Source organism: Camellia sinensis, chromosome 7 (assembly GCF_055761805.1).
Source record: "Camellia sinensis isolate YWXY chromosome 7, ASM5576180v1, whole genome shotgun sequence".
In the NCBI taxonomy this organism is placed as follows: domain Eukaryota; kingdom Viridiplantae; phylum Streptophyta; class Magnoliopsida; order Ericales; family Theaceae; genus Camellia; species Camellia sinensis.
In genome coordinates, this window is record NC_138967.1 from 127,211,383 (window position 1) to 127,355,561 (window position 144,179).

Genomic DNA, 144,179 nt, shown 5'->3' on the forward strand with positions numbered 1-144,179 from the left:
GGATCAAGCTTGGAAGTCTACCCCCCTCTCAAGAACTCCTCTCCCTCTTCTAGAGCTTCTCTCTCCTCTTCAAAACAAAGATACAAAAAATGGTAGGTTTCTCTCTCTATCAGCTGACTTAACTCTCAGCTCGGACACGTGGCGACGGCTGGTTGGTTCTCCTCAAAAAGGTGATAGATTGACAAGACAAGACTATGACAAAGTGTATCTAACAAGCTACTCGGTATGGCACTCCGGCAAGTGATGACATCGGCTAACAACAAGACTTCGGCAACTAAGGTGACAATGACCTCGGCTAGGAAGGACAACACTTGACTAAGCTATGCCACACCTTGGCCTAGATGTGCCACACCTCGGTCTAGGTTATACCACTCCAGGACAAGGTCACTCAGGTGCAAAGGTAACATCTCGGCCTTGGTGATGAACACCTCGGCCTAGATAGTGACATCTCGGCCAATATGTCAAGGCGAAGGTGGAGGTCAAACAAAGTGGTTCCAAGACAATTCTAGACTGAAGATGGCCTCGGCTTGGAATGATCTAGGCTTAACGTAACCTAGGCTTGGCATGACCTAGGCCTAACATGACTTAGGCTCGAGACACCAAGGAAGGAACACATCATGCACACAACACTTAGACAAATCACATAAACACAAAACAAGGCATGGACCTTACTTAGGCAAAACAAGTCACAAACATACAAATGCAAGCTTAACGAGTCGTAATCATACAAATGCTCATGAACATGACTATGACATAAATGTGGGTTGCTACAATGTCTGTGCCCCTTCAATCCCTTTCTATGACTATACTCAAAAGAAGAATAATCAAATTTGATTTGTGTGTTTTCCAGCTAGAAATCATTAAATGGATATTGCCTAGAAAATCATGCATGCCCTAATGTACCTATTCTCTCTCCCTTTTTTTCTCTGTCCAATCATTCTACTTTTAATTCTGTTTGTTCTTCTATCATGTGAAAATTAATTACAGCAAATTTCTCAGTTAATTGATCCATGATTCTCACCAGCTTGGTCTACATTTTGACACAAAATACTCGTAAATAGATAAGATTTTGGAGATTGTTAATTTAGTCATATATATTTTGTGTCTGAATCAGTTATATGCATATTGTTGCATGATTAGAAGAGATCAAATATATTACCTGACTTGCAATTGTCCACTGAACATCTATCGGTAATTGTACAAAATCGTCGAATTTAGTCCCTATGAGTACTGGAATCGCTGTCTACAACAATTACAAAAACTTTAGTTAATATGAATTAGAGACAAGGTCAAGGGTCCTCAATATTTAAATTTATGTGTCCTTCTGATCTGATGCATTTGTTTTAATTATACAATTATGTCTCAAAATTTATGTCTTCAAATTCTTACTACATCATGTAATACTATCTCAATTAATGCACATTCAATTCAACCCAACGATTGTCTTGAAATTCCCACTACATCACCCATCAAGGAATATAATTGAGACAAAAGAACAAAGAAGTTATGGATGAAAAATGATTTTTGAACATAAATTTTATACAAAAAAATATATCAAAAATGATTGTCAATGACATTTTTTTAAAATATGAGGGCAATGACGAGTGTTTTGATAAAAAATTAAAAAATCATAAGAAGCAACATCATTCTTCATAAACATGGGTTTGTAGATCATTACTTTTTGGGAATATATTAATACTAAAAGACAGAGAGATTTGGGTAAAAAGATAGGGAAATTACCACTCAGTAGTACTTTTAGACAGTTATTATAGATTTGTAAAATAATAAATTATAACTTTAATTATTAACATTTGTAAAACTTATCACTTATCGATAATTATTTTATTATAATGTATACTACATTGAAATTTTCCCTAAAAAGATCCCATGAGGTGGTGAAGCGGAGCATGGGTACTTGATTCCATTTCCTTGATTCTTGATCCCATCCGACGATACTGCAAACCCAGAGAGAGTTAAACAGTAATCTCATGAGTTTAATTTATTATTCAAACCTAAATAACAACTACAATTTTATAATCATGATTCATAATGTATGAAAACCTTAGGCATTTTGAAACGTTACCTGTTTAAAGTACACCGACTTGTTAGATCAAACATGAATAACATTGCTACCGAGTCTTTACAAGCACTTGGAATGTGATTCTAGGATGTTTCATCTCCTTGTACACCATTCAAAATTATAGTTGATTAGTACATATATATACATACATTGCCATTTCAATCATAAAAAGTTTAGCGATGAGATAGAATCAATCAACATCAGATGTAAGGCTCGTCAATAGAGATATGATTTTATTCAGATCGTTCCCTTCGTTTTTTTTACGATTAGTTCTGTATCTGTAGACGTATTATTCAGTAAATTATTATGCAAAGGAACCATGCATACCTGCAACCTCCCAGATTCTATAAGCAATACATGCCCCTCTAACACAGAGTGTTTTATCCATCTGATTTAGTCCTGAATTTGATATCTCAAATCCTTCTTCTTGCCTCTCTCCCCTAACATACTTTGTCTACAATGAATAACAAAACAAGAAAAAAAAAATTAGAACAAGAACAGCATTTTAATATGCTATGTTCGGTTTCCACAAAAGCATAAAACAACATTTCCAAGAAACAAAAAAAAAAAAAAAAACAAAAAACAATATGCACTTGCTAGAAAACTAGTTTTCCCAATTTGGGAATCACGCAAGAGACTGATCTTCAAAGCAACCAAGTCCGAAGAGTCCCTGTTGTGTTCACAGCACCCACAAGGTGTGTCGGGGGTCTCAAACCCTCTCTCTGAAGCCACCAGAGACAAAGACAACATGGTGGCGGTGTGTGGTAGCTACCTATAAGTACATGACTTCCCTAGTGTGCAAGCTAGGATTTGGTTCCAGAGATAGCGAAAGCAGCGCCAGAGGCTCGAGGCCTGGTGGAGGATTCATCGACGAGCGGTGACACGTAACATTTTATTTATTTATTTATTTCTGTTTTTCCGGCGAAGGTTAAGCAGTGAAAAAAAAGTCATGTGGGATGGCCTCAAAACAGCATGTGCAATGCGACCATTGAAAGGGAAAGCTGGGTTCTTTGTGGTATCATATTTTGTGGGTGTGTTTGGAGGTATTTTTAGAACTCACTATTTATATATTTTTAACCACTATTTGTCTAAGATGGTGGCCGATTTATATGGACAGTTGACCTGTTTTTTTGGATAGGTTAAATCTAAAACAAATTCAACATTGTCGGCTTCTCGGAACCACTTATTAATTCAAATGTGATACAAAGTGAGGTCAAAATTTGATATGGCCAAACATTCAATATTTCGGGTCAGGTACAAAACGACTTATTAAATCTTATTTTTATCATATGTTAATTAATAAATGAAAGAATACGCTACTTTATCTTATTTACATGATATACTCATTACATAAAATGCCTTCTTCTCAGACTATTGTTGCTCCAACGACTTATCTAATGATGGGACAAACGATTTTTCAAGCTGAAACTTGAATAAATTCGATTGGGTTGTCTAGTTATTCAATTTCGCTCTAAAACATACCGAGATTTGCCTAAATTCGATCCAAACTAATCTCTCTGCCTTAACTAACTTATCAAAGCCCAAGTCATTGCAATATAATTTAATTCAACCACGGAAAAATAATTAGCTAGTATTATATATAATTATATATTAGGATAAATTATAAATATATTCCTTGAGATTTGCTTAAAATATAGATTGCCCTCTATGGTTTGAAAAATTATAAATACTCCATTGTCAGAATTTTTTATGGGTAAACTACACTTACACCCCCTAAGGCTTGGGTTTAATATATATCACCCCCTGACGTTTGGGAAATTACACTAACCTCCTGTCATTGTAATTATTTAGACGGCAATGAAGATATTGAACTCATGTACTATCTTTTTTCTTACTTTATTTTACTTCTTTTGTTTTTTGTTTTTTGTTTTTTGTTTTTTGTTTTTTGTTTTTGTTTTTCCTTTGCTTTACTCTTTTTTTTTTTACAATGTAATTTCCTCTATTTTTCTATTAGGAGTTGTTGCTTTTTATATAAGTAGGGAGATTTGTGAAATGAGACTATTGACCACAGTGATGGAAATGTAATTTTCAGAACGTCAAGGGGTGGCATGTAATTGGACCAAATCTCAGGGGATGTCAATATAATTTACCCATTTTTTATTTAATAGAATTAACTGGAAAAAAAAAATTTCTAACTGCTCTCTTTTATAATATTAAATTATTTAAATTATTAATTGAAATATATTTTTAAATCATTAAAAATTGTTAATTAATTTGATGATATATTAATAAAATGGGCTATTTATTATGAAATTAGAAACCTTAGGGGGCGGGGGTGTAATTTTAAAAATTATAGGAGACAATTCATATTTTAAGCAAATTTCAGAGGGTATGTTTGTAATTTATCCTTATATATTAATAGTATTCAGATTGTTTGGATTGTGAGAGTAATGCCTAGATACCGATCAAAATTTTGGTTTGAAAAATTTTATCTTAGAAATTGATTAAATTTAAAAGAGTCATATTAATGACAGCCTCAAGAGTTGTTAATAAGAAATAAAAAATGATAAAATATTTATAATTTCAATATAGTTTCTTACATGTTTTAAAATACTTTATATATCTTTTACACAATTCAAAATAATTTTATGAATTAATTACATAAAAGTCCTATTTACAAATGTTATTATAGTTTAGGTCCTATTTAAGATTTTTGACCAGTAAGTCTTATTTAGTAAAACTGAGAATATTATCAATTTTTCCTTATTTTTAAAACTAAAAGCATTATCAATTTTGCATAGTAATGTTTCAGATAATTGTTTTACTAATTGATGAAAAAAACAGAGCATGAGATTAAATATTTTTGCCCTTCTACTTATTGGTTTGATTCAACTATCTAATAAAATCGAGAACATTAATAGTTTTTTCCAGTTTTAAAACTGAGAACATTATCAGCTTTTTCATGTTTAAAGTTTTTTTTTTTTTTTTTTTTTTTTTTTTGCATGTTAATGTTCCATCATCATGCTCCTTTATAGACACAAAATTTTTAGTTTTGCATAAAAAAATAATTCAGTTTTTTCAATGTTTTTTTTTTTAAAAAAAAGATTAGTTTTATTTTTATTTTTATTTTTATTTTCTTGCACATCATTTTTCTTTTAGTTTTCTTAATTTGAAAGTTGATGACTTAAATTTTTGAAAATCAAAATATATGTCAAATCATCATGTTCCTTTATAGATAATCATAAATGATGAACAAAATTATTGTTTGAAGGGCAATTCCAACTATTAAAAATTTAATGGGACTTGAAGGTTCAAAAAATCTTAGTTAGGACTTAATGAAGTGTAAGTTTATAAATTAGGACTTGAATGTAAATGCCCCTAATTTTATATATTTTTCAACACCATCAACTATTTTTAACATTTTTCAATTTAAAATTCTATTATCAAAGTTCTATTTATATATATATATATATATATATTTGAATTGGATTGCTCAGATTGAACCCCTAACAATTTTATATGTACAAACACTATTTTTACATTAGACAAGGTCATATTTGGGGAATGTAAAATCTTATCTATAATACGAAATTGAATCATTTATTTTTTGAGTGAAGTGCAAATAGTGAAATTTCATTAATCCCCAACTGCTTGATTAAATTAACTAAATAATGAGAGAATCTTGATAGGTGTAGACAAAACAAAGTGAAAGAGGTTTGTGCTCCACCAAATGGTTGGGAAAAATGTACTTAACCTCTTCAAGACATGTGGTCATCATTTATTATAGCGTATTCTATTTTTAATTAGTATAACATTATGATAGCTTCCAACTTTCATGATTGGAATTTGGTTTTTCTTTCCAAAAAATTAACCAATCGTATAAATACATCTCACATGTTTTATGGAAGTATGCTATTCCAATGATTGTTTAATGGAATCATATGGTTCAAGAGCTTCATATCATATTCATAAGGTATAAAAATAAGAATTAGAATTGTATGGTACCTAAGTAGATACGAGCATTGGGTCAATGGTGGAATTAAAATACTTTATTATTGTAATTTGGCAAATCTCATATATAGTGGGATTACTTATTGATAAAAACTTATGGACTTAATGGACAGACGGTTTGCAACTTAACTCTGGATATTTGGGATTTACTATGTAATGAAGGGCCTAAAATAATTTGTAAAATTATATTTTACTGATATCTATTCAAATGTGACATCTTATTTATGCATTTTATTAAGTTTAGGCTAAAATTTATAAAAGAAGTAATAGTTGTTGTGTTGAGTTTTTCATATATATATATATATATATATACATATATTAGGAGTGCAAATAGTTCAGTTCGGTTGGAATTGAGAAAAAATAATTAACATCAAATAAAACTTTTCAATTTTGTTGGTTGAGGAAAAGAAATGGATCGTGGTTTGATTTTTTTAGTTTTGTCGGTTTGATGTAGAAGAAGGATTCACATGAGATTTTAATAGAATATATATATATATATATATATATTAATAAAAATGTGTACAATCTCACATTAGGAATGGGAAAAAGAATGATAAAAGTTCTTGTATAAATGTTTTCCTCCCTAAATTATTACAAAACTTGTATGATTAGTCACTTATCTTTTGTAACGCCCCGAAATAATTACTATAAACCACCCACAATATTAATTACATAGTAATATGCAACGAAATAGTTATCTTCCATTAGTCCTAATTACTTATACGAAAAGGTAACATATGCAAGTATACATTCACAAGGCTAATCCTGAATCTATAGCATATGTTACGACAAGAGATAAGAAAAGAAAATAAAATAAAACAGATAATAAATGCCCTAAAGGCTTACAACTTTCCAAGACAGTGCTTGGTTACATCAAAAGTGGAATTTAAGTCCAATACAGTTAAAGGCCCTTGGTTTGTACAAAACATATACAAAAATTAACAAAAATGAAGCTCTTGCTCTAAATCCTCCCAAGCAATTTCCTTAGTGGAGCCATATCATCAGCACCTAAAATATTTTTCCTACGTAGGGTGAGCCAAAGGCCAATAGAAATATTCCAATACAGTATATGAATCTTAATAAAGCAATAAGGTGAATGCACATGCAATGCTTGTGCCTAAACATTTTTATATCTCTTTCCAAAACTATGCGATGCCAAATTAATATCATGATTCATAAATCATTTCCTTCTTAGTAGAAAATAGGGTAGTGAATCACACTCTAGAAATCTCAAAACCAATACAACCTTTCACAGAAATTTCGTCCGCAGGAAATTGTGAAACCGGCACCCATGTAAATGTAGGCTATACAAGCACTACTGTTATCATTTTACGGATATTTCGTTTGCGAGATCAGTACCCATGTATACGCGCGGTTTTAGGACTTTCACCATAGACACTCAAGCCAACTTATTTCAACAAGGCAAAACATGTTTCCCAGATTCACCCTTTTTTCTTAAAAGACAAATGTTTCCAATGTACAAGTGTGAGTTAACGCCCAATGCAAATGAATGAGAAAATGGTTTCAATTCTCCTAATTCACATTCAATTTCCATAACAATCATAGCTATCCTCCACCAATAGTTCAAAACCGGTATTTCTAAATAGATAAACAATTATCAGTAAAGATAAATTCTCCAAATTTTCAAGAGGTAAGTGATAATACATATCCAACTCCATTATCCTCATCAACATGATTCCAATTTCATAATTTCAATGTCAATCTCATTAGTTATATAAAACCAACATTTGAGGCATTTAGGGCAAAACCCTTTTTCTTTTCAAAATCAATCCCAAATATCAAAATCAACCATTTATTTCCAACTCAACAATATTTTCCACATCAAAATCATTTTCAAGGATCCATTTGAAAAACTCCTCTTTTGATTTTTATCCAAAACCTTAGATTTGTTCCAAATCTTTTAAAATCTCAATATTGCTTAGAAATAACAAATAACTAAGTTAAAACTCATAAAAAGTGTGGAGATATCCCTACGTCAAGCTTAGAGAACGAGAGAGTGATGAGGAAACTCAAAGACACCAAAAATCAACTTTGCCCCGATTAGAATGAAGCCCTCGCCAAGCTTTACCTTTTTAACAAAGGGACACAGGTGAAAAATTGACGGATCTAGGTGGATTTGAGTGAAATAGATGAATTTTAGAGAGAGAATAAGAGAAATTAGGGTTTTGAAATGTTTAGAGAGGGAGAGAGGTGAAAAAGCGACTCATAAAAGTGACTTTACGAGCTGATATACGCGCAGCTCACTCGAGCGCAAGATGTATCACTTGAGCGACCAGACACAATAAGTTTCACTGCTCGAGCGCAGAATACAAACTCCTGGTAATTTATTAGACAGAAGACCGTCACTCGAGTGCAAGAAGCTTCATTCGGGCAAAGAATACAAACTCCCAGTACTTTTGCAGACCTGCAAAAGTATTGGAGGTTCACAAAGACCACTGGAGCACAAGAAGTGCCACTCGAGCAAAGAAACAAAATTATGGGCAACAACAGTTTGAAAAACAAGGTACCAACCTGTTCCAAACATAACCAACATGTCCTAAAAGCCAAACTCAAAGAGATATAAGGGGAAGCAAGACATGGATAACTATATGAGACAGTGAAACCCGGATCCAAAACATCAAACGGGTCGGATCAAAACCGAAATCGCTATAATCTCCCCCCTTTGGGAATTTCATCCCCAAAATTTAAAATTAAACATCAAAACCATGTTCAAACCAATTATAACCATGATAGTAATTCAAATTCACCATAATGACCCATTCACAAGTCATTCCTCTTATAACCATGATAAACAAGTCTCCAATACTGAATATACAATTCACATTTCCAAACATATGCAATGTTTATGTTACATTAACAAGAAAAGATTCTCAATACAAGCTCAAATATCAATAAATAGGTCTGGATACTTCTCACAGACTTCCAACTCATGTTCCCAAGTGGCCTCTTCAACCCTATGGTGTCACCACAACACTTTTACCAAAGGAATCGTCTTGCCACACAAGACTTGGTCTCGAGTATCTAAGACTCTAATTGGTCTCTCCTCATACGAGGCATCCTTATCAACCTTTAACTCAGTCCAATTCAACACGTGTGAGGGATTCGGCTCATACTTTCAAAGCATACAACTATGGAACATGTCATGAACCCCAAAAAGCTAGGGCGGCAAGGCCAAACGATAAGCTACCTCTTCAATCCGCTCTAGGATCTCAAAAGGTCCAATAAACGTAGGAGACAACTTCCCGCTCTTCCCAAACCTCATCAAATCCCGTTTAGGTGATATCTTCAAGAAAACGTGGTCTCCCACCTTAAAGGATAACAGTCTCCTCCTACGGCCGGCATAGCTCTTCTGACAACTATGGACCTAACATAGGTGCATCACCCACCTCGGCCTAACATACAGGAGATCTACACTGTCGGCCATACAAGGCCTCAAACGGTGCCATACCAATACTCGACTGGAAACAGTTGTTATAGGCAAACTCCGCTAAAAGCAAGTGTCTCTCCTACGACCCCTTAAAGTCAAGAACACAACTCCGAAGCATATCTTCTAGGATTTGAATAGTACGCTCTGACTGTTTGTCAATTTGAGAATGATAGGCGATACTAAAAGTCATCCTAGTGCCCAAGGCATTCTGCAGGCTCTGCCATAACTGAGCCGTAAAACATAGATCTCTATATGAGACAATAGTCATAGGGGCCCCATGAAGTTGAACAATGTCCTTAATGTAAAGGTCGGCTAAATAATCTACCGAGTAATTCGTGCGCATAAGTACAAAGTGCGCTAACTTGGGTCAATCGGTCAACCACCACCCAAATGGCATCATTACCTCATTGAGTCCTCTGAAGGCCCACAACAACAAAATCCATTGTGGCATGTTCCCACTTCCACTCGGCTATAGGCAAAGGTTGCAACAAACCCGTTGCCTCTGATGCTTGGGCTTCACTTGTTGGCAAGTAAGACACTTCGATACAAACACAACTATGTCCTTCTTTATCCCGTTCCACCAAAACTGACGACTGAGATCATGATGCATCTTTGTGCCTCCCGGATGCACTAATGGTGAAACTCTCGGAGTACCTCCTCTCAACAAGACTCCGGCACAAAAAGGCGGTCAAGGTATCTAACACTCAAGTTAGAATATATGTCCAAGCCCTTCTCTAATTTTAGTTACAATTTTTTTAAGTATTGTGAAAAAGTAGTTAGAATTACATAATAGTTGAATTTGGATCAACTATTTTTTTTTTCTTTTTTTGTAAGTACCTAAAGTTAAATTTATTGATTTTTTTAATTATCGCTAGAAAAGTTACTTTTGGCTATTTAAGCTAAAAAAATTACCATTTTATTTCGTCTTATTTAGATGACAAATAAAAAAAAAAAAAGGAAATCCCTATTTCACAACTGCTAAAAATGTCATATCCTACTTTATTTTGTCTTTAGTGAAAAATTTTAATTTTCAATTCAAACGCATTAATTTTTTTAGCAGCAACTTTATTCTAAAAAGGTAAAGGAGTTACTAAAAAAATAATTGTCAAACTAGTCCTAAATGACTAAACAACAATTCCATATGTACAAAACAATTAAATCTCATAATAGGTCACATAATACTCATAAGGGTGTTTATCTCACAATGAAACTTATCACTTGCAAGTATTATGTGATTCATTATGTTACAATATCTAAGAGAGAGAAAAAATAAATATTATATTATGCGTATATTCAATATTATGTACCTTACAATACGATGAACATGCCTATATATAGGCAATGTACGAGTAAGCAACAAGAAAGTTATAGAAATATCCTAATATGGTAAACTTAATTACTACATCTAATATATATAGTGAATATATAATATATATATATATATATATATTATATTCATTAACAGTCTTCCTCAAACTCAAGGTGGTTGCAAAGATTCCAACTAGAGTTTGGAAAGAGAAACTAGAGAAAATAAAATAAAATGAAAATAATAATGCTAGAAAACAATTTATGGTCATGCCAAACCGTTGTAGGAGCAGCCGAGGCTAATGCCAGAACATAGTTTATGGGTCATGTTAGACCATTGTAGTAGCAAGGCTGGAGCTAATGCGAGGAGATAGTTATGGTCGTGTCGGACCATTGTAGAAATTGGCTAAAGCTAATGCTGGAAGACAGTTTTTGGTGAGGTCGTACCAGACTGTTGAAGAAACTAGCCGAAGCTAATACTGGGAGACTGTTTTTTGTGAGGTTGTGTCAGACCGTTAAAGAAGAAGCCGGGAGTAGAAGTCTGAACCGAAAAGGAACCATGTGCATCAAAAGATGGCTTGGATGATGCGTCAAGGGGGCCGCTTAGGGAGTGCACCAAGGGGGCGACTTAAGGAGTGCGTCAAGGGGGTGGCTTAGGTGGTTCACATGGTATAACCATGCTCACCATGATATAGTTATAATATCCTCCCTCAAACTCAAATGGGTTTGAAGATAAAACCCTATTTGAGGTTAAAGAAGAGGGAAAGAAAGAGTAGAGAGTTGCAGAGGAACTTTGAGGAACTTTGGCCAGTGATGAAGGAACATTGAGAAACCAGTGAACAGAGAAGGAAATATAGCGATCCCGATTTTCCCTTTCTGTATCTGTTGTATTCCAGACTTGGTTCCATGGAGTTGGTAGTTGTATCTCTCTTATTGTCGTCCTCGATTCCATTTGTTTGAGTTTTAGGATATGTTGGGCATGTTTCGAGCAGGTGGGTTGAGCCTTGGTCTAAAATCTTGTCGCCAGGTTTTTGGTCGTTCCGCTCGAGCGGGTCGTCTAGCGCTCGAGCGGAGATTATACACTCCCAATATTTTTGTGCTCTGCAAAACTTCTGTAGGTGTGATTTCTACGCTCGAGCAGATTTCCTGCGCTTGAGCGGGCTTGTTGGCGCTCGAGCGGGTAGTATTTTTTTGTTGTAAGTTCTTGGAGCTGAAAATCTGCGCTCGAGCGGACTGGTTTTCATGCTCGAGCGGGTGTGTTTTGTCTTTGTGTCTTGGCGCTCGAGCAGGCATTCTTGTGCTCGAGCGGACCATGTTTTTTGTTCTTGACGCTCGAGCACTATATTCTATGCTCGAGCGGGAATGTCGTATATCAATCCATAGTTGGAAATTTTAAAATCACTTTTTACATTCTCTCTCTCTCTCTTACTTTCTAAATTTTTTTTTGAGAGCCTCTCTCTCTCTCTAGAAACTCCCTTCTCTCTAGGGTTTGATCTAGTTAGAGTGCTTCCCTTTCCTTCGTCCTTTGTAAAAGCTGTGTTGATCGTCGGGAGCTACATTTTGATCCGAGAAATTGTTGATTTGGAGCGTTTTGGTTTTCTTCAACTTCCCCGTTTGAGCTCTAACTTCGAGGTAGGGATATCCTACTTCATCTTATGAGCTTTGTCTTTGAATTTTAGTATTTTGATATGTTGGGGGTTGTTGGGTAATTTTGAGAAAGTTTGGGTTCTTTGTGTAATTTTCAAAAGAGGGGTGTTCAAATTTATAAACCCAAATGTGTGTAATACATCGAGAAAAGGAATTAATGTTAGATCACTGATGAAAATGGAACCTTAGGGTTGTTGTGAGAATTATGGGAAAATGCCCTAATTTGTTGGTAAATTAATTTGTATAATTAATTTTGGGCTATGAGAAATTGAATTGAGAATATTGGAATTGGGGAGGTATGGGATGAAAGGGTGTAGTTGGATTAATTTATCGCTCACCTAGGCATAATGTTGATATTTTATCAATTTGGTGCATTTATTTCCTGTTTAGAAATAGCTGTTTTGGGCTATCGGTGGAGGATAGTCGTGATTGTTGTAGACAATGCATGATGATTAGGCAAACTAAAACTAATCAATTGGATGGGTCATCGAATATGACGGTTGAAATAATACATTAACTTTATGTGTAACGCCCTCAAAAAAAGATAACAATAAACCCATCAATGGAGACATGAATTAGGAATAAAGATAAACATTCTTCTATTCATCAGAGTAATTTCTTACAAAAGTATTACATGTTAACAACAAAAGCAAATGCCCTAAAGGCTTACAGCTTTCCAAGTTAACACTTGGTTACAACAAAAGAGTACTAACTCATTTACACATTAAGCTCTTGGCTTGAATTTACATGTAATACATCAAAAATAAGACGACAAAGTGTGTCCGCCTCTAGCCTCCCATGCTATGTCCTTGGAGGTGGCATGCTACCTGTACCTGAAAATGATATTCCCATATAGGGTGAGCCACAGCCCAATAGAAACATACTAAACCAAATATGAACAATGACTAAAAGATTAGCAGTTGATAGATGGTCAACACTGATACTTTCCCTTATCACACTTTACGTTTTCATGACATCCAAGTCCATATTACGACTCATTTTCTCATTTCCTTTCAATTCCCAAATTACAACCATGGCTCAGAACCTGGCCAAACAACTCATATGAGACAATAACTCATATCAAACACTTCCCATTTCATATTAGATAAGCATACTAGCTATACCACACAACAACAGATAAGCATACAAGCTATATCATCACTTCCACAAATATGCATATGAGCACTATCACACTTCCAATGACAAGCATATGAGCTCTGTCAACACATTAATAGATAAGCATATGAGCTCTATCTATGGAGTCCATCCCCTATCTCCTCCCAACACATCCGGTTTAGAGGTCCATCCCCTATCTTCCCCTAAACCGTGGAGTACATCCCTTATCTCCTCCAACACAACACAATGCATATAAACAACAATTATACACATCATCACACAATACATAAATTTAATGTATTCTCTCAATCGTCAATCTCAATGACACATTCCAGTGATTAGTTACAGTTTGCCTAATCATCATGCATTGTCTACAACAATCACGACTATCCTCCACCGATAGCCCAAAGCAGTTATTTCTATACAGAAAATAAATGCAACAATGGATATATAATCAACATTTCAATTAGGTGAGCGATAAACAATCCAACTACACCCTTTAACCCCATACATTCCCAATCTCAACAATTCCACTTCATTTCCTCATTTCTCACAATTAATTATCCCAATTAATCAAACAATGTAATTAGGTCATTTTCCATAATTAACATTTCAACCCTTAGGTCCCATTTTCATCAATGATTCAACATTTATTTCCATTTCTCTATGCCAAACATACATCTAGGTTTACTATAAATAAAACCCCAACTTTTGTAAAAATAACACAAAAGCCCCAAACTCTCACAAAATTACCAAACCAACCCCAACTTCTCGAAATACTAAAATTTAAAGACAAAGCTCATAGAAAGGAGTAGGATATCCCTACCTCAAATCCGGAGCCCCAAGGGAGAAGATGACAAAACCCAACGTGCTCCAAATCCTGAAATTTTCAGATTAAAATGTAGCCCTCGACGATCAACAACTTTTTTGTAAAGGCCAAAGATGAGCAAATCACTCCTACTAGATCAAAACCTAGAGAGAAGGTAGAGTTCTAGAGTGAGAGGCTCAACAATGGTGTTTTTGGAAAAGTAGGAGAGAGAAGAGAAAGTGAAAAAGTGATTTGAAAAGTCAAAACTCGAAACTTAAACCTAGTCGCCCCGCTCGAGCGTCAAACACCCTGCTCGAGCGTCACTCACAGACTCCCGCTCGAGCGTCAACAATCCCGCTCGAGCGGCGGATACACACTCCCAGAACTTTTACAGAACCAGGTCTCCGCTCGAGCTTCCAACTCCCCGCTCGAGCGGCACTCACACAATCCCGCTCGAGCGGCCAATCCCACGCTCGAGCGTCCAACTCTGCACAGGAAATACTGGATGGGTGCAATTTCCGCTCGAGCGCCAAAACCCCCGCTCGAGCGGACAGGTCAAAATCTGGGCAACTAGTTTTGGTTTCTAAACTCAACCAACCTGTAACAAACCTGCCCAACACATCCTATAGCTCAAATACGAAATAAAAAGGATGTAAACAAGATATTAATCAACTACCAACATCCACGGACACATGTCCGGATCACTGTACAACAAGGGTAAACCCGGGATCGCTATATTATGTATTGATTGAATGTGTATATGATCTATGTTTATATACATTGTGTTGTGTGGGAGGAGATGGGGGACGTACTCCACAGTTTAGGGGAAGATGGGGGATGGACCTCTAAACCGAATATTGTTTGGGAGGAGATAGGGGATGGACTCCATAGATACAGCTCATATGCTTATCTATTGAAGTGTTGATACAGCTCATATGCTTATCTGTTAAAGTGTTGATATAGCTAGTATGCTTATCTATTATGAGATGGAAAATGTTTAATATGAGTTACTATCTCATATAAGTTGTTTGGCCAGGTCCTGAGCCATAGTTATGAATTGAGAATTAGATAAGAAATGGAAAGTGAAATGTAATATGGGCATGATTGTCATGAGACTGTAACACAGTATAAGTTGGAATAGAAGTGTGGACCATCTATTGAATGCTATTATTTTAGTCATTGTTTATGGTTGGTTTAGTGTATTTCTACTGGGCTGTGGCTCACCCTATATGGGACATCATTTTCAGGTACAGGTAGCATGCCACCTCCAAGGACATAGTTTGGGAGGCTTGGAACTGTTGGACTGTTTTTGTGTTTTTGGTGGTATTACATGTATATCAAGCCAAGGGCTTTCTTTGTATAGAGCTAGCACTCTTTTTTTGTAACCAAGTGTTAACTTGGAAAGTTGTAAGCCTATAGGGCATTTACTTTTGATGTCAACATGTAATACACTTATGTAAAAATTACTTTGATGGAATATATTTATGCTTTATTCTCTTATGTCTAAGCATGCTATTGTTGGATGAATTATGGGTTTATTTTGTGGGCGTTACAGGAAATCACCATGAAGTGATATTGGAAGGAAAATATGGCAGCGGAATGGATTGAGGTCTGGCGGGTGGCCAAGGCACGGTTGCCACCTGCCCATAAAGCGAAGAACACGAAGAGCATAACCTATAGCTCTGATACCATGTTACAATATCTAAGAGAAAGAGAAAGAGAATATTATATATATTATGTGTATATTCAATATTATGTATCGTACAATTCAATGAAGATGTCTATATATAGGTAAGGTAAGAGTGGAAAGTTATGAAAATATCTTGATATGGTAAAACCTAATTACAACATCTAATATATATACCGAATATATATATATATATATATATATATATTTTTGATCAACTAAAGAAACTTCATTGATGATGAAAACTATACAGAAGTATAGAATACACTAATAAAGGAAAAAACAAAAACAGTTGCACAAGCATCACAACAAGCCACTACAGATCACAACAATGTTGACACTGCAAGGCACACCAACTCATATGCACTGTAGCTTCCCACTGCTAGTGAGATACCAACCTATCCTCAGTCAGACAAAATTAACACCAACCATTACAAGCAAAACCTGACCTCCCTAATGTTTGAGACAAAGCCATGAACAAAAAAATGGACACCTTTCAAACTTGATTTCGCCCACATTGCCCCCCTTACCTTCACAAGCTCCTCAACTTCAACAAAGTTTGGTATATGGTCATTAAATACATACACATTCCTTAAGTTCCAAATAGACCACAACATGATACTTGTGGGCAGTGAATCAACACATGAGACCCTGTTTCCACCTCAGATTTGCAAAAGGGTACATAGTATCTTCACTACATCTAATGACCCCAATGTTGTGTAACAAACTTGTTGTTTTGACCCTACCTTTCCAAGCTAACCAACCAAAGAATTGTGCTTTTGGTGGAGTTGCATTTTGCCACATCTGCTTAGCTACTTTTAGCCTAGGTCCACATTTGGCTTCACACCAATTCCTGACTGATGCAACAGAAAAAAGACATGAAGAAGCAACCTCCCAAGACAAGTTATAAGGGCTATTTAAACTAAGATCTGGTACATTTGACAGCCAGCCTTGTAATCTAGCAACCTCCTCCTCTTTGCAATCTAGAAGAGTCCTTCTAAAATTAAACACTCAACCCCCAGATCTCTGTCTTCTTTGAACAAAATCCTTCAAGGTTCCTTCCGTATCCATAGATAAGCTATACAACCTAGGAAATTCTTCCTTAATTTGAATGTTCATATGCCACCTGTCCGACTAGAAAAGAATTCTACAACCATCCCCAATCCTTATCTTTATATTACTTACATAAAAATCATGAAGGGAAGAGTTAGACCTCACTACTTGCAACATGTCACACCATATCTTGGATACCTTCCTATCTTGTTCAGAATTCCAATCAGGTAACCATCTTCCCCCTTGTGATCCATACTTGCTAATTAACACTTGTTTCCACAAAGCTTTGTCATCCACCCCATACCTCCACCACCATTTCAATAACAAAGCCTCATTTACTTCCTTAATTCTCCTAATGTCCAACCCTTCTTGCTCTTTTGATATTGACACATCCCCCCATATGCATCTTTCTCTTTAGATCCGAACCCCCTCCAAAGAGAAGAAGCCTGTAACCTATCAATCACCTTGGCCACTCCTTTTGGAATTAAAAATAAAGACAAATAATAACATGGTCAATTTGATAATACCGACCTTATCAAAGTCAGGCTACCAGCAAAAGACAAAAGTTTTCTCTTCCATGATGCCAACTTGACCTAATCTTATCAACCACTAGTTTCCAAGTCCTCCTGCTTCTCAGGCTAGCACCAAGAGGAAAACCTAAATACTTTAGAGGTAGTTTTTGACTTGAACAATTCAGAACAGAGGCAAACTCCTGGATCTTCTCATCAGACACTTCCATACCACACACTACACTCTTGTGAAAAGTAAGCTTAAGCCCTAATATCATTTCAAAACATTTAAGAATCCTTTTAATAGCTATAGTTTCCTCCTTCACAACTTCATAAAAGATTATAGTATTGTCTGCAAAGTGAAGATGAGAAAGCTTCAACTCAGATGGCTTAATAGAAGCACCGTTTAACAACCCTATCTCCTTTGCCCTTTCTAATAGAATGTTGAGCCCTTCAAGTGCTACGTTGAAAAGAAAAAGTGAAAGGGGATCACCTTACCTAATCCATTTCTGAGGAGAAAACTCATCTGTTAGAGTCCCATTCACTAATACTGAAACTCTTGACTTGGTTACACTAGAAACCATCAATTTCTTCCATTTATCACCTAACCCAATGCTGGACATCATAGAAAATAGATAGTTCCAGTTCACAGAGTTATAAGCCTTCTCAAAGTCAACTTTCAAAACAACTCCCTTCTTTTTTGTCTTCTTCCACTAGTTAACCACCTCATTTGCAATCATCATCCAATAAAAAATATTTCTACCTCCCAGAAATGTTGATTGTACTTCACTAATTTCATCTAGTAACACCTTTCTAATTCTTCTTGAGAGCAATTTAGTCAATATTTTATAAGCAGAACTAACCAAACTAATCGACATATAATAACTCAAACGATTGGGACTATCTTTTTTAGGAATCAAAGTTATAAATGAACAATTCAAGCCTCCCACAATCATTGATTAGAATGAAATTCCTTCACAAGTTGAATCACCTCACCCTTCATGAACTTCCAGCACTTCTACATGCATGACAAATTAAACCCATCTTGACCAGGTGCTTTGTTTCCATCACAATTCTTAACTACTTCTCAAACTTCCATATTAGAGAACTCAACATCAAGTATCTCCACAACATTTGATTTGCTCACTGTTGGCATAGAACCTACTAACTTTGGCCCTGATACATAGTCTTCTTTGAACAACATAGAAAAGTTCCTTAACACTTCCTGTTTCACTTGATCAGGTGCCTTAACTCTAACCCCATCAACCTCTAGTGAATCCACCAGCTTTTTGGTGAATCTTTTGTTAGCCATTAGATGGAAAAACCTTGTGTTTTTGTCTCCATTTAATGTTTATTCCAATCTTGACTTCTGCAACTATACCCTCTCTTTTTTTTTTTCCCTCAAATTCCAAACCAAACTTCTAACCTCCCTTCTCCTTGGCACCTCCTGTGGTAGTGATTCTCTTGATTCAGCCCTCAAATCAAAATCGTGTAATTCATCCTCTGCCATCTTAAGCTGGTGACCCTTTCATTTTTTTAGAACACTCTTCAAAAAGTTCAGTTTCCTCATAAATCTATACGCAGCCCAGCCATCACTCTTTGAGTTTGCCCAAGATTTTCTATAATGTTTTAAGGAAATTAGGATGTAGGGTCCAAGCATTCAAGAATCTAAATGGTCTAAGACCCCAATTGCTATCATCCTCCCCAAGTAATATAGGGCAATGATCTGATACATCCCTAGGCAAACCCCACAATGGAAACTTAAACTTCTCCAGCCACCTAGGATCAATTAAGAATCTATCAATCCTACTCCACCTCTCCCCATCAAGTGAATTGCACCATGTAAAGCTTCTCCCTACCATTGATAAATCATCAAATTCCATTTTTTTCAATTAAGTTACCAAACTTTCTCATCCCCTTATCTCTTTTCTATATAGTCCTCTTCTCTGAGATAAATGCCTGATTTCATTAAAATCCCCTCCAACATACCAAGGATTTTGAAAATCATTTTTAATCCTTACAAGTGTATCCCACAACTTACCTCTACTATCAATATCATTGGATGCATAAATGTTTGAAATCACACACTCAAAAAGTCAGAAGTCATACCTAAGAGCACTATGAAATGCTTGCCGTAGCAACACTCTTAACACCATGAAAACTTCAGGGTTCCAAATACACAATAAACCCCCAACACTCCCCATATATAGTGAATATACATATATATCATATTCACTAATGCATTCTAAGATCTGTTTTTATGCAAGTATCTTTTTTTATGGATAAATTTGTTACCAATCTCCATGTTGAGTCTCAGCTAACATGGATTGATGATATTTCTCCCTGGCCTAGCTAGTTTACCCAGCCTAATTATAAAACATGTTCATCCATGTTTCTTTCAATAGAATTATGATTATGAAATCCCAACAAAATAGCTTGTGTTTTTTTGTTGATAAAAAAATAATAATAAAATCCCAACAAAAAGAAAGAAATAAATAAAATACCCTGCAAGTGTATATCCCACATAATCAGCACACCTAGCCTCCAAAATCATACAAATTCTATCTCGTCAGCAAGATAGAGTATTATGACATTACATCGCACATATTCACTCACACACACACACACACACAAACACACACACACACACACTCACACTCACACTCACACTCACACTCACACACACACACACATATCATTTCTTATACAGCTATAGGTAGCTAAATAGTTTTGCAATTTATTTTTATTTTTTTGCTTTTTAACTTATTGGAAGAAACAATAAGTTTGCCATTGACTGTAGGAGGGTAATCCAGCATACTCCAATCTCAGCAACTTGAACTCGATCATATATAACTGCACACCAAAATATTGATGGAGTAAAAGTAAGACAAAATATACAAAAAAAAAATTATTGGAAGATGCATGGAGATTTTATAATTACAAAAAGCATTTTGAATTTAATCATTTAAGAAAACAAAATTCAAAATTTTTTAATTTTAATATGGACTTTTAGATTTTGCATTTGAGATGCGATTTGTGAAGAGTAAAATAAAAATTCAAATGATTTCTCTTATTGAATTAATATGTACAGGTACCTTTTGATTAGTTTTCTTTTTCAAGAAATTTTTAATAAAGGGACTCAAATCTTAACATCATGTTTGGATTTTGAATTTTGTTGTGAGGTATCTATTGTTTTTTTACTATATGTTCAGATTTATTGTCAAGAGTTTTTTTTTTTATGAAGGGAGAGGACTAGAACGTATCATGTATATCTTGTGTTATGTGTGTTTTTTTTTTTTTTTTAGTTTATTTTATGATTGAAATGATTAATTTCTACATTGCATATTTATCAAGAGAAAAAACAAAAAACAAAAGATTAAATAAATTTTGTTTATTTTACTTCATTTTCTTCTCTTTTTTTTTCCATTTTTTTAATTATTTGAATCCACAATCCCTTCACAAATTCATGATTTTTTAACATAGCCTACAGTAATAGAGTTAACCTGAACTCAAGTTGCACCAAGGTAACAGAGAGTGTCCTAATAGGGAAAAGGTTTGCTGGCTGCCAATGATTCTATCAATTACTATAACGCCCTCAAAATAACAGCATTAAATCCATTAAATAAGACATGCATTGATACCCAAAGGTTCCATATTCTTTCATATATCAGAGTTTCATTACAAAAGGTATTACATGTTAACAACAAAAGCAAATGCCTTACAGGCTTACAGCTTTCCAAGTTAACACTTGGTTACATCAAAAGAGTACTAACTCGAACACTTTAAGCCCTTGGCTTGTATTTACATGTAATACATCAAAAAGTAAAAACGACACCAGTGTGTCCGCCTCTAGCCTCCCAAGCTAAGTCCTTGGAGGTGGCATGCTTCCTGTACCTGAAAATGATATTCCCATATAGGGTGAGCCACAGCCCAGTAGAAATACACTAAACCAACCATGAACAATGACTAAAATATTAGCAATTGATAGATGGTCAACACTGATACATTCACATAATTCACACATTTATGCCATACGACTTATGAGTCCAAGTTACCTTTCATTTTTCCCTTTTTCAACAGATAAGCATATAAGCTATATCTACATTCAACAACAGATATGTATAACAACAATATCCACAGATAAGCATATAAGCTATATCCACACTTCACAAAGATAAGCATATGAGCTCTATCTTCACTTTTCTAGATAAGCATATGAGCTCTATCTACGGAGTTCATCCCCTATCTTCTCCCAACACTAACCGGTTTAGAGGTACATCCCCTATCTTCCCCTAAACCGCGGAGTACATCCCCCATCTCCTCCTCTACACATAATGTATACAAACACATTGGTTCTATATACAAACACTCAATACATACAGTTAGTGTATTCTATCAACCGTCAAATTCCATGACACTTTCCATTGATTAGTTTCAGTTTACCTAATCATCATGCATTGTCTACAACAATCACAACTATCCTCCACCGATAGCCCAAAGCAGTTATTTCTAAACATAAAATAAATGCACAATGGATATTCAATCAACATTACATTTCCTCATTTCCCAATTAATTATCCCAATTAATCAAACAATGTAATTAGGCCAATTCCATAATTACCATTTCAACCCTTGGGTCCCATTTTATCAATGATTTAACATTTATTCTCTATGCCAAACATGCATCTAGGTTTATTAGGAATAAAACCGCAACCTTTGTAAAATTACACAAAAGCCCTTAACTTTCCCAAATTTACCAAACCAACACCAACATCTCAAAATACCAAAATTTAAAGACAGAATTCATAGAGAAGAGTAGGATATCCCTACCTCAAAGTTTGAGCCCAAAAGAAGATGAAGACTCAAGACCAACGTGCTCCAAATCCAAACTTTCGCAGATTAAAACAAAGCCCTCAATGCCCTCTATCTTTTTAACAAAGGCTCTAGGCTAGATTCACACCCTAGGGAGATCAAATCTTAGAGAGAATATAAGTGTAGAGAGAGAGAGTCACAGATCTGGGTTTTTAGAAAAGGAAGAGGTGAAAAAGTGATGTTTCAAATCGCTACTGTCCGCTGATATAACACACTCTCGCTCGAGCGAAGAATTGGTCGCTCGAGCGACCAGACACAGACATTCTCGCTCGAGCCAAGGAACTCTCGCTCGAGCCAAAAACTCAAAAGTGCGCTCGAGCCACAGATTGCTCGCTCGAGCCCACAATTCGACCCTTCAGGTCTACAACCAGAAGCACGCTCGAGCGACAAATCGCTCGCTCGAGCGAAGAACAAACCAGACCGCTCGAGCCAAGAAAAGCTCGCTCGAGCCAGAAAACACAACTCTTAGGTCCAGAACCAGATGCAAGCTCTCGCTCGAGCGAAGCCTCTCTGGCTCGACCCACCAGACACAACTCAACTCTCGCTCGAGCGACCAACCCCTGGCTCGAGCGAAGGTCCAAAAATCTGGGCAGCAACACTAGGCTCCCAAACACAACCAACCTGAAACAAACCTGCCCAACACATCCTATAACTCAAATACAAAGTAAAAAGGATGTCAACAAGACAAACAACAACTACCAACATCCACGGACACATGTCCGGATCACTGTTCAACAAGGGTAAACCCGGGATCGCTATAACCTCCCCCCCTTAAAGAATTTCGTCCCCGAAATTAAGCACAAGTTTTCAAAAACAGGTTTCCTTCCATTTTAAACAATGTTACATGTTAACATTCAACAATTCGACCCACTACCGGTCATCCCCTCCATTTAACAAGAGACATTTCACAATATGTAAACAACATATGTACATTCAACATGCATTAACATTACGCATTATCTTTCCAATTTCAACGATACATTCAACATATATAGTGTCACTCTCAACTTCCATATAAGGCAAGTTACCAAAACATACTCCCAATAAACAAAACATTTTCAATGTTTCACAACTTAAGACATATATAAAAGCTCTTAAGTCAATAACAGTTCAAAATTTAAACACAACATTACATATCAACAAACATGTCCGGATATTTTTCACGGACTTCCAACTCACGTTCCCAAGTGGCCTCTTCCACCCCGTGATGTTTCCACAAGACTTTCACCAAAGGAATGGTCTTGCCACGCAGGACCTGATCCCGCCTATCCAAGACCCGAACCGGTCTCTCCTCATACGAGGCATCCTCATCTACCTCTAAATCCGTCCAATCCAACACATGTGATGGATCCGGCTCATACTTCCGAAGCATACTCACATGAAACACGTCATGAACTCCGGACAACTGCGGCGGTAAGGCTAACCGATAAGCAACCTCGCCAATCCTCTCAAGGATCTCAAAAGGTCCAATAAACCGAGGGGATAACTTCCCACTCTTCCCAAACCTCATCAGGCCTCGCCTAGGTGATATCTTCAGAAAGACATGATCACCAACCTCAAACGCCAAAGGCCTCCTCCTACGGTCAGCATAAGATTTCTGCCGACTCTGGGCTGTAACAAGCCTCCTACGGATAAGCTCAACTTTCTCCGTCGTCTCTCTAACCAACTCCGGACCCAACAAAGGTGCGTCACCCACCTCGGCCCAACAAACTGGAGACCTACACGGTCGGCCATACAAGGCCTCAAACGGTGCCATACCAATGCTAGACTGGTAACTGTTGTTGTAGGCAAACTCTACCAAGGGCAAGTGCCTCTCCCACGTCCCACTGAAATCAAGGACACAACCCCGAAGCATATCCTCGAGGATCTGAATAGTACGCTCGGACTGCCCGTCAGTCTGAGGATGATAAGCCATACTAAAGGTCAACTTAGTGCCCAAGGCACTCTGCAAACTCTGCCACAACCTAGCAGTAAAACGAGGATCTCTATCTGAGATGATCGTCACTGGGACCCCGTGCAATCTCACTACGTCCCGAACATACAACTCGGCAAGATGTTCCACCGAATCTTTCACGCGCATAGGAATAAAGTGCGCCGACTTAGTCAACCGGTCTACAACCACCCAAATAGCATCACTACCCCGCTGAGTCCTCGGAAGACCTACAATGAAGTCCATAGTGACATGCTCCCACTTCCACTCGGTAATAGGCAAGGGTTGCAACAAACCTGCTGGCCTCTAATGCTCGGCCTTCACTTGCTGGCAAGTAAGGCACTTCGATACGAAAACTGCCACATCTCTCTTCATACCCTGCCACCAAAACTGGCGACCCAAATCCTGGTACATCTTAGTACCTCCCGGATGCACCGCAAGGCGCGAATGGTTAAACTCTCGGAGTACTTCCTCTCGGCAAGACTCCGGTACAAACAAACGGTCTCGGTATCTCACACTCTGGTCGGGATACACCGTCAAACCCTTCTCAACTCTCCCACTGGAGATCTTCTCTCGGAGAGACTCTACCTCAAGGTCACCTCGCTGTGCCTCTAATACTCTAGTCACAAGTGTAGGCTGCGCAACAACAGAAAACAAGGCCGCAGCCTCGACAAATTCGCCCAATAGCAAATCAAACTCACCAAGTGCTCCCAACATCTCCCATTCCCGGATGGCTATACAAGCAACATCACTAATGGTCTTCCTACTAAGGGCATCGGCCACAACATTGGCCTTTCCCGGATGATAATGCAACTCAAAATCATAATCTTCGATGAACTCCATCCATCTCCTCTGCCTCAAATTCAAGTCTCTCTGTGTAAACAGATACTTCAAACTCTTGTGGTCCGAGAACACCTCGAACCTCTCACCATAAAGGTAGTGCCTCCAGATTTTCAAGGCAAAGATCACAGCCGCTAACTCTAGGTCGTGTGTGGGGTAATTCTTCTCGTGTATTTTCAGCTGACGTGAGCCATAAGCTACTACTTTCCCCTCCTGCATCAACACACAACCCAAACCCTCTCGTGAGGCATCACAATATACCGCATAACCCAACCCTCTCTCCGGAATAATCAACACCGGAGCGGTGGTTAATCTAACTTTCAGTTCTTGGAATGACTTTTCACAAGTCTCACTCCACACAAACTTGACTCCCTTCTGAGTCAGTCTAGTCAACGGTGACGCTAACCTGGAGAAATCTTTCACAAATCGACGGTAATACCCAGCTAATCCCAGAAAACTGCAGATCTCAAACACACTCTTAGGCTGTGCCCAATCTTGCACTGCCTCAACCTTGGATATATCAACAGACACCCCTTCCCCGGATACCACGTGGCCTAAGAATTTAACTTCCCCTAGCCAGAACTCACACTTCCCAAACTTGGCATACAGCCTATGGGCTCTAAGCAACTCTAGCACCACTCTCAAGTGTTCCTCGTGCTCCTCCTCAGAAGGCGAATAAATAAGAATGTCGTCCACGAAGACGACAACAAATCGGTCTAAGAACTCCCGGAAAATCCGGTTCATCAAGTCCATAAAGACTGCCGGTGCATTGGTAAGCCCAAATGGCATCACCAGAAACTCATAATGGCCATACCGCGTACGGAATGCCGTTTTCGGAATATCCTCTTCCCTGACCCTCAACTGGTGGTAACCCGATCTCAAGTCTATCTTAGAGAAACAACGGGAACCCTTCAACTGGTCAAACAAATCATCTATACGGGGCATAGGGTACTTATTTTTAACAGTAGCCCGATTCAACTTCCGGTAATCAATACACAATCTCAAGGCACCATCTTTCTTTTTAACAAAGAGGGCCGGCGCTCCCCATGGCGAAACACTAGGGCGAACAAAGCCCTTATCGAGCAATTCCTGGAGCTGAACTTTCAACTCAACCAACTCTGCTGGAGCAAAATGGTAAGGTGCCATAGAAATCGGCGCCGTGCCGGGCACTAAATCAATAGAGAACTCTATCTCTCGATGAGGTGGCAAACTAACAAGATCTTCGGGAAAAACATCCGAATACTCACAAACCACCCTCGGCAACACAAGCTGAGTCTCACCACAATCACTACTCTCAAAGCTAGCAAGTAGACCACTAAGTTCACTTCGCCCTCGCGAATCATACCCCGGTGGCAATACACAACCAACCCGGTCTCCCAAGAAATGGAACCACTCCCCGCTCAAGGTACATAACGTGACCCTCTGGCGGTAGCAATCGATAACAGCCCGGTATGACGATAGCCAGTCCATACCCAAAATAACATCAAAACCCTTCATGGGCATGACAACAAACGGAAAAGCAAGCCTATAGTCGGCGACTTCTATATCACATCCTCTAACACCCTGTTTCAGGATCAACTCACCACCCAAAGGCGATACCACACAAATAGGAGATGCTAACTGTGTTAACTCCAATTCCAAAACAGATGCAAATGCAGCAGATACAAAAGAATGAGATGCACCCGTGTCTATCAACACACTAGCAACCGAGTTGCAAAACAGAAAAGTACCTCTCACTACTGATGGAGCCGGTACTAAATCCGGTGCGGTAACAGCATACACGCGCCCCGTAGGCCCCTGGTCTACCTGCTCACCTCTCGGAGCAAAGGACTGCTGCACAGACTGGGATGATGAAGCTCCCGGATTGGCCCTCGAGGCCTGCACAGACTGAGCTGGCTGAAAACCCTGCGTCGGCCTAGAACCAGACGCTCCCGAAGTGGCACTCAACTGTGGGCAAAACCTCTTCAGGTGCCCAGGCTGTCCACACTGATAGCAAGACAAGGGCTGCCCCCTGCCCAAACTCTGACTCTGCGGTCTAGCTGAAGAAGAAACAGCTCTCTGACCTCCACCCTTCAGCGGGCAAACAGAAACCTTGTGACCCAGCTGGCCACACTTGTAACAAGTAAACTCCCCCTGACCGCCTCTCCCGGAGCCTACACTCGGCACTGGGAAGGTCGATCTAGCAACACCACCCTGTGACTGCTGAGGGTTAGAACCCCTCCGCCTCCTGCCATCACCCTGGCCATCTTGGCTCCTCTTGGAGCCTCTCTGCCCCTCATCCTCCTCCTGCATCATAATCTCCATATGAGCAGCTGCATCTACCAGGTGTCTATACTCTCGAATGTAAGACCCACCAACTCTCAGCTTGAGGCCCCGCCTCAACTTCCGCTCAAACTCATAGCAATGGCGTTCCTCAGACGCCACCAGTTCAGGTGCAAACCTGGACAGACTGGTAAAGGTAGCCTCAAACTCGGCCACTGACAAGCCCTGCTGATTAAGCCGGCTAAACGGATCCCTCAGCTTCTCCCTAGCTGCTGCAGACAAAAACCTCTCCTGAAAAGCGTTCACAAACGCCTCCCAAGTACCACCAACACGAGCCTTCTCGTACTTCCACCATTGACCCGCATCTCCCTTCAGTTGGAAGGATGCCAAGGTCACTTTCAGTGGTCCGTCCTCAATGCCAAGCATCTCGAACGTCTTACTCATTTGCTCTAGCCACTCATCAGCCTTCAGTGGCTCATTCGGATCCCCGACAAACTCATCCGGATTAGACCGGAAAAACTCCCTCTTCAAGAAGGAAGGCCCTGCCTCAACTGCCTGATTTCCCGCTCTGAGAATACCCAAAGCTCCTGCTATCTCTCTGGCCAAAGCACCCATGGCCTGCTGATCCACTGGCTCGGCCACATTGGCCTGGCCAACTCCCTCCTGCACTGCCGGAATCTCACCCTGTAACGGTACTTCCTGCCTCGCAGGTCTACCACGCCTAGCACCTCGTCCTCGTCCTGACATCCTAATAAAGGTAACACAGAACATTAGCACATTCATAAATGTGCCGAAACTAAACACTCACGTCCTAATGCATGGACAACTGTAATTCACTCCACGTAAGCACATAAACACATAAGCACTTACGAATTTCATTTCCGGATAATGATAGTCCCGAGGCATCACTAGAGTTCCAGTTAGAAACAGCATTGATCAAGTGCCTTTCCAACAAGACTCCCAGAAATCCAAGGATCCAATCAACATCCTAGAAATTAAATCCCATACCCACATAATCACATAAACATGTTATCAAGTAAGCACATAGCATATGATACTACATCTAAGTCTCTATCAAGCGAGACAAACCCATTGTGATCCTAATCACTTCCCACGTACCCAAAGTATTCGAACCCGGTACGCTCTGATACCAAGTTGTAACGCCCTCAAAATAACAGCATTAAATCCATTAAATAAGACATGCATTGATACCCAAAGGTTCCATATTCTTTCATATATCAGAGTTTCATTACAAAAGGTATTACATGTTAACAACAAAAGCAAATGCCTTACAGGCTTACAGCTTTCCAAGTTAACACTTGGTTACATCAAAAGAGTACTAACTCGAACACTTTAAGCCCTTGGCTTGTATTTACATGTAATACATCAAAAAGTAAAAACGACACCAGTGTGTCCGCCTCTAGCCTCCCAAGCTAAGTCCTTGGAGGTGGCATGCTTCCTGTACCTGAAAATGATATTCCCATATAGGGTGAGCCACAGCCCAGTAGAAATACACTAAACCAACCATGAACAATGACTAAAATATTAGCAATTGATAGATGGTCAACACTGATACATTCACATAATTCACACATTTATGCCATACGACTTATGAGTCCAAGTTACCTTTCATTTTTCCCTTTTTCAACAGATAAGCATATAAGCTATATCTACATTCAACAACAGATATGTATAACAACAATATCCACAGATAAGCATATAAGCTATATCCACACTTCACAAAGATAAGCATATGAGCTCTATCTTCACTTTTCTAGATAAGCATATGAGCTCTATCTACGGAGTTCATCCCCTATCTTCTCCCAACACTAACCGGTTTAGAGGTACATCCCCTATCTTCCCCTAAACCGCGGAGTACATCCCCCATCTCCTCCTCTACACATAATGTATACAAACACATTGGTTCTATATACAAACACTCAATACATACAGTTAGTGTATTCTATCAACCGTCAAATTCCATGACACTTTCCATTGATTAGTTTCAGTTTACCTAATCATCATGCATTGTCTACAACAATCACAACTATCCTCCACCGATAGCCCAAAGCAGTTATTTCTAAACATAAAATAAATGCACAATGGATATTCAATCAACATTACATTTCCTCATTTCCCAATTAATTATCCCAATTAATCAAACAATGTAATTAGGCCAATTCCATAATTACCATTTCAACCCTTGGGTCCCATTTTATCAATGATTTAACATTTATTCTCTATGCCAAACATGCATCTAGGTTTATTAGGAATAAAACCGCAACCTTTGTAAAATTACACAAAAGCCCTTAACTTTCCCAAATTTACCAAACCAACACCAACATCTCAAAATACCAAAATTTAAAGACAGAATTCATAGAGAGGAGTAGGATATCCCTACCTCAAAGTTTGAGCCCAAAAGAAGATGAAGACTCAAGACCAACGTGCTCCAAATCCAAACTTTCGCAGATTAAAACAAAGCCCTCAATGCCCTCTATCTTTTTAACAAAGGCTCTAGGCTAGATTCACACCCTAGGGAGATCAAATCTTAGAGAGAATATAAGTGTAGAGAGAGAGAGTCACGGATCTGGGTTTTTAGAAAAGGAAGAGGTGAAAAAGTGATGTTTCAAATCGCTACTGTCCGCTGATATAACACACTCTCGCTCGAGCGAAGAATTGGTCGCTCGAGCGACCAGACACAGACATTCTCGCTCGAGCCAAGGAACTCTCGCTCGAGCCAAAAACTCAAAAGTGCGCTCGAGCCACAGATTGCTCGCTCGAGCCCACAACTCGACCCTTCAGGTCTACAACCAGAAGCACGCTCGAGCGACAAACCGCTCGCTCAAGCGAAGAACAAACCAGACCGCTCGAGCCAAGAAAAGCTCGCTCGAGCCAGAAAACACAACTCTCAGGTCCAGAACCAGATGCAAGCTCTCGCTCGAGCGAAGCCTCTCTGGCTCGACCCACCAGACACAACTCAACTCTCGCTCGAGCGACCAACCCCTGGCTCGAGCGAAGGTCCAAAAATCTGGGCAGCAACACTAGGCTCCCAAACACAACCAACCTGAAACAAACCTGCCCAACACATCCTATAACTCAAATACAAAGTAAAAAGGATGTCAACAAGACAAACAACAACTACCAACATCCACGGACACATGTCCGGATCACTGTTCAACAAGGGTAAACCCGGGATCGCTATAATTACCTGTCTAGATATATAAAAATATACATTAAAAAGTTGTTAGTGTCAGGAATTTAGCAATTTTATAATAGGGTATTTGGTATAGATTATTTGAGTTATTTACAATATATATATATATATATATATTTTTAAAATGTATTTGATTATTTAGTGAACCTTTATTTATGTATTACATAACTGAAATAATTTAAATAAACTAAAAACAAAAGAAGACTATTAAGGAGATGGAGGGGGTGTGGACGCGCTCCCGGGAACTCTCCGATATCTGCGCTCTCGAATGGGGCGCGAATCTCGTTTTGTTCTGAGCTACCACAGTTCGGACTCAATGTCACGGTTCTGAATCTAATCTTGCAAAGTGCAATGCAAGACTGATAAATCACCAAAGAGTCCAAATCCGGCAAATCGTTTTTGGAAAACTGATTTTTATAAAGAAGTGCCAAACATTGACTGCTTTGCCAGATACAGAGTCGCCACCTAAATATTTTATTTTGGGGAAATTTAGGAAACCTTGACTCGTGCCTAAGACCACGTGTCTGTCATCACCAAAGTTGCCTCGGCTCGGGAACTTGGGTACGAGAGGGGAAGGCCATGCAATGAGCACCCCCGCTCGCCTGATCAAAGATCGGCTTGTACTAAGTATGATATTTTGTTTTTGAAAATACATGTGCTCCTATTCCGGTTAATTAGCTAATCTTACTACGTGATGTGCACAGCAAACGAGTATAGACTAGATCGCCTAATTTAGAACAAAACATTGCATATTTGTTTGAAAATGGTTTGGAGTTTGCTACTCGTAAGTAGGCTAAATCAGGGATTTTAATGAATTGTTCCAATTCAAGTAATCCAACCTTCACCCACAAGCATTCAGGCAGTTATATCAAATAAGCAATTAGTCTCATGGCAAGCATGCTTTCATGGCAGTCGATAACACACATGCAGTATGCTAAAGCGTAAACACTCATAGTGTACTCCGAGCCAAAACAAAGAACTAGTTAGAAATCATGCATGGTCCTAGTTCATGTTAAAATGGCTAATCCAACACATACGAAAATGTAACTAAGATAGGCTCGGCTATCCTAAGATGGCATATGAAATGCAACTTGATACATGTATTCAAATAGGTATTGAAATACAATGCAGTTAGTATGATGCGCCGAGCCTGGTGCATACAATACAGATAAATGGATGCACACATACAAGCATAAGGTATGCTAAATGAAATATGCCTTAAAACTAACCATCGTAAGCAGTTAAGTAAAAGGGAGAAAGAAATGGGGGTTGGAAGATATGCATCACACACACGCACGCTTATTACAACAGTTGGCCCTCTTGAGGGAGAGTCTGAATAAGAAGCTAACTAGCTAATCTAAGCTAATTAAACTAATTATTACACGACGAATAAGCTAATTAACTAACCCTAGTTAACTAACTATTACAAAACAAATGAATAGTTAACGCATTAACTAATTAGGTACAAACCAAAGCGTAAACTAGCTATCTAAGCATGGCAGCTAAGGAAAGCAATAAAAACAGGAGCCTCGAGGCGAGAAGAATTCATGCATGCCTGGCTGCCTCGTTCGGAAATCCGTCGCGATGCCTCGATTTGCCTCTGTTTGCAACTGTACTCAGGATCTTGCACCAAGCTCCAGATAGCTTCTAACACATCTTGGGGACCTGTGGGAGGGTGGCCGACCAGTTGTTGGTGTTTGCAGCCACCTACCGACCACTTTTTGCTACTGCAAACCAGAAAAAGTGGTCGGCCAGCTAGTTTTTCTGGCTGGCCGACCAGTTGTTGCTACATTTATCCACTTTGCTGCAACAGAGAGCAAGAAAGGGCATGGCAATGTATTTGCAAGGTATGTGTGCACAACCACCCTCCCTATCATTTCATAAGCTCAAGTAAGTGTGGTTCTCGACCCTCGGGCCACTAATCGCGCATCTCGACGCATGATGGCCTAGAGGCAAAGTTGCACAATTCAATATGAAAATGAATGCACAAGTAAACACATAAGGCCTAAAACTCTATCATGTATGATCAAGAGCGTCGGCGACCGAGAATTGAGGCACGTTTCATCACTTTAAGTATGAAACGTCCCTCGTTTCCCGTGTTTGGACTAACACTTATTCCAAACACAATGCAACATATAACATGGCATGCACAATGCTATGTAACATGGAATATGCAAAAATGCAATGCAACGCAAGCATGCAAATATGCAATATGACTTAAGCATGCAAACATGCAAGGGACAAGCATGCAAACATGAACAACCTAACAAGGCTAATGACATGCAAACAATGTTAATGCATGCATGCACAATGCAATGCAGCAAGGGCAACTTATCAATGTTAGGGACATGCATATTCAATGCAAAGTAACCTAAGCATGCTAAACAATATGCAAATGAACATGCTAAATGGACTTAAACCAAAAAGGGTAGACCTCAGTCATGCCCAAATCAGTGGCCATAATGCATCAAAACTAAGGCATGAAAGCATATACAAGCATGTATGCCAATTGGCTCACCAATTAGACCTAAGAGCACAACTCTCAAGAGTGCTCAAAGAGTGACAAAAGTGGAAGTGTAGCAACACTAAGTGCACTGAAATTAAGTAAGAAATGATGCCAAATCATTTAAACAAAGCAAGTAAAGCATGCAAAGGTTCTAAAGCATGAAAGCTAATAAAGAGGACTACAAAAGAGGCATGCAATACATGGCACAAATGCGTGAACCAACCATAAACAGAGCTCAAGTAGGTCAAAACATGGACCAAAACATGCTAAGTTAGGGGCTCAAAGGCCTAGGCAAGATGGCATACATGCTATGCCACAAACTAGGCAACAATGCACAACACTCAAAGACACTTAAAGAATGAATGAAGTGGGAACATGGCAATGATACATTCTCTGAAATGAAGTATTAAATGATGTCAAATCATCTAAATAGCTCAAAGACAGCATGCATGAGTCACCAAAACACAAAGCTAGCAAGGCCAATTGCACTATAGCTATACAAAGCATGAAGGATATGGCAAAGGAAACCCAAAACAGTCCTAGAACATGTCAAAATGATACTAAAACATGCATGGAAGGAAGCCAAAACAAGTTGACATGAAGGGCATAAGGCACAATGCATACAAGGCAAATAAGCTGGATTACACTACACCTATTAAGACCAAGCATGGGATGACTTAACCAAGAAAAATCAAAGTTATATGATGGAAAAATAACCCCAAAAACACATTGAAATGATGGTTTGCAAGCTAAGGCATGAAGGCATACGCAATGGCTCATGTTAAGGCATAAAGGGGGCAAACCCTCCAACACATTGAATGAGTGATAAATGCAAGTGCATGAGCATGAAACATGGATTGAAATCACATAATAAATGATGCCAAATCATTCAAATAGGCCAAGTAATGCATGCTAGTGGACTCGGTACACAAAGCTAACAAGCTAGATTGAACCATGGCTATACAAAGCAAGTCATGCATGACCAAAACAACCAAAATTAGAGCTAGAGCATGCTAAAACATGGACAAAAACTTCTTGAAGTTAAGCCAAAAGCATGCTAGAATGACATGTTAGAGCATGATGCATGTTAGGCTATTTCATGGAATTGCACTACAAGTGCATGAGGCATGCAAGAGGTGACCAAACCAAACCCTAACAGAGGTATGACATGGCAAAACATCACCAAAAACATGCTAAAATGGAAACAAAACAAGCTAGAATGACATGTTACTTCATGAAGCATACAAGGCTAGTTTGTGTGATTTACACTACAAGTGTATTATGCATGCATGGAGTGACCAAACCAAGTAAAAACAGTGGTATGCCACAGCAAAATAAACCCAAATATATGCTAAGATATGGCCAACATAGACTTAACAAACATGCGCACACATGAGGCATTCAAAGCAAGTATTGAAGACACAAGGAGAGGGGATGACCCTCTCCTTTTTGGGACCTCAAAACACCACCCCCACCACTAAAATTCCTCTGGATTTCAGTGGTGAGAGGGCCAAAACATGGTGATCCCAAAAGCTCACAAAGAAGGCCCAAAAGCAAGGCCAAACAAGGCCTAAGAGGGGGTAAACAACCCCAAACACAAAAGTGACCTTAAACAAAGATCTTAAGCACCAAAATTCAGAATTTTTTGTAGTTAAGAGTTAAGCTTAAAATAGCATGCAAGTAAGGCTAAAAGCTTAAGCAAAAATGGGGGTTTAAGGAGTTAGAGGCTCACCCTTGAAGACCACCTTCAAAGCTTCAACTCCAGCAACTTTTTCAAGCTTAAACCAAACCAAAAACTCCAAAACCAGCTCCTAAGAACCTCAACAACAAAGGGATGGTGTTTGAGTGTGTGTTTATGTGTTAAAGTATGACAAAAGGGCACTTTAAGGCACAAAAATGGAGCAAATAGAGAGATATAGAGACAAAGCTATATGTATCACTCCCTAACACCAAAAGCTGAACCTGGAGGAGGGAGGGGGAGCCTCCCTCTTATAGAGAGAAAAAGCACAAGCTTCTTCAAGAAGCTAAGGCTCAAGGCCATCCCTCCATACACGTGCATGGAGGATGGTTCTTGTGCTCTCTAGCTGTGTCAGCTGGCCAAAAATATCTCCAAAAGGGTGACAAAAAGCAACCGACCACTGAAAGTGGTCGGTCGACCACTTTAAGTGGTCTCCCAAGAAGACAACTGGTCGGCCATGGTGGGAGATGGTTAGTAGCATGAAAACAAGCAAATGGTGTGGTGGCCGACCACTTTTGATGGTCCAAAGATCAAGGAGACCAGTTGTCAGACCAGAAAATTGGATGGCAGGAAAAAAAATGGTTTGCAGGGAGAGAAACTGGTCTCCCACCCTTGTACCACCTTCCAAACAAGGAAAACAAGGTTTGTACCAAAAACAAACCAAAACAGATGCAAGACGAAAGTTCGAGAGGCAAAACGCGCAGTCGGGAGCCTCGAAAACTAGCTGACAAGCACCAAAAGTGGTTTACGACCACAAAAGTGATCTCCCAAACCACAGTGGCCCTCTAGGCCAAGGAAACAAGGTGTGGTTCAAAAACCAAACCAAACGGAGAACGTTAAGCAGTCCCGAGATGAGGCGCGCGGCCGAAGGCTCTGAAAACCGGAAACTAGTCTCTAAACGGGAAAAGTGGCCTACGACCACGAAAAGTGGTCTACGACCACAAAAGAGTGGTCTACAAGACCTCTTCCTCCCTCCAAGGAACAAAAACAAGGCTTGGTCCACAAACCGAGCCAAAGCACAAAGAGTTCAGAGGCCCGGAGGCAAGGCTCTCAACCAAAACTCCGAAAACTCAAAACGAGCACAATATGCACTATCACCGAGCGCTCAATCGATAACGGCTGAGTCTTAAGGTCGGTCGAAAATGGGGTGTCTACAGGGGGTGTTTTTTTTTTTTTTTTCAACTTTTAGCTTATTACCCATCCAAAAAAAACTTTAACTTTCCAGTTGTACCAAACATGCCAAATGAAAAGAACTTCTACAATACATATTCCTATTTTGGAGTGTACCACATGCAATCTATTTTAAGTGATATTATGCATTGTAGTAGAGGTTTTGACTCTGTTGCTCTAGAAAGGTAGACAGAGAGGTCATTCAATCTGCTCACTACCTCACAACTGATGTAAGAAAACATTTTTGCAGATTAATTGATAGCATATGTTGTTTCGTCCTCAAAAAAAAAGTTAAGATATTGTTTGTGATTTTAATATAAACTTTCAGTCATAAGCAGAAGGACCGTAATAAATCATAGTTAAATCTCACTTTAGATATAACCAATAAATTCTCCGGTTAAACCCAAATAATAATTACAATAAGTTATAACTAAATTATAGCCAGCATTACAAGTTATAACCAACACCAAAATGCATCATAATCAAATATCACTTGAGGTATTATCAAAGATTTCTTCGATTATAACCAAAATAACATCTATAAGTAATTATAACTAAATGAGTTATAACTAAAGACTACAAAAAGTCAAGCATATAATACATCATTTTTTAAAGTGTTATATAGAATTCCCTTATAAATATTATGAGATATGTATATATACAATATAGGGAAATTCTATGCTTTGGTTTACACTTTTGCGTCTTTGGTTATGCCTGCTTGTGTTGTTAATTACGACACATTGTGATATTGGTTATGATATCATTTTTGTTATGATTCAAGAGTTGTTTGGTTATACCTCATGTGATGTTTAGTTATAACTCAAATTATTATTATTATTATTTGTTATGATTCTCATACTATTGAGTTATGTCAATCAAACTCACAAATGACATAACTTGTATATGGTAGCATTACTCTCTCTCTCTCTATATTTTGGACAAATTATGACAGTAGTCCCTGTACTTTACCCCTTGTGTCATTTTAGTCTTTGTACTTTCAATTCGCTTGATTTTGACCCTGAATTTATGATTTTGTTTTAATTTGATCCAATTGATTACAACTCTTAGCATTTTTTTTTTGTAAAAAATAAGCATGTACGTGTCACGTGCCATATTTTTAAGGGTAAAATTATAAACTTATTCAACTCAGTTAGTTAACCTCAATCAATTTAGTGATAATTTTCCTTAAAAAAACTAACAATATTATTAATTGGGCAAATTAAAATAAAATCTAAAATTAGGAATTAAAATTGAGCTAATTGAAAGTGTAGAGACCAAAATGACACAAGAAGTAAAACATAGGGATCACCGTCGTAATTTGCCTTTTGTTTTATTTTTTATTTTTTGATAAAGGAGGATCAACTTATTATATTCAGCTGATAAATCATAACTGGATGTTTAACGTGTTTATTATAAAATTTTCCTATAAATATTATGAAATTTATACATATATATTAATAATAAAGGATGATCAACTTACTTTACTCCTATAGCCGTTCAAGGTAAGAGAACTGTACTTCGTCACAGTCGTGATCATTTTCATCCACGGTTACACATTCCTAAAAGAAAAGAAAGTAAAATACATATAAACAAAAAATACATATGAAGCACTCCAGTTGAGTAGTCTTTGGTAAATATTCAAAGATAAAAGATTTCATCAACTGACAAAAATAATTAACCGTAGATCAAGTTGAAAAAGAAAGTCTACCTCTCCTTTCAAAAGAAGTCGTTCCTTTAAATACTTATTGAGATCTTCTATTTGAAGGCCATCATTGCCATTTGTACTTACAAATATCTGTGACATGCGTACTTGTCCAAAAGTAAAGTTGTGCATATTCGAACACCTCTTCAAAACAACTCTTTGCAATGATGGCAAATTAAAATTATATTTCGCATTACAGAAACTGTTGAGGTTTGGTAGATCTTTCAATATTAGCCACTCCAACTTTGGGAATTCAATCACATCATCAATCACTTCCTTGAGCCGATCCTCTGTTGCTGCAATAACTTCTTCCATCACCGGACAAGACTCCAAATAAAGTACTTTAAGTTGTTGAAGAGCCATGGCTGTGGAACATGTGAATAGATTTCTCAAGAGGGAACATTTCTTAATTGTTAGGTATTGTAGGATTTGAAGGCCCAGAATTCCATGGGGATCCTTGTTCCACAAACATGTCAACTGAGGTAACGCATCCAATTCCATCATTCTTACTTCAATTAATGGCCTAACATGTTGTCCTTCTCCAACATTTAGCTCCTCAAGTTGAAAAACCTCTGCCACCTCACTACAATTTCTCACAATTAATTTGTTCAGATTCGCTACGTCCAAGAATTTTAAACTTATTTTGCCAACTTGAACATTCCAAGGATGTATCTCCTTTGAGTTTACACAATTATTGAGCATTAGTGTCTCTAGCCTTGGAAAAGAAACCTGCAAAGATTCATTTTGGCATCTTGCTTAATAACATAATGAAGTAGGCTTGTATATTTAAATTCAACGTCAGTGATGATTGATGAGACATGTTTCTCATATTGATGAGCCAAAATTTTATTTTATGTACGGATTATAAATTTAAGTAAAGATTTTTTGAAAAAAAAATGTAAGAGCAATGTCAATAAAATATAAATTAATTTTTTTTCATTTCCCTCAGTCTTTCTAAATTTATATCCAAATGTTCAAAATAAATAAATATATATATGTATATATATATGTATGTACAGATTTGTTTATTAGAAATGATAAATCATGTAAATAATGATTGGCAAGTGACACAGGCAATGCGTGTGCAATTCAAATAAGTAAGAAAAAAAATAAATAATAAAGAATTTAATATCACAATATGTATGTTACCTAAGTGGTAAGATTGTTCTTAATGAAACTCAAATTCTTGGGATCAAACCTTGATCACACGTTTGAATTACAATTTTTTAATTTATGCTAGACAAAGCTGCCACATAACATGGCGTGAAGGCTTGACTAACAAAACAAAAAATGAGATACACATATCTCATAAAAGGTAGATCTCACATATATTTGGAGGTGTAAATCCTTATTATTTTAAATTTTCTAACATAATATATGATATTTTCTAAATTTTTTGGGTGCGGTCGCCTCCCTCCACACACCCTAAATCCATCGTTAGGATCTCACCCGTTATATGATATCTATATTTCATTATGTGTTTAGTTTTTGGATGATTGCTTTATTCCATTTACAAATTAACACTCAACCTTTTGTCTCCTAGAACATTAAATAATTTATGTTAGTTTTTGTGTTCTTGACATTGACATAGCAAGATTGGCCCCTAATAAATATAGCACTAAAGTGGAGAACATTGAGCTTTAAGTTGTAATTCGTTAATTGCTAGTAACAACTCCAGCTAGCATGCATAGTCCATCAATTAATGTAGTTTTAAAATTGGATCAATGGTTGGGATTGAACTTCCAAGAAGTTTCCTAAGATGTTTTGGGTAGGGGCAAGTTAACATTTTCATAATGGTAAGGTTGTGGGAGTTGATCTGTGACCTCCTATAATAGGGATTGCTCGATATTTTTGAGGTTTTAGAAGAAATTATAATAGTGATTTTTCCATATTCAAATATTACAACTAGGAATCATGTAGAAATTGATATAATTTCCTAAAACCCAAGAGGCTTAATTCCAAAGGAAGGCAATTGAGGATTGATGATCGGGAAATTGCAATCTAAATTTAAGTGGTTATGAGGGAATAATTTTAGATTGTGAAACAGAATAAAATCATATCAGTCAAAACCAAAAAAACAAAATATGACAACCAATATTTAAATATTTTTTTAATGAACTCCAAATCAAGATTAGGCAAATTACAATTTTGGACATAATTTTAGTCAAATAAAATCATATTATGATTCATATTCAAAATAAAAACATAGTGTTAAATTTAGAATTCATACATATTTTTGTTTGGGTAATATTGTAATTTCCATCATAAGCCCCTAGCATATCCACCTTGAAATTATTTTACTTTTATTTGGATTTGGATAGAAAGAGAATATTCAAATAAGCTTCAAATTTAAAATTGTAATTGAAAAGGAATTTATTTTTTGTGTGTGTGTGCACGCTTTCCAATGGCCAAGGATAATAAAATAAATTGGGAAAATCAAACCTGGTGGTTGAACAAGGGTTGTGCTTCAGATCTTGTAGGCCAGTTGTAGAAACTTTTAAGGCTCACCAAATCATAAAGATCAAGAGTTGTTAATTGAGAGAACACGATGATGTCATTATTGGTGGTTCCTTCTTTTTCTTTCTCTGAGACTATCACTTCGACCTTTGGACAATTATCTACCTTGAATATGTTCAGATTTTGCAGTCGTGGGAGCATATTGAACTGAACCACATGCACCAATTTCTCACAATCAGAAACTGTCATATCTTTCAGTTGGCAGAAGGACTTTGATTCTTTTTCTAAAGCTATGAGTAATTGCTTGTCCCATATCTATATTATAGTAGGCAATTTTTGAATTTTCAAATACTCCAAGACTGGGAAAGCAACCTGTAAAGTAGTTTACAACACTTTAGGTTAGCGACTGTTACAAAATTGTGGATAAGCAACAATTGACAAATGCAACACTTTCAACATGCATGCTCTAATCATTTTTTTTTATCAACACAAATTTGATGAGAGAAAACCTTACAAAAAAGAAGGTAGACATCAATAAAGGTGGGGTGGGGGGGTGATGCAAAGGCCATCATAGTGAAACCGCCCAATCCCAACAAGGTTGGCATTAAGCAGCCCATACAAATACAAAGGCCATCATATGACAGCACATATGAAGGCACCAACCAAGAATCTGTTGGTGAGGGACCAATAGATACACCGACAACACTAAACCAGAATTAGCAAGTATGACAGCACTGATACAAATACAACAGAACTAGCAGCCCAGAAGTGACCAAAAGAATCTTCGTGCAATACAAAACTCAGTCAACTGAAGCAGGTGTCGCCCAATCAGCAAACAACAAATAGCAAACAACAAAACAACATCTATATCAACAACTCCAAAATGCCACCCAATACCTCATAACAACCTCCCCAGCAGACCTCAAAATAGCTAAACAGCTCACCATGGTGGACAACATGAGGCAACAGAAACCAGCAGATAACAGAGCAGATCACAGCAGAAAACTAACCAGATAACAGCAAACCAAGTGGTGGCAGACCAAGTTACCAAACCACCTAATATCCCTCAACTGCAGTTCTCAATCTGATCTAGATTGTTGATTAAATCCAAGACAAAGTACATCAACCCCTTTGCAGAAGCTTTAACCCACAGAGCAAATGTCAACTTAATAAGCTCACATAACTCAGACCCACAAGGCTGCACTCCATTAAATATACAATCATTTCTTAACTTCCAAATGGACCACAGAACAATAGAAGGTAAGGCCCTCCACAATCTCCTAACCAATTTCTTATGATTCCAACCTAACCACCAATGAAATAAACAATCAATAGACCTTGGCACCACCCAAAAACACCACCACCATAGCAGCAAATCAGACCATACTTTCCATGAAAAAGGACAATGTAAGAGGACATGAGTGGCAGATTCATTTCCAGTTTTGCAAAAGGCACATAAGATAGAAGCACTGCTATGAAGGACATCGATAGTTTGTAAAAGATCCCCTGTTTTAACTCTATTCCTCCAAGTTAACCAACCAACCAAAAAGTTGAACTTTGGGGGGAATACTCTTATTCCAAACAAACTTGCGAATTTTGAGCTGAGGGCCCAAAAGAGAATTAGTGAACCTATATATATCAGATACCTTAAGGCATGCTCTAATCATGTATGAGCTTTTGTACTTGTGGCTATGTGCAAATGAAGAGCAACATGCAAGCAAATTGATAATTGCATATCTCCATATTCTTCTCAAATATTTAGAGTATCTAATTATTAACTAAAGCACCTTTTGTTGTCCGCTCTTCACATTGTTTTCCATCTTTCATCATTATTTATCTATTTTCCTTTAATAATTTGTGTTCCATAATTTTATTGGTTATTTGTTAGGTAAGGTAAATTATGTTGTTGATTTGAGTATTAAACCTATGAAAAAGAAGAAAATTTTATTTTAAAAATTTACCACGTGCCCTGATTATTTAAAAAATTCACCAGGTGGACTTCTTATATATGTTCGAGGATGAATCTAGGATTATCACTATGGTGGTACAAAAATATGTTTGGAGAAATAAATCCTTATTATTTTAATTACTTTAAACATTCTAGCAGAACATATGATATTTTTCAAACTTTTGAGAGGTGCAATCGCCTTCCTCTGCACCTCCCTAGATCCATCCTTGAGACCTCACCCCGTGTGAGATATCTATATTCTATTATGTGTTTAGCTTTTGTGTTCTTCACATTGATATATCAAGATTGACCCCTAATAAATATAGCACTAAAGTAAAATTGATTGAGCTTTAAGCTGTTATAGATTAATTGCTAGTAACAACTCAAGCTAGCATACATAACCATCAATTAATGCAGTTTTTAAATTGGATCAATGGTTGGGACTAAACTTCCAAGAAGTTTCGTAAGATGTTGGGCAGGGGCAAGTAACATTTTCATAATGGTGAGATTGTGGGAGTTGATCTGTGACCTCCTCTAAATAAGGGTTGCTCAATATTTTTGAGGCTTTAGAAGAATAAAAAAGTTAGGGTCCTAGAATTTGGGACTCGGGATTTATTCAGAAATGAGTATGTGTAATGGAGATTGAATTGATGATGTGTAGGGTCCACATATGAAATAAATCTGAGCCATTCTTGTGAAATTATACGTAATTTCTAGATTTTTATATCTGGGTTCGTAGTATTACTATGTGAAGAAATTATAATAGTGTTTTTTCCATATTCAAATATTACAACCAGGAATATTCACCCAAAAAAAAAAAATTACAACCAGGAATCATGCACAAATTGTTATTATTTCCCTAAAGCAAAATGATATAGAAGCCCACTTTCTAGACATATTTTCTAAACCTAATGATGTGTAACTGATATGAATGGTTGATGATCAGAAAAAAAAAAAAAAATTAAGAGAGAGAGAGAGAGAGACATACACACACACACACACAGAGTGTGCTACTTCAAATATCCTAATTGATTGTCACATCATTGGACTTAAAAAGTAGGTCTAATTTTTGGCCTTGAATAACAATACCAATCCCTAAAATCCAAAGGTCTAAAGGAAGGCAATTTAGGATTGATGATCAGGAAATCGCAATCTAAATTTAAAAAGGTTATAAGGGAACGATTTTGGATTGTAAAACAAAATGAAATCATATCAGTCAAAAGTAAAAAAATGAAATATGATATTCAATATTAAAATATTTTTAATCAACTCCAAGTCAAGATTAGATGAATTACAATTTTGGACATAATTTTAATAAAAAAAATCATATTAACATTCATATTCAAAATAAAAATGTAGTGTTAAATTTAGAATCCGTACATATTTTGTGGGGCAATATTGTAATTTTTTTAAATATCATAGGCTCATAATATATATCGATCTTGAAATTATTTTCCTTTTATTTGAATTTGGATAGAAAGAAAATATTCAAATAAACTTCAAATTTAAAATTGTAATTGAATAAGAATTTTAATTTTTTTTTTGTGTGCACGCTTTTCCATGGCTAAGGGTAATAAAATAAATTAGGAAAATCAAACCTGGTTGTTGAACAAGGGTTGTGCTTCAAATCTTGTAGACCAGTTGTAAAAACTTTTAAGGCTCATCAAATTCTGAAGAGTAAGTTCCGTTAATTGAGATAACACGATAATATCATTTTTGGTGGTTCCTTCTTCTTTTTCTTTCTCTGAGACTATCGCTTCCACCTTTGGACAATTATCTACCTTGAATATGTTTAGATTTTGTAGTCGTGGGATCATATTGAACTGAACCACATGCACCAATTTCTCACAATCAGAAACCGTCATATCTTTCAGTTGGCAGAAGGACTTTGATTCTTTTTCTGAAGCTATGAGTAATTGCTTGTCCCATATCTCTACTATGTTGGGCAATTTCTGAATTTTCAAATAATCCAAGACTGGGAAAGCAACCTATAAAGTAGTTACAATACTTTAGGTTAGTGACTATTACAAAATTGTGGATAAACAACAATTGATAATTGCAACACTTTTAACATGCATGCTCTAATCATGTATGAGCTTTTGTACTTGTGGCTATGTGCAAATAAAGAGCAACAAGCAAGCAAATTCATAATTGCATATCTCCATATTCTTCTCAAATATTTTGAGTATCTAATTATTAACTAAAGCACCTTTTGTTGTCAGCTCTTCACATTGTTTTCCATCTTTCATCATTGTTTATCTATTTTCCTTTAATAATCTGTGTTCCGTAATTTTATTGGTTATTTTTTAGATAAGGTAAATTATGTTGTTGATTTGAGTATTAGACCTATGAAAAAGAAGAAAATTTTATTTTAAAAATTCACCACGTGCCTTGATTATTTTTATATTGATAATTTCTTATTTAATTTAACATTCATTTTCTTGACATATCTATTTAAGTTAGATGGTAAAATAAATGAAGTTATTTGAACTCCACTTATGTTGGGCACATTAAAATTATTTTAAGAACGACTCATTATATAAATAAGTTAAAATTGAAGTTATTTTGAAACTTATCATCAATTTTCTGAGTTCGGCTCGAACTTAGTTCCATAAACTTAAATGTATAATACAATATCAAGTTATTTGAACTCAGTTTGATTAAAGCTCATTTGTGTTCGGCTCAAATGGTAAACGAAGATCATCTTTTGTTGATAAAAAATAAAAAGACCAACTCAAATATATTTTTAAACTCATTAAGTTTTTCAAATTAAACTTGAACAATATTTTGTTGTGCCTTTGGAGATGTTTTAGGTTTCTATTTAAGAGATGTTAAGTCCAACTTTAGGCCCTACAGAAGATATGGCCCCACAACCACACGTAGATCATGTTCACAAAAGCCATCCGTCCCACAAAAGGTCCTCATCGTTCTCTATTTTAGATACTAATCTGGTCATCATGTTTTTAAGTTTGTTCTACTAGGGTCTTGTTTGGTTCCTTGTTACGTTATTCTACATTTTTGTAATTTTGTTAGGTTTTGATTATTTCTCATGTATTTCTTTATCTAAAACTGTGTTTGATTTATGAATTTTGGAAGTGATTTGAAAATAAAAAGGAAAAAAGTAGGTGAAATATTAATGAAATATAACTAAATTTCACACATATTTTCCCTTTCACTTTCCAAATCTTTCGTCAAATTTATGAACCAAACATAGCCTAAAGCAATAAAACGGTGGCATTATTTTTGTTACACACACTCCAAAAAAGGAAAATATTATATGAACTACGACAACTCAACTTAGGGATAAACTTTTTGATTTTTACTATTTTATTCTTTCAAGTTTTTAGATAGTAATATTCAATAAAATGTCAAAGTATTAAATTGGAAAGATTCAAAATAAATACACATTATCAATACATTTCGGGCTGTGGGAGTCGACCACGGGTCACGTTTTGATTATTTAAAATTTTCATTTTGTAAAGTCCGTGTGTATATCATCTAAAAAAAAAAAAAAGATTGATCCAATAATCTTAGCCTATTTAATTTATTACAATTGTATCTAAAAAAAAGAATGATAAGTGTGTTTAAAATACATACAAACATATATATATATATATATATATATACATTTGTGTTTCTCGTTTTACTGGTCATGTGCAACCAAAACTGATGAGGACATTCATACCTGGCTAGTGAAGAGGGATTGTGTTTCAGATCTAGAGGTGAAAAAGCTTTTGAGGCTCTGCAAATCTTCAAGTGTCAAACTCCTTAGTTGAAGGAACGAGTTGGTATTAGTGTTGTTTTCTTCTTTGTCTTCTTCTTCCCCCCCATTCTTCAATACTATTACTTTCAACTCTTGACAATGACTAACCTGAAGGTGTTCTAGTTTTGATAATTGTCGGGGCATATTGGACAAACCGACATTCACCAGTTTCTCACAGCTCCAGATGATCGTGCTTCTCAATTGTCGAAAAGACTCTGATGGAAGTAATTTCCTATCCCATATCTTTGTTATCATTGTTAGTCCATCAATAGTCAAACTCTCCAAGGCAGGGAATGTAACCTGCAACATTCATAACATAATTGTTAAACATTAGACTCCAAAGTCAGCATTATAACAAGTAGTACAATATAGCCCAATAAATTTATGTTAGTCTTAATTAGTCAATAATTGAAGTCCAATAAATTGATTTTACTGTGTTCCAATTAATGCCAAAACTTAAATTGTTGGTTCCATAACAGCTAATATGATTTTGTTTTATGTAATGGAAACTATAATAGATTGGAAGTAACAAATCTTTTTGTTACATTGATGCAACCTTTTGTCCTCATTGTGCAATAGGTGTTGTGCACGAGTTCGTTTGATTGTTTTGACAGCAAATCATCAATTGAATATATTAAGAAAATTTCAACCAACTATAAATCCACCCTTTCTCAAAATTGATGGGTTCGGTAGATTAAAAGTACGAAATGAGAGAAATCAGGCTTCACATTATTTTCATATTTCATCGTGATTTTTTCTATTTGACTTTGATAATCTGTGTTCTATGATTTTATGAAAGGGAATTGTTTGTCTCCAATTGAAATTTCAACTGGACCAGATAGTTGAGATCTCTTACCGATAAAAGTCATTAAACAGAGGTCTCTTACTGTTGCGAGTTTATGAAAAGATTTTACTAAACGAAGAGTTAAAATAATGGGCCAATGCATTTCATAAACTCTTACTGGTAAGAGACCTCCGTTTAATGACTGTTATCGATAAGAGACCTTAACTGTCTATTCCGTTTGAACTTTCAACTACAGAAAGGATAAATCCCTTATAAAAACACACCATTTCAGATTTACTTAAAATATAGATTGCCCATGTAATTTTAGAAATTACATCTTGCACTTTTAAGTTTTCAGTTGTACAACAAATCACTTATTTCATTAATAAAATTATCAAGTCAATTAATATTTTTAATAATGTCATAAATATATTTCAATTTACTATTCAAGTAATTTTATTATTACATAAGAGAGTAATTAGATTTTTTTTTTCTATTAATTATGTTAAACAAAAAATTCTAACAATGGGGTATTTATAATTTCTGGAACCATAAAGAGTAATTTATATTTTAAGAAATATTAAGGAGTGTATTTATAATTTACCTTAATTTTAAATAGTGAAAATCATATGATGCGTGCAAGTATTTGACCTATGGAAAAGAAAAAAAATAAAAATTAATCATGACGTGCCTTTGCTAGTATGGCTTTATTGTCTAGGTTTTCAGCTCATTTAAGTCAATTGCGATTCTTTTTTTTTTTTTTTTTTTTTTTTTTTTGATCAGCCCAAAAAACTTCATTGATGATAAAAAAATATACAAGCATAAAGATTACATCAACAAAGATGAAGGAGTGCAAACAGCATCACAAAAGACCATCACCATCCCAACTAAGTTGGCACCGCGAGGCCTTACCGATCATATGCTAGCATAGCCCAAAATTGGTGAGAGACCAACTAGCAAATAGAGACAACACCAAAAAAAAAAAAAAAAACAACAGCAGAACAGAGTTTCTCTGCCTCAAGCCAATTGGGCTCATCCCAACTCATGGCAATAATGGTCCTCCAAAGCACAACCTGATCTGACTTATATTACAAATGAAATCATTGATTGTGAAATTAAAATCCTTCTGGTGTGGGTTCAACCACAGAGCGATCCTAGTCTTGATCAACTCACACAACTCAAACCAGTTTGGGTTAGCTGCCTTGAAGACGCACTCATTTCTAAGTTGCCTAATTGATCTTCAGTATGGTGTGAATGGAATAATTTGCACTGTTATGAGACTCTTGTAGAATTTTTATCGATCGAAATAGAAAATCATGGTCGCAAGATTACTCAGCCTAAGTATGTAGAAGATTAAACAAAAAATGAGATACATAAACGGTAGGTCTCACATCATGTGGACCTCTTATGTTCAAGGATGAATCTAGGATTATCAATATAGGGGTGCAAAAATATATTTGGAGTTGTAAATTATTTTTTTAATTATTTTAGATTTTCTGGCATAGTATATAATATTTTTTAGATTTTTGGGGGGTGTGGTCACCTCCCCCGCACCCCGCTAGATCCATCCTAGGGACCTCACCCCATGTCAAATATTTATATTATATTATGTGTTTAGTTTTTGTGTTTTTCATATTGATAAAATAAATAAAACACTAAAGTAAAATTGATTGAGCTTCAAGCTGTTATTGATTAATTGCTAGTAACAACTCAAGCCAATATGCATAGTCCATCAATTAATGTAGTTTTTAAATTGGCTCAATGGTTGGGATTGAACTTCCAAGAAGTTTCGTAAGATGTTTTGGGCAGGGGCAAGTAACATTTTCATAATGGCGAGGTTGTGGGAGTTAATCTCTAACCTCCTCTAATTGGCAATGTTATCAATTCAAAAATCTAAATCAGTGAGAGGACCCAAAAAAAAAAATTAAAATTCAAACAACTCTAATAAAAGCATCATTACAAGCCAAAAGGTTTGCATACTGTTGGCAAAATGATTTGACTGTGAACAATGCACCCTTCACCAGTTTCCCAACAATTTATCTTCCTCATTAGCCACTAGATAGACGTTTCCAATTAGATCATACAATTCTTCCAGGATCTCCCTTTACTACACAAACAAATCCCTTCTAAACTTTTGACTCCATTGAGGACTTGCATCATGCATGTGGCTTGATTGTTAACCGATATACCGCATGGATGATTGTGATTGGTCGAGATGTGATTCTATCACACTATATTCGAGATATTTGGAGTAGAACTTGAGTCTTTGTAGAAGACAAATTCTTAGGGTGGATAAGTTGAGACTCATGTGAGAGGTCTATCCTAATCCAACTAGGATAGATGAGTCCTGGATTAGTGTTATTTTTGTAGAGAATAAGTTTAGTAAGATTTATAAGATAAGGAGGGCACTGGTTCTCATATAAAAAGAGGCACATGTGGGTTAAATGTAAGTTTTTACTGGTGAGTTAATTGCTTGAGTTGTTACTGTTTGATAGTCTTTGAGATATATTGTTACTAACTTAATCGTCAGAGTGTCCTCCGAGTTAGTAACAACTGGTTTATCTTTTTTGTTCTTTGTTTCAAATTTGGAATTCCATCTAGTGCACGTACTTTATGACTTTGTTTACTGAATCTTTATAAAGGATGCAATTTAGTTGTGTCATCAAATTTTAGCACACACAATACCAATTCCATTCCATACTTCCGTGATCGCATTCTTGTGAGAGGAAAGCTTAATGGCAAATCACCTAAACCATACATCAATTCATAAGTTAATATTTAATCCATATCTAACTTTTAAAATCATATTTCCCACCACAATTTTCTAAACTTACTGTCTTTACAATCAAGGCCCACAATTTTACCTTTTCTAACACTTTTTCCAAGGTAAATATTCAAATCCTTTACCTTCATCCTTCTCCACAATAACTTTTCTCCATTGGATTGGACTGAAGGGTGTTGTTTGGGTCCGTGAGATCCATCATGGGTCCCATTTTGATAATTTAAACCGTTTATTTTGTCAAGCACTTTGTGTATTTCGTCTACACAAAAAATTAGGTCGATTCCATAATTATAACTTGTCCAGTTTATTACGTTTCTCACTAAAAAAATGTATGATTTACTTTTAAAAGCATAATTGTTGTCTATTTTTTTAGTGAAAAATTGAACAAGTTAGAGTTATGGGATCAACCTAATTTTTTTTTGTGGATGAAATAAACGAAGTTCCTAACAAAATAAACGGTTCAGATCATAGAAATGGGACCCGTAGTGGGCCTCACGGGATCAAATAGGAGGAGATCCTCCTCCTTCTCAATAAAAGTTGTTTTTTAGGGATCCTTACTACTATTGACAAATATTATATTGGATCTTATCAAGGGATAATCGCCCTGCTCATGTTTGAATCTTATTCCTTATATATTTTTTTGGGTTTTTCTTTTATACTTTTGAAATTTTTTTTTGTATAAATTATATATTATATTTGACTATTATAATTTATTGAGTTTTATTATAATATCAAATATTATTGTTAATAATAGAAAGTATTACCGTAAACAATTGACCGATCTGGCCTATTTCCACTCTTAGCATGACAATATTTCTTGAATACCCTTTTAGATAACATTATTTTAAAACATTTAGTTGAAAAGTAGATCATTACAGATTTTTCTTTAAAATATAATAATATAATTTTATCCTAAAAAAGGAATAAAAACAATATTGTCATACCATAATTATTTTTCCCGCACCTTAAACACAATTTAACAAAGTTATTAAATTCTTCATTTTATCAATTACACGGCCTAAATTCAGTTAAAACATAAAATTATATAATCCTTCACTTTTAGTAGGAAAATGTGGTGTGTTGAAGAAAGTTGTTTAGACTTTTTTTTTTTTTTTTAGATGGCGAAAAGTTGTTTAGACAGAAAGGAGAAATATTATGATACATACTCTTTAAATATGTATTTTATAACTAAAGAAAAAAATTACATAATTCTATACTTTCTAAGTCTTAACTTAAAAGAAAATAAAAATAAAATAATAAATAAATAAAAAGTTATAACCAAACACTACATAAGGTATAATCAAAGATCTCATAACTCATAACTAAAATAATGTCATAACTAAAGAAGAAAATTGATCATAACTAAAGAGGAAAATGACATAACTAGGATATATATGATTTCATGAATCATAACTAAATAATCATTTTAAATGGTGTGTATTGCAGAAATTCCCGACTTAAAAACACATTAAATTCCACCTAGAATATTGAAATTAAAAACTTATAGAATCTCCTAAGTAAGAGTATATTTTCTGGTGCTAGGTTTGATGGTCATGTTTGAGTGTGAATCCCATTTACTATTAGATTTTATAATAGAAATATTAGAAAATCACAATTTAAATATTATAATTCATCCAAAATGATGTGACAAGACAGTTATGTCTTATATGACTAGATTTGTGATAAATTAAAAATTGACAATTAACAGATCATACCATTATTGTAGATCAAATTGAAAGAACTTTTTTAAGAGTCTCGAAAGTTTTTCATAGCATAAACGTTAGAATTTCGGAAATTTTCAAGCTACTGCATGTATCACAACTCAGTTGTCATTTTCCATTGATGCAATATATGGCTTTGTCTACTGTTGAATTTTAATTGTCCAGTTTGATATAATATTTCTCATATTTATAATTAATCTTATATCAATTTTAAAAAATAAAAAATAACACAAGCATGTTGGCATAAGTTTTTTGCTAGGTTAATTTACCTATCAACATAAATTTGAACTAGTAATGCGTATTTTTAACATTTAAAATAAAAAAAATTAGATTAATGCTTTGGGGCTTCATCTAAATTTTGCTTCATATAGATTATGGGTAGGGGCTAGGAGCACATTAGTTTTGTTTACTAGCAGATCTAAAAGTAAACTAATCCCTAAAACTTCATTTGGAATACTTGGTGACAAAAAAAATTGATTAATTAAATTTGAGGTGGAAATGAAATAATAGAAATAATTGATATTTCTCTTCATTTATAGAGGGAAGGGAGAAAGAGTTTTAAAAATCAAATTTTTGTCTCCAAAATGAAGGGAGAAACATTTAGGGACTAATTTTTGTTAAAAAGTCAAAAAACAGACTTTTGTATCAAAATTTTAAAAATGTGGTTAATAAATACACTTTAAGACAAAACAATTTGGTGCATAAGATATTCACTTTTTTAGAGAAATTTTGGGCAAAAAATGATAAAAATTTATTACTAAATATCTAATTTTATCGCTAAATATACAACAACACTTTTGACAACTTAAACATTTTGTTCCTAAAAATTAATTTTATTCATAATTTTTTATTTTTAAAATCTTAATTTGTTGTAATTATTTCATGCTTGCCCCTGTGTGACCAACCATTTGGTGATTTTTTTAGGGATTAACAATTTTGATTTTTATTGAAAATACCCTAGCACTGTTTGATTGTATTCCTAATGCATAAAACATTTTATAATAACTAGATATAATAGATTAAAGCAAATAAAAAGGGTAAAGATAAAGCATACCTTTTCATTAAACAAAAATTGTGCCTGGGTAGAAGAATTTCCTTCAGATGTTGACATCTTCTCCACTTTGGGGTAGAAGCTTATGAGCTTGGGTAGCTTCCCAAGACACAAATATTGCAACTGACTGAAATTAATTACCGGACTTGAGAGTTCATCTTCATCTTTTTCTTCTTCAATTCCAACTATTGCTTCCATCATCTCACAATCAAATATTCGTAGTCTCTGGAGTCGTGGAAATCCTTTTGCACAAGACAGGGAGAAGAGATATTTCAACCTACAATCTCGAACTGTTAATTCAATTAAATTATTGAAGAACCCTGATGGAGCACCTCTGTCATGCAGCACCTCTTGTAAACCTTCAATTTTTTGCAAATGTAGTTGTTCGGCTCTCATCAACAAAACGATTAACTTGTCCATTAAGGAAACACCCGCAAGTTTACACGACTTTGAATAAGTTCTAAAAGAATCGTAAGTTCCAGAAAAATCAAATTCCTTACCCATTACTATTTTAAATCTGATCAAGTTTTCAAAGCAGAAGTCCTTGGGCAATAGCATGACATTTGGTATCTGAATCTCTAAAGTGGTTAATTGCGTCAATTTCCCCAACTCATCAACATTCACTTTGACACTTTCCTTTCTAGACATATACTCATCATCTAAAATGTATAATTCTTCCAGGCGAGACAAATTGGATATGACACTTTGTGGAATCTCTGTGAGCTTTTTACAATTTCCCAGATCTAACAACCGAAGACGAGTCAATTGTCCTATCTCTGATGGCAAAACCTCGATATTAGAACCTCGAAGGCTAAGTATTTCAAGGTTATTATTTAGATCCTTGAGTATAGCTATGTCTCCCAACTCACAATCTTCTAACCATAACATCCGAAGGTTAACCAAATTAGCAAGAGATAATGGACGCAACATACAGATTCTATTCAATTCTAAAATTGTAAGTTTCTCCATTCCACTAAAAAACCTATCTGGAACATTAAGCAAAGCATCGCTACGCCAGTCCCATTCCAATACTATGGTCAAGGTGTGGAGTTGTGGACATACCAAATCATCCGGAAGCTTCGGAAGCTCAAGAGTGTTGTCGAACATTAATGACATTGCTGAGGAAGATTCGCATGTATCTTTCTCGAGCCACTTTTTGTCACCATGTTTTACTAGAATTTCCTTGCCATCATCTTTCGCAATTGAAAGAGCAACATCTCGAATGACATCATGCATTTTGACAAAGTTTTCATCTTCACCTTCTAATAACAAACAAGCATCTTTGAGGATATCGACCACTGTAAGTACTCGACGGCTTGCTCTTCTTAGTGTATTTGTGTTTTGTCCAAGCAAACTTCTGGCTATGCAGTGTCTTGCCAACACTTCAATTGAAATATTAGCATCTTCAGGAAAGAAACAACATAGCAAGAAGCATGCTTTTGCATCACTAGATTCTAACTAATCATAGCTTAACTTTAAGGAAGCATACACCTTTGGGTCAATTCCCGCAATATTCTTTAGCATGGAATCTTTGAATTGATCAAGTACATCTTCCCAAACATATTTTTTCTTATCTTTCAATGTGGCTCCAACTGCAAGTATAGCGACCGGCAAGCCTCCACACTCTTTACAGACTGCATCAGCTATATCATGGAGTTCAGGAGAGTCAACAGAATTTCCCACCTTCTTCTTGAACAAGGCCCATACTTCTTTCTCTAATAATACTTGCATTGGAAAATATCTATCAACTTGCATCTTCTCCAACACAACTCGGATTTGAGACGTTATCAAAATTTTGCAACCTTTGTTTCCATCTGTGATAGGAATACCTATTGTCTTCAAGTTCAATTCTTGCCAAATATCATCCAATATAATGAGATTTTTCTTCCCATTATTCAATCTATTCCACAGTTCATTTGCTTTTCCCACTTCAGTTTCCCCTTGTAGTTTCATACTCAAGCGATCAGCGAGTTGCCCTTGAATATTGCTCACATTTGCATCTTGAGAGACAACTGCCACCACGACTTCATCAAAAAGTCCATTTTTCACTTGTTTGCCAATCTCTCTGACCATTGTTGTCTTACCAACCCCTCCTGGTCCATGTACTCCAATCATTTTAACATCGGAATCTTGTAATGCCGCCATGATGTTATTGAAAACCAATTCTCGCGAATCAAAATTTGCATAGCTTGCACTTGATGGGAATTGAATTTCTTGAGCAAATGGCTTAGGATGTGCAACCGTGCTAAAATTACCACTCCGAGTGAGATTTTTTACTTCTTCCATCTTGTTTTCGGCTTCCTTGCTCATATGGTAGCGCGAGATGTAATCCGGACATGAGAATTTAAAGCACTGCATGTTTTCGTTAATAGTATTGTCATCCTTAATTTTCTGAACTCTTTCTTCCACATTTGCTAGCCAGCTTGAAACAGGTTCATCAGCTTCTTCACCACGAGTAATGGCCTCATCAACTTTTTCTTCAATTTGTTTTCTCTGCTCTTCAAGGTTTTTAATTTCAACTTCCAAGCTTTTTAGCTTCTTCTTGTACTGAAAAAGAAAACCAACATGGAGCACCACTAATTGGATCACTGGCTCAACTATTTTCCCTACAATTGTATCCAATACAGCTTGCATGGTATTCATTTTCAATCCACTTTTTCCTTCTTTCTTTCTTTGACTTTTTTTTTTCTTTTTTTTCTTTTTTTTTTTAAAAAAAAGAAAATATTGAAGATGAGAGTAGTTTGAGATTCGAATTTTAGAGGATAAAGCACTATCAATCTGTATCTGCAGGTAAAACAAAAAGAGAGATATCAAAAAAGAGAAACAAAAAATTGAAGATAAAAATCTCTCTTTTGCTGATTAGGAAAACAAAAATGAAAAAGATATTGGCATTAACTACGTAGAAAAAGAAAATGGATATGGTTGCTATGCGTAATCTATTTTGATGATTCGAATTATTCATATGGTAGGATTCGTCAAACATATTATTCATAAAAAAATCAGATTAATTAGATATTTGAAACCCATAATCAATCTTAATTATTTTTTAAGCAATTATCAAAATCTAGCTAACCATTTATTTTTTAAAAAAGAAATATGGTCTTGTTGTTGGGTTTCAAATGTCCAATTAACTTTATTTTTTTCATGGACGATCTACTCAACGAATCCTATAATATGAACGGTTCGGATTATCAAAATAGGTCTGAGACAAGCCCTCACCATGTAAGCCTTTCTTTTTGTTTTGTTTTGTTTTGTTTTTTTTTAAATTTAAGTTCACACAATTACTTTCATGACACAAGTGAATGTGAATTTTCAGTTCTTAGAATTAACGTTTTTCTTAGTGTCCTAGAAGAAGGTGCATTGAAGAAAATATGGCCAAAGATCTTTTATTTTCTAGCTTGAAGATGACCAAATGTTTTCTTCATTTTTAATGAGATTTAGCTTTCCTCGAGTTGGCCGTTGGGTCCTTAGGATTGAAGTAAACCTCTCTTTTCTTTTTTTCTTTCTTCATTTGGAAGAGATTCAGGTTTTCGAATTTCACCTTTATGCTTGTTCACTAGAATGAATAATGAAGCGAGGGATGAGAGAAGCCAAAGTATATTGAAATAGAACCTTTAGTTGCTAAAGGAAAGAGATGAAAGCTACCTTGTTACAAATGATTCAAAGAAGGGACCACTCAAACTTAATGAATAAGTCCATGTACACTTTGGCGATAACTTGTTAGACGAGTTTAATGTAGCTGGTGAGTATGAGTATAGCCTATGAAGCAAGCTTTGAGTTTCGTTGCATTGCAAGAGAGTAGGGGCAAGATTACCATACCAAAGAAGGTCGTAAGCACTGGCTCGACATTGTGAGATGGAGCAGCTTATTGGACTACTCTTGAAAGTAAAAGTGTCTCATGTATTTGCTTAAGGAATTATTGCTTCAAATAATCATCCTCAAGAATACAACATTGCTTCTTTCTTATCAAAGGCTCTAGCCCCGTATAGGGTGGAGTGCTTGTGGTAAGTGTTGGGTATGCAGAAAACCTTCAGCAGAAAGCCCAAGCCTAGGAGAGTGGAGGACGGGCCCCCCGCAACGCACCGGAGGCATCATTTTTTTGGGCCTGTACTGTTAGTATCAACCCTATAGGCTTTACCCTATATATTGTATCATTATTCACATTTTAGGGTTAGAGAGAGAGAAAAAAAAAAAGAAAAAAAAAAAGAGGTTGCTGTTGTTTTTCAGAGAGTGGAATTAGTGTGGCTCCCAAGGACATAGGCACGTTGCCAAACCTTGTATATCTGTGTGTTTTGTTAATTTCGTTTTTTTGTGATTCATAGTTTTTCAAGATCCATATGGTTTAGGGCTGTGTTTAAATCCCAGCAATAAGCTACCTTGGATACATGATATGCCTTGAGATGGTCATCTCCTATCCTTTCGTCGGTAGGGAATCCGCTCTTGGGTCCCTCTTATTTACTTTCTTTAAAGCTTGCTCGATACAAGCGGACCCAGCCTGAAGGAATGGTTCTAATTCTATGACCTACTCTTTTATTAAGTTTTGTCTTTCGAATTAAGCTTACAATTGAGGTCAGTAAGAAGCCAAGTGATAGAGAGGGAATGACCTGCTTTCCTTGGCCTTTACCTTAATAATGTGCCTAACTCGCTTGCTTTATTTTAGAGGAATTCGTTCACTTCAATTTAGTGAATGCTTTCTACTATCCCTTTTTTACCGATTTGTCTACTCTTGTTTCGCTCACTCCTACTACAAATCGAAGATTTTAGTTCAATAGTTGTCAGAGGCTTTATGCTTATTCTGGGTAATGAAGTACGCTTTGGTGAGTGAGAGGCAACCAAGTATAGGAAAAGGGGCGGTTGGCTTAGTAGCGAGTTGTTAGTTTTTGAATGAGTGGTTCCTAGAGGTTCAATGCTTCTAATTGTAGTGCGTGTCATGTAATAAAAATCCTTGAGAAAGCATCTTCATTCTGGATACAACTTGTTTCTTTCCAAGTGCCAACTTCCTTTATTCTAAAATGTGGATGCTACTACTTAATACTACTCCATGCCATGTGACCATTGCGACAGATAGACTGTTTGAGAGCTTTGCAAGAGTTTCAAAAGTTAACGACATGGGAGCTTCTTTCAATTTCCCCACATTCTAGCTGAAGACGATACTTTAACTTCACTTAAAGAGAGGCAGTGGTAGTTTGAGTAGGAGCTGGTGTAGAAATAGCAATTGAGGAATATCGATTGGTGGTTGGCATGATCAATATGGAGCCAAAGGCGAGGGTTTCCAGCAAGCTCCCTTCTCCTGTTTTCCCTTTAAGTTACATTGGTATGAATTAAGAGTCCTTTCCTGCAAGAACCTGGCACTTTCAGAGCTATATTTTCATTGCTTTCAGCTGTATTTTTTTTTTTCTTGCAGCGAACGAAGTGTGTAACTGAGAGGTGGACCGCATGCCACACTAATGAAAGACTACCAGTGATATAGTGGTAATTGCATTCAAAACAGACAAATTTTAGCAGCTCATAATTCAAATAAATGTCGAGGCATGGAAAACTCTTTCTTCTTTTTTTTTTTTGAGGGGGGTTATCCATACTGGTTTGCGAAAGCAATGGGTGACTTGCTCCATGGAACTCCCCAAAGAATTTTGTCCCTAATATTTTCTATGGGTAAAGGCTCTCAGGTGCGCTTAAAGTCTTATTGCCTAGTGTAGACACCCCATTTTTTACTGGTCTTAAGAGTTGAGCGCTCTACGAAAAGCTCCTAATGAAGCAACCACAGGTCGCTCCAAATAACAAGTTAAGGATAGAGAGACCAACAAATCTTCTGTACACCCATTTTGTTCAAAATGTTTTCTGGACCCTCAAACCTATTTTCAAAATGTTTTTAAGGTAATTGGCACCTTTTTATTCATTTTGGCCATTCTACGTAACATATTTTTCAAAAATTGTTGATCCACTTTTTCCAAAAGAGATAGCATAGAAAGACCTAATGAACAAGAAAATAGGAGAGACCATTCAAGAAAATAAGCCGGATAAGATCCGGTTTGGTTGAACAACTTCTATGACACGTCGTATAACTTTGGTCCATGGACGCGTGTCCGGGCCTTTTCTACTTGACCAAACAACTTTATGAGGAAACACGCTAGGCTATTCTACATCGGCCAGACAAGTCTTATTCGGCACAACCTATTTTGACGTCAGCCAAACTATTTTCTTTTGAGGTGTCCCAAGGATCTTGGAGTATGCCATATGAATCCATGGGATCTAGTGGAATATTCCAAACCCCTAATGCCTATAAAATGACTCCATTTTTTAAAGAAAAGTGTTCCAAAAATTTTATACAATATCCCCAGTCCCTAATCCTTCCTACGCACTCCCTCTAAATATAATTACACCAAGAGAGAGAGTTTGGTGAGAGTTTTGGATTGCTTTCTACATTCCTTTGCTTGGACGATTTTTGAGCTAGAAGACCTCTATTAATCAGAAGGAGCTTGAGTTGGATATTGTGATCAATTTGGGCCTTATCTCTGCTAGTCTAGAGGTAATCCCTACTTCCACTCTTGTGTTCTTTATCTAAATCTAGCTCTACTCTCTCTTTTGATATTATTTTGGCAATTTTTCGAATTATTGATTGAGCTGCTGTTAGTTTAGTTGGATTCTCTCCTTCTACTCCTTTTTCGATACTTAGTGGAGACTTGTATAGAGGCTCTGGCTAAGCCCAAATTGCTTTCTTTTTTGATTTCATGGGTTAGAAACCCAAGCATAGTTTACTCTATGAGAGGGGATAGATTCTCTCTACCTGAACCTATTCTACATGGATTTGAGCGTTTTATGCTTCTTTTTATAAGAGGATGAGAATATTTTCTTCTCTCACTAGAGTTTTTTCCCTTTTTACCATTTTTAATTGTCTTGATGATACAGAAGCCTGGATATAGCCTTCTCTTCGAGGATGGATTGCATCTCCCCTCTCACCACTATCTTTCATGGATTTGGTTAGCTTATACTCATTTTCATGTTAGAGGGTAAGAATCTCTCTATCCTCGTTGGAGTTTTCTTTATATTGTCTTGTTATTCTCTTAACCCCCTAAATCATTATACTGTTGTGTGCGTTGGGATTGGTTTTTTTTTTTTTTTTTTTCTCTCTGCCCTTACTTTCTATTTTCCTTACTCATTTTACTCCTTGTTAGATTTAACTTGGACATCATCATAATTACATGATTAGCAGAAGAGCATGCATCTGGGCATGGACCATTATTTTCTAATTAATTATGTGGTGTGTACTTCATCGTTTCTTATGTCATCTTGATAATGTCCAAAGCCACCCATTGTGTATGGATTTTGCATTAGATATCGCATCTAGGATTATGCATTCTCTATTTAGATTATTTTCTATTACGCTTGACAGGAGTACTCGATGAGCATCTCTAATGACTTATTTGCATATCATTTAGTCTAGTATATCTATGATCATGCATTGTTTTCTAACCCTTTATGCTCTTGGCATGGTGCAAAGGATACCTTGGTGAACTTCTTTCACCTTTGCATCTCGTCTGTGATTGCTTCTTATTATGTCTAGCATGCTATCATGAAGCTATGTGCTTATTTGCTATATCTCTATGACTGCTTGTTGTGTGGAGGTCTCATTGCCTAAGTTGGAATGGTTCCAATCTTTTCATATAACGAATATCTTGTCCCTTTTTATGAGATTTCTGCTTCTCAAACTTTTTTCAAAATGGCGAGAGATTAGAGTATCGCAAAGTAGGTAATTTGGTCTATATTTTTCTACCACATATAGTAAAGATAGCAATGATAATCTAGTTATATGATGATATCATGTTAATAATTCTCATATCATGAACTAATAGAAGTCAATCTTTGATCGGGTGAGCAGGAGTGTTCAATTCATGACCTTCTACCCCCATACCTAAGTTCCCGAGCCAAAACACTCTGGTTATGACAAACCATGGCCTCTTGGCACGAGTCATGGGTTTTCTAGTTTTTCCCAAAAGATTAGGTGGTGACTCTAAGTCTAGTAACGTAGTCCATTTTTGGCATTTTTTGTAATTAGCAGATTTTCTATGGATTTGCTAGTGTTGAACTCTCACTACGTTCCACATTGCACCCGTGGGACCAAACCGAGGGTACATACTGTCGGTTGTGCTCGGACCCCTCGTTCAGGGAGATCCTATACCTAGACGTTATCTTAAGACGAGGTCTCCACCCTACCTGCTTTAGTCTCAAATAAGGTGCAAATTGAGGTGAACACACTAGACCGAACACCTCCCTAGGTCAAGAGCTTTCGGCTCTTCATAAAAGAGCACCAAGTCGCAACACTGGAAGACTGTGCTGTAATTCTTAAAAGGTGTGTTTGTTTGGATGGATTAGATAAGGGAGAATTGGAATTCACCAGACTATTAATCCTAGGATACATTGTTCCCAGACTATGTGGTTGGATTGGATTTGTATCCCATGTTTGTTTAGTCATGGATTAGATGTTAGGAAAAGACTATTTGGTTGAATAGGATATGAATCCTATGTTTGTTTGGGATACTATAGAAAATAATAAATATTCAAATGATTATTTTACCCTTTTCAATTATTTACTAAATAATAACAATATTAAACATATCTTTAATATTTTAATTGTTGTTAACTAGATTAAATAAACATTTATTTTATTTTATTTTTTACACAATTAAATAAAACATCTATTAAAATTTAAATAATGAAATTACATAAAATATAAACAAAATTTTAAAATAAAACAACAATAAAATATCAATAAAAAAATTATTTTAAAAAATTAAATAAATAAAACATCAATAAAAATTAAATAAAATTATTTTATTTTTAAATTGAGACATTTAAATTTTATTGAATTTTACTAAATATAATATATAATTAAATAGTAGAAAATCAAACTGGTCATTTCACTACCTAATCCCATATTCCTCCTTATCTCTCCATTTGTGTCCCACCTCCTATGAGACATAATAGTCCAATGGATTTGGAACTATTAGGGACTAATAGTTCAGTGCCAAAAATTTGAACCAAACAACGAACTATTAGTCCGGATAGACTAATAGTCCAATCCCACCACTCAATCCCTCAAAACAAACACCACCAAAATATTCTAATTTATTTGTATGGCTAGTCACCGGTGACACAACCAGAGGACTAAGTAGCGCCTCAATGGGAGTATCGAGATCCTCTACGATAGTGTAGTACCAAGACCAATAAGAGATAATGGACTTCATCCATTTGGACAAAGGGCTTCCTCTCTGCTATGTTCACCTCCTCCATACCTAAAATAAGAAAATAAAAACTCGCAGTTCTCTTTTCTTAATCCAGGTAGAAGGGCAGGTAAGCTTGATAACTGAAAGCGTGAAATTCAAGGTAAGCAAAGTAGAGGTTGAAGGCAAAGGACATAGGAAAAGCAAGCAAAACAAAGGGATAAGATCTCTTTTGATGAGATTTTTTATTAGTATCCCCGTATTGTTTAAAATGTAGGAGATCAACCCAAATGATGGAAGGGTGGCCGACCCACATGGTAAAGGTTGGCATGAGTTGGCAAAGGTTAGCTTGAGTTGGCAGCCATGAGGCTTGCCATGCGCCAGCAACAAAGGAGAATATTTGGGCTGGCAGCCAACACACCCATGAGGCTTCCTCCACCTTCTGTTTTGGTGTATAAAATGGAATGGTGATGGTGAGTTGAAAAAACGGCAAAGACAGCAAACACACACAAGAAAGAGAGAGGCACAAAACAGAGAGAGCTAGTGAGAGCTATATTCTGTTTGTGTATCAGAGAGTGTGAGAGAGTGTGTTATATAGAGAGACAGTGAGTTGAGAGTGTGTAATCTCCTCCATTTGTTGATATATAACAACATCGCTCCCGTGGACGTAGGCCGGTTTGCCGAACCACGTTAAAAGTCTTGTGTTTTTGCTTGTGAGTGTCCCCTGGTGTGCCCAAGATCCGCAACATAAAACAATATCAAAATCATGTTCAAGTAGAGACTGACTACATAGATAGGCTAAGTGAGTGCTTAACACTTTCCTACTTAGTCACTCAACCCTCCAGGCCCCCCACCCCCCTCCCCGGGAGCTCATAATCTCTGGGTATAATGTCTATCTTTGGAGGCTCGTATATATGGTTTCCCAAAACCTATAATCGGGTGGCGACCCCTAAAGCAAACAAAATCCTCTCGGACCTCTAGTTGCCTACAGGAAGCCATTCGTTCCCTTCTTATGGAAATGGCAGCCCCAAAAATCCCGCGTCCACACTATGCATATGGTAACTATGGTATAGTGCAATACAATCAGTGTGTTTGGTTTGAGTTTTCTAAATTAAGTTTTTCGAAAACTGATTTTTTTGATTTTCGTATTTTTGTGTTTTTAGTGAATATTTTTTAAATTTTAAACATTCTTTTTTTTACTTTTTTAGATGCACCTTACTTAGATGCATCTAAAAAGTAAAAATTTTGTAAAAAATATTTTAAAAAATTAATAAATACATAAAAATACAAAAAAATTACTGAATTCTTGTATTTTTTTTGTATTTTTGGTATTTAGTGAATTTTTAAAAGATTTTTTTTACAATTTTTTTACTTTTTAGGTATATATATGTTAGGTGTGTCTAAGAAGTAAAAAAATTGCTTAAAATATTGAAAAAATTTAGTAAAAACAAAAAAATACGAAAAATAAGAAAGTAAAATTTTCTGAAAAGTATTTTTTAAAAAATGAAAACAAGCAAGGTGATTGCAATTTTTCTCACCATAGACTGAATGACATGAATTTTTGGTCTTATGTTTGATGGTTTATGTGAAAAAGTATTAATTGAGAATCAAAATATTTAAAAAAAAAATATAAGATAAAGAAGCATTCGAAACCACCTTTATGAGTTTCAAATGGATAGATTTCAAAAAAATACATGGGATAAAAAAATATTAAAAATAAACTATTGAGCACAAATTTATTGTCTGTTAAAGTTTCTAGACCATTTAAATATCAATCTACATTTTTTAAGTTAGAAAATATTTAAAAGTGCACGCAATAAATAACACCAAGGATCCTCTAGAGTGTTTTTTTTTTAAAGTTTCCTGAAGTAGTGTATTGTATGGTTGAGATTTAATGCTGAAAAATTGATATGACTTGTCATTAAATCTCAACCACACAATGCACCACTCTAAAAAACAGGATAAAAAAACTCTAGAGGATCCTTGCTCAATAAATAATGCACACAAAATAAACCTGTTTGTCTCCATTTTTCACTTTTAAGTGCACAGATATATCTCATGTACCTGTTTGTCTCCATTTTTAATTTAAAAGTTCACAGAGAGGTGACAGGTAGACGTTTTTGTCCCAATTTGATAATTTAAAAATGCACACATAGATTTATTTGTTCCAAGTTTTTAATTTAAAGGAAGGATCCCAGATAGGTTTAAAAGTAGACAGACAGACAGACACTTAAATAGACTTATTAAATGTGCACAAATAGACCCTCTATAGGTTTAAAGTGCACAAATTGACTCTAGATAGATTTATATGTCCTCATTTTCAATTTGAAAGAGCACAAATAAATTTGAGATAGACCTATCTTTCTTTTCTTTTCTTTTCTTTTTTATTTTTTATTTTTTATTTTTCATATTCAACTTTGAGTTTATTTAAAACTTCAAACAGCAACTCCAAAAATATAATTTTTATTGAAAGCTGGATAGTAGCATTCAAGTTATGAAAATTTGAAATTTTAATGAAAAATACACACAGAAAGTTTCTAGAGGTTTGTTGTTATGAGTAGATGATCAGTAAGATCATGAGAAGAAGATTTAGGGAACTAAGACTGTTTTCGTCAAAGAGTAAAGGCGTGTCCATGTGAGTTTAACAGATTAGTGCCTGAATTGATGGACTTAAAAATCTAAAAATTGGAGTTGTGGCCCAAACGTCCATAAATTTGTATCAATCATTTCTTAATATTCATTTTAAGTATTTACAATTTTGGGGTAATATAATTAGGATCTTATGATAATTTCTTCAACTGACATTTTATGGTATGTTGTTGGTTCATATAATTTATATATAAAGAATCTACCTATAGAGAAAAAAACAAATGGCATTTCCATATACAATTAATAGCTATTACGTAATAAAAAAAATGTTAGAGATATATATATATATATATATATTCATTTCTACGGAGCTCTCCTGAGATTTGGAAAAAATATAGTAATCACACAGTTTTGATATAATTACAATGAATTTCCTGAAAATTTTAATTAACCAAACATTTAGACCATTTTTCATTAATAATTCGTTATTCATATACATGAAAAAATAATGTTCTAACCTCTTTACACTGAAATTTATATATATATACATATATATATATATATATATATCTGGGTGATTTTGTGTTATTGACATTAGTTTTGGTCAATTTAGCCTACTTAAAAGAAAAGTCATTATAATTATATCAAAATTATATAACTTAATATATTTTGTCAAAATTTCAAGAAAGGTTAATATAATTTACCACTGCAATATCTACACATATTTGACTCACTTATGGATAAAGTCTACAACAGCTAGAATTAGCATTGGACCCAAAAAAAAAAAAAAAAATTGGAAAATGAACTTACCTAGATTTTAACCTCTCAATCGTACAAATCCAACAACATCAACCTTGCTCAATCCCGAGTTATGGTGAGAGAGATCAACTTTGAATGAAGGGTGTGCAAAAAGAAAATTCTGTAGAAACACAAAAGAAAAATCATAAAGGAGAAAACACTTTACCTTAATCCGGTATTGATACCAAGAAGATATACGAAAATATTCACATAAACTTAAAAGAGCACATAATTTAAAGAAATATGTCTGCAAAAATATATATATATATATATATAACTGAGATCCCAAGATTTTAGCACCATGTGAGATTTTTTTACCAACAAGATTCACAAGAATATCCAAAATCAAATTTCTTCATCTTTGCATAGCTTAATGTCTTACCAAACCATAACAACAAAAAATAAAAATGAAAAATGTAAAATATAGCTAAGGGATGTGATTTAGATTGATCCTACACAATTGACAATCAAACACCAATGATTCAACATAGAAAAAACTACAGCTGGACAACTTCAATTGTGATTAAAAAAAAAAAAAAAAACCACACACACCACAACCCAAGAAGGATGAACAAATCCACTAAGAAGAGAAATGAAGATTACAAGAGATCACACGAAGCCTATCCACTTACGAATCAACACAAGCTTAACCAGAGACTCTACTCAATCTTCAATGCCCACACTTTATCTAGTATTCGCCCATCGACGAACTTGAATCCACAAGCTCCAACTCAATCTAGAATCCACCGGTAGAACACTAGAAAAGTTGATCCGTCGAAAGCCTCTTGATGTGAACAAGTGAAACCATGAGTTATGCGAAGATCTCAATAATACATCAAGAGAAACTCATCAAAACACATAGAAGTCATCCCCTATTTTTGATGTCTTCTAGAGACACACACACACAGAAGAGAGAGAGAGAGAGAGAGAGAGAGAGAGAGAGAGAGAGAGAGAGAGAGAGAGAGAGAGAGAGAGCTAGACGTGATAGATCCAGAATTGGGGATTTAAAGAGGTTATTTATAGCTTAACAAAGTCGCATAGACTATTAGCACGTAGGAAAGACCCCTTGAGCAGTGTGTCTAGTGAGGTGGTTCTAACTAACTTTAAGCTGCAATGATGACCAACGAACCTATCACTTTGCTCGAGTGCACAAACCATTGCTCGAGCAGTAAATCAAGCCTCGTATTATCTCAGTATCTCAGTCTAAGAAACTGCAAACTTTACAAGATCTCTCGAGGGCACAAATAGTTGCTTGAGCGGTCAAGCAAGGCTTGTCAAATCTCAGTCTACAAGCTGAGATACTGCAAGGCTAAAATATTTGCTCGAGCGCATCTTCAGTCGCTCGAGCGATCCTTGAAGACTTGAACAAGCAATTCGATGGCTCTAATTTTGAAGACTGAAAGGTCGAGTATGGATCCATGCTAAAGAGGAGAGTTGGCTGTCAAAATACTCCACACAGGCATCAATAGATCTAGATGCTATGTCATCTCCTTCTGAAACTAGCGCATCTGCACTCGAAGTGAGCGAGAATGGCGACAAACTAGTTCCTGTCACCAACTATGGCTGCCTCGAACTATGCTTCCTTATCAGCTTGCTCTTCGCCTATATTAGAAGGACCGATACCCAAAGTCTCACCCTATTGTGAGCTTGGTTTTAAGAAATGGTACGCTTGGTCAAGGGTCTGGTGGGATAAGCTTGATCATCTTCCTATGAAGAATCGACTCCTATGGTAGAAAGTATCTTATTGACGAGACAGCTTCGACAACATTGATAAATCATGAGTGGAAGGTCAATTGTATCCCACGAGCAATGCAGGAAAGAACAAGCCTTTGTTCTTGGTTGATGTTGGTGATATTTGAGGTGTGGTCAATGTTGGCACAGATAATGAGGTTGAGAAGGCAAAAATTGGGAAGAAGGTCAATATGCTTCATAAGTGCCCCGGGAAACGAAGATCTAGGTAAACCATACAAGTAGGTTGCAACAGAATCATAGTCCTTGAAAAAAACAGTGTGAAAGGGATACTTAGAGAGAATGTCACGAGTGATCCCTAGTTGATCAACAAGAAAATCAGGGGAGATAGAGATCTTATTGCCCCGGACATAAGTTTTGAAAGAGGGAGCATCATCGTCAAGAGCATGCATGTTGCAATAGAACTCTTGAACCCAATCAAGATTTTGAAGGCCAGAAAAGAACAAGACTTTGCCCCCGCCCAAGGGTGTAAACCAAGAACGAATAGGGAAAGACTCAAACACCTTGAGTTGCACATTCCGTTCAAGATGAATAGAATGGTTATGGTACCAGTTATAAAACAGTTTGGATTGCTCTTCAAATGAAAATTTGTCTTTGTAGAATGTTTGAGGGCATGCAATGGATTTATGTCTTTGTAGAATGTTTGAGGACATGCAATGAACTTACGTTTGTGTTGAGACATGATGACTCACTAAGGGACCACAATACACCCCAACAACAAATACCAACCCAATCAAGACAACCCATAGACAAAATGACAAAAAGGACCCAATCTAGATCAACCAAACACACCCCAATAACAAAAACAACAAACAAGATACTAAAATAAGAAAAAAAATCAACAAGATAAACTAATAAATTACAGAAAAAGTAAGAAAGATAAAACCCTAGATCTAAGGGAAAAAAATGAAATAAGGCAAGAAGAAACAGTTTACAAGTTAATAAGAAGGAGAAATCAAGCTAGATTGGTGAAAATCTTGAAGAATCGGCAATGGAGAAGAATAATCGCACCAAATGGAAGAGATATTGAGGAGATTAGGTAAAAAAATTATTTGAAAAGATGGCTACAGAGATTTATACCCCGAACAGACCACTTGAGTGCACATTTTTTCACTCAAGTGAACAATGAAGGCATGCGGGGATTGCTTGAGTAAACAATTCACCACTCGAGTGCTAAAAACAAACTTGCAGGATCTCAAAGGTTGCAGAGAACATACTGAAAGATGTGAATCATCGTTCGAGCATAGCAAACACCGCTCGAGTGAACATACCTTAGCTCGAGCAAACAATAAGACAACTCGAGTGCAGAATTCAAGGCTACAAGGTCTCAAAGTCTTGAGAGCAAATATTGGGAGCATCCAAACATTGCTCAAGTGCACAAATCACCGCTTGAGCGATTAACTAAAAATCTCAAAGCCAGAGTATCTTCCGAAATAGAGACAGATGAGCAGTTTTTTGAATATTGTGACACAATGATGATACTATCTGCAAAAACATGAGACATTCAACTTACAAGGAATACATAATGAACATGGAAGCAGATGCAAACAATGTAGGTACATACAGATAGTCATTGACCACACATGAAAGCGATGCTTAATAGTTAACATGATAGCTCACAAAAAAAGTGTGTGTCCAATCCTTGGACATCCACAAACACTAGAGTCAATCTTGGTAGTAATCGAATGGTTAAACCTCCTATAAAATAATCTACATTGGAAAAAGTCAAACCACTAGTGATCAAGAGGTATTTGTTGAGTAAAGACGAATGCTCCCCCTCAGACCATGGATAAACAATTTTTTCCGCAATCATAGGTGGTTTTCACTCTCAAAAGTATGGAAACCAAACCGGATATGAATAGAAAGAAATGAAGAGCTAGTTGGTGATTCTGAGGTAGCCTTTTCCTCATGCCATGAGAGACAAGTACAGAGGGGAAAGCAGTGGAAGTGCAAGAAAATGGAGGCAGGTTAAGAGACTCAACATTACCCAAAATATTCTAGAATAAATGTAGACACCATATTTTTTGTTGACCTTAAGACTCCGACACTCTTCAAAAGCTCCTGATGATGAAAGCAAGAATGCGCTATCTCAAGCTTAAGTTTAAACCTCGGATGAAGAAAACCATCCACCCCACACTTGTTTTTAGCCAAAAGAGTTTTCTAGATCTCCAAAACCATTTTCAAAAATAATTTTCTAGAAGTTAAGATACCTTCTCAAACATTCCATCAATTTTGTACTTCGTGCTTTCCAAAATATTAATCTATTTCAAAAGAAACAAGTGTAGAAAGTTGGAATGAGTGGGAAGGTGGGAGAACCTTCAAGAAATGGGTCTAGGGACAATTTTATGTTCGATCGAACCTTTTTCGTGCAGCCGAACTACTTTGCTTGGCCAGACAATTTCAAAAAATGGTTCCCTGAATACTTTTCTGTCCAGACGAACAATTTTCTGTCCAGTCGTACATTTCGAGCAGCTAATAGATAGTTTTTGAAAGGTGGTCCCCTAGCATCTTAGAATATGCCATACATATTTTTGGACACTTTGGCATATTTCAAGGCTTTTTTTGCCTATTTAAAAACACCCTTGTGGAGAGAGAAAGGGCTTAACATTTTTTACTCAAGAGTAACTCATTCTCACTCTCTCTCTCTCTCTCTCTCTCTCTCTCTCTCTCTCTCTCTCTCTTACATAATTCTATACACATACTTGGGATCTTCTTCATCTCTTTTGCTTGGAGGCTTCAAGCATGACATCACTATTGGCTTGGGGGAGCTTGGAAGAGAGTTTATGACCAGCTTAGGCCCTATATCTACTAGACTTTAAGGTAATTTCTACTTCCATCTAGCATTTTTTTTTTCTATTTCTTTTTATCGCTTTCTCTCTATCCAAACACTTATTTTATTAGTGTTGAGATTATTGATTGGGCTTGAGGTTACTTAAGAGTCTTATGATGACTCGGATTTTAAATTCACATTGGATTGATGTATAGCGGTACCCGTCACCTTAAACTTATATGGTTGTCGGACTCTTGATATTGACGGGTTGGTAAGTGAACTTTAAATATTATAATTGAAGACCCTTGGGTGATGTTTGGAACCTTGATTGAAGCCTTAACAAGATATATAGATAAGATTAGATAAAAAGCCCCAAATTTGAGTTTGAGTTTTTGACCAGTCGTCACTCTTTTACCCTTTTCTCCTTCCATACTTTGAATTTGAATGTGAGGCTGGAACCATTGGAAATCTTGTTTCTGGGGTTTCAATTTGGATACAAGAACGACCTAGAACGGTGTCCCGATGAGAGAGTTATACCCGTTTGAAGTTTTCATATCTGTGATAGAAGTAGCTCCGCACAAGCGGGAAAAGCGGTGCACATGCGGACTATGCGAATTTAGCAGCTTAAAAATGGGATTTTTAGATCATTTCTTACATTTTATTTTCCCCTCTTCTTTCCTCTCATTCTAGGTCCGAAAACCTAGCCCTAAAAACCTTGATTTCCTCCACTTTTATCAACAAATCCACCATGGATCTTGCATCAATGATGGAGAACAAGAGAAGATCAACATTTTCAACTGATTGAAGCTTGGATTTGTGACGGATTCTCATCAAAGCTTCGCTCCTTTGCTTGATTCTTGAGGTAGGGGTCCTAGTTCTTCCTCAATACTTCCATAAATAGATAGATTTGTGATATTTTGATTATATGCATACAAAACCTACATTTTTTAGCACATAGAGTATATTATGAGAATTGGGGGTTTAGGGTTTGTGATGTTAGGAGTTCAATTGATGGGTTAAAATGGTGGATTATGAACCCTAGGTGTATAATTAATGGGAAAGTTGGAATAAAAAGTAATGGGTTAAGAAGTTTGAATTTTTCTTGAAATTTCTAGATTTTTTCTTCAAACTCTAGGTTGATTCATGATGATAATCAATGATTTGGCCCAAATTGAAAGTAGAATCATGAAATTGGTAGGCTGAATTATATATGTACAAGTTTAATTGGAATTTGGTTATGTTTGAAAATTATGTTTAAAATTTGCGAATGAACTTTGTTATGAGCATTGTAAATCATGTTATAATGAGAAAGGAAATTGGGTGAAATGATTTATTAATGATATAGATGACATAAACTCGGTTATGGAATGTTGAAATGGGAGTTAAGAATTCCTCTTGAATTATGTTGAATTATATTTAATGATGTTGAGTTGAATCATGTTGCTTAGGTTGAATTGTGATGATTATGTGGAATTATATTGATTATGTTGATTTTGGTTTTTGTGATCTAAAATGTAGAGTTTCCAAAATGGGTTTAATCTCAAATCAATTTATTAAATTCCTAGTGGGCTTGTTTAGTTGTTCAACTCAAGAGGATGATTCAATGGGGTTTCTTTGTGGGGATGGGAAATATTTGGTTTTTGGTGAAAATCCTAGAAATTTAGAGATTTTTGGGGAACATAGAAATGTTCATAAAACTCCTTTCTTTCTTTGAATAGAAGATGAATGGGTGTGAATTCCATAATGTGTTTTGCAAGAATGGTAATCTTTTAAATATATTGAATTAGAGAAATGGTTTTGAAAACTTCATGTGTAGTCCTTGATGAGACCATGTTGTTATGACTTGTGAAATGAGGAAGTTGATGGTATATGGTTAACTTGGGAAGGAATGTTATGAACCATGGAAATTTTTGCATTTGCATGTCATTTCATTTATTATTGTGCATGGTGGTTCTAAATCAAAGAGATTTGCATTCATGACAGAAAATGATTTGTATGAGAAATATGGAAATGTGTATGGGGTAAATACATTGGTAAGTCCGAATAGGGGGTGTAGATGAATTTGATAAGTTGGTTTGAGTGTCCAAGGTGAAAAACCCGAAAGCCGCGCAGATAGGTGTTGAGCCTTCCGGTTAGCACCGGTAAAAATGGCAGCTTGGTAGTGCTCATGGAGACTACTTGCAGACACCAACCTAGGGATTACCAGTGTCGTATTTACCACCCCTATTGAATTAATATTGGAAGTTTGAAATTGATGAAATCACATGATAATATTGAGAACATGGCGATTTTGAAACAATGTATTGAACTGAATATTTTTCCTCATTGATTACCCTTGGCATAGCATTGCATTTACATTTACTTTTGTATTGAGGAAAAAGCATAACTATATATACCTTGTGAGAATTCTCTACAGAACATGGAAATTAATTTTAAAAAAATGGTTGGTTTTCAAAAATGTTTTGGGTGCCCACATCCTGCTGTATAGTAGCCGGCAAATGTGGGGGATGGTTTTAAAAAGTTGAAAAAAATAGTTTTTGAAAGAAAATGGCTTTTATGAAAATGATTTTTTTGGGAGTTCACTTCCCGCCGTATAGTAGCCAGCAAAAGGTGGAAAGTGTTATGAATTGGGTGCCCGCTATCCCGCCGTAGTAAGTCGGCAAAAGGTGGATTGTGTTGAGTTATGTATTGAGAAGTGTGTTGAGTTGATCATGTTATTTGTAACTTGTGATGGACTTGTGAAATTGCATATTGATGTGTAATTTGGTTTAAAGAGGAAATGTGCATGGGCATTATTTGTAAAGAATGGAAACCAAAAATGGATATAAGGATTATAGACTATGATGGTAAACTTAATGTAGTAGTTGTGTTAATAAAAGTAAAGTGTGAATGTTATTCGGTAATTAGATAATGGATTGAATTGAAAGGGGTTATTAAAGTTGTGTTATCTTGAAATGAAACTTTGCAGGTGTAATTAACGGTGTGAATTGAGTATAGGAGAATTGTTGGCGAGTCAAAAAGGAACCTGAACTTGAAAGTTATGGGGTTTTAAATTAAAAATGAAGAGTAGAAAAGAAGAATGAAAGGAAAAGAGGAGTATTAAAAATGGAAATTAAATGAGAAATATTTTGGGAATTGGTTAATAACCTTTAATTGATGTTGTTTCTTAAATATGGTTGTTTCACAAGGATCTATGGTTTTCTAAAGTTAAGGGATGATTTTTAATGGCTAAAGGTTTTTCTTAAAAGTGTTTAAATAGTTTTTGAGAAAAAGGTACCTTACTTATGATATTTTGAAATTATGAAATGTCACCCTACGATATGGTATCACCCTACATGCATGATCATTTATATCTGTGTGTTAGTTATTGATTTAGAACTATGAGATTCCTACTGGGCATTAGTGCTCATCCCGTTGTTGTTTTATCTTTTTACAGGAAGAAAGTTTGGATTTTTTGATTGAAGATTTATGGAGTTCTTGAGTCCATTTGTATAACTTCATAGTAGATGTAAAGGAAGTGGATTTTGTATTTGCATTTATTTATTTGTATCATAGTAGGAGATTGGCATGTATGATTGTCATTGTAATATTCATTGAGAGAGAGAACATGTATTATTGTATTTCTATTACTCAAGTGTAATAGATATTTGTATATGTCAAAAAAAAATGGACCTAAATTACAGGTCTGGGTAATGTTTTCGAGTAATAAAAATTCGGGACGTGACAGGTCTTAGCCACATCCTCTATAATTTGTTGGTGTATTCCTTTTTTTCTCTACTTTCTCTTGCATTTTCTAGGTTGCTAAACACTCTTAGACAACCCTTTTTTTTAATTCATTTTAAAGTTATTTGAGGCCTGTATAGGGACTTTGGCCAAGTCCAAGTTGATTTTCTTACTTTTTATCTCTCTAGAAGTCTAGGCACGACTTCCTTTTTGGGAATAGATTGGGTCTCCTCTCTCAGATTATCTTTTCATAAATCTAGGTAGCTTATACCCATTTTCATGAGTGTGAGGGGTAGAACCTTTCTATTCTTATCAGAGGTCTTGTTTATTTCTTTGTTTTCTTGCTTTCTATCTCTCTAGAAACTCGGGCACAACTTCCTCTTTGAGAATAGATTGGGTCTCTCTTCTTAGATTGTCTTTTCATGGATCTAGGTAACTTATACCCATTTTCATAGTATGACGAGTAGAAACTCTCTATTCTCATCAGAGTTCTTGTTTATTTCTTTGTTTTTCTTGCTTTACATCTCTTTAGAAGCCTAGGCACGACTTCTTCTTTGAGAATAGGTTGGCTCTCCCCTCTCAGATTGTCTTTTCATGGATCTAGATAGCTTATACCCATTTTCATGAGTGTGATGAGTAGAACCTCTCTATTCTCATTAGAGTTTGTGTTTATTTCTTTTGCTTATTATCTTGTTAGAAACCTAGGCATGGCTTCCTCTGTGAAAATCGATCAAATCTATTCCCTGAAGCCATTGTCACATGGGTTAGGGTAGTCTATATCCGTGTCCATGAATTAGGGGAGTAGAACTCTCCGATTTTTATTAGAGTTCATTTATTTGTTAATTTATGTTGATATAGATACTCTACGTATTGGGATTGCTCTTCTCTCTATCTCCTATTTATGTTTTCCTTGTCTCTCATTTCCTTACTTGCTCCCTTAGCTTATCTCTATCTCTTTTGCTTAGATTTTGTTTATGTTCAAATTAGGGGTGAGCAGCGGATGTACCGATCCGCCAAAACTGACTGAACCGAACCAATTTGCTGCATTTTGGACCGATGCGTGATGACGAGCGAATGGTTGTGGATTGATTTTTTCCAATCCGCCAATTTGGCGGACGGATGGCGAATTTGAGATTCCTTTGGCCGCAACCGAATCGCCAAACCGCAAGCACCCCTAATAATTTATAAGATTTTATATTTTCAATTTGTTTAAATATTTTGTTTGTGTTTTCAATTGAAAAAGAGTTTAAATATGCTGTTGAAAAAAAGTTTTCAACTTGAATATATTTTTTGAATTGAAAAAAATAAACGTATTATTTATCTATATTTTTTTGTTTTTAAATTTAACTCTAAAAATAATAAATAGAAAATATGATATATGTTGGTTGGTTTTTATTTTCAAAAACATATATAAATATAACAATACAGAAACATACAATCTCTACTACTGCTCTGTTCATGGTTTTGGTGGTTTGAATTGTTATTATATTTTAAGAACCATAGATTGTAATACATTATGTGGATGAATCATGCTGTAATTGTAATATGTGGATGAGGTATGCAGTGATTGTGATATTCTAAAGTTTCAAACTTTCTTTTCTTGGATGAGACATACAGTGATTGTAATACTTTCTTAAGTCATTGACTGTAATACTTTTTTTCTTTTTTTTTTAGGAAGTGCACAAGTTGAATTATGTTGAAAATTTATAAAATTTTAAACCGCCAAACCGATTCACATCCATCCGCCAAACTGCCAATCCGCTCAATCCACATCCGCCGGATTAGCGGACGGATGCGGATTGAATTTTTTCCAATCCGCCAATCTGGCAGACGGATGGCGGATTGGAGGTTCTGTGGCCGCAACCGACCCGCGCCCACCCCTACTTCAAATGACATTCACATGATTTAGATTAGGTCCATGCATTTGGGTCAAGTTTATTGTGTTTTAGTAGATATTGCTATCATTAATTATGTGGTGTGGATTTGTTGAGATGATTCACATGCCATTTTTAATAGTAACCGGGCCCATAGGATCCATTTCGTCTGTGTTATTTTCATTTCATAGAACTCTATATCTAGAACCATGCAAGTTTTCTAACTTTTCTTTTTTGTTGCACTTGGCTTAGAGTACTAGGTGAGCGATTTTCACTCTTTTTAATATCATACTTTAGATTATCACATCTAGGATCATGCATATCTTTCTAACCTTTTATGCTCATGGCATGGTGCGGAGGAGTACTAAGTGGCTTTCTTCCTTTTCTTCTGTATCTTGTGTGTGTGTTTGCTTCCTTACTATGTCTAATATGCTACCATGAGGGTATATGCTTATGTGTTATATCACTATGCTTGGCCATTTTTTGGAGGTCATATTGCCTAAGTTTGGATAATTATAATTTCCTCGTGTACGAGTTATCTCTCTTTTTTATGAGATTCTCGCTCTATAAAAACCTTTTTGAAATATGAGATATTGGAATAATCCAAAGTTGGCGATTTGGTTTATATTTGTTTGCTCCACGTAGTAGAGTTCACATTTATAATTGGGTTATATGATCATATTGTCATAATGAGTCCCATATCAAGAATTAGCAGAGGCCAATCTTTGATCGGATGAGTAGGAGTGCTCAATTCATGACCTTCCTCACTCATACCTAAACTCTCGGATTGGATCCTTTGGTTGTGATGGGAGTGGCCTATATTGGTAGGAATTAGGGTTTCCTAATTTTCCTATAAAGATTAGGTGGCGACTCCATGTCTCATGGTTGGTCTTTGTTTAGCATTTCTATTTGATTATTGGGTTTTAGCAGATGTGCTAGATTGAGACCATTACTATTTCACATTGCACCATCTTCTTTTTTATTGTGAAACGAGACATGTAGGGTCGAGCTATCGAGAGTGCTAGATACCATCTGGGAGATCCCACAATAGGTCAATTTCCCAAGAGAGGCACAAGTTACACTGATAGAAGTCCATAGAGATGTTTGATCACTTATATTGAGATTCTTACAATTTCTTAACCCAAGGATGTGTATAGAATGAGATCATGTAGACATAGAGCATACACATTCATTATAAGGTACATACAATCACAAATGAGTCCTTGTTTGCAAATAGAGTGTATTCAAACATGTCTGTGTGCAAAGGAGAAGAGAATAATTGACAAATGAGATAATATCATCCAAGCACACAAAACACAAAACGACTTGCATGCACTCATGCAACAAGACACATTTTAATCAATGAGCAATATTCCCAAGGTCATACGAAGGTATTCAAACCTAAAAAGATCAAGAGGTTTTGTAAAAATGTCAACATTTTTATGCTTAGTAGGTACAGGCTCTAGAACTATGAGACCCTCCTCAACCAATTCTCGCATGAAACGATGGCGTATGTCAATGTGTTTAGTATGAAAATGTTAGACAGGGTTGCAAGAGATATTGATAGCACTCTTGTTATCATAGAAAGGAGTAAGCATGTGTTGGTCAAAGCCATAGTCGTGCATCATTTGCTTCATCCAAATCATTGTTGCACTATAACTACCCGTAGCAATGTACCCCGCCTTGGCAGTCAAAAAAGAGATGGCATTTTAATGTTTGCTACACCATGTGACCAATTGCTCCCAAGGTAAAAACACCCTCTAGATGTGCTTTTGTGATTATCAGGACACCTTACCTAATCAACATTAGAAAAACCATAAATATCAGCGGTAATGTCAAAAGAAAACCAAATCCCAAACCCCAAAGTGCTATTCATATATTTGATGATACACTTAATAACTAGAAGGTGAGATTCTTTAGGGCAAGAATGGTAACGGGCTCACACCCCAACACTAAAAGCAACATTAAGTTGACTCATTATGAGATAAAAAGAGACTCCTAATTATACTCCTATAGAATGTAGGATCAACATCAATGAATCTTTGGACAAATGAAGACTAGTGCTCATGAGGGTCCATACGTGTTTGGAAGACTCAAGACCAAACTTGGTAACAAGACTCTTAGCATACTTGGTCTAAGATACGAACATTCTAGTAGACAATTGCTTAATTTGAAGACCAATAAAGTATGATAACTCCCTCATCATGCTCATTTCAAATTCATGTGTCATGCAATAAATAAATAAATAAAAATTGTCTAGAGAGTCCGAAGTAGATCCAAACACAATATAATCAAAATAAATTTGAGCAACAAAAATAAGCCTTATTATGTTCACAAACAAAGTTTTATCAACACCATCCCTCTAAAATTCATTATTAATGAGAAAGATTGTCAACCTATCATGCCAAGCCCGACGGGCTTGTTTCAAACCATAGAGAGCCTTGTCTAGCTTGTACACATGAGATGGGTAATGTGGCTCCTCAAAACCCTTTGGTTGCTCAACATAGGCCTTCTCCTTGAGATAACCATTCAAGAAAGCACTTTTCACATCCATTTAAAACAATTTAAAGGCAAGAAAGCATGTAATGGATAACAAGATAAGAATAGATTCTAGACGTTCAACGGGGGCTAGTGTCTCATCATAGTCAACTCCCTCAACTTGAGTATACCCTTGAGCAACCAACTTGTCCTTATTACAAACAACAATACCATTATCATCAGATTTATTCTTAAAGATCTCATGGGTGCCTCAACAATACATCACTTATGAAAGTTCATCATTTTTTTCAATGAAAATCCCAACATTTGCATAAGTTTTTCACAAAATGAACTTTTTCCTAATTTCCAAAATCTAGGGTTTTTCCCAAAAAATATCTTTCTCTCATTTTCAAAAGATGTTTTCCTCAATGGACTTCCAAGATTCTCATAAGTTCATAAAACAAAGCAATTTAAGCAAAATCATGAGAGAAATCACTTTTTCAAACACTTCCAAACTCAACAATCCAAATTCCAAACTCCCATCACAATACTCACATCAAAATAAACCAAGGCATGCTAAAATCATATATATAACTCTAAAAAACTCTTTACCTGAAATTTGGAGAAGAAGGGTGAGAAAACCCTAAGATTTCGTTGGTGTTGAAAGCTGATCTCCACCATACAAGATGTAGCCCTTGAGAAGCTCTCCAAGATTCATAAGGAACTAGTGTCAGATCTCCAATGGATTTGGAGAAATCAAGAATTTAAGAGGGTTGGTGGGTGTTTTCTAGAGAGAGATTAGAGAAAAGAAAGTAAAGTGATGTGTAGAGAGAGAGAGAGAAGAATGAAAAAGTGAAAAGAGAGGGTTATTCCCTCAAATTTTAAGTGATTAGACACACTTTATGAACCTGACTCCAAACAAACCGCTTGAGCGGTGGACCATGTGTTCGAACAGTTAATTTAAACTCCCAAAATCTTTTCCTTCTACATGTGGACTGCTTGAGCTATAAAACCCTCGCTCAAGTAGTGAAATCACATTCCCAATAGTTCAGGCGTCAGAACAAAGAACTAAATGGGCATGTTTACCGCTCGAGCGACTAGAGGACTACTCCAGCGAACTTAATATTTTTTTTTTCAAGTATGGCTAAAATCAACCTTAGAGTATTCCCACTATTCTTGAACTCATTCCAACACCCAAAGACCCAAGTTAACATCTCGAACTATAATTATGGACAAGAATGAATAATAATAAGGAGAAGAGTAGGTGATAACACGTGATTCAAAGGGTTCAAAAGTGGTAAGGATCCTAATATGGAATAGAAATTTTGAATTAACATTGTTAAGTTGTTGAAAAAAAACTCAGGACATCACAACCTCCCCACCTTAGGGAATTTTGTCTCCAAAATTAAACTACTCCTCTCACCGACAATTCAAGATGATGTCAAGCCCAACCAAAAAAGAATTTTTGAACAACAATGATAGCATTAACAATAAAATCACAACAACAACGCACTTAACTCGAGAATCACAACTTCAACGATATTTCATAAAGATCATCATGATTTCAATAGGGCCATAGCCACAATATCAACAACAACTAATACAATAATCATAAGCATAAATGTTCAACAACCATTCTTATGCCCAAAAATGACAAGCATTTAATAACACTTAGTTAACGATTACAATGTTCAACTCCTAAAACAACATTAGAGAATACAAAAATGTCAAATCAACTAAGTGTCCTCAAACAAATTCGGGTACTTAGAGCAGACTTCTGTCTCCCATTCCGAAGTTGCTTGCTCAAACCTGTGTGCCTCCACAATACCTTTACTTACAGTATAGTCTTGCCCCTCAACATTTGTTTTCGGGCATCTAGAATTTGAACTATTCTCTCCTTATACGAGGCATCCTCATCTATGACTAGGTCAGCCCAATCAAGTACATGTGATGGGTCAGGTTCGTATTTCCTAAGCATAGAGCTATGAAACACGTCATGAACCCTAAAAAGTTGTGGTGGTAAGGCCAAATGGTATGCCATTTCCCCAATCCACTCTAGAATCTCGAAGGGTCCAACAAACATCGGAGACAATTTCCTCCTCTTCTCGAATCTCATCAAACCCCACCTCGGCGAGATTTTAAGAAACACAAGGTCATCAATCTCAAAGGATAGAGGTCGTCTCCTCTTATCGGTATAACTCTTCTATTGACTTTGAATCGTAGCTAACCTCTTTTGAATAAGAGCAATTTTCTTAGTTGTCTCTCGAACCAACTCCAAACCCAACATTGGTGTATCTCCCACCTCAACCCAACAAACAAGTGATCTACAATGTCAACTATACAAGGCCTCAAACGGTGTCGTCCCAATACTCGCCTGATAATCGTTATAGGCAAACTCAATCAATGGTAAGTGTTCCTCCCAAGACCCCTTTAAATCAAGAACACAAGCTCTAAGCATGTCCTCCAGAATATAAACATTGCGCTTAGATTGCCCATCAGTTTAAGGGTGATAAACAATGCTAAGCATCAATTTAGTTCCCAACACCTCTTGAAAGCTTTTCCATAATAGGACGGTAAAAAGGATCTCTATCCGAAATAATAGTCACTCAAACCCTATAAAGTCAAACTATATCTCTAATGTACAACTCTGCTAAATAATTAACTCAGTTGCCCGTGCGCATAAGGATAAAGTGTGTAGATTTGGTTAACCTATCAACAGCCACCCAAACGGCGTTATTAACCCGTTGTGCTATTAGAAGCCCAACTACAAAATCTATGTTGATATACTCTCATTTCCACTCGGCAATAGGCAAGGATTGCAACAAATCTGTTGGTTTTTGGTGTTTGGCCTTCACTTGTTGACAAGTAAGGCACTTTGAAACAAATAAGGCCACACTTGCCACACTGCTCATGAATTTCTGACTCAAGGTGTTGGCCACAACATTGGCCTTCCCTAGATAATAATGCAACTCGAAGTCATAGACTTCCATAAATTCCATCCACCTTTGTTGTCGCAAATTCAAATCTTTTTGGAAAAATAAGTATTTTAAACTATTGTGATCGGAGAAGACTTCAAACTTCTCACCATATAAATAATGCCTCTAAATCTTCAAGGAAAAAATCATCGCCGCTAGTTTTAAATCATTGGTAGGGTAATTTTTCTCATGGGTTTTCAATTATCGTGAGCCATAAGCCACAACCTTCCTTGCTTGCATCAACAAATAACCAAGCCCATCTGAGGACGCATCACAATACACGGTATAACCCAAATTCCTTTTTGAAATTATCAAAACCAGTGCATTAGTCAATCTAATTTTAAGTTCTTGGAATGACTTCTCACAAGCCTAGTTCCACACAAACTTGATACCCTTTCTCGTCGGTCTAGTCAACGATGCGGCTAATCTAAAGAAGTCCCTCACAAAACATCAATAATACTTAGCTAACTCCAAGAAACTCCAAATCTCAAAAGCATTATTGGGTTGTTCCCAATCTTGCACGACATCTATGTTAGAAGAATCAACAGTTACCCCTCTCCCGACACAACATGACATAAAAATTTTACTTTCATTAGCCAAAACTCGCATTTCTCAAACTTAGCATACAACTTGTGCACCATAAGCAAGTCGAGTACTATCCGCAAGTGCTCCTTGTGTTCCTCATCAGAGGGTGAATATATGAAAATGTCAACCACAAAGACAACTAAAAAAAGATCTAAAAACTCTCAGAAGACTTGATTCATCAAATCCATAAATGATGCTCGTGCATTGGTTAAACAGAATGGCATGACTAGGAACTTATAATGGTCATAACGTGTATGAAAGGTCATTTTCTAGATGTCCTCTTCCTTAACCCTCAACTGCTGGTACCCCAATCTTAAGTCTATCTTTGAAAAACAACGAAACCCCTTAAGTTGGTCAAATAAGTCATATATTCTGGGCTGTGGATATTTGTTCTTAATGGTAACCCGATTCAATTTGCGATAATCAATACACAACCACAATGACCCATTCTTCGTCTTCGTAAAGAGAGCTGGCGCTTCCCAAGGCGATGTGCTAGGGCGAACAAACACCTTATCTAATAATTCTTGGAGTTGTATCTTCAACTCATGCAACTTGGTGGGTGCAAATCTATACGGTGCCATAGAAATTGGTTTGGTGCCCAACAATAAGTCAATGGAGAACTCAATCTCTTGGTGGGGTGGCAACTCGGTAAGATCTTCAGGGAAAGCATCCAGGTATTCGCAAACTACCATCGGCAAGTCACCTCGAACTATGTTACCCTCATTGGCTGAGGAAATGACAAATAAGAAACTAGGCTCTCCCCGACCCTTAAGGTTATACAACGGTGGGATCAAACTATCACCCCGATCATATAAGAAATAAAAACAATCCCCAATTGGTGTGCATACAAACACTCTGTGGTATTAATAATCTATCATGGCCTGGAAGTGAATAAACCAATCCATATCCAAAATAACATCAACAGTGGGCATGTCTAAGCTAATGAAATCAAAAGAGAGTTAGTGATCTGCAACCTCAGTCTCGCGAGAGCGGCACACTCGTCCCAATGCCACTCTATCCCTAACTGATGACTCAATCCATAATAGAGACTCTAGCTGATCAATCTCTAACCCTAAAGCAGAAGCAAAAGCAAAAGATATAAAGGAATGCGATGCACCTGTATCAACACACTAGCCAAGGAATTGAACATACTAAAATTACCTCCCACAATAGAGGATTTTGGCAATTGATCTGGCGTGGTAACAACATATACACACCTCTATGGCCTCTAGTCAACCTGTTTGTCTCTCAAAGCATAGGCCTATTGCACTGACTAAGCCAAAGTGGCTCCTAGAATAGCTTGTAAGTCTTGGGCTGAGTGAGCTTGATGGTTGCTTTAAGTTTGCTTTGACCCTGATATGCTAGGTACGCCTCCCAATTGTGGGCATGCTCTCTTTATATACCCAGACTGGTTACACTAAAAGTACGTAGGTCTCTACCCCTTACTCCAAACTGACTATAAAATCAGTTAGGTGGTTATGGCAGTAACATTTGTTGTCCTTTTTCCTTCTACAGTTAGGCATTGGCCTTGTGGCCTAGTTGGCCACACTTGAAGCAAGTGACCCCTCCCTGAGCACTCTTCATTGGGCCAATACTAGGCAACAAAAAACTGGATCTGGTCTACTGTGACTGAGGTTAGGATGAAGTAAAGCCTCTCTGCCTCTTGCTAACCCTGGAGTCCCCCTAAAACTCATGTTCCCTAGACCTCGAACCCCTGAAGTCTCTCATTTTTAGCCTAAACAATAAGCTCAACATGCGTCGCCGTCGCCGCCTTTACAAGGCGGTCATAGTTCCGGATCATGTTCTCGGCAACCTTGAACAAAAATTTTGTTCTCAACCTCTTCTCAAATTCTATGCAACAACGTTCATCCGTTGCAACCAACTTCAATGAAAATCGAGACAAACTAGTTAAGACTGCTTCGAACTCGACCACCGACATGTTTAGTTGATTAAGCTTCTCAAACTCTTACCTCAGTTTCTCCCTAGAAATGGGAGGTAAGTACTTGTCCTGGAAAGCGGTAACAAATGATTCCCAAGTCACCCCAATCTTGCCTTTGGCATACATCCACCATTGGCCCACATCTCCCTTTAAATAGTAACTTGCTAGGGTCACCTTAAACTTGCCATCATCAATGTAAGCATCTCGAAGATCTTCACCGTTTGCTTAAGCCACTCATTTGCCTTCTTTGGCTCTAGCCCACCGTAAAACTCCTTCAGCTTGGCTCACAGAAACTCTCAAGTGAGAAACCCCGTTCTCGTCTCAACCGCGTTCTCTCAAGCTTGGTTTCCGACCTCAAGATATTCATGGACTCTCTCAAGGCCCTTACCATTTCTCGGGCTAGAGTGCCTATAGCATCTTGGCTCGCTTGCCCCGGGACTCCTACTTGTCCCACTTGCTCAGCCAATTTTGCTTGGCTCACTTGCTCAGCCACATTAGGTTGGTCGAATCCCTCCTCTTGCACCAAAACCTTTTGAACCGGCACTTTGTGAATACCTCTGTGAGACTTACCTCTCCCTCTACCTCTACCTCAACATGCTCTTCCTAACATCCTAATTAAGAACAAAACACAAACAAATTTAACACGTAATAGGTGTGTCTGAATTCAAGTCTCACACATCCTATCACAATGCTTAATAAAGGCTTTCATTCATTCACATAAACACTTCATTTCATTCCACGTAAGCACTTAGTCACACAGTCACATACGAATTACGTCCTCAAGATGATATTTGTCCCATGAAATTCCAAGAATCCTATTAGAATGAGCATTGATCAAGTGCCCCTTTAATAAGACTTCAAAGGATTTAATAGGTGCAAATAACATCTTAAAAGTTCAATCGTATACCCATTTAGTCACATAAACATGTTATCACATAACACATAAAACATGGAATATCTCCTGATTAGCGAAATGAACCCATTGTGGTAAAATCATTTCCCGCAAGACATAAGTATTCAAACTCAGTAGTTCTAATACCAAGTTCTAACGCCCCCAAATAATTAACATATAAAAATCCTAATTTAGTCCTTTTTAATTAAATAATCATGAAACTCTAGTCATCATTATACTAATCAAATCTCTATAGTTGTATTTCTTGATATGTGAGAGATTTACAAAAGAGGTCACATGCAATTACATATTCAATCACCTGTAAGGTATGAATCTATAGCACGTGAGACAAATAATATAACAAAAGAAACAAACACAAAATACAAGTTTTAAGACTTAAACCCGGTTACAAGTAAATGGTTTATAAACCTATACACAAAAGCCCTTGGCTTGTCAAAAATATAACAATTAAGCAAAAGAGCCTTGCGCTCTCAAAAACATCCACTCGCCTTCACCAAGGCAGAATCACCACATCCTTTCCTGTATAAATTCACTAGGGGTGACCACTAAACCCAGTAGGAAGATCTCAATAAACTATATATGCTTTAAGCAGTCTTATAATATATATGCAATGCCATGCCATGCTCCAAAACCATGAGTTTTATCCTTTTGAAATCACATGCCATGCTCTTTTTAATATGCAATCGCCATTTTATCGCCATCGGTAGTTTTATCCTTTTGAAAGCATTACCAATCGCCATTTTATCGACTCTTAACCCGAAAAAAAATTTGGAACCTACCGCACAGGTTTCTGGACTTTTACCAAGGACCTCAAGCCAACTTAACAAAAACCAACTATACTCCTTATCCGGACTTACCAAACGTATTTACCCCAAAACATTTCAAGCTCGAAGGTTTCTCAAAACCATAATTTGATTTTCCAAAACCATAACTTTCAAAAGCTATGCAATGAATAAAAATGGAATGCAAATTTAATATATTCTCAATGAGCAATTCCCAAAATTAACAACATTCTCTCAATGTTAACACAATGTTCAACATTTCTTAAAAGCATCACAATTACCGATATTTCACAAATATCATCCAACAATGTACATATGATATATGATAATATTCCATATTCACAATCAATGTCAAATTTTCATAATCCAAACATATTTCAATCACACTATCAAGGGTAATTTCTTAACAACACAACCTATCCATCTCATGGGTGCCCCAACAATACATCATTTATGAAAGTCCATCATTTTTCTCAACAAAAATCCTAACATTTGCATAAGTTTTTCACAAAATCAACTTTTCCCAATTTCCAAAATCTATGGTTTTTCCCCAAAATAAACTCTGTCATTTTTAGAAGATGTTTTCCTCAATGGACTTCCAAGAGTCTCATAAGTTCATAAAACAAATCAATTTGAGCAAAAGTATGAGAGAAATCACTTTTTTAAACACTTCAAAACTCAAGACACCAAATTCCAAACTCCCAACACAATAACCACATCAAAGTAGACCAAGACATGCTAAAATCATATATATATATATATATATATAACTCTAAGAAACTCCTTACCTCAAGTTTGGAGAAGAATGATGAAAAAGCCCTAAGATTTCGTTAGTGTTTAAAACCAATCTTGACTGCACAAGATGTAGCCCTTGAGGACCTCTCCAAGATTGATGAATGAACTAGTGTCAAATCTCCAATGAATTTGGAGAAATCAAGAATTTGAGTGTAATACCCCTTGTTCCGTAATGCGTTAATTGGCCCTTAATATGAATTTGATTATATGTTTGATATGATTTGGTGTGCCATTATGTGATATATGTGATTCTAGAATTCTATCTGTCCACCGTAGGAATATCTGTTTGAATAATCTGCTTTGGAATTAAATTGAGGGCCTTATCGGCCACAGAACTCGAAATTGATTACGCCATTGTGGTTGGCATAATTTTTAGAGCCTACGGTGAAATTTAATTGAAAATTGATTCTGGTCAATTTAAACTGATTAAATTGATAAATTAAGTACCCCATTATTTTATATTAAAATATTTGTTAGTGTGGCTTGTTGTATATTTGCATTACACTCTCCTTTAGCTCTCTGAAAAACTCAAAATCTGAGTTAGACAATTGAGAGTGAGAGAGACGCCGGCTATAGAGAGAGAAAGGAAGAGACTTGAGCAATTTTTGCCTCTAGCTTGGGAATTTGAAGATTTAACTCAAGAATTGACTAGAGTTTGGAAGATTAAAGCTCCTAAGTGAGTAACCAACCCCTAACTCATGAATTTGAGTTGTGATTTAGTGAATTAAAGATTAATTTGTGATCTAGAATATGAAAGGAGTTGGTTTTGATGAAGTTGAAGACTATATGTGCATGCATGTATGTATTGTTTTGAATTTGCATATTTGAGCTTGAATTACATGACTCATGTTGCAATTTTGGTTGAAATCCATGTATTTGACTATCTTTTCATCATATGAGACGAGAATGAAGGTTATATGTCACATGCATGTACAATCCATGGAAGTAGAAGCTTTGAATGCATGAAATGGTTACATTGGCAATGAGTTGGTGGAAAATGAGCCATGCATGTAGATAAATTATGAAATTGAGCTTCAATATGTTGTAATTCTATGTTTGTACCATGTTAGTACATGATTATGTGAAGTTTGGACCGAAATCATGCATTTAGAGCCTTTGAATGTCGAGATGAAGCTCAAGAACTCAATCTGGAAAACCCAAATTTTTGATGTCCGCTCGAGCGGGTGAAGTGCCGCTCGAGCGGAGAAATCGAGCTCCCAGCATTTTCTGCAGACATGGTTCCCGCTCGAGCGGGGGAAGTTGACGCTCGAGCGGGGAGCTGTGTAGATAGGCAGTCCGCTCGAGCAGCCGAGTTCATGCTCGAGCTGGAATTGGAGGCAACCAGTACTTTTGCAGGCCTCAAGGGTACGCTCGAGCGGGGAAGTCCACGCTCGAGCGGGGACCCCGTTTTCTGAAATTTTGAAAATGCATTCTGTGTTCTGTTTTTCCGTTCCCTTTCACTTGTAAGCACTCTTAGGCATACATTGAGCATTGTAATTGAGTTAAAGAGGTAAGAATGAAGCCTAAAGAGGAAAATGTGAATTTAGAACGGATTGAATTATTTGTGACCCATACGTGTTATGTGATGTGTAGGGTCAAGCTCCAGGGCAAATCCACAAGCCGATCACTGTGAGTAGTATCTTAATAAAGATATTTGAGATATGCTAATTGTCCAATTGCTTAGCTTCCTATAAGTTGTTAATTTGGATTTCGGACTAACGCTTACTATGCCTAAAGAGCGAATGGGCCAAAGGCCGTTTCAATACGAATAATAGTCTGACATGAATGATAATCTGATACGAACGACAGTTTGATCTGAATAATAGAGTAAATGGGCCAGAGGCCGTTTTGACATGAATGATTGGGTCGGAGGCCGTCTCAACATGAATGATTGGGCCGAAGGCCGTTTCGACATAAATGATTGGGCCGAAGGCCGTTTTGACATGAATGAGTGGGCCGAAGGCCGTTTTGACATAAATGAGTGGGCCGAAGGCCGTTTTGACATCAATGATTGGCCCGAAGGCCGTTTTGACACAAATGAATGGACCGAAGGTCGTTTTGATATAAATGAACGGACCGAAGGTCGTTTTGACATAAGTGAATGGACTGAAGGTCATTTTGACAAGAGATGAATGAATGGGCCAGAGGCCATTTCGACACGAAAGTGTAAATAGGCCCAAAGGCCAATTTGATATGAAAGTTTGGTAAATAGGCCCAAAGGCCAGTTTGATATGAAAGTTTGAAAAGGCTAAAGGCCAGTTTGACACGAGTAATGGTTTGACAATGAAATGAATGAATTGGCCCGAGGCCGTATGATGTGTTTGGGACCACAGTTACTTAACCTACATATGTCTATGTATGTATGTATTAGTTAGAAACGCAAATTGGGCCCGAGGCCGTTTGATGTATATTGTTCCAATGTATATTTTTTATTTGATATTATTCACTGAGCTATCGCTCACGCTCATTCATGTGCTTGTAGGTGAGCCAAGAGAGGTCCAGACCCAGCCTCAGTGAAGTCAGTATGGGACAACCGAGTTTTGGAGAGTCAGCCCTTGCGTCTCACGTACGAGACCCGTCTTCGCCCCTTTGTTGTGTATTTATATCTTGTCATGTTGGCGAAGTTTTTGTATATGTCTGTTTATAGTTTTTATGGGTTGACTTAGTTTTGGGTGATCCTATCTATACAGAACTTATGTCACTATGTCTCTGTCGTGAGTTATTGATGTACATATGTATGGTTTGTTTTGATGTGCCTTGTAAGCACAGCTCTATGGACAAAGTTTTAAATTACTTTCGTTTTGCCCCCATTAACTCTGTTAAAATACATTTGGTTTGGTTTGAGGCCGTAGGTAATCTCATGATTACTGGCCGGTTACGTCCTTAACCCATGGGGGTGGGTTCGGGTCGTCACAGAGTGGTATCGGAGCACGAGTTAATAACTCACACACTTGTCCAAAAGAGCAATAAGCGTCTAGATAAGATCTAGGATGCATTCATGTGATAAGTATGAATTTGGAAGCCTCAAGAATATGCTTAAGTGTTTCGATATGAACCATTATGTGCTATAAATTCGTGAATCTTTTTTTTTATAAAGTATAATGCAAGTTTAATTAGATGGTGAGTAATAACTCTGTAAGGTTATGTTTAGCTTTAAACATTTTCTGATGATATGAATGAATGATTGCCCAAAATTCTCTTTGAACGTAATTATGGTATCCTTAGCAGAGGCCCTCGCCCAGGGGATATAATACTGTGGCTTATGGTCATGAGGCCCTAGCCCGAGGGAAAGAATACCGTGGTACAGGCCCTCGACCGGGGGAAACAATACCGTGGCCTATGTATGTGATATGTTACCTGGTATTAGAGGTTCCATCATGGAACTTGATATGCTTGACCAACATGATATGTTATGCTTAAGGAAATACCACACATGATTTGAATATGAAATATGAGTTGTTACACTAATGTGTACAACAAGTTTGTTTTGCTAAAATGCACATATATGAACACACGAATCATGAAAAGTTGCATATGTGCATTCGGTTCTGCAACTGGGTGACTATGTGAAATATGAACATGATTTGAGTATATAATTACTTAATAATTGTCAGAATGCAATATTTGCTAAGTAAACAATCATCTATTACGTATGTGGTTAATTGTGCCTTGACAATACATAAAATGAGGATATAACAATGTGCCTATGTGCGAATGTACGCATTTGTATTTGTGTTTATTTTGTATTGGGCATCCCAGTGTTTGGCAGGGCTTAATAAGAATTTGTGTAGAACATGGATAAAGTGAGGGCATACGAGTTAGCAGACTCTTTCACAGCCCGACTTAATAGTCCGGAAAGAACAGTACAAGGGATGGCAAAGATCTTGAGACAACAATGTCAGTTGTCGCTACGGCAAGAACCTTTGCCACCAAAAGTGCAAGAAACACCGAGGAGTTGTTATCGGATTTTTGGGATTTGTTATAGGTGTGGTAAAATGGACCACATGATATGGAACTGTCCCCGAACTGAACAAATGTGAATAAATCTTCTGCCTCAGTTGGATTCGTACCAATGGTAGGAATTGCTAATCAAGGTAGAGTAATTGCACTCGTCCCAGGAAGTACTCAGGATGCTGTAACTGTTATCCCAGGTATCTGTACTGTTATAAACGAATGCTTATGTGTTGATTGATTCTGAATTAGTACATGTGTACATCCTTGCTTGGGATATTAATTGATTCGGATTGGCATGTTCTTTCGTATCTGCTGCATGTGTATTTAGATTGGTTGAACCCACAAGATTGAGACCGTATCCCTTAAATGTATATGCCCCATTTGGGAAATTTGTGAAATATGTATGGGGATATCGATTAACTCTGCACATGCACATGTACATCTGAACCTATGCTTAGGGTGAGTTGTTATACTACTATCTTCAATGATTAAACCACTGGAATTATGACCCTGTGATCGTATGACCGAGTTGAGCACCCTAAATGATGAGCTCTATAATTATGAGACCATGCAATTTTGATTGGTAGAAAGTTGACTAGATTATGTGACTGATTTGGAACTTTTGCGTGACAATCCTATGCTATGTGTAACTGAGGAACCTTGTTTACCGTGTTACTGTGCACTATGTGCTTGTATATAAGACTTGTTTGGGAACTGCTGATTTGATTATGATACATACCTCTTGATATGAACAACTGCATGCAAATGCATCTACACCTGGACTTATGTGAACAATGCCGTATTGTACATGACCTGAGCCATTTTTTTTATATAAACAGTCGTGATGAATGACCCTGATGTGACTCTGAGAGTTAATGAAATTAGGACAATTATGGAATTATTAACCATGTACCTAAGCAAACGAGGTATGCCTTATAGAACCAAATGTACTCTAGGTGACAAAACTTTTATCTGATTCGATCCGATAAAACCTTTGCCTGATATCACCTTGATGGAACCCTCATTTGATATAATTTGATGGAACCTTTATCCGATTTAACTTGGCAAGACCTGTGTCAGGATTGGTTTGATAAGACCCTCTATTTGATTTGATTTTGTAAAAAGGGATTGAGGATTGCCTGTAAATAAATAGCCAGATTGTTTTTGGCAGAAAAACTGATAGACCCAAAACTTGAATCTGTTTGGAGTACTTGACCTATTTGAAAGACCTTTTGTGGACTATTAACAGATTGATCTGACCATGACCACCATTGGGAACCAACCCTCAACTATTGAGGAAATATGTATTATGAATGAACCGAATTGTGCAAATCCCGTGATTGGGTGTCGTAAGGAGTATTGTCCCAACTCTGTTTATTTGATGCTATGGGAACCGATGACGGCAGATTGATTTGATTGTAAGCAGTACTGAACGTTTGTCTTTGACTGATTAGAATATGTTTTGTAAGGGAGAGTGGTTGCTTCGGTGTTATTAGATTTTGGGAAATCAGGTTATGGTAAATGGTATTACGTTGTTTTGATGACATTCTTGGAGCGTCCTTTCGTGCTAGGGGACGTTAAGCCTATGTAGCACCTTTGATTGAGATATCTTTTGCCACCAACGGTTTCGTACGGGTGGGTTTGACTAATCGATCTTGAGTCGGCCACCGACGGTCGTGAACGGGTGTGCTTCGATTCCGAGACGGTTATTCCTTTGTTTTGTCTGGAATGTCATCCTTTGTTATTATGTAGATGTTTTAACATCCCAGACGCTTTGTAGATGTTTTAACATCTAAGAAGCTTTGAAAAACCCTGATTATCCGAAAGTGCGTGAATTCAGTACGCTTTGTGAATAACTGCCCAGTGTCGTCATATTCTGTAATTGGGGCCTTGAGGATGTGTAACTTGTGCTTAACATGTGATTGACTTCTTTGATAATGCCTTTGACATCATGAGGATTAATATATGAATCGCCTTCTGCTTCTGGCGACTAGGAAATAGTGTGGAAAGACTCTTTGGAACAGGGAGTTGAATGTTGAACCGAATTGTAAACTGCTGAATGAACTAAGAACACATGTATTCTATTAGAAGTCTACTGCCTCAGTGTCATTGTATTTTACAATCAGTATTATGGGGATATTGGCCTATGTGCATTGTATGGGTAATTGCTTCGATACTATCTTTGTTAACTCGGGGATCACTGTCTGGATCCACTTTAAATTCCTGTGAACTTTTGGTTGGCCTTGAATAGCTATGACGAGTCACTGAACTAAATACCAAATCGGATTGTCTATTGTGGAATTATCGAAGAATGAATTGAACTTTTGTGACAAGAGAATAGACCGAACTTCTATGATAAAGCTAGCTGGCATCTGAAATGAATATGTTGGTAACCTACCTTGGAGAGGACAATTGGTGAAATTGTGTCTGAATATTTTTGGTGCCAACAGGTCGAAGTCGAATATCAGTAGTGGCAGAACTGCTTCAATCTCTCCCTATTTCGGAATGGAAATAGGGATATATGTGACTACGAATTTCATTGTAGAGCTACCTTGAGCACTCAAGGTGTAAATCCCGTCTGGGTTGTTGTATGAGGAATTACTTAATTTGCTCGTTTCCTCCCTGTGACATTTTCATATGATGCTTGTAGACTAGCCACTGTTTACATTAATAAGGTTGCTTGTTGGTATGGGGTCCCAATGTCTGTTGCTTAGACAGAAATCCTGAAATGTGTTTGAATCCTGACAAGCCTTCAAGAGGCAATGGAGACTGAATTGTGATTCGGTGCTACTTTCCATCCGTAAATTGATGTACAATCAGAAGGAACCTTTTGATTTTGGAGAGAATGCTCCAAATGTATGTTTTAGATTTCCAAGGCAGTTGGGGAAATCCATCCATCATTGGCAAACTTTGTTTACGACAATAGCTTACGCTCTAGTTTGGTGTAATACCATACAAGCCTTGTATGGAGGAAAAGTTGAGTCTTTGACTGATTGAGAACAGAGTGTTGCCTGATTTTGAGATTGAGTAGATAACTAAAAAGGGAATGGAACCGTTGAATAAGAAAGTATTTCGAATTATTTTCGGCTACAGGTAAATTAAGTTTGGAGGACCAAACTTCCTAAAGGGGGGGAGACTGTAATACCCCTGTTCCGTAATGCGTTAATTGGCCCTTAATATGAATTTGATTATATGTTTGATATGATTTGGTGTGACATTATGTGATATATGTGATTCTAGAATTCTATCTGTCCACCGTAGGAATATCTGTTTGAATAATCTGCTTTGGAATTAAATTGAGGGCCTTATCGGCCACAAAACTCGAAATTGATTACGCCATTGTGGTTGGCATAATTTTTAGAGCCTACGGTGAAATTTAATTGAAAATTGATTCTGGTCAATTTAAACTGATTAAATTGATAAATTAAGTACCCCATTATTTTATATTAAAATATTTGTTAGTGGGCTTGTTGTATATTTGCATTGCACTCTCCTTTAGCTCTCTGAAAAACTCAAAATCTGAGTTAGACAATTGAGAGTGAGAGAGAGGCCGGCTATAGAGAGAGAAAGGAAGAGACTTGAGCAATTTTTGGCTTTAGCTTGGGAATTTGAAGATTTAACTCAAGAATTGACTAGAGTTTGGAAGATTAAAGCTCCTAGGTGAGTAACCAACCCCTAACTCATGAATTTGAGTTGTTATTTCGTGAATTAAAGATTAATTTGTGATCTAGAACATGAAAGGAGTTGGTTTTGATGAAGTTGAAGACTATATGTGCATGCATGTATGTATTGTTTTGAATTTGCATATTTGAGCTTGAATTACATGACTCATGTTGCAATTTTGGTTGAAATCCATGTATTTGACCATCTTTTCATCATATGAGACGAGAATGAAGGTTATATGTCACATGCATGTACAATCCATGGAAGTAGAAGCTTTGAATGCATGAAATGGTTACATTGGCAATGAGTTGGTGGAAAATGAGCCATGCATGTAGATAAATTATGAAATTGAGCTTCAATATGTTGTAATTCTATGTTTGTACCATGTTAGTACATGATTATGTGAAGTTTGGACCGAAATCATGCATTTAGAGCCTTTGAATGTCGAGATGAAGCTCAAGAACTCAATCTGCAAAACCCAGATTTTCGATGTCCGTTCGAGCGGGTGAAGTGCCGCTCGAGCGTAGAAATCGAGCTCCCAGCATTTTCTGCAGACATGGTTCCCGCTCGAGCGGGGGAAGTTGACGCTCGAGCGGGGAGCTGTGTAGATAGGCAGTCCGCTCGAGCGGCCAAGTTCACGCTCGAGCTGGAATTGGAGGCAACCAGTACTTTTGCAGGCCTCAAGGGTACGCTCGAGATGGGAAGTCCACGCTCGAGCGGGGACCCCATTTTCTGAAATTTTGAAAATGCATTCTGTGTTCTGTTTTTCCGTTCCCTTTCACTTGTAAGCACTCTTAGGCATACATTGAGCATTGTAATTGAGTTAAAGAGATAAGAATGAAGCCTAAAGAGGAAAATGTGAATTTAGAACGGATTGAATTATTTGTGACCCATACGTGTTATGTGATGTGTAGGGTCAAGCTCCAGGGCAAATCCACAAGCCGATCACTGTGAGTAGTATCTTAATAAAGATATTTGAGATATGCTAATTGTCCAATTGCTTAGCTTTCTATAAGTTGTTAATTTGGATTTTGGACTAACGCTTACTATGCCTAAAGAGCGAATGGGCCAAAGGCCGTTTCAATACGAATAATAGTCTGACATGAATGATAATCTGATACAAACGACAGTTTGATCTGAATAATAGAGTAAATGGGCCAGAGGCCGTTTTGACATGAATGATTGGACCGAAGGCCGTTTCGACATGAATGATTGGGCCGAAGGCCGTTTCGACATAAATGATTGGACCGAAGGCCGTTTTGACATGAATGAGTGGGCCGAAGGCCGTTTTGACATAAATGATTGGGCCGAAGGCCGTTTTGACGTCAATGATTGGGCCGAAGGCCGTTTTGACACAAATGAATGGACCGAAGGTCGTTTTGATATAAATGAACGGACCGAAGGTTGTTTTGACATAAGTGAATGGACCGAAGGTCATTTTGACAAGAGATGAATGAATGGGCCAGAGGCCGTTTCGACACGAAAGTGTAAATAGGCCCAAAGGCCAGTTTGATATGAAAGTTTGGTAAATAGGCCCAAAGGCCAGTTTGATATGAAAGTTTGAAAAGGCTAAAGGCCAGTTTGATACGAGTAATGGTTTGACAATGAAACGAATGAATTGGCCCGAGGCCATATGATGTGTTTGGGACCACAGTTACTTAACCTACATATGTCTATGTATGTATGTATTAGTTAGAAACGCAAATTGGGCCCGAGGCCATTTGATGTATATTGTTCCAATGTATATTCTTTATTTGATATTATTCACTGAGCTATCGCTCACGCTCATTCATGTGCTTGTAGGTGAGCCAAGAGAGGTCCAGACCCAGCCTCAGTGAAGTCAGTATGGGACAACCGAGTTTTGGAGAGTCAGCCCTTGCGTCTCACGTACGAGACCCGTCTTCGCCCCTTTGCTGTGTATTTATATCTTTTCATGTTGGCGAAGTTTTTGTATATGTCTGTTTATTGTTTTTATGGGTTGACTTAGTTTTTGGTGATCCTGTCTGTACAGAACTTATGTCACTATGTCTCTGTCATGAGTTATTGACGTACATATGTATGGTTTGTTTTGATGTGCCTTGTAAGTACAGCTCTATGGACAAAGTTTTAAATTGCTTCCGTTTGGCCCCCATTAACTCTGTTAAAATACATTTGGTTTGGTTTGAGGCCGTAGGTAATCTTATGATTGCTGGCCGGTTACGTCCTTAACCCATGGGGGTGGGTTCGGGTCGTGACATTGAAAGGGTTGGTGGGTGTTTTCTAGAGAGATAAGAGAAATAGAGTAGAGTGAAGTGTACAAAGAGAGAGAGAAGAATGAAAAAGTGAAAAAATAGGGTTATTCCCTCAAATTTTAAGTGATTGGACACACCTTACTAACCCAACTCCAGACAGACCGCTCGAGCAATGGACCATGCGGTCGAGCGGTTAATTTAAACTTCTAGAATCTCTCTATTCTGCAAACAGACCACTCGAGTGGTAAAACCCTCGCTCGAGCGGTGAAATTACACTCCCAGTATTTCAGGCTTTAGAACAAAGAGCTCAATGGATGGGTTTACCGCTCGAGTGACTAAAGGACTGCTCAAGCAGACTCAATATGTATATATATATATATATATTTTTTTTCAAGTACAGCTAAAATCAACCTCAGAATATTCCCAGTGTTCCCAGACTCGTTCCAACACCCAAAGACCTAAGTCGACGCCTCGAAATACATTTCTAGGTGAGAATGAATAATAATAAGGAGAAGAATAGGTGACAACACGTGATTCAAAGGGTTCAAAAGTGGTAAGGATAGTAATATGGAATATAAATTTTGAATTAACATTGTTAAGTTGTTTAAAAAAACTCAAGACATCACACTCCCGCATGGTAAGAGTTTCAAAACTAGTGGTGAGCCTTTGAAATTTTGAATGTTTAATAGAAGTTGTGCCCTCATGAATTGTCTCAAGGATATCCTTAGTCTCTTTTGCTACCTCACAAGTGCAAATGCGACAGAATTCCTCCGGTATGACGAAGCAAAATAGAAAATTAAGTGCCTTACTATTCCAACTAGAGTTTTGATAATCATTCATGTCACATTTATCAATTGGTTTAGGAATTGTGACATCCTCAATGGTCACCATAGGTTCACTCTACCCATGAATGACAGAATGCCAAACTTTCTCATCAATGGATTTTAAAAAGGCTCACATTTGAGCTTTATAATATAAGTAGTTTGTTCCATCAAATAAAGAAGGACGATGGGTGGAGTTACCCTTATGAATTGAATCCATATTCACAAATCACACAAGATCACACTTTTATAGCTTTGATAAAAACACAATAAAAGAACAGTGATCCGCTTTGACACCAATTGAAAAACCTAATTATATGATTCATGATCTATGACAATAAACAATTCACCAAATTCCCAAACAAATGGACAATCTAAATCATCAAGCCAAGAGGGATGTGATTTAGATTAATCCTACACAATTGGCAATCAAATAGTACTGATTTAACGTGGAAAAAAATTACAATTGGATAACTCCAATTGTGATATATATATATATATATATGTAAAAAAATAAAAAATAAAAAAGACCCAAGATATATGGTATATATTTAAATTGGTTTGATATGAGTCCTATGTAAAATAATTGTAATTTATAAATATATTTTTTAGGTTTTTTTTTTACTTTTTTTTACAATATTGCTTATAAATAAAAAGAAAATTACAAATCAATGGAACAATAAAAATATAATTGCACTATAGATGAAATTTTTCGAGGTGCAATTATAACACACAAGATAAATTTGCACCATGCATAGGAATGATTTGCACTATATATACAGAAAACTTATACCACCAAGAAAATAAATATACTTTTTCACGCAAGTTGGTGTGTAGCTGCACCTTAGGGTGCAGTGAGGAAACGTCAGGAAGTTCGAGCTGATGCATCAGCGGTGACCTTTTAAGTGGTACACTAACTTTACTAACAAACTAACAAATCTACTCCTAGAATGTTGACAAATTTTTTTTTTTTTTTTTTGTAATTTTTGTAATTTTCCCCCCAAAAAAAATCTCAATAATTGTTATGCACAGTGCGGTTTAGACGGTTTGAGAGTAAAATTATAAACTAAACTGTGAATGGCGGATTGGCAAATAACCAAACTACGATTTGGGCGGTTTGGAGAGTTTCAATTTGGTAGTTGACTGAAGAATATTCTTAAATAATTATCAAACATTTGCATGATATCTAACACTAATTTATATAATATTTTTCATATATATAACACAAACTAATTTTACAAAATATTATATATATAACTACTAATTTATAACAAATTTCACATTTTAAATCTCTCATACTCATTTTTATTTTGATATTTTATTAAAAATTAAAAATATATATATATATATATATATATATATATATATATATATATATATATATATATATATGCATATTAACTATTGTGTAGAGGAACGATTTCAAAAATGAATTATAAATTTCACAATTTAATATGAATTTAATCCATAATTGACAAATAGATAGATGTGAATTATTAGTGCTATTTTGGACGGTATACTATTTTGCACAACTCTAAATACGAGTAAAGCAGACAAAAGCACGTTTCACACCATTTGGATCAGGCCGTGGGTAGGGATGGCAATGGATAATGGGTATCTATGGAGACCCAACTCAAATATATGAATTTTTCCTTTTTTTCTTATTCATTGGATATGGTAGGTGATATTCTTTAAATATCCACTGGGGATGGGTTGTGGATGGGTACCCACTATTTTCTCCATATGTTTATTTTTTTTTTATTTTATTTTATTTTTTTTTTTTAAGATTCACAATCAAAGATAAATATACATTCAATTTTTTTCTTTTATTTATTTATTTATTTTTTCAGGTTCACAAAAAACTCTTTTTTTTTTTTTTAGATTCACAACCAAAACTAAATATACATTCAATCTTTTTTCTTTTATTTATTTATTTATTTTTTCAGGTTCACAAAAAACTCCTTTTTTTTTTTTTTTTTTTTTTTTTTTTTTAAGATCCACAACCAAAACTAAATATACCTCCAATCTTTTTTTTATTATTATTTTTATTTTTAAGGTTCACAACCATTTTTTTTAAAATTTTTTTAAGATTTATAACCAAAGCTAAATATACATTCAATCTTTTTTCTTTTGTTTTATTTTTTTTTATTTTTTAAGGTTCACAACCTTTTTTTTTTTTTTTTTTTTTTTAAGATTCACACCCAAAGCTAAATATACATTCAATCTTATTTTATTTTATTTGGCTCAACAATAAAATCAAATACACATTAACTAACATTATCACATTATTCTTGTCAAATTTTATGCATATCTAGAATTTTTTAAATTTATTTAAAAAAATTAAGGACACTGTCTAGTGTAGGTTTCGATTTACTTTTCTATGTTATTTTATTTTGTTATGTATTGTAATTTTCAAAATGGTTTGCTTGTTTTGAAATTTCAATTAACGAGTATGAATCTATTTGTTTCATGTTATCACACAATTTATACAATATATATATATATATATATATATATGAATGTATTTGAAAATAAAGAAATTGTAGAGAATCGAAACAAGTATGAGTCGTGATTAGTTAGAAATGATGGGTACAAAGATTTATTTGCTGAAAAAATAAAAAGGGGATACAAAGTCTTACTAAATAATTTTTTTTTAAAATAAAAGAATTTTTCTTAGTTATGAACAGATTTAACTGAAATCAGCTTGTTTCTCAATGTTATGCTTCATTTATTTAGATAGAAAATATTTTTTAATGAAAAATATTTTTTATAAAAAAAATTAAAAATATATTTTTTTTTATTTGGTGGTGGTAGTGATGGAACGAAGGTGAAAGTAGAGATTGTGACATAGTGGTGGGATGATGGCGGTAGTGATGATGGTAGTGGCTATGGTGATGGTAGTATGATAGTGAAGATGAGAATAGTGGTGATGGTGTTGTGAAATTAATAAAAATTTAATTGAAAAAGCATTTTTTATTTTTTAAAAGTAACAAACAACAAAATTCGTGGGGGACTAAAGGAAGAAGATGAAGGATGGATTGGGTGTGGAAAGGCATAGATATCTTAAAATGAATGATTCAGATTTGTTAAAAGGTATAATTAGATTTTGGATAAATTAAAATGAATGGCTCAAATTTGCTAAGAGAAAGATGGTTTAATTTCTAAAATGTTCGTGGCTAAGAGATCAACAAACAATTCCTTGTTTATGCCCTGATGCAATTTAATATGGGACTTATAACACTTTCTTCAAACAGGTTCTTTCACATTTTATTTCTTCAAATAGGCTCTTATAACATTGTAAACAGGTTTTTATAACATGTAGGGGAGAGAGTGAGAGAGAGAGATGGTTGTAATTTTTTTTTTAATCTTCCACGTTCTTCCACATTTTTTTTAATTACTAAAACTTATTTGATTGTCTCAAAATTATATATTTGATTATTATAAAACAAACCTTTTAATTAATTAATTAATGTGTATTTGATTTTGTTGTTGAACCAAATAAAATAAAATAAGATTGAATGTATATTTAGCTTTTTTTGTGAACCTTAAAAAAAATAAAAAAATAAGTTGTTAACATTAAATATATTAAAAAGAAAGAAAAAAGATTGAAGGTATATTTAGCTAAAATCTTAAAAAAAAAAAAAAATTGTTGACATTAAATATATTAAAAAAGATTGAAGGTATATTTAGCTTTTGTTGTGAACCTTAAAAAAATAAATAAATAAATAAATAAAATAAAATTGTTAACATTAAATATATTAAAAAAGAAAGAAAAAAGATTGAAGGCATATTTAGCTTTTGTTGTGAACCTTAAAAAAGGAAGAAAAAAAAAAAGAAGAAGAAGAAGAAGAAGAAGAAGTTGTTAACATTAAATATATTAAAAAAGAAAGAAAAAAAGATTGAAAGTATATTTAGCTTTTGTTGTGAACCTTTAAAAAAAACAAAATAAAATAAAATAAAAGAGTTTTTAACATTAAATATATTAAAAAAAAGAAAAAAGATTGAAGGTATATTTAGCTTTTGTTGTGAACCTTAAAAAAAAAAAAAAAAAAAAAAAAAAAAAAAAAAATTGTTAACTTTAAATATATTAAAAAATAAAGAAAAAAGATTGAAGGCATATTTAGTTTTTGTTGTGAACCTTAAATAAAAAAAAAAAAAAGTGATTGTTAACACTAAATATAAAAAATAAAAATAAAATAAAAATGGGGATTAAAGTGGGTTGGGGAAAATTCAAACCCATCAGGATATGGGGAGGGTGGTACCCATGGGGAATGGGAAATGAGGAATGGGAAAAATTTATTATAGGAGAATAGGGATGGAGAATTAATATCCACCCCGTTAACCCCCATTGCCATCCCTAGCCGTGGGGATGCGTTTCACGACTAAAGCGTGATTGGAAAAAGTAATTTTGTTTGCTGACCTGAGTTAAAAACCACTACCGCATAGAAATGGCAACCTATACTATATATTAAGCAAAAAGGGATTTTTAACTCCAAATTTTATTAGAGTTTCAATCTCTCAATTTAAATTTTTTAATTTTTTGATTTAAAAAAAAAAAATCTTAGCATTTATTAACTTCTCTCAACTCATAATTCTTATCCTCATAATAATACTTTAATGCATTAAGAACAAGTATAAAAAAAAATTATTGAAAAATTCAACACATATGATTATTATCAAAATATTAAACTTTAATATAATATAATAATAAAAAAAAGACATTTAATTCTTTGAAAAATCCAACACATATGATTATTATTAAAATATTAAACTTTAATATAATATAAAAAAAGAAATAAAGAAGACATTTAAAAAAAAAATTTAAATCACAATTTACATATATAGATAATTGTAAATACAATCCGTGTCCAACACATATGATTATTATTAAAATATTAAACTTTAATATAATATAAAAAAGGAAATAAAGAAGACATTTAAAAAAAATTTAAAAATCTCAATTCACATATATAGATAATTGTAAATACAATCCGTGCATAGCACGAGTGATATGTTAGTAATTCAAAAGTATAAAGTAGAGTTTACTGGGAGATATTTTCAAAAATTATTTTAAATGAATTTTTGTTTATTTTTGCTGAATTTTATTTATATTTTAATTAATTTTATAATTTTATTTTTTTAGATACATCAAGATTAGATGTATCTAAAAGTAAAATAATAATAATAATAATAATAATAATAATAATAATAATAATAAACTAAAATATGAATAAAAAAATTCGTTAAAAACAAATGAAAATTTGAACAAAAAATGTACACAAATTTTCATTTAAATTTTTGTTTATTTTTAGTATTTTTTTAAATATTTTAGCTAATTTATTTTAGTTTTTAAATGTATCTTGATTAGACGCATCTAAAAATTACCAAAAAAAATGATTAAAATATGTAAAAGAATTCACTAAAAATAAACAAAAACTCATATAAAAATAGTTTTTAAAAAATCAAATCAATTAGACCCTAACTTTTTCCAAAAAATGGTTTTTTTTTTGCTTTTCTTGGCCAAATTATGTTTCAGTGGAAAGTGAAACCCCTTAAGTGCTGCACACCGTATGCACAATTTATAAAAGTGATTTAACATAAATCACTTAAAATAATATATAATTCAAAGTACAAAAATACATAATAAAAATATATACATATGATATGCAATGCACACTTAAAAGTTTTCCTATTAAGAAAAGAGTTAGGAAACATTAGTATTTTAACAAATAAATTGCATTCATATAGGGTATCTATCTGATACTAAAATTCTTGACTGTGCAAGGCATAATAAACTAGGGAGGCAATTCGGGCAGATTTGGTCAGGTTGGTAAGTTATCTAAATCCAGCTCGAGTTATGCTGAGATCTACCCAGGCCCGCCAGGCCCGAATTGTAATCCGAGGTTGTCTACCCAAGCTCGTCCTGTGTTAAACTCGAATTGTCCGAGTTGCCTGAATTGTCCGAATTGTAAATCAATTTCAGATTTTTTTTTTCCAGCTACATTATTAAATTATTAAATTTTGACTCTATTTATATATTTTTTTATATAGAAAATCATTAATACCATCAAAACAAATAATTTATATAATGTAAGAGAGATATCGCTGTAACAGTTTTTACAATTTATGAGTGAAAATAAAAAAAAATAAAAAATAAAAAAGTAAAGATTTTATGCTATTTGTATATATAATATATATTAAATATGATTTAATAATCTAAATTACTTTAATATCATTCAATCACTAATAATTTATATATATATTTAATATTTTTATATATCTATATATGTATAATTCGGGTTTCAGGTTACTTTTGAGTTATTTAATATCCTTATCCAAACCTGTCCAAATTTAATTCGAGTTTCTGAATATTTGTCTAAACTCATATCAAATTTAAAAATAACTTATCCAAACTCTAAAAAAAATCAAGCTAGATTCGGATTCTTCGGGTTGAGCCGGCCAAGTTGCGCTCCTAAATAGAACCGGCTCTTTTTTTTTTTTTTTTTCCTTTTTTTTTTGAAATTTGTGCGCGCAGCAGCCCAAACAAAGAAAGGAAATCAGTTTGCCCTGACCCTTCTCTCACTCTCTCTAAACACCCTAAGGCCCCTTTAGCTTCCTGAAGAGTCGGGGCACCACCAAAGACGAGTCTCGGCATCGGCTCACCGATCATCTGCTCCTCCACACTGTCGGCGAACAGCCGCTCGTTGAGCTCTCAACACGACCTCTACACCGCCGCGTCGATCTGCGAAGCCGTCAAGGCGCTCGATTCACGTCATCGGAAGACGAAGCGACCGCCGACGCAGGACAAGAGGGGATCGAATGCAGCGAGCAGCGACAAGGGGCGTGGAGCTGCGAGCGGCGGTAATTTCTCCTCTTCTCTTATTCTCTTCCATTCTCCTCTCTTTTTTTTATGTGACAGATTTACAATTTCAAATATATTGTGTTCATTTTTTTATGTGTTTAATTTTTGTTTGTTAAATATTAAATATTGTTGTTTGTTAATCTGTTAGGATTAACAATCAGTTTGTTAATATGTTTGGGTTGAACCATCCAATGGTTTTTTTGTATGGGTTTTCATTTTCCTTATCCCAGAAAAGAAAATCATCCCATACTTTTCTTTGATGGGTTTTCATTTTGCTTATTATTTTGGCTGGGCTATATTGTAGTGAATTATAACTTGAAAAATTGTTGAAGATTTGTAAAGTTTAAACCGCCAAACAGGTAACATTTATCTGTCAATCTGTTCAAGCCACATTTGTGAACTAAGTAGATAGATGCGGATTGATTTTGGGCGGATGGAAGATGGGATGTCACCTGACCCAATACAAACTGCGAGCACCCCTAAGTTACACACTTCTGGGAGAACTTACGACACATTTTATAGGTTAATTTATGAGATTTTACACTAAGTTGTGATTTTTTAAATTTTTATGAATTAAATTACATGAATTTGTGTTTAAGTCATACGATTTTGTGAAGTGATTTACATATGTTTGTGAGAACTTACGGTAAATTGTGATTTTTCAAATTTTTATAAGTTAACTTCTATTAATTTATGTTTAAGTTACGTGATTTTATGACATGACTTACTTGTGCTTGTGAGAACTTACGCCAAGTTGTATACGGTGTGCAACCCCTTCCATATGGTGTATCCTTAAAGGGTTGCATACCCAAACACTTTACTATAATTTGTGAGTTATTTAATAGAATGATATTCAATTTTCATTTATAACTCTACTTTTGAATTAAATGTGAATCGTAGGTTGAATCTTAACAAATTAAATTATTTTAACTAATATTTTACATAGTTTTAAATTAAAAATAAATATTTTTTACAAAAATACCAAACAAGATCTATATTTTTGTTAAAAAAAAAATAACCAATCAACATATTCATATCGCAGTAATACTATACACATACTTGTGTTTCATAGGTTTAAGTTCAATAAGACTTGGGTCTATTTTGAGAAGTCACAATTTTAATTAAAAAGTCGCAATAAAAAAAATTTAACTTTCATCACTATTTTATTTATTTTTTTGGTAAAAGCCTCTTTGTATAAAATTAAAAAATGACTGAAAAATTAATCCTACAAACAATCTTTATTCCTAATTTACGGGAAGCCAATCACTTCACAACACGTCATCCAAGCAATTAAAAGCATATCACAATGCTGTACTTTTTCTCTCTAAAATGGCTTCTCCGTGTCAGTCTAGGTCTTCACCAAGAAACATAGCAAGTTCGATCGTCTCTATTCCTTTCCTTATAAAATAAAAATTTTCTAATCAAGAATTATATATTTGATTTCATTTTGGATTATATTGAGGAGTGTTTTGAGAAAATAGTTAAAAGTTAATTTTTTAATTTTTTAAAACTTTTTTTACCATTTTATGTGAGAGATAATTTGATTCAAAATAGATTAAAAGTTGACTTTCGACTTTTAACTCATGTTTCCAAAATGGGCTTAAATTTGAAATTTTTTTTGTTAAGACCTGTGAAGTGTGAAGTATGGATACTTTGAAAATGTCACTGTACGCATAAAGATAGAGCTGCAAGCGTACTACATATTCAACATACGTGTGGAGTAAACTTTATATATTCTTTTGACAATTAAGTACTCTATTGGCATGTTTGATTGAAAGGATTAGAGTATGGGATTAGGATTATTAATTTGCAGGCCTAATTATCCTATGTTTATTTTGACATTTTGTTTTAGGATTATCAATCCACTGGATAATTAATCCAACAAATTTGTAGGATTATTAATAATAGGGTAGGGATGAGATTATGAATACCACACTAATTTGATTGGATTATTAATACTCATTATTAGTCTTGTGGAATCAAACATGAGTACTCCGTGGGTACCCTGTGGGTACAAGAACTAATGAGTACAAAAAGATATATATGAAAACATCAATGGAAAGAGGCTAAGGAAAATACATCATCGCAAAAGAGCATATTCCATTTTAGTTGGCATACACTATCATGTGCAAAAACCGAAGGCAAAACGAAAATGAAAGAGTTGCGAAGTGCCAACAAACTGGCAGACAAATAAAATGAGATCAAACAATTCAATCCCCCAACAAAACCCGCCCAGTACCTAAAAACAAAGTAAGCCTAGGTACACCAATAAAACTAGAAAAGCATAATCATACACCATAAAATCTATCTCAATTAAGGACTAAAAACTAAAAAATAGAGAGTACATGGAATAAAATTGTCAACACAACTTATTTTTCTGTAACATCAATTTATTTATTTTTTTAGCTTAAAATTCTTTAAATAGTTTTTGTTTTGTTTTTATTTTTTGGCTCAAAAGATAAAGAATTTTATAACTTGAAATTTAAAAGAACTGTACTATATTTAAAAGAACTTGAAATTGGTAAGAAATCTAGCAGTAATCTTTATCGTTTCCGGCTTTCTATTTGCAATGCCTATATCTTGAGTGTTACAAGAAGAAACTCTGCAATATCTAAATCTACCAAAATCTCAAACAAATTTGATATGATCAAACAAATAATCCTTGCAGCAAAACCAAATAATCGATTTGACACCCAACTGATATGATCATTTACTCAATGTTTTCCTCCATCGTCTTCCCTACAATGGAATCAACAACATTCATTTTCAACTCACCAATTGCTTTCCTTTCTTTTTGCTGTTTGTTTTTTTTTTCGTCTGTTTTAATGTATATTTGTGTGTATCTATTCTTTTTCATACTAGGAAATTATGAAATGCCACTAGGTAGTCAAAAAGCAAATGAAAGCAGTTGAAACAACGGATATCTATTCATAATTATATATTCAAACAACACTAGAAATCTTCAAGACATACCTCTTTCTTCTCCAACCAAGCTAGTTTCACAAAGCACCCTTAACCTTAAGTTGACCAATGAAATGGGAGCTAAAGAACAAAACACGAACAGGAAACTCAATCTTCAATGGTAGAGAGAGAGAGAGAGAGAGAGGAAAGTAGTATGTAAACTTGGTTTGAGGGCTTTATAATTTATACTGATAAAGATATGTTGGTCAAGTGTCTTCCAGAATACAGTTGCAATATCAATATGATGCTTGAAGTGCCAAGGAAGCAATAGATTGGTATTAAGGCCTTATTTGTCATAACCTAAAAAAGTTAAAAAGTTAAAAAGTCAAAAATCACTATTCTATTTAAGTCACATCACTTCTGTAGCACATCACTTTAAATCCAACCTATATTTTATAAAAAGTCAAAAAGTACACTTATTTAGATCATCTCAAACCACCGCTATGTATTTACAAAATTTATTTAGACAGTCAAGTTACATATGCTACCTTCTATATTAAAAAGTTACAGTCAAGTTACATGCTACCTTCTCCACGATAATCAAGTAGTCACAAGTTAAAGTAGGCAAAGTTAAAAATGAAGTGGCAATGGGTGCCTTGATTTCAATTCTTTGTAATTGAAGTTTTTTTGATAAAAAAAAGAAAAAGAAAAAGAAAGAGAGAGAGAGAGAGAGAGAAAAACAAAAAAAAAAACAAAAAAACAAAAACAAAAACAAAAAAGTGGCAATGGTTTCCTCGAAAATAGAAAATTCCCTCATTCTTTCATGATGTCATAACACTTGAATTCTGAAGTAGTTTTAGGCTTTGTTTGGGAATTTTCTTTTTTAGTTAAAAAGTCAAAAAGTTATTAAATTAGTCAAAAAGTCAACAATTCATACTAAAAAGTCAAATATTCTCTTTTCTCTCTACTTTTTGCACATCTTTTCGTAAAATGTCAAAAAATATCCCAAACATGCTAATTTTTTTTAACTCATATTTTAACTAAATAATCAAAAAAATTACTAAATTAATCTATTCCCAAACGATTAGAATCTATTACAATTGCTCCATTTTTGAAATTCTTAGCTTGATATCAAAGCATAGGAAAAAGCAAAAACCATCATGGTTATTCTTTTGTAGCAAAAGAAGTGGAGGCAAAGAACAATTCTTTCTTTTTTCGCCACCACCCTGCCTAACTTTATCCTCTTTGGTCCAATACAATAACTACAAGTAATCTAAAATGTTTCAAATAATTTCTACTTTACATCCCACTTAGGCTCGTTTATTTGGGGTTATAGAGAGGGGATTGAGAATGGGGTGTTTGTTTTGAGAGATAGGGAGGGATTAGTAATCCTTTAGTATTAGTAAGGAGGAGGAAGGGAGATTAGTAAGGAGGAGGTAGAAATGGTATTAGAAAAATAGTGAGGGGATCAGAAATTTTTTTATTTTTTTTTATTTTTTAAATATTGGGAATATTTTTTAAATATAATGTTTAATTTTTTATATTTTTTTATTTGTTTTATTATTTTATATAAAAATAATTTAACAATTCCTCACTATTAATCCCCTCACTATCAATCCCTTCACTATAAATCTCCTCCATTCTATCTCTGAAAACAAACAAGGTCTTAGAGTCAAAAAAAGAAGGAGAGATATGTAAATCAGAAAAGAATCTTACTTTGCTTACTTTAAAGTTTTCAAAAATAATTCTGAATTCATATTTTTATATTTTTAAATCTACTTAATCTTTATATATTCAAAAGTATAAAATTTGCATAAAAATCTTTAAAAATTCATTAAATATAACAAAATATGAAAATATATTTAATTTTCATATTTTTAAATTTTTTAAATTTTTTTCACCAATATTATATTTTTTAATTGTATCTAAAAATCAAAAAATTATATATAATATTAAAAAAATTTACTAAAAATAAAAAATATATGAAAAATAAAAAACAAAAAACTTAATTTTTGAAAAAATGGAGATTACCGAACAAATGAGATTACCAAAATGCATCAATTCCTTCATTTTCAATCTTACAAAATTTCTTTAAATCACAAAAGGGAACAAAAGAGATTACAGAATGCATCAATTCATTTCTTGGCACAAAATTCTTTACATTACTGTGCGGGGAGCAAATATTCAGGCAAGCCCGCACTCCTTTCTTCCAAGCTCCGCTTCTATTCGATCACCTACGAGCAAATAACGGTGAGCTACCCGGAGGTGTGTGGCCGGAAAAACTATCCGACGATCAAGTTAGCGCACACCTTAGGATAGAGAGAGAGTGAGGAGTGTTTGAGCGTAAGAATTTCCTTACAAAGTGTTCCTGTCCCGCGTATGGGGGGCGCAGACATGCTTATATACCCTTCTACGCCCCAAATCTACTCCCATTGGTCTCTCGACACGTGGCTCTGTTATCCCATCTGTCAGCACAAATCTTGCTATACATCACCTAACCCAACTGCCAGCCCACTCTGCTGGGAGCACGGCAGCCGAGCAACATTATCTCGGCTATCAACGGCCATACTGAACATGCCCAAGTGCAGTTGATAGCGTAGTTTCCTACTACCGGGCTTAATTCCAGCCGTGCTTAACTGTATTCCGGCGAAGCTGAGCTGGAGATTGGTAATGCCGGTCAGCCAAAGACCTTCTTGGCCAAGCTCCAAGTACAGGCCTTCCTACCGGGTTAAGGTGCGTGCATTACAACCTTGCAACGCGTGAGCCGGGGAGCCTCATCTAGGCTGTTCCTCCACCTGTCTGGCCTTCGCGGAACCGAGATCAGATAACTCGGTTCCACGTGGGCTTTGCCATTACCGAGCAATATCACGGCCTGATCTTGGAGCCCAATATCTCGGCCCGAATCTGTCCGGCTAACGTCACGGCCCAATCTCAGATCATAAATCTCCCTCTCAATTGCCCCTTAATTCCATCCGCAAAAGCGTGACTGGGATTACTTATTTCGACCAGGATAACACTTCCTCGGTCCTTAGAATGCGAAATGACGACCGGGCTAGTTGACATTCCTGTCTGCAAACTTGCCCGGTTATACTCCTCGGTTGACGTCCTCTTCTTCAAAAGTAGCTCGGTTGACTCAACTCTTCAACCTGTCTTTTCAGTTCTGACGTCGTCATAAATGGGGACACGTGGCGGGCAGCCATTGGTTCTCAAGCAGCCAACCCGCCGTCTTGCCAGAATTTGAATTTGGGCATTCTCGTCTCCTCTACAAACATTCCCCCCCTCATCTTCCTTGAGCTCTTACTGACTCACTGCCATTCCAAGCAACCCAAAGCTCTTGCCTCTCCTCTGCCATTCCTGAACTCGCGCTCGAAGAAGAAGCAGCCACTGCTCCATATTGGTAAGACCTCCAACCCTTGTTATTGTTATTTTCCTTGATATTTCACACAATAGGGCAATAAAATGTAGTTCTTAGGACATAGGCTATAGAAATCGTCCCAAACCTCCCACTGTTCATGGTGTTCTTCATTTTTGCTGATGAACTTCGAACAACTGGGGCGGACTGGGCTCCAGGTCTTCGTTTGATCCAAAAAACCATCCCGACCGAGCAAATAACCTGTTAGACTTAACCATAGCAAGAATTGGGATAACAAAGATCTTGGCCGCTCAATCGGGCTAAAATCTGGTCTGCCTCGGAGGCCGAGCTCCTTGGTTAGCCTCTACGACCGAGGTGGTTTGGCACTCTAGATGACCGAGCTAAAGTCAAGCTCGTTTTGCGCAACCGCGCTCCCTCTTACACTTGCCCTCCTTTTCCTGCAGAGTCCAAGGGGACCACTGACAATTTCTGAGGCTCCCAAAGACCGAGCAGCCATAAATCACCTGACAGTGTCAAACCACAACCGAGCTAATTTAGCCGGTCGTAAATGGAGAAATTCCGATTCCTCGTAGATACTTCGGCTGCCTTAGCCGTGTTTAGGGAGGAGTACGACATCCCGACCGACGTCCACCTTGAGCTTGCAGAAGAGCAAACAACGCCTCGGGGCAGATCAGAACAATGCCCCTTCACCGTGCTATCTATCATCAAAGGAGGCCTCCGCTTCCCACTCAACCCACTTATCACCGAGTTCCTCCGCCGCACCGGGCTGACACCCACACAAGTGTCCACCAACACTTACCGAATTATCAACGGCGTCCATGAACTGAACAACCGGCTAGGCACCAACTTAGGTTTAGCCGAGATATTAAGGCAATACACGATAGGTCACACCGGTGACGACCTAGCCTATTATTTGAAAATCAGACCGGGCAAGGAGAAAATTGTAACCGGCACCCCGGATAAAGACTTGCACGACGACGATTTTTTCTGGGTGTCGGGCAATTACGAAACAGCCGACGTACCGGTCTGGTTTATAAGCAAGAACTTCGGTTCCTCATGTAAGCTGCTCAAACTTGCTCGGTCAGCCTACCTTCTTTATTCTGTAATTAACCAGTTTTCTTGTTTCTTTTGCAGCAATCCAAGCCTTGCAAGCCAACTTCCAATTTCCCAACGTAGAGGCAATTCAGACCGTGCTCCGCTATCGCCACCGAGATTGCAACGAGCTGCTCGGTTACACTCCGACCTACAGATACTCAGCTCCACGCCGGAGTAAAGTTACAGACTTTCTCCGCGCTCCGACTCCTCCTCCAGACCCAAATCTGCCAGACGTTCCGCTAATCCGGCTGACCGAGGAACAACAAATGGCTAAAAGAAGCCGCATCAAGAATCTCCTCACAGCCACATCCGCCGAAATACCAAGCATTTCTTCCCCGTCTCATGCTGCTGGTCAATCCAGCAACCCTGTGGTTGCCCTGGCATCTCCAGCTGCCGGGCAATCCAGCCAACCCCGCCGGGCAGGCAAAAGACCTCGCGCAGATCCAACTGTCGAGCTGGTTGCCGAGCTAACAACCGAGCAGCCCACCAACACTGCTGATCCCATCCCACCATGGCGGCCGCAGCTCAATCACCGGGGCCAAGATATCCCGGCAAATGCTTCTGTCAAGGGCGATAAGGAGCACTTGTTGGCCTTTGACCTCTCGAAAGCTCTCTTGCTGCCAAGTGACGTGGTTGGCAGCGATCACATCCCTGACACCCGGTTGGTGAACTCAGCAGTGAAATCCATGTCCAGGGTAAGGATCCAACTTCCACTGAAATTTTACGAGTGTTTGCCCGGTTCCTTCACTAATCAAATTCGTTTCTTGCAGGCTATTCAAAAGCAGCACCTGGTAATGGAACACATCCACAGACTTCAGCAAAAGGCAAATGACACAGCCAGCCAAGTCCAGAGCCTCCAAGCCGAGCTTGGCCGGGCAAAAGCATCTCTCTAAATCGCCAATGTTGACAACAACAGGTTGCACGGTCAGCTTGACGAGGCCGAGAAGAAGCGCGATGAGCTCCAGGCCGAGCTGGACGCTTTGAAAAAGTCAAGGAAGAAGGATTGCCAAGATGCAAACAACGCCGGCTTCCTAGAAGCCGAGGAAAGCTACAAGAAGCAGGTCTTCGCTACCCAAGACATCTATTTCAAAGCGGGTTGGAAGTCTGCCTGCGAGCGTCTCGGTCAGGGTCCTGATACTGACGTCTTTGCCACCCCGCCGCCTGCTTCCCTGCCGGCCTACCTCGTGCCATATGCCAATGACGTCTTCAGTGCATTGCATGCTGAGGCCGTGGAAAGGCTTGAAGAGGAAGAGGAAGAGGCCGGGGAAGATACTGACGGAAAGGAGCTGTCACGACCCAAACCCGGCTCTATGGGTTTAGCACCGTAACCGGCCAGTAATCCGAGATTACCGAAGGCCTACAGAACAGTAATACAGTAGAACAGAGTACAGGGCCTGGCGGAAGCCAATACAGTAAATAAATAATGTCCATTGAGCTGTGACAGTCTGTATGCCAAAAAGATTTTTCATACATTCGAACATAAACAGTACAGAACAGTATGCAATATTTACAATCATTCAGATTAGGGACTCAATCCCTACATAACAGTACGGAAACATTCAGTCTATACAGAACAGTAAACCAGTACAGAAGGGGTAAGTGTAAAACACCCCTAAGCCTTAACGCAATAGGCTCGGAACCTCGCGGTAAGGCACAATGGTTGGCTTGACAAAACAGGAGTAACCCTGACGCTCCTAGCTGCGGTCTGGTGCCTGAACACCTACATATATATATAAACAGTGAGCTAAAGCCCAGTGAATAACATAATGCGTAAAGAGGTTGAGAATGAATGTCCTTACAGTAATGAAAACAGTTCATTTAAACAGTAGTTCAGTTGTTCAGTCAGTACAGTCATATGCGGTACATCCATTAGCATAACAGTACAGTAAACAGTAGGTCTTGAAAGACCGAGCAATAATGATGGCCATCAGTCAGTAAACAGTAGTGGTTCCAACAAGGGAACCGACAGAGATTTCTGTCACAGTTCTTTCCATTCTTTCCATTCTTGCCTCAGTAGATGAGGACTCAGGTTCATTTGCATTGTCCATTTCACTATAAGCAGTTATAACAGTTTTAAACATAAGCAGTCATTTGTTTAACAGTTTACCACATTAGTATGTATTCAGTCATAACATAACCACACACTTATCATGCTCATGAGATGCCCTAATCACTTTTCTAGGACACCCTATAGCTCATTTGGACACGTGCGTGCGGTATAACTCGTGGTAAGTATCGCTCTGATACCACTCTGTCACGACCCAAACCCGGCCCTATGTGTTTAGCACCGTAACCGGCCAGTAATCCGAGATTACAGAAGGCCTACAGAACAGTAATACAGTAGAACAGAGTACAGGGCCTGGCGGAAGCCAATACAGTAAATAAATAATGTCCATTGAGCTGTGACAGTCTGTATGCCAAAAAGATTTTTCATACATTCGAACATAAACAGTACAGAACAGTATGCAATATTTACAATCATTCAGATTAGGGACTCAATCCCTACATAACAGTACGGAAACATTCAGTCTATACAGAACAGTAAACCAGTACAGAAGGGGTAAGTGTAAAACACCCCTAAGCCTTAACGCAATAGGCTCGGAACCTCGCGGTGAGGCACAATGGTTGGCTTGACAAAACAGGAGTAACCCTGACGCTCCTAGCTGCGGTTTGATGCCTGAACACCTACATATATATATAAACAGTGAGCTAAAGCCCAGTGAATAACATAATGCGTAAAGAGGTTGAGAATGAATGTCCTTACAGTAATGAAAACAGTTCATTTAAACAGTAATTCAGTTTTTCAGTCAGTACAGTCATATGCGGTACATCCATTAGCACAACAGTACAGTAAACAGTAGGTCTTGAAAGACCGAGCAATAATGATGGCCATCAGTCAGTAAACAGTAGTGCTTCCAACAAGGGAACCGACAGAGATTTCTGTCACAGTTCTTTCCATTCTTTCCATTCTTGCCTCAGTAGATGAGGACTCAGGTTCATTTGCATTGTCCATTTCACTATAAGCAGTTATAACAGTTTTAAACATAAGCAGTCATTTGTTTAACAGTTTACCACATTAGTATGTATTCAGTCATAACATAACCACACACTTATCATGCTCATGAGATGCCCTAATCACTTTTCTAGGACACCCTATAGCTCATTTGGACACGTGCGTGCGGTATAACTCGTGGTAAGTATCGCTCTGATACCACTCTGTCACGACCCAAACCCGGCCCTATGGGTTTAGCACCGTAACCGACCAGTAATCCGAGATTACCGAAGGCCTACAGAACAGTAATACAGTAGAACAGTGTACAGGGCCTGGCGGAAGCCAATACAGTAAATAAATAATGTCCATTGAGCTGTGACAGTCTGTATGCCAAAAAGATTTTTCATACATTCGAACATAAACAGTACAGAATAGTATGCAATATTTACAATCATTCAGATTAGGGACTCAATCCCTACATAACAGTACGGAAACATTCAGTCTATACAGAACAGTAAACCAGTACAGAAGAGGTAAATGTAAAACACCCCTAAGCCTTAACGCAATAGGCTCGGAACCTCGCGGTGAGGCACAATGGTTGGCTTGACAAAACAGGAGTAACCCTGACGCTCCTAGCTGCGGTCTGGTGCCTGAACACCTACATATATATATAAACAGTGAGCTAAAGCCCAGTGAATAACATAATGCGTAAAGAGGTTGAGAATGAATGTCCTTACAGTAATGAAAACAGTTCATTTAAACAGTAGTTCAGTTGTTCAGTCAGTACAGTCATATGCGGTACATCCATTAGCATAACAGTACAGTAAACAGTAGGTCTTGAAAGACCGAGCAATAATGATGGCCATCAGTCAGTAAACAGTAGTGGTTCCAACAAGGGAACCGACAGAGATTTCTGTCACAGTAACAGTAAACAGTAGGTGCTAAGGATGCCACAATACAGTTCAGAATATAGGACATACATTCATTCAGTTAACAGTAATCAGTTCAGAAAACAGTACAGTTCAGTTGTTCGGAAGATAATCATTTGTGAACATATCTTTACACAATCGTTACTCACAGAGTTTGGGCTACAGTATGGTAGAGCGTGTCTCTCCAGTCGCCAACCCTACACAGTTAACAGATTGAACACACACTAAGCTACACAGTTGGGAAATAACATAACTTAATCCCTAATTTGCCCGGTGTGTTCTACATCTATATCCTCTTGAAGATGTCTTAAACTAGGCCTAGGAATGCCTAGGATGGGATGAGGATACAAGGATGCGATCAGAAAACAGTTTCAGAATTTTCAGAAAAACAGAGTCCCGCTCGAGCCCGTGTTTCCCCCGCTCGAGCGGTCATGCAACAAAGGTACACGCTCGAGCGTAAACTTTACCGCTCGAGCGTACTGTAAAAGTACTGGATGGGTGAAATATCCGCTCGACGCCCGCTCGAGCTTGAGTCATGACTCCGCTCGAGGGCCCAATCCTCCGCTCGAGCGGACTGTAAAACAGTGTAGAGAGATGCTGGATGCTCGGATTCTCCGCTCGAGCGCCAAGTTCCCCGCTCGAGCGGAAGTGCAGAATCTGGGAATTCCAGATTGCACCTCCAAGCTCAAACTCAAGTTAAAATGCATCAAAACCGATCCTCTTGGGCTCATTTTCTGGAAAACATTTATAAACACATAGAATAACATGTTTTAAAGCTCAATTTGAGAAATCAAAGCCCAAGGGTGTTTAATTCAAACTTAATTTCAAACTATTTTCAAGAACATGAAGACCATGCAAACATGCATGAATTCAAATCAATTCAAAGCTCCAATTTGATGTTCTAAGGAGCCAATTCTTTTCAAAACATGGTGAAATCATGGACTTAACATAATTATGAACATGCATGTAACATTTTTGCCATGAAAACAACTCAAAACTCAACCAATAACACATGCAAGCATGGAATGAGCTTCAATTCAACATGTATGCACCAAAACATGGCTTAACTCTACAATTAAAGCATGAATTGTGCAAGAATGGATTCTAAGACAACAACAAGAAGATGAATGTCCTACCTTAGTCTTGTGTTCAAGGTCTAGGAGCTCAAAGTAGCAATCAACACTCCAATTCCAAGCAAGATCAAGCAAGTCTCTCAAGAACAACTCAACTCTCTCTCACTCTCTAACTTGGGTCGGTTGAGGCAAGAAGAGGAGAAGAAAATGTTTGTTTGATCAATACGTGGAGTGTATACAAGGTTCAAGAGATAGTGGTCCACTAAGTGGCGGAACGGTAATTAAATCAAACTATGCGATTAATCGATATTTAATCTAATTTAATCATACCCAATCAAATTTTCAGATAATTATACTATAAAATCACATTAATTCTAAGGATCATAGAACACTAATCGGTTTCGGATTCGGCCGCCGATAAGGCCTTCAATTAGCAGTTTAAACATGTGAACATGAACAGATAATCATACTGTCAACAGATAAAATGCAATTAACTAACATGTACTCAGTCAATTCGGTTTTCAATTTCAGTCAGTCAGTTCAGTACTTATAATCAGTTCAATTATCAGTAATCAACGTTTAACGGTAATCAGTGGTGAGGGTTATTACAGTCTCCCCTCCTTATAAAGAGTTTAGTCCTCTAAACTCGAGTTACCTACATCTTGGAAGAAAACAGGATTCAGTGGGAACAGGTCAGGATATCTTCTGGCCATGTCATCTTCCCTTTCCCAAGTGGCATACATACCACCATGGTTCTGCCAGTCAACTTTCACTAGCGGGATCTCTTTGTTCCTCAGTTTCTTGATCCGTCTGTTAACAATCTGTATAGGCCGTTCCTCGTAAGTGTAGTCATCACTCAGCACTACACGAGTAGGCTCTATTACATGGAAAGGATCCCCGAAGGTAGTCTCTCAACATAGAGATGTGGAAGACGTTATGCATGTGCTCCATTTCAGGAGGGAGCGCAACTTGATACGCCACCGGATTGATTTTCTCAATGATCTCATATGGTCCGACGTATCTCGGTGCTAACTTGCCTTTGACTCCAAAACGAGTCTGGCCCTTCATCGGTGTCACTTTCACAAACACGTGATCACCCACTTCATACTCTCGGTCTCGTCTTCTGACATCAGCATAACTCTTCTGCCTGCTCTGCGCAGTTTTCAGTCTCTGTTGTATCAGTTTCACCTTTTCAGTTGTTTCATAAACAATCTCGGGCCCAAGCAACGGCCCGTCTCCAACTTCTGCCCAGCAAATCGGAGATCTACATTTTGTGCCATACAATGCCTCAAAAGGCGCCATACCAATACTCGAATGGTAGCTGCTGTTGTTGTAGGCGAATTCAGCTAAGGGCAAGTGACTCTCCCAGTTTCCCTGAAAATCAAGGACACACATTCTTAGTAAATCCTCCAGAGTTTGGATGGTCCTTTCTGACTGTCCATCTGTCTGAGGATGATAGGCACTGCTCAGCCTCAATTCAGTACCCAATGCAGTCTGTAGACTTTGCCAAAACCTCGATGTAAACTTCGAATCCCTGTCAGAAACAATAGATACAGGCACTCCATGCAGTCTCACAATTTCATCAATATAAATAACGGCCAATTTGTCCGCATTATAGATTGTCTTGACAGGTAAGAAGTGAGCAGATTTAGTCAGTCTATCAACAATAACCCAAATCGAGTCCATACCTTTACTGGAGCGAGGCAATCCCACTATAAAATCCATGGTGATATGCTCCCATTTCCACTCCGGTATTGGTAAGGGCTGCAATAAGCCTACGGGTCGTTGATGTTCGGCTTTAACTTGTTGGCAATGAAGACATTTGGACACAAAGTCGGCAATTTCTTTCTTCATTCCCGGCCACCAGAAATTCAATTTCAGATCTTGATACATTTTCGTGTTCCCTGGATGGATAGAAAATCTTGAGTTGTGGCCCTTTTGCAGAACTCTTCTTTTCAGTTCAGTGTCGTTCGGTACACATAGTCTTTCTTGAAACTTCAGTACATTATTCTCAAATTTGAATCCCGGTCTCGGTTTGGATTCTCTCTCTTCGATGACCTTTTTCAAGAAGTCATCCAGTTGCTGTTTCTCTTTAATCTCTTCAAGCAGTACCGGCTGAACAGAAATAGCAGCTAAGGTTCCACCTTGTTCTCTCAAAACAATTTCAATTTCAGATTTTTCAAGGTCATAAAGCAATTCTTTCTGTCCAGTAAGCAAACATGCTAAGTTTCCAATCGATTTCCGGCTCAATGCATCGGCAACGGTATTGGCTTTTCCTGGGTGGTATAAGATCTGTAGGTCATAGTCCTTTATCAATTCTAGCCATCTCCGCTGTCTCATGTTCAGTTCTTTCTGTGTGAAGAAATATTTCAAACTCTTGTGGTCGGTATATACTTCACATGTTACCCCGTACAGGTAGTGACGCCAGATTTTCAGTGCGAATACCACTGCAGCAAGTTCCAGATCATGGGTCGGGTAATTCTTTTCATGCGGTCTCAGTTGACGGGAAGCATAGGCAATTACTCTCCCATTCTGCATTAAAACACACCCCAAACCCTTATGAGAAGCATCACTAAATACAGTATAACCATCCGTACCTGAAGGTAAGGTTAAAACAGGTGCAGTCACAAGTCGAGTTTTCAACTCTTGGAAGGCAGATTCTCTTTGATCAGTCCAATCAAATGATATCCCTTTCTGAGTCAACTGAGTCAACGGTAAAGCAATCTTGGAGAAATCTTTGACAAACCTTCTGTAGTATCCAGCCAACCCCAAAAAGCTTCGGACTTCGGTCACATTTGTTGGTCGAGGCCAGTTCACTACAGTTTCAATTTTCTGCGGATCAACAGAAATTCCATCTTTGCTAACAACATGCCCCAAAAACATAACATGGTCAAGCCAAAATTCACATTTAGACAGTTTACCATACAGTTTCTGTTCTCTTAAAGTTTGTAAGGCAAGTCTCAGATGATGTTCATGTTCTTCTATATTCTTGGAGTAAATCAATATGTTATCAATAAATACAACAATAAAGTCATCAAGGTATGGTTTAAAAATTCTATTCATGAGGTCCATAAAGGCAGCAGGGGCGTTCGTGACTCCGAACGGCATAACTAAAAATTCGTAATGTCCATACCTCGTTCTAAAAGCAGTTTTATCAATGTCTTCCGGTTTAACTTTCAGTTGATGATACCCGGATCTGAGATCAATCTTGGAAAACACTTGTGCACCCTGTAACTGATCAAATAAATCATCAATACGTGGCAATGGGTATTTATTTTACACAGTTACCTTATTCAGTTCGCGATAGTCAATGCACAGTCTCAGTGAGCCATCTTTCTTCTTTACAAACAAAACAGGTGCACCCCATGGCGAAGTGCTAGGCCTGATAAACTTCTTATCCTGTAGTTCCTGTAGTTGCACTTTCAACTCCTTCAGTTCAGTTGGAGCCATTCTGTAAGGAGCTTTAGATATCGGCTGTGTACCCGGAATTACCTCAATGGTAAATTCAATCTCTCTATCAGTCAAATCCCCTGAAAGATTATCTGGAAATACATCTGGGAATTCTCTGACTATAGGAATACAGTTCATATTAGCATTATCATCAGTAGACACGGCCAATACAGAACACAGATACCCTTTACATCCCTTTCTAATCAGTTTAACATCTTTTACAGATGAAATCAGATACGGGGGAGGTACTACTCCAACCCCATTAAACACAAATTCAGGTAGACCAGGTGGGCGGAAAACTACTTGTTTCGTTACACAGTCTATGGTGGCATGATATTTCGTTAACCAGTCCATCCCCAATATAACATCAAAATGGTCTATGTTCAGTGGCAGTAAATCAATAAACAGATGTGCATCTTCAACAATAATTTCACAAGCAGGATACATATATGCACAGGTCATAGATCCTCCTACGGGTGATGACACTGCTAACAGATAGTTCATGGGTTCCAAGGGTCTATTCAATTTACGCGAAAAAGCATGCGATACATAAGAATGTGTAGACCCCGAATCAATCAGTACATAAGCATTCTGGGTACAAATAGAGAGAATACCTGACACAACGGTCTCGGTATTCTGGACGTCTCCTGGTACTAGGGCGAACACTCGGCCCTGCCTCATAGGCTCTTTCCCGGTAGCTTTAGGGTTCGGTTTTGGTGGAGCGTTTGATGCTGCGCCACTGGCTGCAGCTTTGCTGTTGCCCTGAGGAGCAGAAGGACAATCTTTAACCATGTGGCCCACCTTGCCACACCTGTAACAAGCTCCAGATAGTTTGTAACAAACTCCCTTATGATTTTTCCCACATTCAGAACAGGGCGGTATTGTACGGTTTCCTTGACTAGAAGTAGTCATTGACCCTGTGTTTTGCTTTTTGTTCAACGGGTTGTGCTTGCCTTTCTTGAATTTAAAACCCTGTCTTTTACCACGCCATTCCGACGCTGGTGTCTCTGTTTTCAGTGCTTCAATGTTTGATTCAGCCATCAAGGCTCGATCGAGAACACCCACAAAAGTCGGTAGTTTCAAAACATTTATTCGGTCAAGAATTGCAACATTAAGGCCGCCTTCAAATTTTCTGGCCTTCTTATATTCCGTATCCACCATATGCGGTGCATATCTAGCAAGCTTGGTGAATTTGGTTTCATATTCGGCAACCGACGTGGTGCCCTGTTTCAGTTGTTCGAATTCAGTCAATTTCCTATCCCTGACACACTGTGGGAAGTACTTTTCAAAGAAGGACTCCTTGAACTGAGCCCAAGTCATGACAGCATTTGTATCACGAATCAACATCCACCACCTTCTAGCCTCTTCTTGTAGGGTGAAGGTAGCTAACAATACTTTGTTCGCTTCTGAGCACGGAAACACTTCAAATAGTTTCTCTGTTTCCAGAACCCAAGCTTCAGCTTTTAACGGTTCAAGGCCTCCCTGAAAGGATGGCGGTTTCATTTTGCTGAACTTCTGGGTCAGAGCAATAATATCCCCATCATTCACATTCACATTAGGTTCCGGCTGTACCGGAGGAGGAGGGGGTGGGGGCTGTTGGTTCTGTTGTTGTTCCAGTCTAGCAGTTATCAGTTCTATCATTCTTTCCATTCTTTCCATTCTTGCCTCAGTAGATGAGGACTCAGGTTCATTTGCATTGTCCATTTCACTATAAGCAGTTATAACAGTTTTAAACATAAGCAGTCATTTGTTTAACAGTTTACCACATTAGTATGTATTCAGTCATAACATAACCACACACTTATCATGCTCATGAGATGCCCTAATCACTTTTCTAGGAGACCCTATAGCTCATTTGGACACGTGCGTGCGGTATAACTCGTGGTAAGTATCGCTCTGATACCACTCTGTCACGACCCAAACCCGACCCTCTGGGTTTAGCACCGTAACCGGCTAGTAATCCGAGATTACCGAAGGCCTACAGAACAGTAATACAGTAGAACAGAGTACAGGGCCTGGCGGAAGCCAATACAGTAAATAAATAATGTCCATTGAGCTGTGACAGTCTGTATGCCAAAAAGATTTTTCATACATTCGAACATAAACAGTACAGAACAGTATGCAATATTTACAATCATTCAGATTAGGGACTCAATCCCTACATAACAGTACGGAAACATTCAGTCTATACAGAACAGTAAACCAGTACAGAAGAGGTAAGTGTAAAACACCCCTAAGCCTTAACGCAATAGGCTCGGAACCTCGCGGTGAGGCACAATGGTTGGCTTGACAAAACAGGAGTAACCCTGACGCTCCTAGCTGCGGTCTGGTGCCTGAACACCTACATATATATATAAACAGTGAGCTAAAGCCCAGTGAATAACATAATGCGTAAAGAGGTTGAGAATGAATGTCCTTACAGTAATGAAAACAGTTCATTTAAACAGTAGTTCAGTTGTTCAGTCAGTACAGTCATATGCGGTACATCCATTAGCATAACAGTACAGTAAACAGTAGGTCTTGAAAGACCGAGCAATAATGATGGCCATCAGTCAGTAAACAGTAGTGGTTCCAACAAGGGAACCGACAGAGATTTCTGTCACAGTAACAGTAAACAGTAGGTGCTAAGGATGCCACAATACAATTCAGAATATAGGACATACATTCATTCAGTTAACAGTAATCAGTTCAGAAAACAGTACAGTTCAGTTGTTCGGAAGATAATCATTTGTGAACATATCTTTACACAATCGTTACTCACAGAGTTTGGGCTACAGTATGCTAGAGCGTGTCTCTCCAGTCGCCAACCCTACACAGTTAACAGATTGAACACACACTAAGCTACACAGTTGGGAAATAACATAACTTAATCCCTAATTTGCCCGGTGTGTTCTACATCTATATCCTCTTGAAGATGTCTTAAACTAGGCCTAGGAATGCCTAGGATGGGATGAGGATACAAGGATGCGATCAGAAAACAGTTTCAGAATTTTCAGAAAAACAGAGTCCCGCTCGAGCCCGTGTTTCCCCCGCTCGAGCGGTCATGCAACAAAGGTACACGCTCGAGCGTAAACTTTACCGCTCGAGCGTACTGTAAAAGTACTGGATGGGTGAAATATCCGCTCGACGCCCGCTCGAGCTTGAGTCATGACTCCGCTCGAGGGCCCAATCCTCCGCTCGAGCGGACTGTAAAACAGTGTAGAGAGATGCTGGATGCTCGGATTCTCCGCTCGAGCGCCAAGTTCCCCGCTCGAGCGGAAGTGCAGAATCTGGGAATTCCAGATTGCACCTCCAAGCTCAAACTCAAGTTAAAATGCATCAAAACCGATCCTCTTGGGCTCATTTTCTGGAAAACATTTATAAACACATAGAATAACATGTTTTAAAGCTCAATTTGAGAAATCAAAGCCCAAGGGTGTTTAATTCAAACTTAATTTCAAACTATTTTCAAGAACATGAAGACCATGCAAACATGCATGAATTCAAATCAATTCAAAGCTCCAATTTGATGTTCTAAGGAGCCAATTCTTTTCAAAACATGGTGAAATCATGGACTTAACATAATTATGAACATGCATGTAACATTTTTGCCATGAAAACAACTCAAAACTCAACCAATAACACATGCAAGCATGGAATGAGCTTCAATTCAACATGTATGCATCAAAACATGGCTTAACTCTACAATTAAAGCATGAATTGTGCAAGAATGGATTCTAAGACAACAACAAGAAGATGAATGTCCTACCTTAGTCTTGTGTTCAAGGTCTAGGAGCTCAAAGTAGCAATCAACACTCCAATTCCAAGCAAGATCAAGCAAGTCTCTCAAGAACAACTCAACTCTCTCTCACTCTCTAACTTGGGTCGGTTGAGGCAAGAAGAGGAGAAGAAAATGTTTGTTTGATCAATACGTGGAGTGTATACAAGGTTCAAGAGATAGTGGTCCACTAAGTGGCGGAACGGTAATTAAATCAAACTATGCGATTAATCGATATTTAATCTAATTTAATCATACCCAATCAAATTTTCAGATAATTATACTATAAAATCACATTAATTCTAAGGATCATAGAACACTAATCGGTTTCGGATTCGGCCGCCGATAAGGCCTTCAATTAGCAGTTTAAACATGTGAACATGAACAGATAATCATACTGTCAACAGATAAAATGCAATTAACTAACATGTACTCAGTCAATTCGGTTTTCAATTTCAGTCAGTCAGTTCAGTACTTATAATCAGTTCAATTATCAGTAATCAACGTTTAACGGTAATCAGTGGTAAGAGTTATTACAGGAGCAACCAGAACAGGAGCAGCCCGGCCGAACTGAGCCCGGTGTTGAAGACCGATCTTCAGCAGTGAACTTGGAGACAACTCCGGATGATGAATTCACCAATCTCTTAAATTGAGAGGGAGATTTATGATCTGAGATTTGGCCGTGACGTTAGCCGGACAGATTTGGGCCGAGGTATTAGGCTCCAAGATCAGGCCGTGATATTGCTCGGTAATGGCAAAGCCCACGTGGAACCGAGTTGTCTGATCTCAGTTCCGCGAAGGCCGGACAGGTGGAGGAACAGCCTAGATGAGGCTCCCCGGCTCACGCGTTACAAGGTTATAATGTACGCACCTTAACCCGGTAGGAAAGCCTGTGCTTGGAGCTTAGCCGAGAAGGTCTTTGGCTGACCGGCGTTATCAATCTCCAGCTCAGCTTCGCCGGAATACAGTTAAGCACAGCTGGAATTAAGCCCAGTAGTAGGAAACTACGCTATCAACTGCACTTGGGCATGTTCAGTATGGCCGTTGATAGCCGAGATAATGTTGCCCGGCTGCCGTGCTCCCAGCAGAGTGGGCTGGCAGTTGGGTTAGGTGATGTATAGCAAGATTTATGCTGACAGATGGGATAATAGAGCCACGTGTCGAGAGACCAATGGGAGTAGATTTGGGGCGCAAAAGGGTATATAAGCATGTCTGCGCCCCCCATACGCGGGACAGGAACACTTTGTAAGGAAATTCTTACACTCAAACACTCCTCTCTCTCTCTCTCTATCCTAAGGTGTGCGCTAACTTGAACGTCAGAGGGTTTTTCCGGCCACACACCGCCGGGTAGCTCACTGTTATTTGCTCGCAGGTAACTGGATAGAAGCGGAGCTTGGAAGAAAGGAGTGCGGGCTTGCCTGAATATTTGCTCCCCGCACAATTGGCGCCGTCTGTGGGAACTTTGACAGACAAAACCTTGTCTTCCAGGCTCGTCTGATCGCCGTCCATGGCGAACAACGACGAGTTTCCGTTGTCTGCCCTAGACGGAGCCACCCCGGAGTTCACCCGAAGGAGAGAAGGACCTCCCACCATCCATCCAATGGCGGACTTGGAGACACCCACCGAAGGACAGTCAGGAGACGCACGGGATAAGTGCGGAAGAAGTTATGGTCATTCACGAAGTCCAGACGGTCATCGACGGCGGAGAGAATCGTATGCCCGACGTCTGGAACACAAGTTGAGGGACCAAGACGCTGTCATACGGCGAATGGCGGCGGAGATGGAGGAGCTGAAGCGGCATGTCAAGGGGAAGGGTGTAAATGGAGTGGTAGACCACAGTGAGTGCACCCCATCCCGCCGTTCAGGCAGTCAGAGTCAGCGACACACTCCATCCATTTCCATTACCAGAAGTTACAAGGTTGGTGATTCAGGTGTGCGCGCAGAAAATTCCAGCGCGCAGGATAGCACCTACCAACCCTCGCGTCCGGTGACGGCGTCGAGGTACTCATATTCCGCTCACACAGAGGATTTGCGGGCAGTCTTGAAGGAACGAGCTCGCCGCCGCGAGGCTCAAAGGGTGCCGATGTTTCAACGACTATCCTATGGGGTTCACGCCAGCGAGGAGGTCGGAATGCCTCCACCCCGCCAAGCAGCGCCACTCTTTGTAGATACAGACTTGGCCAGGCTGAGCGCCACCCCTTTTTCCCTGGAAATAGAAACAACACCGCTTCCGGCAGGCTTCCACCAGCCTAAGTTCACACTCTACGATGGAAAAACCGATCCTTACATGCATGTAAGCCACTTCCGACAGGTTATGGCCGGACATAGGCGAAATGACGGACTTATATGCCTAATCTTCCCGTCAAGTTTAGGCCAGCTGGGCTTGAAGTGGTTCGAGAGGTTGCCGGAAGGGAGCATACAAAGGTGGCATCAGTTGGCTGAAGCCTTTGCGACGCGCTTCAAAACCAACACAAAAACACCAAAGGAAGTCGATCACTTACTAAGTGTCAAGATGGAACCGAGCGACACACTGAAAGCATACAACTCCAGGTATTGGAAGACCTTCAACGAGATCTTGGATTTCCCGATCAACCTTGCAATCACGCAATACAAGCGTGGTCTCCCGGTCGGACATAGACTGCGGGACTCGCTTACCATGCACCAGCCGACATCTATGGGCCAACTCATGCAACGCATCAATGAGCATATTCGAGTTGAGGATGATGCGTCGGTGTCTACCGCGAAGTCAGTTCCGGCAGCGACAGACAAGAAGGCTGGAAAAGTGCATATAGTCGGACAGGAGTCCGGCCGATCTACTGACCGCGCTGAGGAATCAGACCGTGGATCGAATCGAAAAAACCGGGGTAGAGGACGTCAGAATGACCGGGATGACTACCCACGAGATGACGCAGTCGATGCAAACAGGAGATTGAAAGCAAGGACCGGCATCACTACGGTCTTTAAGATTCTAATTTATCGCATACTTAGCGAAATCCGTGACAAGGAGTATCTCCGGTTTCCCGCTAAGTTGGGCTATGGACAGAAGGGCTTCAATTCGAAATACCGTTGTACATTTCACCGAGAGCGAGGCCACCGAACAGAGGACTGTTTGCCTTTAAGGCAACACTTGGAAGAGCTAGTCGCAGCCAAGCACTTGGATCTTTACATTGATGGGGGCGTTAAGGCAAATCAGGTTCCGGTTGATCCGCGGGGACCGGATGACCGAGATGCACCTCCTCAAGGGGTTGTGAATGTCATCCATGGCATAGTGGAACTGGCGCGTGTTTGCGAGCTCCGTGGTATGATCAAGAAGGCAGTGCACATGAGGGAAGTTTTGTCAGTTCAGCCTGCACTGAAGAGGGGGAAGACGGAAGCGAAAGATGTGATCAGTTTCTCCTCAAGGGACTTGGAATGCATTCAGACACTGCACAAGGACGCCTTAGTAGTTACACTCCGCGTCAAAGATTTTGAAGTCAAACGGATCTTGATCGATCAGGGAAGCTCGGTCGAGATCATGTACTACGACGCTTTCAAACAGCTCAAGCTCCGAGATACGGATTTGGCCCCGGCGACATCGCCATTGGTTGGTTTCAACTCACAACCGGAGTGGCCTTTGGAAAAGATTATCCTGCCGGTCAAAGCGGGATCCGTGGTCAAACAGGTGGAGTTCTGGGTGTTACAGGTGCCATCTACTTACAATTTGATCCTTGGAAGGGGGTGGCTTCACGCTATGCAAGCCGTGGCATCGACTTTTCACCAAGTAATGAGATTCCCCTCGACTATGGGGGCAATCGAGGAGATTTGGGGCAATTAGGTCATGTCAAAGCAGTGCTTCGTGGCAGTCAACGAGAGCCGGGCTGCCAAAGGATTTGTTCAAATGATTGAGGGACCGGAGGACCAGGGTGTCTTGGATGATGTGGGCACCAAGGCCGAGGACAAAGCTGCCGAGGAATTGGTGGAGGTGCGAATTGATACAGAGCAGCCGGACAAGTTCTTCTTGCTCGGCTCAAGCCTTACAGCCATAGAACGGACCGAGATGGTTGAGTTTTTGATGGCCAACATCGAAGTTTTTGCATGGTCGCCTTACGACATGCCCAGCCTCGATCCAAGTTTTATTTGCCATCATCTCAATGTCTTCCCCGGAGCCAAGCCAGTCATCCAGCGAACAAGGAGATCGACGCTGCATCACGCCGAGGTAGTTGCGGAGGAAGTCAAGAATTTGCTGGAGGCACGAGCAATTCAAGAAGTGCACTATCCTCGGTGGATCTCAAATACAGTGGTGGTACCGAAGAAGAATGGGAAGTGGCGGGTTTGCGTTGATTATAAGACCGTCAACCGAGCTTATCCGAAAGATAGCTTTCCTTTGCCTAGAATTGACCAGCTTGTGGATTTGACGGCTGGACATAATAGGCTAAGTTTCTTGGATGCCTACCGCGGCTATCATCAGATTGCCATGCATGGCCCCGACCGAGAAATCACCTCATTTACTACACCAAGGGGACTCTTCTGCTAGCGAGTCATGCCTTTTGGTTTGAAGAACGCCAGGGCTGGGCAACTTTTCAGAGGATGGTGACCAAGATGTTTGCTCCTTTGCTAGGCCGGACCATGGAAGCTTACATTGATGATATGGTGGTTAAAACCCGGCATCAGGCAGATCATTTGTCCGACTTGGCCGAGATGTTCGCCATTCTTAAAAAGCACAAGCTACGCCTGAATGCGTCGAAGTGTGCCTTCGGCGTGGGATCCGAGAAATTTTTGGGATTCCTAGTCACGAACCGAGGTATCGAAGCAGACCCTATACAAATCCAAGCCGTGCAAGAGTTAAAACAACCTAGCTCGGCAAAAGACGTGCAGCATCTGGCCGGAATGGCTGCCGCGCTTAATCGATTTATAAGCCGGTCATCAGATCGCTGCCGCCCTTTCTTTCAGTCCTTAAAATCAAAGTTCTCCTGGGATGAAGAGTGTGACCGAGCTTTGGCCGAGCTCAAGGAGTATCTGTCTTCAGCGCCATTGTTGGTCACACCGGAGCCTGGAGAAGAACTCTATCTTTATTTGGTCGTATCGCAGCATGCAGTCAGTGCGGTGTTTGTCCGGGCTGAAGGAATCAAGCACCTCCCCATCTTTTATGTCAGCAAGACTTTGCTACCGGCAGAGTCGAGATACTTGCCATTGGAGAAGCTTGCTTTGGCGTTAATGATGGCTTCAAGAAAGTTGGCGCACTATTTCCATACACATACCGTCATCATCTTGACCGAGTTCCCCCTCAAAGCTTTATTCGAGCGGGCAGACTTCTCCGGTTAGATTCTTAAGTGGGCAGTCGAGTTGGGACAATTTGATGTGAAGTTCCAGCCGCGCACTGCCATCAAAGCCCAGACTTTGGCCGACTTCGTCGCCGAATTCTCACCTGGAACTCATCCGGTATGCCCGATCGATATTACCACGGCAGATGATGAGGTGCACGCAAGACCATCCGAGATACAACCAGTTGGTGGAGGTAGCGACGCGGAGTTTGCGCGCACCACTAAAGCACCCTCAGTTTGTACGGTTTTACCACCCAGTAATGCGATGACGGAGTTGAGTATCACCAACCAACCTGCTCTGTCTGGTCCCGCGTCACCAAGGGGGGAGGAAATGGAACCACACAGATCCGAGTTAAAGGTTTACAGTGATTCCCAGCTTGTGGTAAACCAAGTTTCTGGGGTCTACCAGGCAAAGGATGATAGAATGATAAAGTACCAAGCTTTGGTCAGGGACCACATCAAGCGATTCCAGGCGACCAGGGTCCAACAGATTGGCCGAGAAGAAAATGACCGGGCAGATGAGCTGGCCGGCCTGGCCTCTATGGTCGACCCCTCATTTCCCAACCCTCTTTTGATTGAATTCCTACCGAGACCCAGTATTGAAGAAACCGGGCAGACGGAAGTATTCTGCGCCGAGCTAGGTCTTTCCTGGATGGACCCTATCATCGTTTTTCTCAGAGAACGGATTCTTCCAACCGACAAGAAGGAAGCACACAAAGTGCGTGTAAAGTCAGAGCGGTTTTAGCTCTCTCCTTCAGGCGTTTTGTACAAAAAGTCTTTCACCGGTCCTTACCTGAAGTGTTTGCACCCGAGTAGCGTGGAAACCTTCCTGTATGAAATTCACAAAGGCATCTGTGGCAGTCACATTGGGGGCAGGTCATTGGCCTACCGAGCTATTTCACAAGGCTATTGATGGCCCTGCATGCAAGCCGACGCCCAGAAATATGTTCGCAAGTGTGAAAAGTGCCAGAAGTTTGCACATCAAATCCACTAGTCGGCCAGAAAACTTTTTTCCCTCACCAGCCCTTGGCCTTTTGCAATGTGGGGGTTAGATATAGTGGGACCGCTCCCAACAGCACCAGGCAACCACAAATTCTTCATCGCGGCAACGGAATTCTTCACCAAGTGGGTTGATGCTGAGCCTTTGGCAACAATTAAGGAGAAAGACGTGAAGCGGTTTGTCTGGCAGAATGTGGTAACACGGTTCGGCGTCCCCAAAATTTTGATCTCTGATAACGGCACCCAGTTTGACGGTCGCCTATTCAGAGGGTTTTGTGCAGATTTGAAGATTGAATTCTACAACTCCACACCGGCTTACCCATAGTCCAACGGTCAAGCCGAGGTGTCGAACAAGACCATTTTTGACGGGCTGAAGAAACGGCTGGAGAAGGCGAAGGGAAAGTGGGCTGAGGAACTCCCCAGCGTCCTCTGGGCATACCGTACAACCCCTCGGAGGTCGACCAGGGAAACTCCATTTGCTTTGGCTTATGGCATGGAGGCGGTCATTCCATTGGAAGTTGGCATGCCCACTCTCAGAAGTGAAAGTTTTGAGCCCGAGCTGAACGCCGAGGCCATTGCTCTGGAATTGGATCTGGTGGAAGAGCGCCGGGAAAAGGCTCTTATCCATGTGGCCGCCTACCAGCAAGAGCTCTCCGGGAAGTACAACAAGACGGTGCACCCCAGACCGTTTAAGGTGGGTGATTGGGTCTTGAGGAAAGTTATGGGCAATACCCTGGTGCCAGAAGAAGGCAAGCTAGGTGCAAATTGGGAAGGACCCTACAAGGTAACCGGTCTGGCGGGCAAAGGGGCATACCACTTGGAGGATTTGGATGGTAGAGCAATCTCGCGGCCATAGAATGTGGCCAATCTCAAACTATACTATTTCTAGCTTTTGTTTTCTTTTTGTGCAAAGGAATTTTTTGCCTTACACTTCAGAATGTAATTCTTTTTGTCAATATATAGAAGTGTCTTCTTTGCCTTAGCATTTTGATTGATTGCTTTGAATACTTGAGATTCTCAACCGAGATGATTTACTCCGGTTAAAAGAGTTGATATTTTGTTCAACTTAAGCATTCTCAACCAAGATGAGTTACTCCGGTTGAAGGAGTTGATGATTTGTTCGACTCAGAGATTCCAACCGAGATGAGTTACTCCGGTTGAAGGAGTTGATGGTTTGTTCCACTCAGAGATTCCAACTGAGATGAGTTACTCCGGTAGAAGGAGTTGATGGTTTGTTCAACTCATGGATTCCAACCGAGATGAGTTACTCCGGTTGAAGGAGTTGATGGTTTGTTCAATTCAGAGATTCCAACCGAGATGAGTTACTCCGGTTGAAGGAGTTAATGGTTTGTTCAACTCAGGGATTCTTAACCGAGATGATTTACTCCGGTTGAAAGAGTTGATGTTTTGTTCAACTTAAGCATTCTCAACCAAGATGAGTTACTCCGGTTGAAGGAGTTGATGGTTTGTTCCACTCAGGGATTCCAACCGAGATGAGTTACTCCGGTTGAAGGAGTTGATGGTTTGTTCAACTCAGGGATTCCAACCGAGATGAGTTACTCCGGTTGAAGGAGTTGATGGTTTGTTCAACTCAGGGATTCCAACCGAGATGAGTTACTCCGGTTGAAGGAGTTGATGGTTTGTTCAATTCTATCAGAATTAAAACCGAGATGGTGTATTCCGGTTATACAAGATGTTTTGTTCAGTTCAGGCACGCTCAACCATGATGGTGTATTCCGGTTATACAAGATGTTTTGTTCAGCTCAGGCATGCTCAACCATGATGGTTTAGTCCGGTTGAAAGAATTAGTGATTTGTTCAACTTTGTTGTTCCCACCGAGATGTTTATTCCGGTTGAAGAAGCTCCTCAATTTTGCTAAATTTACCGAGATGTTAACTCCGGTCAAGCTAGTTGGTGATTTGTGCAACTTAGTGATTTAAACCGAGATGTTTTGCTGAAGATAGGGTTCGAGAAAACCATGCAAATACTTGATGAAATTAAAGCTTTTCATTGATAGAAAGTTAATACAAAAGGAGGGGCAGAGAGCCCGGTTACATGTGCAAAGCAAAAAAAAAAGCAATAGAAAAAAGAAAACTAAGCTAAGGGGGAGAGATTGGTGAATTCATCATCCGGAGTTGTCTCCAAGTTCACTACTGGAGATCGGTCTTCAACACCGGGCTCAGTTTAGCCGGGCTGCTCCTGTTCTTGTTGCTCCTCTCCGTCAGTATCTTCCCCGGCCTCTTCCTCTTCAAGCCCTTCCTTGGCCTCAGCCTGCAATGCACTGAAGACGTCATTGGCATATGGCACGAGGTAGGCCGGCAGGGAAGCAGGCGGCGGGGTGGCAAAGACGTCAGTATCAGGACCCTGACCGAGATGCTCGCAGGCAGACTTCTAACCCGCTTTGAAGTAGATGTCTTGGGTAGCGAAGACTTGCTTCTTGTAGCTTTCCTCGGCTTCTAGGAAGCCGGCATTGTTTGCATCTCGACAGTCCTTCTTCCAGCTCGGCCTGGAGCTCATCGCGCTTCTTCTCGGCCTCGTCAAGCTAACCGTGCAACCTGTTGTTGTCAGCATTGGCGATTTGGAGAGATACTTTTGCCCGGCCAAGCTCGGCTTGGAGGCTCTGGACTTGGCTGGCTGTGTCATTTGCCTTTTGCCGAAGTCTGTGGATGCGTTCCATTACCAGGTGCTGCTTTTGGATACCCTGCAAGAAACGAATTTGATTAGTGAAGGAACCAGGCAAACACTTGTAAAATTTCAGTGGAAGTTGGATCCTTACCCTGGTCATGGATTTCACTGCTGATTTCACCAACCGGGTGTCAGGGACGTGATCGCTGCCAACCACGTCACTTGGCAGCAAGAGAGCTTTCGAGACGTCAAAGGCCAACAAGTGCTCCTTATCGCCCTTGATAGAAGCATTTGCCGGGATATCTTGGCCCCGGTGCTTGAGTTGCGGCCGCCATGGTGGGATGGGATCAGCAGTATTGGTGGGCTGCTCGGTTGTTAGCTTGGCAGTTGGATCTGCGCGATGTCTTTTGCCTGCCCGGCGGGGTTGGCTGGATTGCCCGGCAGCTGGAGATGCCAGGGCAACCACAGGGCTGCTGGATTGACCAACAGCATGAGACGAGGGAGAAATGCTTGGTATTTCGGCGGATGTGGCTGTGAGGAGATTCTTGATACGGCTTCTTTTAGCCATCTCTTGTTCCTCGGTCAGCCGGATTAGCGGAACGTCTGGCAGATTTGGGTCTGGAGGAGGAGTTGGAGCACGGAGAAAGTCTGTAACTTTACTCCGGCGTGGAGCTGAGTATCTGTAGGTTGGAATGTAACCGAGCAACTCGTTGCAATCTCGGTGGCGATAGCGGAGCACGGTCCGAATTGCCTCTACGTTGGGAAATTGGTAGTTGGCTTGCAAGGCATGGATTGCTGCAAAAGAAACAAGAAAACTGGTTAATTACAGAATAAAGAAGGTAGGCTGACCGAGCAAGTTTGAGCAGCTTACATGAGGAACCGAAGTTCTTACTTATAAACCAGCCCGGTACGTCGGCTGTTTCGTAATTGCCCGACACCCAGAAAAAATCGTCGTCGTGCAAGTCTTTATCCAAGGTGCCGGTTACAATTTTCTCCTTGCCTGGTCTGATTTTCAAATAATAGGCTAGGTCGTCACCGGTGTGACCTATCATGTACTGCCTTAATATCTCGGCTAAACCTAAGTTCGTGCCTAGCTGGTTGTTCAGTTCATGGACGCCATTGATAATTCGGTAAGTGTTGGTGGACACTTGTGTGGGTGCCAGCCCGGTGCGGCGGAGGAACTCGGTGATAAGTGGGTTGAGTGGGAAGCGGAGGCCTCCTTCGATGATAAATAGCACGGTGAAGGGGCATTGTTCTGATCTGTCCCAAGGCGTTGTTTGCTGTTCTGCAAGCTCAAGGTGGACGTCAGCCGGGATGCCGTACTCCTCCCTGAACACGGCCAAGGCAGCCGGAGTATCTACGAGGAAGCGGAATTTTCCCATTTACGACCGGCTAAATTAGCTCTACTGTGGTTTGACACTGTCAGGTGATTTGTGGCTGCTCGGTCTTTGGGAGCCTCAGGAATGGTTAGTGGTCCCCTTGGACTCTGTAGGAAAAGGAGGGCAAGTGTAAGAGGGAGCGCGGTCGCGCAAAGCGAGCTTGACTTTAGCTCAGTCGTCTAGAGTGCCAAACCACCTCGGTCGTAGAGGCTAACCAAGGAGCTCGGCCGCCGAGGCAGACCAGATTTTAGCCCGGTTGAGCGGCCAAGATCTTTGTTATCCCGGTTCTTGCTATGGTTAAGTCTAACAGGTTATTTGCTCGGTCGGGATGGTTTTTTGGATCAAACGAAGACCTGGAGCCCGGTCCGCCCCAGTTCTTCGAAGTTCATCAGCGAAAATGAAGAACACCATGAACAGTGGGAGGTTTGGGACGATTTCTATGGCCTATGTCCTAAGAACTACGTTTTATTGCCCTATTGTGTGAAATATCAAGGAAAATAACAATAACAAGGGTTGGAGGGCTTACCAATATGGAGCAGTGGCTGCTTCTTCTTCGAGCGCGAGTTCAGGAATGGCAGAGGAGAGGCAAGAGCTCTGGGTTGCTTGGAATGGCAGTGAGTCAGTAAGAGCTTAAGGAAGATGAGGGGGGGAATGTTTATAGAGGAGACGAGACCGCCCAAATTCAAATTCTGGCAAGACAGCGGGTTGGCTGCTTGAGAACCAATGGCTGCCCGCCACGTGTCCCCATTTATGACGACGTCATAACTGAAAAGACAGGTTGAAGAGTTGAGTCAACCGGGCTACTTTTGAAGAAGAGGACGTCAACCAAGGAGTATAACCGGGCAAGTTTGCAGACAGGAATGTCAACTAGCCCGGTCGTCATTTCGCATTCTGAGGACCGAGGAAGTGTTATCCCGGTCGAAATAAGTAATCCCAGTCACGCTTTTGCGGATGGAATTGATGGGCAATTGAGAGGGAGATTTATGATCTGAGATTGGGCCGTGACGTTAGCCGGACAGATTCGGGCCGAGATATTGGGCTCCAAGATCAGGCCGTGATATTGCTCGGTAATGGCAAAGCCCACGTGGAACCGAGTTATCTGATCTCGGTTCCACGAAGGCCGAACAGGTGGAGGAACAGCCTAGATGAGGCTCCCCGGCTCACGCGTTGCAAGGTTGTAATGCACGCACCTTAACCCGGTAGGAAGGCCTGTGCTTGGAGCTTGGCCAAGAAGGTCTTTGGCTGACCGGCATTACCAATCTCCAGCTCAGCTTCGCCGGAATACAGTTAAGCACGGTTGGAATTAAGCCCGGTAGTAAGAAACTACGCTATCAACTGCACTTGGGCATGTTCAGTATGGCCGTTGATAGCCGAGATAATGTTGCCCGGCTGCTGTGCTCCCAGCAGTGTGGGCTGGCAGTTGGGTTAGGTGATGTATAGCAAGATTTGTGCTGACAGATGGGATAACAGAGCCACGTGTCGAGAGACCAATGAGAGTAGATTTGGGGCGCAAAAGGGTATATAAGCATGTCTGCGGGCCCCATACGCGGGACAGGAACACTTTGTAGGGAAATTCTTACACTCAAACGCTCCTCTCTCTCTCTCTCTATCCTAAGGTGTGCGCTAACTTGATCGTCGGAGGGTTTTTCCGGCCACACACCGCCGGGTAGCTCACTGTTATTTGCTCGCAGGTGACCGGATAGAATCGGAGCTTGGAAGAAAGGAGTACGGGCTTGCCTGAATATTTGCTCCCCGCACAATTACTTTCTGTTATTCCAATGATTCCGTGAGCCTCAAGATAAATCAGCCCAAAAAATGATATGCTTACAAATAGAACATTCAGGCATCCATGTAATCATTACAAATTCAACTACTCAAAATAGGAAAGAAACATTTACCTTGTTTTGTGAAGCATTAATTTCAACACAAATGCTATTTCACTATTGGTTGATTTTTGCGGTATTTTAAGGACTTAGCTGAAATTTACTATAGCATCGCACACAACACAATCACCATGATTAGAAATATTAAAAGCATCATTTGAAAATATATATATATATATATATATATGTTAAGGCATATATTTGATTAGGGAATCTTCATACTCCAATTTAAAGTACTTCTTACAGCATGACGTCAAAACGTTCAACCTTCACTTTTGGTGTAGGGTTTAAATGAAAGGCTTTGATCTAGGTTATCTAAAATGATCAGTAAATCATCAACATCCATCTACCCAGTGGCAAACTCGACTCGACTTCACTCCAGTCAATTGACCTCCTCACATGACATTCTCAACTCAAACCCAAGCGGAGGACTACCTTACTGTTTAGGCCCATTTGGGCTGAGTCCGAACCCAGCCTGGGCTTGAACGTGGGTTTGGGCCATCATTTTGAAGTTTAGTCTGGCATATGGGCCCGTTTAAGGCTCACTCAAGACCTGGCCCGACCGAGACCCAATGCATTTTTAAATGGAAAATAATAAAATTTAGGTAGAAAAAATAAAAAAAAAATTATTCAGGTCCACCCAAATCGCGTCCAAGCCCGAGCCCAGACCCCAGCCCAAGGTTCGACCCACCGATCCGCCTAAGGCTCGAATACCCCTGGGCCTGAGCCTAATTTTCTGACCCGTGGGCCTGCTCGGCTCTTCTCAAATTTTGAAAAGAGCTCGCGAGGCCCGACATGGGTCGGGTCAAGCTGGCCCAGGCCAAATTTACATCCTACATACCGTCGTTTGTTTCTTTATTGGGTAGTCTCATTGAGAGGTGTCAAACACATATAATAAACACATTTCCATTGAATATATTACTTGACACACCTACCTCAATTTTATTTTTTTGGATATACTCGAACATACCTAGTATATACCCAAATTGTATTGTATCTCAATCTAAACAATATTTTTTTCTATTACAAAGATAAAATTCCTTTCACTAGACTTTTTATTTTTATTTTTAATTTTATGCTTAGCATGATTTTAAAATGAAACTATAGTTTGTACATTATTTAATATTATGACATTTAATTTTGGTTTATACCTTTACTTGTGACTTTAAATATTAATTGTAGATTGGATCTTAACAAATTAACCATTTAATCAATTTTTACATTACTCTAAATTAAAAATAAATATTTTTTAACAAACGTACCAAGCCATATCCGTATCTTACTTTTTTTCTATAAAAAAAATTTATCGTATCGACGTACTTGTATCATATCTGTATCAGTACTTGTAGCCGTTCCTGTACTTCATAGTTGAGCAATAAGGATAAAATACGGACTAGTACTGCGACCAAAAGCCCCCTACTTCAGTTATTTGGTGGAAAGATCATCTTCTGTAGGATTGTAGAAAAAAGAACCGAAGAATGGCAAACAGAATTAAATAAGCAATCCGAGGACCAAATGAGGAGGCAATGAGTAGAAAAAACATCAACTCTTTACCGTGACAAAAGAAGCAAAGAATAGCCAACATAATTAAATAAGCAATCCGAGAACCAGTGAGGAGGCAATGAGCAAAGAAAACATCAACTCGCTGATGCCAATGCCTACAATGTGTGAAAATCTCAAATCCTAGACAACCTTTCGTTTAAATATATAGTGGACCAAAAAATTGATTGGAAAAAATAAGTTCAGTTCTGACTCAACTAAGTGCTGCCCATTTTTTTGGATCTTCCATTTAAAATGAAATAAATAAAACTAAGCTTTCCATGGAGAAAAACAAGTTACTTGCAAGATGCAACAGTGAGAGGTAGGCTAACCCTATCTAAAAAGTAATATGCTCCCATATTTGCCAATTCGAAAAGTTAATGTAAGAACTGCAATGGCGCTGGCACAAAGTGATCTCGAAACATTTTTAAGAGGAAAAGTTACATATGCCACTTTCTTTATTAAAAGGGTTAATTACACTAATAGTCCCTATAGTTTGGAACTTATATCACTTTGGTTCTTGACTTTTCAATTGTGGCACATTTGACTCTGAATTTTGAATCTTGTTCCAAATAAGGACAATTGAAAATATTATTAGATTTTTCAAGGATAAAATCGTCAATTTAATAAAATATAAACTAATTTGACAAAAATAAATGTCAAAAAAATATTTTTAATTTTTTTAAAATTATTTTTATCCACCAATGATAAAATTATATAAAATTAATAAAAATTACATGATTAATTTTTTTAAATTAATTTTACATGATCATCATCCAAACACATAATAAAAATTAATTTGATAAAAAAAATAAATAAATGTCTAGAAGATTTATCAATTCTACATAATTTTATTTTTAGTAGGTTGAAATAATTTTTAAAAATTCAAAAATATTTGTTTGACATTTATTTTTGTCAAATTAGTTTATATTTTATCAAATTGACAATTTTACCCTTAAAAATTTTAATTATATATTCAATTGTCCTTATTTGAAACAAGATTCAAAATTCAGGGTCAAATGTGTCACAATTGAAAAGTCAGGGACTAAAGTGACACAAGTCCCAAACTATAGAGACTATTTATGTAATTTGCCCTAATTAAAAAGTTACATATTTTGTTGAGAATAGAAATCTATATCTTCACGATAATCAAGTAGTCACAAGGTAAAGTGCGCAAAGTTAAAAATGAAGTGGCAATGGGTGCCTTGATTTCAATTCTTTGTAATTGAAGTTTTTTTGATAAAAAAAAAAAAAGAAAAGAGAGAGAGAGAGAGACAAAAAACAAAAAACAAAAAACAAAGACAAAAAAACCAAAAAAACAAAAACAAAATAGTGGCATTGGTTTCCTTGAAAATAGAAAATTCCCTTATTCTTTCATGATGTCATAACACTTGAATTCTGAAGTAGTTTTAGAATTACAATTGCTCCATTTTGAAATTCTTAGCTTGATATCAACGCATAGGATAAAGCAAAAACTATACATGGTTATTCTGTTGTAGCAAAAGGCGTAGAGGCAAAGAACAATTCTTTCCTTTTTCGTTACCACCCCTCCTAACTTTATCCTCTTTGGTCCAATACAATAACTACAAGTAATCTAAAATGTTTCAAACAATTTCTACTTTACATCCCACTTACAGTCAAAAAAGAAGAAAGAGATATGTAAATCAGAAAAAACTTACTTTGCTTAGTTTAGAGTTTTCAAAAATAATTCTTTGAATTTTGAATTCATATTTTTATATTTTTAAATTCACGTAATCTCTATATATTTGAAAAGTATAAAATTTGTACAAAAATCTTTAAAAAATCATTAAATATAACAAAATATGAAAATATAATTAATTTTCATATTTTTAATTTTTTTTTTCACAAATATTATATTTTTTAATTGTATCTAAAAATTAAAAGATTACATATAATATTAAAAAAAACGTGCTAAAAATAAAAAAACAAAATACTTAATTTTTGAAAAAATGGAGATTACCGAACAAATGAGATTACCAAAATGCATCAATTCCTTTATTTTCAATCTTACAAAATTTCTTTAAATCCCAAAAGGGGACAAACATTGATTATGGTATGCATCAATGCCTTTCTTGGCACAAAATTCTTTACATTACTTTCTCTTATTCCAATGATACTGTGAGTCTCAAGATAAATCGGCCCACAAAATGATATGCTTACAAATAGAACATTCCAACAATGATAGGGGGTCTTAATTTTTGTAGCTTAAATGGTTCGAATTTGTCAAAACGACGTCGTTTTGAATACAAAACAACATCAAAATTGCCAAAACGACGTCGTTTTGACAAATTTAAGCCATTTGAGCCACAGAAATTAGGGCCCTCAAACATTTTTCAGAACATTCAGGCATCCATGTAATCATTACAAATTCAACTACTCAAAACAGGAAAGAAACATTTACTCGCTCCGTCCCAAAATAATGATTCTTTTTGGGGAATTTAAATTTTTTTGATAGTACAATTATTACATTTGAAAAAAATTGATTTTCCAAAATTATTCTTTTGATAGTACATTTTTTAGAAATATCAATGTCATAATTGTACTTTTTATATTGTTTATTAATTTAAAAGAAGGATAAAATAGAAAATTTACATTATTTTTGTACTTGATTTTTGAAGAGGGACTAATATTTTGGGACAATAAAAAATGAAATAAGGGACTAATATTTTGGGAAGGAGGGAGTACCTTGTTTTGTGAAGCATTAATTTCAACACAAATGCTATTTCACTATTGGTTGTATTTTGAGGTATTTTAAGGACTTGGCTGAAATTTACTATAGCATCACACGCAACACACCATGATTAGAAATACTAAAAGCATCATCTGAATATATATATATATATGTTAAGGCATATATTTGATTAGGAATCTTCATATTCTAATTTAAAGTACTGCTTACAGCATGGCGTCAAAACGTTCAACCTTTACTTTTGGTGTAGGGTTTAAATGAAAGGCTTTGATCTAGCTTATCTAAAAACAAATTATACCTGCCACCAATGTTGCATATGAAGCTACAATAACAGCACAAAACAAGAATAATTGTATATGGATTACCCTCTTTAGTGAACGATGAAGTACCTTTCAATATCAATACACAGCATGCCTTGGGGTTCTCCCGCGTGACCATAATGACCAGTAAATCATCAACATCCATCAACCCAGTGGCAAACTCGACTTCACTCCAGTCAATTGACCTCCTAACATGACATTCTCAACTCAAACCCAAGTGGAGGAGTACGTTACCGTTTAGGCCCGTTTGGGCCAAGCCCGAGCCCAGCTTGTGACCCTAGGCTTGGACTTGGGTTTCGACCATTATTTTGAAGTTCGGCTTGGCTTGTGGACCCGCTAAAGGCCCACTAAATCATCATTAAAAATAATCTTTTTGTGATAATTTTTTGTATATGTCGCTAAAAATTGACAATAATGACTTTTTTTGTTACGATTTTTATAAATTGTCGATGAAACTTTTAATTAGTGACTTTTTTTAAAACGAATTTTACAAACTGTTCCTATAAATTAAAAATTAGTAACTTTTTTTTGTAACGATTTTTTGAAACTATTGCTAAATTTAATAACTAGTGACATTTTGTTACAAAATTTTCAAATTGTCACTAAAAATTAACAGTTAGTGACGTTTTCAATAGTATTTGATGAAAAACTCCATTAGTTCTCACAAGACTTATTGGACAATAAGTCTAACTATTAGGACCAGCATGTAGGTTTCCCTAAATTTTTTACTTTTAGATACATTAAACTTAGTTAGTTACATCTAAAAAATAAAATATTTGTAAAATATTATTAAACAAACAAATTCAAAAAATATACAAAAATTTGAAAATGTACTAAATTTTTTTTTTTTCGTGTATTTTTATTTTTGGTTTAAAGTCCCCGATATTAGAATTTTTTAAGATAAATGTGACGTATCAGGTTTTGAACCCAACTTGAATTCTAAATTTTCAAACTATCTGTTTTAATCCCAGAATTATGGAGTATTGTGCACATCAGGTCTAGACAGCCTCAAATTTTGCACCCCTTTTTGTTGAAATCTGATGCACCACTCCTCTTTCCCTCACTTCTCACGTTTCACTTTTCTCTCTCTCTCTCTCTCTCTCTCTCTCTGCATTCATTTTTTTTTTTTTCTCTTTTCTCTCATCCCTCTCTAGAAAAATCTCACCAACCCACATAATTCCTCCATCCACCAAAATCCATTGATTTTTGGACCCTATCAGTTCTTGAGGTCATTTTGATGAGCATCTCGAGTGGATCATTTTGACCGGGGGAGCTTGTTTTTCGACGATGTTGGTTTTTTAGATTTTTCTCTCTTTATTCTCTTTGAGCTTGAGGTTGAAATTTTCTAAATATTATGTATGTGTTTTACCTTTATTGTTTGTTATTTTGGCAATTTGAGCTCTATTGGAAATTAAGGTTTTATTTATATTTGTATTTAATGTATTAAAACGGGAAATTCATCAAAAAATTTCAAGGATTTTACGTAGCGTTTGTCAACGTTTATGTTTTTTGTTTATGTTTACAAAAATTTTATAAATTGATTTTTGTTTATTTTTAGAAAAATATAAATTACAAACGCATTTGATTTGAACAAAATGTTTAAAAAAAATTTAAAACATAAACTAAAAAATATGTTTATTTAAGCCTAAAACATTTATATTTATATTTATTATTTATGACAATGGGAACACACACATTATAATTGGAAAAAAAATTAATTAAAAAAATAATTGAAAAAAAAATTAGTTGGGAAAAAAATTAATTGGAAAAAAAAATTAATTGAAAAAAATGAAAAAAAATTTAATTGGGAAAAAAAATAATTGAAAAACAAATTAATTGAAAAAAAATTATTTGAAAAAAAAATTAATTGCAAAAAAGATTAATTGAAAAAGAAATTATTTGAAAAAAAATAATTGAAACAAAAATATTTGAAAAAAAAATTATTTGAAAATAAATTATTTGAAAAAAAAATGACAAAAAAATTAATTGAAAAAATAATAATTGACAAAAAAAATTATTTGAAAAAAAAACTAATTGAAAAAAAAATTAAAAACTGAAAACGTAAACTCATTTTTTGAGTTTACATTTTTTCCTCAAATTTATAAATTGAGACAACCATTTATAAATCAAAAAAATTATCAAACAAGTTTTTATGACAATTTTTAAAATTTTTGTAAATATAAACTAAAAACTGAAAACGGAATAGTTACCAAACAAGCCCTTAATTTTTGAGAATAGTTGTAAAATTCTATGATCTTTGAGAAAAAATCATTTTCAAATGAGAATTCCCTTAATTTTGCCAAAACCCTAGATTGCGTTGAGTTTGGATAAATAATTGGTTGTTGAGAAATCCTAAAAATTTTGGAAACATTATTGTTTGATTTGTTTTTCAGAAAAATTTTTGAAAAAAATTCTCTACAAACAAATTTTCAAGAGTAATCAAACCAAACAAATTTTTTCAAAAAAAAATCTCAAAATTTTGTTTGGTTACCTACTGTCTAGAATCACACTCTCTCTTATACACATCAAATCCATCACTTTTTTTAAAACTCTCTCCCCAAAATAATTTTCCAAAACTATTTCTGAAAAAACACAAACCAAATAAGTTTTCGTATTTTTTATTTCAAAAACTATTCTACAAATACAAACCAAACAAGCCCTATGAATCTTTGTTTAGTTGGGAAAGAGGAGGTTGAAACATTTGATTGTTACTCATATTTTCAATCCATTGAAGATATGAGATTATGCACTATTTATTGCCTCTTGGAATTTAAATTTTGAATAAAGATAATTGTTTTGGCGAGGATTGTATTGATTGTTGTAGAACTCACATGCGAATTAGGTAAATTGAAACATTTACAATTTCATGCATAACATTGATCATTACATAATCTGATGATTTAATTTTTGCATTAGATTTGAGAAATTGGCTTTCGAAATTGATTCATTGAAAATACTAGAAATGTGTTGAGTTAATGGGGTAAATACCTTGGTAATAAGTTCGGTTAGGGGGTATAGTTGATTGTAAATTAAATTGGCTTGAGATCCCAAAACACGCGCAGAGTAGGTACCAAGTTCCTTTTAGTTAGGAGCCTATAAAGTGGTTTTTGTAGTGCTTTGAGAGCCTACTTGGAGACAGTAGCCTAGAGATTACCAATGTCGTATTTACTACCCTTGTTTTATCAAATGATTAATTGGTGGATTTCGATTCTGTCAACAAGTGCATGACATGAGAATTTCAAAATGAGAAAACTTAAATTTTGGCATGGCATTTCACGTGATTGTACATCATGATATTGTTAAACTTCATGCACTTTATTTAGATTATTTCTGCTAGGCTTTATACTTATCCCTGTGTGGAAACAACTTTTCAGGTGCTGATGGTGTGCCTCTGTTGAAATGAAGGCATGCAGGATCTTTTTGGAGCATGAGGCATGGTTTTTTTGGTTAAACTTTTTGCAAGCCAAGGGCTATATATGTGTTAGGTAAAAAAATCCACCTTTATTGTAACCAAACTAAAGTCTTAGAACTTGTAGCCCTAAGGGCATAATATTTGTATCTAAGTAACTTTTATCTAAGTAATTCGCATGCTATAAATTCATCTTCTAGAGAGTGTTTGGGCTTAGCAGGCCTATTTTTTGACCAATTAGGTGATCTGAACCATTCACTTTTTAGAACTTGTTGAGTAGAAAATTCATGCCAAAATTTAAGATGATTGGATATCAATAGTTATATGTTTGAATCAAATTTGCATTACAAAACAATTAATTGCTATTTTTGAAATTATCACTACAACAAATTTGGGATTCAAAGACGAAACAAATTTGTCCCAAAATGTATATATTTTGTCACTCAAACTAATTGCGACGAAAATTTTTTGTCACCCATTTTGTCGCCAAAGCGTCGTCGCTAAAGGGTCTTAGAGACGAAAAAAAAAATTCGTCATTGAAAATGATAAATTTGTGACGAATTTTTGTCTCCAATACACTCTGTTGAGAACATACTTGTAAGTAATTAGCGACAAAATATTTTGTCATTAAAGGAAGAAATTAAAGACAAAAGTATTTTGTCATAAATATAAGAAATAGAGACGACATAATTGTCACATTTAATATAAACGAAGACGAAATTTTTTTGTCAAAGAAGCTACCAATAGAGACAAAAACAAATTCATCATTAAAAATGATAAATTTGTGACGAAATTTTTTTGTCTCCAATACACTCTGTTGGGAACATACTTGTAAGTAATTAGCGACAAAATATTTTGTCATTAATGAAAGAAATTAGAGACGAAAGTATTTTGTCATAAATATAAGAAATAGAGACGAAATAATTTTGTCATGTTTAATATAAACAAAGACGAAAATTTTTTGTCAAAAAAGCTACCAATAGAGACAAAAACAAATTTATCATTAAAAATGATGAAATAATGTCAAAAAAAAAATCGTCACACATTGAGGGTAATAGTGACAAAATGTGACAATACTTTTCGTCATGACAAATTCATTTAGCGACGAAATAAAAAATTCATGACAAAATTAATCTTTCACCTAAGCCAAGTAAGAGACGAAAAAACCTTCTTTAGGGATGGAAAATTTTGTCACTAATTCCATAATATTTTTTTCCACATTATATACCTATTTTATCAAAATCTGAATTTTAGTTCAACAAATAAAACCCTATTCATGTTGAAACCTGTTGAATATAACAATTTCATCACAACTTAACCTAACCTGTCATCAACACATTTACGAATTAACAAAATAAAAA

At 37.2% G+C, this 144,179-nt stretch overlaps 3 protein-coding genes and 2 long non-coding RNA genes across 5 annotated transcripts; 1 reads left to right on the plus strand and 4 right to left on the minus strand.

Annotated features, from left to right (window-relative positions):
- Positions 1-20,092: 20,092 nt before the first annotated feature.
- LOC145795300 (uncharacterized) lies at positions 20,093-21,214 on the minus strand. Its single transcript, XR_014336027.1, has 2 exons — positions 21,129-21,214; positions 20,093-20,478 (listed from the first exon to the last, which is right to left on the minus strand). It is a non-coding gene; the product is annotated as an uncharacterized LOC145795300 (long non-coding RNA).
- Positions 21,215-37,644: 16,430 nt separating this feature from the next.
- Positions 37,645-40,565, minus strand: LOC114299502 (uncharacterized). The gene is made up of 3 exons (XM_082881086.1): positions 40,302-40,565; positions 37,866-38,588; positions 37,645-37,716 (listed from the first exon to the last, which is right to left on the minus strand). The coding sequence occupies exons 1-3, from the start codon at positions 40,563-40,565 to the stop codon at positions 37,645-37,647; spliced, it is 1,059 nt and encodes a 352-aa protein (XP_082737212.1).
- LOC145795301 (disease resistance protein At4g27190-like) lies at positions 40,247-106,247 on the minus strand. Its single transcript, XM_082879348.1, has 6 exons — positions 106,058-106,247; positions 64,983-65,091; positions 52,369-55,149; positions 45,950-46,327; positions 43,863-44,252; positions 40,247-40,688 (listed from the first exon to the last, which is right to left on the minus strand). Exons 3-6 carry the CDS (start codon positions 53,599-53,601, stop codon positions 40,632-40,634), a joined length of 2,058 nt encoding a protein of 685 aa, XP_082735474.1. The 5' UTR covers positions 53,602-55,149; positions 64,983-65,091; positions 106,058-106,247; the 3' UTR covers positions 40,247-40,631.
- Positions 53,824-55,008, minus strand: LOC145796087 (disease resistance protein At4g27190-like). The gene has a single exon (XM_082881087.1). It carries the CDS (start codon positions 55,006-55,008, stop codon positions 53,824-53,826), a length of 1,185 nt encoding a protein of 394 aa, XP_082737213.1.
- Positions 102,740-103,764, plus strand: LOC145795303 (uncharacterized). Its single transcript, XR_014336028.1, has 2 exons — positions 102,740-103,083; positions 103,444-103,764. It is a non-coding gene; the product is annotated as an uncharacterized LOC145795303 (long non-coding RNA).
- Positions 106,248-144,179: the final 37,932 nt, after the last annotated feature.

Excerpts from the sequence above, each read along its gene's own strand:
- LOC114299502 (XM_082881086.1), bottom strand. The coding sequence starts at position 40,565 with ATGACAGTTTCTGATTGTGAGAAATTGGTGCATGTGGTTCAGTTCAAT. Across the intron at positions 38,589-40,301 it reads AACCCTTGTTCAACCACCAG|GTTTCTTTTCCAAGGCTAGA; the intron begins GTTTGATTTTCC and ends GAATCTTTGCAG. Across the intron at positions 37,717-37,865 it reads GACTTCTTTTGAAAGGAGAG|GAATGTGTAACCGTGGATGA; the intron begins GTAGACTTTCTT and ends CTTTTCTTTTAG.
- LOC145795301 (XM_082879348.1), bottom strand. The coding sequence starts at position 53,601 with ATGCATGATGTCATTCGAGATGTTGCTCTTTCAATTGCGAAAGATGAT. Across the intron at positions 44,253-45,949 it reads AATCCCTCTTCACTAGCCAG|GTTGCTTTCCCAGTCTTGGA; the intron begins GTATGAATGTCC and ends ACTACTTTATAG. Across the intron at positions 40,689-43,862 it reads AACCCTTGTTCAACAACCAG|GTTGCTTTCCCAGTCTTGGA; the intron begins GTTTGATTTTCC and ends ACTACTTTACAG.
- LOC145796087 (XM_082881087.1), bottom strand. The coding sequence starts at position 55,008 with ATGAATACCATGCAAGCTGTATTGGATACAATTGTAGGGAAAATAGTT.